At 39.6% G+C, this 144,179-nt stretch overlaps 1 protein-coding gene across 3 annotated transcripts; it reads right to left on the reverse strand.

Annotated features, from left to right (window-relative positions):
* Nucleotides 1–18,705: 18,705 nt before the first annotated feature.
* On the reverse strand, nt 18,706–82,343 carry LOC148025157 (transmembrane E3 ubiquitin-protein ligase FLY1-like). 3 transcript variants are annotated; one of them, XM_087694912.1, is made up of 16 exons: nt 81,266–82,343; nt 81,051–81,142; nt 48,786–48,858; nt 48,510–48,637; nt 48,310–48,440; nt 48,159–48,219; nt 46,493–46,562; nt 46,331–46,408; nt 45,858–46,021; nt 45,714–45,773; nt 45,499–45,592; nt 31,548–31,715; nt 30,749–31,077; nt 20,063–20,179; nt 19,301–19,484; nt 18,706–19,184 (listed from the first exon to the last, which is right to left on the reverse strand). In XM_087694912.1, the coding sequence occupies exons 1-15, from the start codon at nt 81,288–81,290 to the stop codon at nt 19,383–19,385; spliced, it is 1,692 nt and encodes a 563-aa protein (XP_087551038.1). In that variant the 5' UTR covers nt 81,291–82,343; the 3' UTR covers nt 18,706–19,184; nt 19,301–19,382. The 3 variants fall into 3 exon arrangements, with proteins under 3 accessions (XP_087551038.1, XP_087551036.1, XP_087551037.1); XM_087694910.1 differs by having other exon boundaries at nt 18,708–19,184; nt 81,051–82,342; XM_087694911.1 differs by having other exon boundaries at nt 18,711–19,184; nt 48,310–48,428; nt 81,051–82,340.
* Between the last annotated feature and the right edge of the window lie 61,836 nt (nt 82,344–144,179).

The raw sequence follows: 144,179 nt of genomic DNA on the forward strand, positions 1-144,179 counted from the left end.
GAGCGAGAGTAAGAGTAACACAAACACGATCATTGACTTCTACCGAGCTACAAGCAACCGTTGCAATTGCATGTGGGGAAGGAGTGACATCAAAAGGTGGGCACGCTTCGATGACATAGGCAAGGAAGGGCAAGAGAAAGCTCGTACTATTGGAGAGTGATACTAACGAGGAAATCAATGACTATTAAAGCATCGAGTCCTTTAGTGCACAACAAGGGCGTGGCCATATACAACCCAAGAAGAATCGAACACAAAGAATCGAAAAGAAGCACATGCCATATGCCAATGAAACGACTGGCGAGATCACTCTCACAGTCACTTGCGATAAACGTATTGTGCAAGCATGCATAGAAGATCAATTGGAAACGTTGACGGTGAATACTTGTAAGAGATGGCAGCATGATTTAGATTATGGTTTTTATTTATTTACATTGATTGGACATTAATTACTTCAACATCTCATTCAGATGTGGACATCCACCCCTTTGCCACCCATCCCATTATGTCGTTCGATTTCCATGCCTACAATTAGACAAGTCACATCGAGGTACAAGCAACTCTCGAAAACCTCTTTTAGCAACGGGTATGTTAGAGGGATGGGTATATTTATAGTGTCATTAGAGACTCCAAGACACCAATGCAAGAAGGTTGATGATGTGATTAGAACCGAGTGGGATCCCCATTGGCTAAAGAAGCATGGCAAAAATTAGCAGCACTGATTGGGCCTTTTTGTCAAATTGCATGTTTCATATTTGGGATGGTAACCATTGTCTCACAACATGGATGAATGAGATACGCACATGTGAGTGGCCCTAAACCGTATGACCTTAACATTCTACAATGTGTTTGTTTCTTACATCATCCTTAATATAATTAATTGTTTGCAACAACCTTTCCAAATAATGCGAGTCAACATGTGCGCGTTGATTGTCGCCTAGTGAAAGTGACAAGTGTAGCAGAGGGGGAGATTTTGTCAGCTATTTCTCGTACAAACAGGTATGCAATGGACCATATTCATGAGATCCTAATATGCATGAGATCCTAATATAGAATGTACACAGGCTGGCACAAAAGGGGGTTATCCATACCTCGTATCCAAACCTTGTTTGTGAAGTGAGGATGCTGGGGCAAGCTGACCACGCAACTATTTTTGACAAGCTAACTGATGAGGCAAAGGCATGGGTGCAAGCACATAGAAAGCCGGTGCCCATTCCCACATGGTACAAGGCACCATTGATTGCACTGGCCCACGTTATGTGGAAGGTAGGTAGTTCTTCAAGCTATCTTAACAATGTTTTTCTTGATGCATTTTTTCCTAATGCAATGATGTTGTCCTTAATTACCAAGTGCAGGACGAGTATGATATGGTAGTGTGACCGATCGAATAGAAACAAACACAACTTTCTGACTCTGATTTTAGGACCATGTGGTGAGGCATACTATAGTGTCAATGAAAAGCTCCTCAAGAAAATTTGACATTTGCTAAGAGTTGCAGACTCCCAGTCTCGGAGAGAAGTGGTATTAGTAAGTTGCTACCTCTTTGTACCTGCCATCTATATGTACTCATACTACATTTGTCTAAAGTAATAATGTTTTTGTCAATGCAGAACGGTCTCATGCTTGGAGTGGGACTCCAAGACAGGGAGTGTATTGAACGAGGAGAGAGTATACACATTGGCATCCTCAAAGCTAAACGAGGTAGATCGCGTAAGGATATTGAAGGCCCTGGAGAATTCTAACAGGAAAAATAGAATGTTGATGGGCATTTCTGAACATAGATTATTTTTGTTCATCTAAATTATGTGCATCATAAGTTTGAAGAATTGGTATTAAACAACATATATTTGATTTGAGCAAATGGAAATGCACCATTTTGAAGTTAGATAAGACAAGAGAACTTTTGGGCCATGTTGCAAGACGGCAGAAAGAGATTGCTTTTGAGTTGGGAGGACTACTATAACATTCGAGCGGAACACGATTTGTTCTTCCAATACACCCAAGAGATAAAGAGAAAGCATAGAGAGCAAATGTTTCGCATTGTCTTCCATGATTTCAAGCCAGACGAAGATATAGAGTCACAGAAGTCAACGAAATTGGCAGCATGGAGGCTTCTGTATAGGTAGTTCACAATATCCTTCTTTAGTAGCATGTCTACGGTGCTATCTTGCCAATCCAGTCAAGATTTGTAATGGTGACTTTGCAAGTTAGATTCATGTATGGGCAGATGGAGAGGAGGGTTATACAAACTCTGCTAGGAGAGTGTGAGGACTGGGCAAACGTACAAGAGGATCAGTGCATGTGTGAGGATTACCAAATAGAGCAACAGTGGGATGAGGAGGTATATCAAAGATGCTCTATTTTCCTTGACTATCCAGAAGGTGAATACCCCTCCAATGAGAAAAGTTTGTACCAAAAATACTCAAGGAAAAAACAAACACAAGAGACACAAGGATCCAGAGGCATGGTAAGTGAAATGAGTTACATTCTTAGAAGTATATTGCACTTTGTTGTCTCCTAATGAAGAGACTGTGATGGGTTCACAGAAAACTAATACTAGTAGTGATGTTACTATAAAAAGAAAACACAAGAACAAGCACACATCCAATATCATTGAAGAGAGGCCAAGCAAAGATCGGCCCTCATCACCAATTAATTGAAGAGAGGCCAAGCAAAGATCGGCCCTCATCACCAATTAATTTGGTTTCTCCACACCTAAAAGGTTTGATGTTTTGAAGTACTACAGCCAAGACATCTCTTATGCCCCTATGGTGAAAATATTTTCTTGAATATGAATCATAACCACCAATCCATGTAGGCCCCTTCATTGATACCACTAAAGAGCAGATCACAATGGAAGGCATCACTGAGGAGGTACGTGACATTGGCATGGATAGAAGGATACAAAAAGTTCTTTCAGATCTTGCGGTGGAGAGTGTTACCTTACACACCGCTATAGAGAGATGAACGACAATGACGAGTAGAGTACCAAGATGGTAAGCTTGCTTTTGTACAAAACTCGTGATGTGAAGGCACGTAATTCTTGTTCACCACCAAAGTAACATCAACAATATTTTTTAACACACAGAGGGTAGAAGAATTGAGTTTCTTGGATTTAAGGTTACATCGGATGTGACGTGTGCACAGAGAGGTAAAGAAATAATGCTCGTGAATTCCACACATGTCATGATTGGATGATGTCAAAGCTTTAAAATATTCTATCATTATATGATGTTAATAGTGATGTGTGTCCTTGTGTAGGGAAGGAAATAATGTAAGAACATGGACTAGCCGTGCTAGGGGGACGTGGTAGCTACTGGTAAATAAGAGTGACTCATGGTTTTTTTTTTTCCCACAATACAATGCCAATAAGAATGGTCTATATTTTTGCAGAGGGGGATACAATTTTTTATTTTCAACCTATAATGTTGGAGGATGTGCCAGCCACAAACACTAATGAACTAACATGTCTCAATAATACTATCTACAATAACATTTTGAACAAAAAATATGTTGCTAATTATGAATTTATCATTCAGAGGAACATACTGAAAGTCCCATGGAATTCCACTTGCAAGATATTGTCTCCCACGAAGTTACAATGGTGCAAGATGTTCCAACCACACATGCAGGTAAACAAACATGTAAGAAGAATATTATCTATCATTAACATTTAGTAAGAAAAATATGTTACTAATCGAGGAGTCAATGTGAAGAGGTCCATAACATTGAAAGCCCTATGGAAGATCCCTTGCAAGTCATTGTCTCCCATGCCGCTACAATGGCGAAGGTGGAGTGGCATACTATTCTCTGTGACCCATTCGAGATCGGACATGCATTGCGAAATGATTAGCCAAGTGAGGCATTCTCTTGATTAGTATAGGCATTGGAGAAGATCAACCAAAACAAGATGGTCGAGGTTGACGAAGAAACAACAAACACAACATGTGATATCATGGTGGTTCGTCTCCCTGAAGATAGTGCCGTGCATGGATTGGGTTATGGAATTCCATCATGGAACTCCCATACTGAGGCAAAGTCAGTCGATGTCATGTATTTGGCTAATCGTATTCTTAAGGACGCAGGGATGTTACTGTTCCTTGCCACAACACACTCCATGGTAAAGCTTATCGAGCAGGTTATGGAGGATGGACACCAACGCATGGAATCAAGGAAAAGGTGTTAGGCCTTATGCATGGCACAGGTTATTCATTGCGAGACACTTGTATGTATCATTAGAGGTAGAGAGGTAAGAGTTTTAAAGTCATGATATGCTCATGCTAGATATTGTTTATATATCACACTTGTTGGCTTCATTTAGTGAGTATAATTACAAAAATTAGTATTTCAATCTTTTGCAGGTACATGTGCTATATATTATAGCGTACATGCATTCACATATTGCTTACAATGGAATCATCCCTCCGGAGTTCACAAAAGATGACATTATTGCGAATGAGTGGGTGCGAGATACATCAGGATCCCCAATGAGAGGTCAATATGAGATCCAATATTGTTAAACTATTGTTGATATGTTTTATAAACATTTAGTAGATTCCTAATACGTTATATGACTACCAAATACTATAGGTGGCATGCAATGTGGTAGGGCTTTTTGGAGCTCTTCTTGCAAATGTGCACAAAAGAAGGGGACGCCATTTTAGATTGCAATGCAGGATGTGGTGACTTTGCATCGGTAGCACTAAATTTTAATAGACTAATTGCATGTCTATATTGCTTCGTTGAAGATGGAAGATATCTAAGAGCAAAGGTAACATTTTTAAGTAAACTTGTACAATATCTTATTGTAATGTAGTGTTCTTTTTCATCATACCCATACATGGGTGCTCACCCTTCCAGGTGTGCATGTACAACTACCTCCCACAACCTAAAAATTAATCGTGTTTGATATGAATGGGATGCTTCTACATAGGCGGCCAAAGCAAAAGGGATCATTACCAGTGAAGCCCCTAGAAGTGAGCAAGTATTGGGTGATTTTGCGGCCAGGGCTCACCAAGTTTTTGAAGGAAATATCTACATTGTTTGACATTGCCATTTGGAGCTCCATGAAGGAAGATGACTTAAGTGAGCTGCTCCAATTGGTTAGAAGTGAATGTGTGAAGTCGTCAAAGCAAACACCAACCTTTGTATTCCAATATGGACAAGGAAAGTGTAGAGCAACTCCCCAACAACTTCTGCTAGAAAGAGTTACACAAAGCCCCTTTTCATGAAATGTTTTGACAACATTGATTGGCCACACTTCAGCCCAACAACAACACTATTTGCGGATGATAGTATGGAGAAGATGCAGATGAACGCATCCAACACCTTTATGTGCCCACCCCCATTTGAGGGAAACCCCATGGACACAATCCTTCTGGAGTACATGCTTCCCTACTTGACCGAGCTAGCATGCTTCCGTGGTTCAGTCCTAGACTTTGTTAGGGATCACCAATTCCATCCCCCAACAATGGAACTCAATTGATATTTGTTGTGCATGATAAATATGTACTTTCAAAATTATTAGATTCTTTTTATTTACAAGTGTAATAAAATGAGGATGAGAGGGAAGAGGAGAAAGAGAGAAGAATGTGCAAGTGAAAGAGATTCTGTATAGGCATTTGCTCAATTGCAATACTACAAGATGTGTAAACGAAGCATGTGCAAAATATCTAGGGAAAGGTGGAGTGTAGAAACATGCATGCATGTGAATGTATGTGTGCGCAGTGGATTGAGTAACAATGAGGTAATATTTTTGTCTCGATATTAACTATTCAAAAAAAGTGAAAAACAATAGATATCTCACGTTACTATAGTGAGTGTAACAAACTATTTGATACCCTATCCTTTTGTAGTAAGTCCACACAACAATGCTCAATTGAAAGTAGCCAAAACATGTGCAATGTAGTTTTGTCTATGTGTGCACAATGGAAGTAATACGTTAGGATATAATATCAAATCATGCACATAAAAGTGAGAGGTGCGTAAATGTATATATGCATGTGGGATAACAATGTGATATTCTTTTCGTCTTGATATTAAGAGCTAAAAGTGTTTAAGATAATTTACCTCATGCAAACCCTTGACCCTTGTAATAATAAGAGGGTTGTGAAAAACAGATGGATGACCCTTGCAAAATTAAGAGGGGAGAGATAGAGAGAAGTTGCTAATTTAGAGTGTGTATGAGAGAGAGAGGGGGAGGGAGAGAGAGAGGTTGCCATTTGAGAGAGAGAGAGAGTGTGTGTATGTGTGTCTTCATGAGTGCACGAGAGAGAGAGAGAGAGAGAGAGAGAGAGAGAGAGTGTGTGTGTGTGTGTGTGTGTGTGTCTTTGTGAGGGCACAAGAGAGAGAGAGAGAGAGAGAGAGAGAGAGAGAGAGAGAATGTGTGTGTGTGTGTGTGTGTCTTTGTGAGGGCACGAGAGAGAGAGAGAGAGAGAGAGAGAGAGAGAGAGAGAGAGAGAGAGAGAGAGAGAGTGTGTGTGTGTGTGTGTGTGTGTGTGTGTGTGTGTGTGTGTGTGTGTGTGTGTGTGTGTGTGAGGGGGGCAAAGAGAGGAGTTGATTATTTGGTCTCTAGCGCTCTCCGATCTAATATTCATTAGTTTCTTTATTTAGTTGCTATATTTGAGAGGGAGGGGGGGGAGAAAGGAGACACAACACAGAGAGTGAGTGAGTGAGTGAGTAAGAGAGAGAGAGGGGGGGAAGGAAAGAGGGATAGAGAGAGAGTGGGTGTATGTGTATTTGTGAGCGACACAAGGAGAGAGAGAGCAAGCAAGAGAGAAGTGAGTGTAAGAGAGGGAGAAACGAGAAGTTGCACAGAGAGAGAGAGAGAGAGAGAGAGAGAGAGAGAGAGAGAGAGAGTGTGTGTGTGTGTGTGTGTGTGTGTGAGAGGGAGATGGGGAGGAGACAAAATACAGAGAGAATAATTGGTGGAAGATGGGGGATATATATAGAGAGAGAGAGAGAGTGAGTGTGTGTGTGTGTGAGAGAGAGAGAGAGAGAGACACCTTAATTAACATGAGGGGAGAAACATGGGAGGGGTCAGTAGTGGTGAAAGTGGTGGAGGTAGTAATGACAGCGGCAGCGGCAGCGGTGGTGCTGGTGGTGGTGGTGGTGGTGGAGGAGGAGGAGGAGGAGGAGGAGGAGGAGGAGGAGGAGGAGGAGGAGGAGGAGATGATGGTGGCAGTAGGGGCAGTAGTGGTGCTTGATATGTGCACAAGAGAATAGGAGGAATAAGTGGAATATGTGGAACAAGAAACGAAGGTTGCCCCAAAAAGGTCGCTTCTTGCCCTTCCCCGACATTGCATACAGATAAATGGTGTCTATAAATAAAATGTATCCCATTGCACAAAGTTTGATTTGAATTGTTACCTTGTTGTACCCATGCTCTCACAAACATAACTAGGATGTAAGCTTGATTGTGTCTTCTTGCATGAAACCTTTGTTGTATTCATTGTTTTAGGTTTCCCTCGTGCATTTGGTGTTGCTCAAATGATTGAATTAGCATTTTCCCGTACTTTTGTGATTTCCTTGCTTTTTTCTCATTAGCACTTTTCTAAATAATCATGATAAACCTCTACATCCATCAATCATGCCCTTCCTTTTTGCACATGATGCCCAATATTGTATGAGAACCTTTTGGTAGTTTGATGATGCTCTATCCACATCAATATTTAACTAAGCAACAACAAGCCACATGGGATAAATGGTGGTGTCATTTGGGCAGTAGAAAAAATTCTCCTTGTTGCAAAACTATGCATGGTTATTCTTTCTTTGGTTTCAAAGTGCATGGCCATGGGTATGATCATTCCATTTCTCAATTTCCTCTTCCATCTTTCCATTTTTTGAATTGCTACTAAAATAATTTGTTTGACACCTTATGGGCCAAAAGTTTGTGTACAATGTCAAATTTTGCTCTTTTTGAGCAACAGGTGTCTCAATTTCTTTGACCAAATTGTTGCACTAGTTGATCATATGGTTAGAGTATAATGGGATATCTTTGCCCTTTCTCTTGTCTCCCAAAATCTCATCAAAGCCATTATGATAGATATGGCAAACTCATGATTTTAATGACCAAAAGTTTGCCTATAATGTCAAACATTGCTCCTTTTCAGTAAAACAAGCTTGTTGATCTCTTTGACCACATTGTTCCAATAATGGATCATAATTGGGATATGTTCTCTTTCTTGTGCTCTCCCAATATCTCATCACAAAAATTATGCCAAATATGCCAAACTCATGATTTGATCAAATTAACCATTGATAACAAATCTAAGCATCCCATTGGGAGTAGTGGATTATAAAGGTTATCCTCAGTTCATAGCTTTCTACCCCCTCCTTGGGCATCTAATCAACTATTTTTGGGTGCACTTTGCATTGCATGGCTAGAGTGTTTCATTGCATTTAACAACAAGACTAGAGTGGTTGTGAGTATGGTTGATAAGGATATCATGTCCATCACTTAACAAAATTTAGAAGCTTGGAACTTGTGTAACTAGACAAATGATGTAGATGCTCTTAGTAGCTCCATTGAAAAGGCCAGTGCATACATCTTTAAAGTTATCAAGACATCTAAATATCAAATGAAAATTGCATCTATATCCTCATGCATATGATCTACCATCAAAATTCTAGGATGGTGTTTTGAAAACTCCCTTTGCATTGTGCATTTGTAGTAATAATTTTTCGAGGAAGCTTATGACAATGAATGGTTCTTGTTGGAGAAAGCACTCCTTGATTGTTGTCAATCTTTGTTGGAATAATTAACATTGTTATTGATGGCATAACCTCTCCATTTGACCACTATCCATCCATATATGATGTAGGATTATATGTTTGGTGGTTGGGATTGTCCTTTGCAATCATGAGCTATATGGTAATCTAGCGCAACTCTACAATTCAAAGCATTAAACAAGGAATTATTACTACCTGATAGGCCATTGGTTTGGTAGGTCTCCAAGGTCATATCCATCTTCTCTCTCGAAGTCATGCAAACATAACACAAGAGATCTGATCGTGAGATTGAATTAGAAGGAACTAAACCATTCAACACAAAATACTCGTATTGACCTTCACAATGATTATGATTGATTGCTCCAATAAGTGACACATGTAAGTGCCATGCTAAGTCCAACTCTTTTGTAACACAAGTATTTTTTTGGCCCATCTCATCATGGATATTGCATATGCACCTTTTTGGTTGAACTTTCAAGTATTTGTGCCATGTGTAGCAAAGGTTCCTACAACTTAGTTGTTGTGTCATATGAAGTTGTCTATTGATCAAAATCATCTACCTCTCTTGGATATCCTTTGTGGCTTCTAGTTGAGCTTTTAGATAATTACAAATAGTGCATTTAGAAGATTGGCCTTGCTCAAGGCCATGTGTCAATGTTCTCTATTCCAAATTCTATTAAATGTTGACTTTGACATTCTTTGTTTTCTGTAATGCAATTATTCTAGTGACAAATTCACCTCACTCAATGTGTCAACTTACCTATATATGTATGGAATAGCCAATTGAATTCCCTCACCCCATCAAGCAATGCCCTACTTCTGCTTGGTATCTATTTTGGATTGATCTATCCATATAAACTTGAATTCTTTTGAGTCTCTTGTGTCTCCATGCACATAACATCTTGCTATTCTCAAAATATCTTCTATAATGATAAAAACATTTTTTTGGGAATCCCCATATAGTGTGTACTATGCCTTACAACATATCATGGAGTGGTCTTTTTGAAAATCATACTTGATATTGCCTTTAGTCTCATACTCCAAGCAATGGAGAGCATATCGTACACACTATGAGTTCGAGATAAATTTTTGCCTAGCAAAATTGTCTACACATTTGCATCATTATGTCATGATTTGAATGTTAACAATATCTATTTGAATGTTAACAAACTAGAGTAGCCACCTATTGGATTGAACTAACTGATATATATTTAATAAAAGTTGTTATGACCATGTCTTTTTAAACCCTCTTGATGAAACTAAACTTCTTTTTCTTAGAGAATGGCTTATTAGAAGCCATACATGGAATTGCATTGGCCAAAGTACCTTGAAGTTTTTCTAGTGTAATCATCCTAAAGCCATGTTCCACTAAGTATAATCACAACATTCTATTTATTCACAATCCTCAATTGGAGACCTAAATGTTACAATATTCCCCTTATCTCCTACTATTTTCACATAAAAATGTGCCATGGAATAGCTCTCTATATTTTATTTCAAGTTTCGCATCAAAAGTAGGAAAAGGAACAATCACATCCTTCAAACATGCACCCACTATCATGAACACTTTTCCCATGCCAATCTTTCATCTACCAAAATATGCATCTCAATTAGTTGAACATACACAACCAAAGCAATTTCTTCATTATCAAACACCAAATGAACTTAGTCTTCATCTTGCCAAAGGCAATCTACACATTAATGACAAAGAAAATAATATTAAAATATGCTATTATGATATTAAGATAACTATGCAAAATTTATAAGTAATACCTTCTTGGCCACGACATCTAATCTAATATCAGAAAGGGAAGGCACACCACTAAAGAAGGCTAAGCACAACCTCAAATATGGTTGGCTAAGCTCAATCTCCAAGGCCGAGCACAAGATTCACAACTAAAAAAGGCCAAGGACAAGACTCATTACTAAAGAGAAGCACAACCTCAAGTATGGTTAGCCAATCTCAATATTATAGAGAGTTTGGTTGAGCTTAGCCACATGGCCAAGCTCAACTTGACAAAGAGTTTTATTGAGCCAAGCTCAATCTTAAAGGGCATTTGATTAGTGATTTAGCCCAGCTCAACCAACAACATTATTTTTTTGAGCTTGGTCCAAGGGCTAAGCTCAATTGGAACAAGATTTTGATTAAGCTTTGGCCCCATGGCCATTTTCAATCTCAATGAGAATTTAATTGATCTTGGCCAAATAATCCAAGTCAATATGAAATAGAAGCTTGGCAATGTGGCCAAACTCAATCTCAAGGAGAGCTTCAACAAGCTTGCCACATGGCCAAGCTCAATCTCAAAGAGAGATGAAATACGCTTGGCTACAAGGCTGAGTATTATCTCAAAGATTGGCCATGTAGCTAAGTGTATTTCAACTCACTTTGAGATTGAACTTTTCCCTATGGCAAAGCTCAATCCAACTCTCCTTAAGATTGAGCTTGGCCTTGTGGGAAAGCTTAATTAAAATCTCGTTGAGTTTTCACATTGGCCATATAGTCAAGCTCCACCAACCTCTCTTTTGAGTTTGAGCTTCGCTATGTGGCCAAGCTCAATCTTAGCCAAGCTCCATCAAACTCTCTTTGAGATTGATCTTGACCATGTTGCCAAGCTCAATCAAACTCCCTTTGATTTTAAGCTTGGACATGTAGCCAATCTTAATCCAACTCTCTTTGAGATTAAGCTTGGGCACACAATTAAGCTAAAAATCAAAGAGATTTTCATCTCAATTCTCTATGAGATTGCACTTTGTCCTATAATCAAGTTCATCTCAATTTTCAAATCTCTTTAAGGTTCAGCTTGGCCATCTGACCAAGCTAATTTCAATTCTCTTTGAGATTGGGCCCTGACCATGTGGCCAATCTCAATCATCCTGTATTTGAGCTTAATGAAGCTCTCTTTGAGTTTGAGCTTGGCTCGTTTCAACTATCCTTTGAGATCGACATTGATCCTCTATCCAAGCTCCATAAGAATTTGTTAAAGTTCACAAATGGCTATGTGGCCAAGCTAATTTCTTCTCTCTTTGAGATTGATCTTGGTGCTCTACCGAAGCTCCATAAAAAGTCGTTTTGAGTTTGTGCATGGCTATGTGGCAAAGCTTATTTTGTCCTTGAGATCAAGATTGAGCAATGAGAGTTAGATATCAAATCTCTCACATTGAGCTTGGCCAAGCTAATTTTAACTCTCTTTGAGATCGCAATATCTTAGTCATGTGGTTAACATCAATCAAATTTTCTTTGATATTGAGCTTAACTATGTAGCCAAGCTCATTTCAACTCTCTTTGAGATCTAGCTTAGCCTTGTGGTCAATCTCAATCATACTCTCTTTGAAATTGAGCTTGGACACATGGTTAAATTTATTCAAGATTGGGCTTGGCCATGTAACCAAGCTCATTTTAACTATCTTTGAAAATGTGCACGACCACATGGCCAAGGTCATTCAAAGTCTCTTTCAGACTGAGCTTCACCATGTGGCCAAGTTCAATCAACCTCTGTTTGAGATTGAGCTTGGCCTTATGATCAAATCCATCCATCTCAAGTCTCTTTGTGTTCTGAGCTTGGCCATGTATCCTATCAATAAAACTCTCTTGTTCTCTTTAACGTTTGCATGTGGCCACGAGGAATCGTGAGCGGGGGACTTTGAACGTAAATGTGGCCAATGAAACTCTTATTGTGAAAACACGCCAAAATTCTGCACGCTGCCACTTTCCCTCGCAAGCTCCATATACTATCTATCTAGTATCAAGTGTATGTACAGGCTATGAGTATTGAGAACTCCACAAATGCATTTACAACTTGAAGGCTCCATAGTCAGGTTGTGGATTCATTCTATTCCCGATTCCCCTGCCTACGTTCAGTTAACTTGTCGCTTCGAGGCCAGGATGGATATATGCACGCAAACTGCAATCGGGGACAGTCCAACTCTTCCAGAGAATCAAATGTCCAGATCCCAGAATATGCCAAGAAATACACGATCGCAACGAGGGTCACACGTATTCTTTACTTCTCATACGAGCCTTAGCACTCTTAGGGTTTCTCCCATGTGACGAACCTATGCGAAACTTTGAGCCTTGGCACTATTAGGACATGGTTTGGAAGTCTTCATGAAAACGCATTTGAAAGAGCAATTTATTGTTTGCCAGGGGGAAAAAGAAAAGGCCTCGCACACACACATTCATGTTTTATATAGCACCTCCTTTGCATCTTTTAAGTTCCCTACTAGGATAGTTGGCTTTGGTGCCTTATATAATTATGATTTCGAATTCTGTCACTATGCAAGCGAAAAGGACATTTGATTGCTAACCTTGACTCCAAGGGATCCCTATTTACAATAACTTTTGACAAGGTATCTAATTCTATTGCAATTTTGCTTCCAATTTGATACTACGTATTGTTGCTAACATCAAACCTCTTATCACTCGATTCGTTGTGATAAGCCATTCTATGTAGACACCAAGCAAATTTGTGGAAGGGACATTCTACCTTGGAGTCTCAAAGAATATTGTATGTGTATCCTCAATGTACATAAACTTCCTTATATTACAATTAAAAACACACTCTCTAGGTGATTTAACTTGGAATTCAAGGCTTAACTAGATTGTATAGTCCCTACCATATGTGGACAAGCGTAGCTTTAGACAAGGCAAAACCATAAATCTCAATTGCCTATTCATGCATAGGGTACTAGGTGGTGGTATTTAGGGGATCCTTCATTTTGTGGATATGTAGTTTGGAGTGCCAATCTTGTTGCAATGATAACTGTTTCAAGTATCTTATCAAGAATAGTAGGCATAGAAGTAGCCAAGCTATGAAGGCTCTAGAAAGTTTCAAAGATCTAGATCACCTATAACAATCTAGGAGAGATTTACAAGGCCACAATAATATATGGACAATTTTTGGCCATTATAGGAGGAGAATATGGTTCAATTCAAAACAATTTTTTTTAGAGAGGAGTTTTCTAGTAATGACATCTTACAGACAAATTCCTTAACGTAAAAGTACAAAGAGGACCTTGTAAAAGCAACTAAGTACATCACAAGTGCAATGGTTGTGTGGATATCCAATTTGATGGGCTAAAGTGCCAAACCATATGATGGGTTAGGTGAAAGATGTCAAAACCCCATGTTTACATAGAATCATCTCTCCTCACATAATGCCAAGGCAGAGTTTCTAATAGAGTATGCATCCTCTTAAATCATATCATGGAGAGATTGTGGAATTTTGTGAAATGATTGTTTTATTTGTATAAATTTAGCAACCATTGTTGAATCTCAATGCCATGTGTGTGTGTATTGACTTTCATGAATAGTTATTTTCATATGATAGATAAATTTCATATGCCTCTCATATTTCTTTTTATGTTTGTCTTTCAAAATTAGGATACTTTCCAAGATGACAAGTTTGAATACTTGTGTGAAAAATAGGCAACTTTTAAGGGACTTGTTAAAAATATTTCAAATGTCTTCTTAAGTTGAAATATAAACCAAAAAGTTCGCAACCATTCCTTTGAATGCACATGATATGGATGATACCCCTAAGATATAACTATTATTGATAGTGTAATTAAGGCTATTGTGAATCTACCTATGCATGACGGTGCAATGGATGCCAAATTTGAATGCATTATATGCAAAGGTGGATGCAGTAGGGGAGATGCCTAATGTTGCTAATGTTAATGATATTCATTATCTAATTATACTTTGAACAATATTTGCAAAGTCTTATAATGATTGTCTAAGACATATAAGTTTGGGAAATTTTGATGCTTTGGGAATTCCAAGTTGTAGCTTCTTTTAGTATTTGGGAAATATGATCAATTCTTTGACCTGTCATCGATAATCCTTTGTATATCATATAGTTGGAAAGCTATTGAAGAGTACCTCCCACATACATACTTTTCAACAATTTATAATTGAGTATCCAACTCCAATGTTGTCACATACATTAGACTCTTACGACTTTGAAGTCAAAACAATTATACAACTTTTGAGTCAAAATAACTTTACAAGGATATAAAACACCTTTCATTAATTTGGCAAGATGTGAAAGCAATGCAAAAGAGAAGCTCAAGTTAAGGATAGCTCTCTATAGAAGCAATCACAAAATGAAATCGACTAATCTTAGTTGCATATTTGGTTTGATTATTATTAGAGGATTTGGTGGATATGATCTTTGATTTTGCTCCTCTTGACATCTCAATACTTCCCCTCAAGCTTGGCATGAGCTTCTAAACTCCAAGCATAGTCCTAAAGTGTTGAAGCTTCACAAAAGGGCTATCTAGATTGGAGATTATTATGCCACTTAAAAAGCTTTTATCTCCCTCCTATGGCGAACAAATACTACTAATTAATAGAATAGAATATAAGAGTAAGCAATATCTATACTAATCAAGTAGCTATTCAATATTGTAGAGTTACTCGATATTTTCTCGTCTCAATAGCAAACATGAATGCATCAAGCTTGTCTTGAGGGAAGATTTCACAAATAGATTTTGCTACATTTTATTATGGGCTTATATATGTATAGTTTCTTTCAATTTGTCACATAGTGGTAGTGTGTGTTTATGCTTTGTCCTCCCATGCATGATTGGATTATGAGTACTACTATAGTATTATGGTTGTCACTTAATACGCATGAGCCTATCTTTGTCCATGAAGCATACTATTAATAACTAGTCTCAACCAAGTATACTCATAAGGGGATTGTGAATGATTACTTATATTCCACTTCACAAGATATGGATACTCTATCTTGCTTCTTGCTACTTGCTGCATAAGATTTAACCATTTTGCATGGAAAACACTTCACGTAAAATATTGTTTTCCATAAGGCACACACAAACAAAGCATTTCATTTGTATATTGAAACACCCTTGTAGTTCACCAATATCATTCCTTTAGACTATCCATGAAAAGTTTCAAGGAAGATGTTGCATACTATTTTAGCTCCACAAAACTTAAGGTAATAAATCATTTTCTTGTATGTGAAAAGTAGACATGCATCCTTGTTATGATGCAACTAACATGCATCATCTATGTTGGTGTTTTAAGAGGTGTACTTTACCATATGGTGAACTTTAATAACCCTTCTATATACTTTTTTTGAGACATGTAAATCTCATCTTCCATATGGATGTGTATCTTAGGAAAAGATTACGTTAGTCCTATATTTGTGATTTAAAATCCTTTGAGTCCCTCACTATAACCATCTTGTCATTATTGATCGTGACTATGATATCATCCACACATCATGCCATCTTACTAAAACATCTTCCTTGATGAGCAAATAAAGAGTACTTTTTGATGAACTGTTGAAAGTTATGTTCAAGGAACCTCTACACTATACATTCCTTGCCAAACACAAATTTCGATGGTTGTTTCACATAACCTTCTCTTGGGACTAGCCATTCAAGAATGCTAGTTGATGTATTTTCCATCCATTCATGGCAACCGTGGAAGTAACCATGCATGCATATCTACACACACTGATATAAATGTCTACTCATAATCTACACCTGGCTTGTGTCTGTAGCCTTTGCATACAAGTCTATATGCATACTTGTCTATACTAGAGTAGTTGATCTCAATGAATCAAAAACGAGTCTAAGATTCTTTCCCACTAGTCTATCCACAAACTTCCAATGTGTCATTCTTAGTATGCCTTTTTGCCTTTGTAGCATCTAGATAGTTTGAATGTCCTTAAGCTTCCTCGTTTCTAATAATCTCCATGAAATATTTGTCCAGTAAAGCATATTTCTGGACATAGTCAACATGATTGAACACCTTTTTCTCTTTAATCCACCACTATTCTCATGTTGTACATCTTATCAAACGACACTTCTAACTTGCTATCCTTTACAATCTTTGTCACTAAATTGATTGCTTATTACGCATTCTCTATTTAGTAAATTTATGTCATTAAATTAATGACTCACTTTTCGTTAAGTGTTGATGATGATCTAACATGGTCATGAGTCCATTTAAAGACAAGTATTCCTAGTGCATCACTTAATAGGGTAATCAGAGCACTGTGACGAGGATATCTGGTACATGCAGTACAAGTTATGAAGGGAAAAGAAAGTGTCTGCCGAGTCTAAGAGTATACACAATAACCATGGAATTACACATAAATGAAGATTGATTGAGTTCTAAAAAAAGGAAGTGCATTAGCATTGTATATATGTATCTATGTGTGCAACCGAGGACGCCTGGGATCGTTTACTTATGTATAATGAGCATTGCATTCATTTGGGATCATCCTCTCCCTTACAAGTCAGGTTTAAGGTCTTTTCTCTCTTAATGAATTAAGAAGAGAAGTAATTTATTTCACTAAGAAAAATGAGAGAGAGAATTCTCTCACTAAGAAAGATAAGAGAAGTCATCCTTTGGAAGTGAGGAGAGAAGTGATTCTCTTTCTAAGGTGGTTGCATGGACCATAAGTTAAGAGTAGAGCTTAAAAATCAATTTTTCTTAAAATAGACATAGTAAATCCATTTTTAAAATATCTTGCGGTAGAAAGCCGATCTCTAAAAACAACCCATGTAGGTTTCGGAAACAGCAAGATCTACAACTTTCATATTTGACTTTTTCCATCCGAACAACGCACAGAGAGATCTCGAAATTCGTGTTACAGAGTAGGTCCTGAAATAGCCACATCTTGCATGAAGATCAACCTTTCCAATCTTGGCACTCAATTCTCTCTCCAAGAAAAGAAGCTCTTGAAAACCTATAAAAGAGGAGACTCTCCTTGGGTGTGGGAGAGGCGAAGGAAGCATCACTTTGCATGCATCCAAGAGGAGGAGAGAAAGTGTAAGTGCTGCAAAAGCCCCGCTGAAGGATCAACAGGTGCCAATTTCCAAGTTGTGCTGAGTGTTAGCTGGTTGTATACCGTGCAAGGAGCCGTGATCTTATTTCCAAAATCTACAAGTTAAGAATTGGTTTGTGTGTAACGGAGGAGCTCTCTCCTTGTCAATAATATAACTCCACAAGGGGGGAAACTGGCCCATCTTCTAGTCCCTAGTGTATTGTCAATCTCTCTATCTCTCATATGTTCTCTTTCTGTGCTAGCATAATATCTACCATATATCTTTTAAGTATATAAGAAAGTCGAGTGTGTATCTTGGATCTTATAACAGTCTTAGTAGTTGATCTTCCCCGCAGAGACTTAAACATTAGCCACCTTTGAGAGAGTGGTCTAAGAACGATTTCAAGAGGATAGATGTTTATTTGACCAGTTCAAAGAGTTTGCAATACAGTGGCCCAGTTTGAAAAAACAACCAATATTCACGTTTTTTCTGACCTTTTAGAAACAAAGCAAGTCACCAATTCCACCCCACAGTTTTTACGCACAGTTTGGCGTGCTCTCTGGTAGTTCACTCACTATTTCCATCAATGAGAGCTGCCGCATCACTTACAAGATACCACATACCTAGGCTACCACTAGAATCTTCCAACAGAGTCATTGGGCACTATAACTTGTGATTTTTGAATGCCCTGACATACTTATTGCATCTCACAACCCTTCTTTGGGTACAGCTTGGATGCATCACTTCTTGCCCCTAGCACACCAAGAAATCTAGTGCCTCATTGACATGGACCTGCTGCCCTCTGATACCCAGACTTCTTGGCAGAACCCTGTAAATCTCAATCCTGGTTCTACCAATCACCACCTCTCAACCTCACTAGAGGGCTACATGCCATGCAAATTACATTGTTGATCAGTTGAGCAATAAGACAGAAAGACTGACATATGCAAATTCTGATGCTACAGGAAAGCTGGAGAAAGGAGTAATACATCTTCAGATGTTCAAACTGCAACAAGATATAAAAAAGGATTATGGTCATACTAGTGATGGACTTGAGGTATTAACTCACAATTGCAGTTCTCATATGTTAGATGCCTGTAACCCTCATGAGATGAAACGCCACAAAGAAAAGCTACTCAAATGTTGAGCAATGATATCTGGTACAAAGTGTAAGTCAATATTTTGGTGAGGCAGCAAATGACATATCCAGCACCTGTCAGTGGGGATTGGGCTAAACAACCATATTAACCAATCTTCACAAGTCATGCCTCAGATTCAGAAATCGCACTGCTTTCAGTATGAAGATTATAAGATACTTCACAAACCATTCTTTGCACAAGCTCCCTACTGAAAGCAGCCGGACTAATGACATCTTAACACAAATGATGATCCATGTGATATACTAACATACACGACATTCCATTGATCTCACTTTCTACTTTGTGTTATCAAATCAAATATATAGTACTTAAAAGACCCAATACTGGAGACGCTTGAGAAACATTAACACACATCCAGTTCGTCACAAAAATCCAGGATTAAGAATTCGACAGAAGTAAACGAAAATCTTCTATTGATGCTAGTGGGATTCTACAGTTGTAAAGAGTGCATTGACAAATGAATATAGTTGTACCCAGCATGATAAGCTTTTCCTGCAAAGTATAACACCCAACAACAAATATTCAGTATTATAATAAGCACCTAGCCTCACAAAAATGTGCATGCAATCAGATTAAAAGCTTTACTCTCACGATAGGCCAGTATGCACCTGCTTGATAGACGTTCACATAGTGTTTGTCTTTCTTGAAGGAGCTGGTGATGCCCATTATTACAGATATTATTACAAATTCCTACATAGGAGGCAACGGTCGCCGACAAGTGGGACATTCCATTTTGATGTCCATCCAGCGTTGCAAGCAACCAGCATGAAAGAAATGATCACAGGGAGTTACCTGCAAGAGACCAAGAAAACCTTAAAGAAACCTCGCAGGTACATGCTACGAACTCCCACTGTAACAACAATCCATGCAAGCAGCACTGTAATATATACATGGATTATAAGTACTATAATATAGTTGGTGGCTACGAGCATCCAGCCTAGCCCACTGAATAAAATGCAAGGAAGCATCTCTAGAAGTCTTTCTAGAACCTGCTCTTGCATGTTTTGAAGACATTAATCTTCAAATAGGAGTAAGTCCAGAATGCTTCAGACTTCACCATTGACATCCAACATAGTAAAACATTCCCCTACAAATTCCTCTCAATATTCAGAATTCTACCATTGCAAACAATGATCCATGGCAGACAAAAGAACTATTTATTCATGAAATATTTACACTACTACTTATTTTACATGATAATACCAAAGAATCACCAGAATAAGGTATTAGGACATGTGATGAATGAGTTATTTGTAATTGAGAAGAGAAGTAAGAGTAGCTGCAGCTAGTGGTAGGGGTAACACATGAAGTTGCCACAACAGACCCAAACTACTCTCAACTTCTATAGCATGTACATGTGAAGCACTTACCATGCATTCTGAAACTCGCTGACCAGTCTCAACTGCTGCCATGCAGATAACACAATCCACTGTAAGGTGGTCATCACGGCCAACCCTCCTAAAGTAGCTGTACTTTTCTGGTAACAGCTGCATGTAACAAAATAATAACAACCTTATATATATGCCCTCCTGTTAGGACCCTAACATAAGAGGTAAGGCAGGCAGTAAAGCACTTTTATCTTAAACAACCAGCTTCTGTGGCTATTCTGATGCTAAATGTCAAACAAAACCATTAAAGAGTTTTCCTCTGAGGGATTCATCAAAAAGTGCAAATCCCATGAACCCCAATGAGATCACTTTACACAAACCCTCCTACATGTTTTGCAGGCTGAAACTTATTTTAACATATTTTGATCACACAATTCCACCATAAAGAAAACTGTACTTGTAAACCAAAAAGAAACAAGGAAAGCTATCAACAATTCATACTGTGCCCAAAACTGGCCATGCACTTGTTCTCTCCAATCTTCTTACGACTTTGAGCATTAAAAATACTAGAAACCATCTAGGTGCAACATCTAAAGAGCCTTGATGGTACACTCCAAAACTTAAACCGTGCCAAAACCATATGCAGAAGTTCTTTGGTAAACTACAAGGGTATTCCTTCTGAAGTCTCGCAAGAAGATTGAGATTTGTGTTTGTAAAACAACAGAGTGCTGATGTGGAAGAGTGCTGACATTACAGGTTGATGGACTGCTGCAGATTGGATGCCAAGGCCTAAAGGTGGTGGGGATGCACTGTTCGTTGCATTTGGAGATATCAGGTGACTGTAGTCTTCAACAGAACAAACAGGAGTGTTCGTGGATTAAGATAAGCAGGACAGAGTGTTGATTCAGGTTGGACTGCCAATGCCAATTTGTGGCAGTTGTCACACTGTTCGCAGCATTCACAGACATCAGATGATCGTGGAATCCAGCAAACAGAAGCAGTCTTCAACGGAGTGAATGGGAGTCATGGACCAAGGCAAGCAAGAGTGTTCATGTACAGCTGAGGCTATCAAAAACTGTAAGGCTGGCTCAAGAAATAATCGTCGGCTGATTAGGGGCTGTCCTGAACAGGGCAACAGACATGCTGTGGATACAAAGTGCAGGCATGTGCCAGCTATATACGGCATACTGACATGGGACAGGTTTTGGGGATGGGGATAGGAATAGCTGTACCCTGTCAACATGAGAGCTCTAATATGGGGACAGAATTGACATGCTAGGGATGGGATGTGAAGCTAGAAAATAGCCGTCCCATGTCACTAAGGCATACAAGGCTGGAGCAGAGTGTGGACTCACATTGGCAGCCTTCACCCTTATCTACACCCACATCACTGCTATAATATACAAGATCAGAGGATCCTTACTCCTTTGGGTTCTCTCATCTTTCTTTGTGTTTTGCATTTAAAAAACCAAATATCAATAGGTCAATTTCTTGGACTGATGGCTGCACCAAGCACCAGTAGCCCTACCTCTCACCCACCCAAACTTCATCGTGCATGCATCAGGTCAAACTTCAAAGGGCTCCCATCTTCAATTCCATATCTTTGTACTGCAGCGGCCAGCTTTGGTCAGTTTGGAGGATTGCAAACTTTTGATTTCTTCTAGCACAAACATCTTGGTCACCATGGCAGCATCATATGAAGAGCTCATGTTGCAAGTGGAGGTGACACCCATGGACATGGACACGCTTTGCCAAGAACTTCTACAACACCAAATGAATTCTTCACAATTGACTGTCCCCTTGCTTCAGAAGGAGCTTGCTGACATGGGGAGGTATCTGGAGCAAAGATTGGATCACATCGAGCACTTCATGAGGTTTTCAATGCAGTGGACGATGTTGGAACCAACTTGAGGGCACCTTCACATGGTTCACCCTCTTTATCCCTTCTCCAACTCTTCCTTAGCATGGGGGTGGTTCAGGCCACCTCAAGCTGCACTTCTGTAATCCTTCCTACAACTCTTGAGCTTTTGCAGGGTCTGGTATCACTCAATGCCCATTAAAGGTTCAATGGGCCCCGAAATCTCCCTTATCGAGGAACAAGTGGCAATTGCAAAGAAACCTACCACCCCAAAGTTCAATGAAAGCGGGAGGGGAAGCTTTGTCTACACTTCAGTCAAGGAGGTAGTTACTGTCATTGCCTCCATGTGGCAAATGAAGGGATTTAAGATTCTATATATGCAAAAGAGTGTTGTGGATGCGACAGCTCTATTACATCCTTAAACATAAAGTGACTTAGTGTGCATGCAACGTCCTCTGTTAGAAGACAGGCATAGGAACCCACTATAAGCAAGGGAGTATAAGGGCAGATGAGTGTGAATAGCCCTAGGGGCAAGGGAAACCCTAACCCTAGCTTGGCAAAGGCTATATAAACAGCCTATGGGTCACTATCATGTGTGGGAGAGTGTACCCAAGTTGTATTCTAAGCAACTTACTAAGCAAGATTTTGTTCTTGTACTTTGAGCTCTCTTCTCCCTCTTGTGCACACATTCCAATGTTGCAACTCTGGTGTTCAACATGGTATCAGAGCCATCTCTGATCTCCTCAGCTTCCCTCAGCCTCAGCTATCACTAAGTGCACATGAGCCTTTACCTCTTTCATCTTATCCTTCTTTCCTCCATAGCTGCCTGCAACCTACCTCCATTGGAGGACTTGGGGAGGACAAAGGAGGCCATATCAACTTGTGCTTTCTTCTGGAGATCTCTTCCCCACATCAGGGCGCAACTCCTCGTCAGGTCTACCCCCAACATTGTCCACGTCTGAGCCCGGCATTGCGTGGTTCCCAGAAAGAGGCGCAGTTTTCTAACAGCGCGAAATTCGTACTGCTGTGCACGCAGCAGGCGACGCGATCCCAGCAGCTATATTGGGGCTTTGATAGCCCCCCTAGTGGGCTATCCTCATCTACAAGGGTTCCTGGAAATTCCTCCCACAGAGAGAGATCTCTGCCAAACCCTAACTGTGTATTTTGTGGCAGCCATAGCCAACAAGCTCTAAGCTTGACATTTTGTCATTTTTTCACTCTGAGCTTCATTAACAGTGATTCTAATCACTGAAGCATAGTCTCTGAAGCCTATTCCACATTCAAAAGCTCTTGGGCATGCTCAATGGACATCACTAAGTGCATTGGGAAGCCGACTTCCAACCCGGTTCCATTCAAGCACTTCACTAAGCTTGACAATAGTGTTTCTAAACACTAATCATGAATCATCTAATCATTTGCTTGCTGGGCATTCACTAAAATCTAGTGAGTTTTTTATTCCTCTTCGTATATTGTTGTAAGGTTATGTGTACAATTAACACATAGACCATCATACACTAGAAGTGTATTGCATACCGTGAGTGACTTTGTTTCAAGTACACTGGTCAATGAAATCAAAAGCATGAGTGTCATTGTACTCGGAATCATCAGCAACAAGTATTGAGATCATAGACCAACCTTGTCCAACACAAGCTTCATCCACTAAGCCATACAACAAGGAGGAGCCTGAAGTCCAGTCTAGGTTTACTTCATTAAAACCTAAAAAGACTGTTAAACCTCGGAAGAAGTTTGCACATAAGAAAGGACCACCACAGTCATACTTTGAAATATTACATTTATATGATTTTCAGCCTTTCTCTTCATTGCAACTTTGATTTCAAATTGTCTGATTTGCTTCCGCATTCAGTGGAAAGTTTGTAAGGGACTAGACACTGCCCTTGTTCTAACAAGTGGTAAGACCTTCCCAATGACCACAACATATGCTGATGTCCGTCCTCAAATTCAAAAGTTTGATGGCAAAGATTTCCACCCATGGCAAGTACTTATAAAATACAAAATGATGGAGAGAGGGTATTGGCCTCTCATTCAAGGCAGTAGAGCTATAAACTCTGCAAATCTGGTTGATATAGAGGATGACCAACGTGCTCAAGCAATCATAATGTTACACTTAGATGAATCCCTGATTCATCATGTTGATCAACTAAACACTGCTAAAGAAAAATGGGATGAGCTTGAAAAGCTCTATGGAGCCACTGGTAAAAATACTAAAATCTTCCTTAAAATTGAATTCTTTAGCTTGGAATATCGATCAGGAGAAGATTTGGGAAAATTCATCTCTCATATGAAGGGACTTATGGCACAGCTTGCCTCTGTCTATTGCTATTCTCCTAAAAGCTGTAAAACAGGTGTTTCCTACTCTTGTAACCACTCTCACCAACATTCCAAATCCTACATTGGCAAGTACCATTCAATCTTGTTTGGATGAAGAAAAGAGGAACCACAAAGAAAGCAGCAACAGTCAGACAACTTCAAATTCCCGTGATCAAGTATTGGTTCATACAGCTCTCACTAGATGTTCTTTCTGTAAGAAAAAAGGACATCTTGTAAACAACTGCTGGAAGAAGTATCCCAAGAAGATAAAATGTAACAAATGCAAAAAGACAGGGCATATCACTAGTAAATGCCCCAACACTCCTGATATACCCAAAGAATTGGTGGCCAACTATGCCTCCAATCCATCTGAAGATCGACTGTTTTGACTCTTTAAATCATCTACCTAAAACAACCTTGTAAGCCTCATTTATAAAGGCATCCCAAGAAGGGGGGGAACCTCTTACATGCTTTGTAATCCAATGCCACCCAGGCATTGAGGAGGGGTGTTAGAAGACAGGCATAGGAACCCACTATAAGCAAGGGAGTATAAGGGCAGATGAGTGTGAATAGCTCTAGGGGCAAGGGAAACCCTAACCCTAGCTTGGCAAAGACTATATAAACAACCTATGGATCACTATCATGTGTGGGAGAGTGTACCCAAGTTGTACTCTAAGCAACTTAGTAAGCAAGATTTTGCTCTTGTACTTTGAGCTCTCTTCTCCCTCTTGTGCACACATTCCAATGTTGCAACTCTGGTGTTCAACATCCTCAAAGGGCAGACTGAAGGCCCATTATGCACATTCATTATGTGATCACCACTCTTGGACTTTAATCCCAATGGCTATCCTGGTATCCAATTGTGGCTTGGTATGTTGCTGGCCCCAGTTTTGTGGTCCTATCTAGGGTATGGTTTGTATTGTGTCTTGTGCACAGTTTGGATCCTTGGGGAACCTTGCACTCGTATCAAAGCGTCAACTAGCTCTTTGGTGTAAGATACAACATGCAAAAGACCAATGTTCACTCGCAGACCGTGATGATTCATGCCCAATGGTTTCGCCTTTATCTTAAATAGGACAATATGGAACACTACTAGCAAGAGGGGCGCATATGGGAGGCACAAGTTGTAGGTGGTAGGTACAATGAGACGACATTCTTGTTTGATAGTTGTGCTCGGGATAGTGTAGGGGTTCTTGTTTGCATAAGTCTTTTGGACATCCACCTAAGATTGGGGCTCCAGAGTCCCCCACTCCATAGCCTTGGCAAAGCATCCTCAACAATCAACAAGCTTGGTGCGCACATGTAAGGATAGGTTTAAGTTCCTTTAAATTGTTAATGTTAATGGTGGTTTGAAGGTTTAAGGTTATGTTGTAGTAAGAAGAAGAAATTTTGTGTCAAAGTGAAAAAAAAAGGCAAAGATCATGGTGAAAGAGAGAACTTGTCAAGGAAAAAATATGCGAGAGAGAGAGAGAGAGAGACAATGGTTTTACGAAAAAAAAAAAAAGAAACAATGGTGTGGCAAGTTGTGGCAACCATAGGCATGCAATGCTTTGTGTGTGTGTGATAGGCGAAAGTAGCCCAGGCAAAGGCCTCCAGCAATTGTTGATTGACAATGGCTCTAATCAAGATTTTCGTTCTTCTAATTTGGTGTAGACACTTCAACTCTACACTGCACCCACACTGACTATGCTTATCATGTCTGAAAGATAGAGGGCCCACATGTGGATCATTGAGATCATTTGGGGCTGCAACTGGATCTTATAATTCAGCAGTACCATGAGCCTTGAGCTTTTGACTTATGAGTCTCAACCACATACATGTCATTCCCAGCATATTGTGGTTCTTTGGTAGATCCTCCTCTCTTTTATAGACTATAAAACTTATGCAATCTCTTTACAATTTGATGGTCCTTTATTTGCGATTGGACACTGTCCACCCTCCAAGATCACGGAGTCTATGTGAATCTGATATCAACAATGAAATTTAATAATGTATTTCAGGTAGATATTATGTGTATTTCATTGAAAAGGTTCAATCGTCTTCATTTCAAAGTAGTATATCACAGTTGATGGGAAACCCAAGTACAAGGCAAGACTGGTTGCAAAAGGGTAGCACAAAAGGAAGGGATTAACTTCCAAGACGTCTTCTCACCTGTTATGAAGATGACCACTCTACGTGTGCTTTTTGCTCTCACTGCTGTCTTGGACTTAGAGTTGTATCAAATGGATGTAAAAACAGCTTTCTTGCATGGTGACATTGAAGAGAAAATCTACATGAAACAACACGAGGGCTTTGTAGTTCCTGGAAAAGAGCAGATGGTGTGTAAACTAAAATGCAGCCTATATGGGCTGAAGCAAGCACCACGGCAGTGGTACAAAAAGTTTGACACCTTTATGCTATCTCATGAGTTTACACGCAACCATGCAGATCATTGCTTGTACATGAAAAAGGATACAGATGGCAGCCCCATCATACTTGTTTTGTATGTGGATGATATGTTGCTAGCTAGGAAAATAAAGACTAGCTTGGATACTCTCAAAAATCAGTTGAAATCAGCCTTGTCCATGAAAGATTTGGGAAATGCAAAGCATCTTTTGGGCATGAGGATTCATAGAGATAGAATGCAAATTTAACATGGCTGAAGCTAAGCCTTATGGGATACCCTTACCTCCTTACCTTAAGCTTAGCAAAGCCAACAGCCTAAAAGATGAAGTGGAAGCAAATGCTATGAAAGGAATCCCTTATGCATCAACTTGTGGCTCTCTTATGTATGCTATGGTTGCTACTCGTCCAGACATTGCTCATGCAATGGGAGTTGTTAGCAAGTTTATGTCAAATCCTGGCAAAACACATTGGGAGGCTATCAAGTGTATTCTTCGATACCTAAAGGGTACACGAAGAAAGTGTATTTGCTATGGGTAGGGTGCACTTAGTTTGCACAGTTATTGTGATGCAGACATGGCAGGTGACTTGGACACTCGTAGGTCCACCAGCGGATATGTCTTCACAGTTGCTGGTGGGGATGTATCTTGATACTCCAGGTTACAGAACATCGTTGCACTCAGTACCACTGAAGCTGAATACATATCAACTATTGAAGCTTCTAAGGAAGCTATATGGTTGAGCAAACTTGCAGAGGGTCTCGGCATGTCTAGGGGTACTGCAGTTTTGGGATGTGATAGCCAGAGTGTTGTATATAAGAAAATGTATCATTCACGCACAAAGCATATAGATGTGTGATATCACTGCATCAGACAAATTCTGGAAGATGGTCAAATCTCATTGACCAAGATCAAAACACAAGACAACCCTGCAGATGTTCTCATTAAAAGTCTAAGCAAAGCTCAACACGAGCATTGCATACGACTAGTGGGAGTTAGTTAGAGGTTCACATCGGATCTTTAAGTGGGAGGTTGTTGGGATAAAGGCCCGGTTTAACCTCCATGTATAGTACACGCACATTGTACATGTGAATGCACCCTTACGTGCCCTAAGTATAACTACATTTTATTCTTGGTGTACCAACACATTGTTGGTACACTCCTATCGAATCATACTTGACTCTGCTCTCTCTCTCTCTCTAGCCGTCACACTCTTGCACTCACTCCTCCTTGAACTTCTATCGGAATAAAGGCCCAATTTAGCCTCCGTGTATAGTACATGTACATTGTACATGTGAATGCACCCTTACGTGCCCTAAGTATAAATACATTTTATCTTGTGGTATAGGATGCTAGCTCTTGGGATGTGATTGAAACAAAAGGCTAGGTGCCTACCTATAAGTCCCTTTTATCTACTAGTTAGAACAACATTTTCTCATGTCCAAAACACAAGGACGATTCACATAGAGGATAAGCAAGGCGAAACATTTCATGTGGACCAAATGTTTTGTATATAAAATTATGCCTTTCCTAAGATTGGTGGTCTAAGCTTACCAAAGTCAACTTAGACATAACATAGTTTAACAATAAATTCTTCATTCGCAAGTTCGAGTCTACATATCACCTTATCTAAGCTTTTCCTATTTTACACAGATTGACTCCTCTTGTCATCGATTCATACGCAAATTCAAAAGTGTCCCTTTACATTGTTGGCCCTATGCTTGGGGATGAGCCCATTTGGCTCTGTAGCTATTAGCTAGGAGGTGAGTTTGATGTCGATCATCTTTGTGCTTCTATGTCATGGGGTACATCTTCTTTGTGTCTTGTGTGCAGGTTGGATCCTTGGGGGATGTTTCAAGGTCCTTGGTGGGAATCATATCTCAATAACCATGCAAAAAACACTTGAAAAACTATAACGTGATGTCAAAAGATTGCAAATTGTAGCAAAGGAAAGAGTGGAAATCATTCTAATAGAATAGGAAGAGGATATGGATATGGATGTGAGTTTTAGTCGAGATGTGTCTTTGCACCAGCATCCATAGCTGGTGGGGGACCTTAGATAACAACAGAGATTGCACTTGAAATGGATTTCTCAGATGGTTATCAAATTGCTCATAGGGAATAGTTTGCTGAAGTCATAAATGTGGAATTCACATCTCTTATAGGTATACAAGGTGTTGATGGCTCTTCATAGGTGTGCTTGGCCTTAGTGGGGAGACATTATTGAGTTGTTTGTGCCATCCATGGAAGAGTGTTAGCAAGAGGATGAGGTATGTGTTGAGGAGGTGGGATTCTCTGGTCCACTGTTGCAGATGTCTTTTCAGAGAAGACCTTCAAAGGATCCAAGTATGGTTTTCCAATTGGGTCAATTTATATTCATGGTTAAGAGGTTTCTCGTGGTTGATATAGAATATAGTGCATTAATGGCATGATTATCTTACCCATGTCACCACTTAGAACATGAAATATTAACCAAAGATGACCTTTTCTCTTGAATGGATTGCTTGGTCAGAAGGTAATCCACCAGTAGCATTTAATCTAATATGATGGTTGACCTAATTAGCAAACAAGATGAGCAAGTAACCCAACAAATCATTCGATGAACCATGATGTATCAATTTAACATTCGGAAAAAGGAAAAACTCTAGCACTAACTATGAACGTATCATCTAAGAAGTAGGAAACCCACAGCAGAAGACTAGATGGATTGTCTAAAAACCAGTTCGCTGCATAAGTTGTAAGATAATGCATGATACAGATTTAAACCTGAAAAACAAATCTCAACTGCTGTGCATTCATTCATATACATCCATATGAGACGTGCTTGCTGTTGCTGCCTTTAAGATAGTTAAGCTTTTCTTGCTTGTGCAATATTAGGATGCCTTGGTAACAACTAGGTGAAACCCTAATCCAACATAATGAGTGATACATAAATGATCAGGTTGGTCTATATGGTTATTACAACTGTTGAGCATCCACTCAAGCACTTGTTTTTTAATGCTTACATCGAACACTTTGCCAAGTCCCATATAGGATGTTTTTCAATCATTTCAAAAATGAAAAATTGTCATCGTCATAGAAGCATCTCAGTCCCAGCAAATATCAATAGAGACTTGCCACTTGCAAGTCAATCATCAAACCACTTTCAGTTTAGAATTTATGTGGTTTTGGTCACCGACTTTTTCCAAAAATCTTAAAACTAGCTCCGAATTGCACATGCATTGGACTTTTGGGAGGTGTTCACTAACTCTTCTTATTGGCCCTAAGAAGATACAAACTTTGATGACTCTTTTCAACCAGTTTCACAACCACATGGACTAGCTTCCATTTGGTTTGAAGTTCCCAAATGAACTCATTATGTACCAACCATTTGCAAAATATTGCTGTTGTCTATAGCAATGCTAGAGCTCTAACTCTATGCCCTGACTTCCTCGTCAAGTAGGGGGGGACAACATAACCAACATATCATAACAAAACGCTTCTGCCATTCACAACTGGTTCCTAAAAGTAGAGAGCAATCACAAACAAGAAACTTGTCAGGCCAAAGGTTCAAATTTGGGTTGAATTTAGTCAAATCCTTGAAAGTTGAAATCAGACCAACTTGTAGATTAATCTGGAATTTTGGCAACGTAAGGCTTTTGCAAAAGGCCACATTAAAAGTTTACTAAGGATAATAGAGGGTTTTAGGACTGCCAACATCAAATTATAAGACATGCATGGAAAAGCCCAAATTCTGACATAATTTGGACAAAATCCCCAAATTTGAAACAGCCACCAACCCTTAGAGACCTATGCATCTCATCAAGTTCTCATTTTATTCTTCACCTACCCCAATCATGATTATTAGGAATCCCTAGTAGCTTTCTATTACACTGACATTCCCTACGCTCTTTCACACAGCCAATTAATCTGAGAAATTTCAACTGTTATTTGCATCCTTTTAATAAGCATGAATTTGATTCCATTACACACCAAAGCTGCTGAGAGAAAAACTGAACACACAATGGTGCAAAATCCCAGGGACCCTCTATGCTGATGCAAGAATTAAAAATAAACCTTGATATCAACAAAGTTAAACTATTACTAATCCAAAATAGATATCTGAAACAACAATGCAAGTTATTTTAAGGTTACTAATCAATCCAAAATGGTGCAAACAACCTGGCGAGGGATAAACCAGCATGCGCCAAAGTAGTGTTGGAGGAGGAGGATGACCACTTGTACTGCCAAAAAGGTGCTCAGACAGATGCACCACTGTATATCCACTTCCACCCGCATGAAGTTTTGTGGACAGCCAAATGTGTACAAGGGTATTGCTAGGCGAGTAACTGTGATTCCCAAGATGTAATGGATATGCAATGGTTTGCGTGTATCTCGTATCACATTGGTGACTATCTGTGGAATCCAGAAGGAGTAAAAGAGGAACAAAAAGTAACGCAGCATGCTGTGAAACTCATACATGATAAGTATGCCACCAAGAAGAACCCCATCTGCATCAAGAAGCACAAGAGGGCATTAAACATCATATACAGTCCATTTAAAAGAGCAGATTCAAAAGGAAAGCTAGCTCAATGTGGTGGTTAGGCAAAAAGATGTGCAGCATGTGTGCACAACCTCATAAAGAAAGAATATGTTAGGTTTCCTGTTTTTCAGGAAATGCTAAGTTGCTATGAACCATTGGATCCATCCTGTCGGTGAAGTGAGGCAGTGAGTTGGGGTAAACCTAACTTTTTTCCAGTTCTCAATGCTTGCCTTCTTTAGTAGGGGGAAATAAGGGAAACAAGGTGGATCCATTAAACATCCCTGAGTGGAGTTTAAAAGGATGTAAAAACAGGTAAAACAAGTGCAGTGCATATAAGTGCCACATGCATTAAATCCATTTTGTGTCCGACAACATTAAAGCAGTCGTCTATGGGCTTCTAATATAAAGGAGAGATGAGCCAAGAACAGAAATCCATACAAAATCTAGAATAGAGAATTGACAGTTCACGCCGCATTGTCTCCCAGCCTTCACCAGAGTTAATTGGGCGCCTGGCTTTCCAAATAGCAAGTAGATATCTCATCTCAAATATAGAGAATATTACAAACTTGAAAAAAGCAGCTGTAGCAAATGCATTGAAGAGAGACTCTGCATCAAGGGAAAGATCTCAATCAGTGCAATATAAATTATTGTGCCGTGCAAAGTGAAGAAGCAGAGAGCATACAAAATTTATGTGTTCCATAAAGGCTGATTAAATGATTTTTTATTGAATGGACTTAATCATTTTATATCAAAATACTGATTAAACAGTAAAATCGACAGAACCAACTCAACTTCTAATTACAACACTAAAGAGTCAGACATACAAGCTTAAGATCTAAGGTCCATCCTCAGCAGCCTCCCACATTACTGAAGATTTTTGCAAAGGTTCCTTCATCAGACTAAGAAGCAAACAGTAAAACATAATCACTAACTTTTTAGCTTCATGATGAGTCACGCTGACGTGCTCTTTACATGCTAAAACATTCCACAGGTGAGGGTGGTAACTTCATTCTTGGGAAACATAGCTGTTCCGGACCTTACAAAGACACAGAAACACTGGATTAGATAGGTATTGAGCACGAGCCCTGGCCCCTCATCCTCCAGCTTATTAATGTTCAGTTCAAAAGGATGTTCCTCGTTCAGAAAGTGCTACTTGACAAACCATGGTACAACGTGAAGGTGAAGAAGGCTAAACAAGAAAATAAAGGCAACCAAGTGATCTTAGCAATAAATAACCTGCCAGCCTTGGGCTATGAGATCCATCTAGACAGCATGGTATCAGAGTATCAAGATACTTGATTTAAGACTTGACGAACTTGAGAGGGAAGATCATAACCAATCTAGTGCCATGAAATATTGAAAGAACAAGATGAGGCAAGTAATAGAGCAGCAGAAGACTCCTCTGACCGAAACTACTTCAGGCATCTGGTTGAATAATTCACACTACTTGAGAGGCTTCTGAGGGACATTTCATAGAGCCTCTTATCAGAAGGAAAGAGGAGAAGCCTTCTTGCATATCAGCAGTCGCAAGCTTTACTCCTCTTCATGGTTTGAGGAAGTGTGATCCATCGGTTTGTCGGTAGATCAATGTGGTTTTTTCTCTCCTCCCTAAGTACAATCCATTGAAGTGGCCAGCTTGGGAGCACCTGCCTTTCCAAGTTGTGTTTGTACCCACAGAAAGAAAACTTTGTAGCCCTCTGGCCCCTTTTACCTACTATAAAGATGCTTTTTAGGGGTCAGGGTCTGAAGGGGCAGAGCAGGGGCCCCACACATGCTCGACATACAAGGGCCTACAATATAGTTGCTTAAAATGGAAATACAAAATCCTCAACTTTTGGGAAAACCAGTGTGCCTTGGGATCACTTTTTTCTTTCAATTTTGTACATGCATGCGCCCCCCCCCCCCCAAACACACACATGTGCTTAAGATGTATGTGTATACAAACATGAAAAATATGCAAATAACAAATTCATGCATAAAAGGGGCTCCTTTGTGTTCATGGCGGCATGCCTATAAGCCTCTACTCGTGCAATTACCATTGCTTTTCTGATCTACAAGGCAAAACATGAACATCAGAAGCAAAGGGAAACACGTTAAGACATAGCGCACATTTTTTTAGTAACCGTTTTGCAAGAATTATTATGTGATAACAATCTTTGGAATGCTTGTGTATTTGTGCATGCGGTTTTTGCATGTGTGTTTTGTTGGTTTGGGGGTATCTCACGAGTGAAAAAGATGGGATCAATGGACAAGAGCCGTGCATGCATCTCGAGGCCAGCTAGTAACCCACGCAAAAGCATTTGACCCTTGTTACGAGACCCTAGTAGGCCCTGCATGTCGCTGTAGTTTCTTGCAGAAATTTGTAGCCCCTTTTAAAGCCAAAAAGCAATGTGAGAACCTTTCCAGCTCGTATGTCCTATTAAGGTGCCATAATATGGCGTACGCTTTTGCACACAGGTCACTGCTTTTTCCACGGGTTACTCTTTTCAAAACGAGAACGGTGAATGCATACCTTCGAAAAGTGCATGTGATTCCTAAGCCATTGATTTCCCATCACTTTGGGAATATCTCACCCATGTGAAATAGGGACAAGAGTGCCAAGTGGGGTTCAGGTTGGGGTCTGAGGCCATTTCTGAATCCTACCAAATTATGTTTCCATTTCTTACAATCGCCATATGCTTTAGTTTGTCAACTTTCATTTCTAGCCTTCAATTTCTAGTTGTCGAATATGTTTACAGCTTGTATATCTCATTAGAGCCATCCATAGAAAGAGGTAAAGCATGGAACCACATAGATCTGTATAACTATGGAGGTGGGCCATGGTAGTAACTCATCAAGAGCATGCGAACTTACTCCTATCTGTGAACATGATGGGCATTCCATTAGCAGTGCAAGACATAGGGAAGACCTTAACGTTACTAGTTGCCAAAAGTTAGAAATGCAAGTTTCAATTTAATGGAAATGAGTGGTTAGAACATTAAATGTGAAAGTTGGTCAAGACACTACATGTTAAAGTTTGGGCAGCCCGATTAAAATTCAATGATTGGGCAGAACATTTAAAAGTTAGTGCAGCTCAATTAATAATTTAATGTTAGCTGATCATTTGAATACCAAGAAAATCAACGTGTCATGCTATAAAGGAAAGCAATAATCGCTAATTTGAACTGTTTATTATTATTCTGGGTTGCATGCGAGCTGGGAGAGAGCATTCTCAAGCACAGAGGTAAATCATCCCTAGATAAAGTCGAGGATCAGTATCAAGGCTGGCCTGAACAGCAGTTGATGAGCAAGATCGTATCATGATCACCTAGGGCAGTATTCTTTTGATTGTTTGATCAGCATGTGTGTGTACCATGGGTCATTTTCTCTCTTTTACTCTGAATCATTTTGGTGCTTGGCTCAGATCAGGGTTACGTGTCATCTTCTCTCTGTCCTTCTGGCAAACTCTTTGATTGAACTGAACTCACTCAGGTTGCATGTTGCTATAAATGTATGTGGATAGACATCAAGTTTGGAAGAGAACAGGACAGATCAGTGGCAGTTGCTGTGCATTTTCTTCAGAGCTGGAATTTGGATATTCATACAGTGCTTTAAGGCCATGCAATCATTGATAGACCATAGGGCTGTAAGCTAAATGGTGAAGCAAGTTGGCTTGATAAAAAGACATTAGACTAGTGCTATGGCCTGTCACCTACAAGGCTACTTACTGCTTGTAAGAGGAACACTTGGCAAGGTCAAAGGGACAAAGCTGGAATAATTTGGAACATCATGCATTGAGGACTTGGGGACAAAACAGAGACTGATTTACTGCAGTGTGTTAGGTGTGCACGGAGGTTTTCTGGATACATCAATTGTGACTGCCTAAAATGGTAATTTGAACACGGAACAGCAAATAAATCCCTGGAACACAATACAAGCTAAGCATCAGTTTTTTGTTAGAGATCATCGCCTGACCGGGACTGCACAGTCCAGTCGGACTGTACAGTCGGACTGCCACGTGGCAGTCCGACTGCCTGCAGTCCAGTCGGCTGCATTTAATGCAGCAGCCGACCTGCCCTGTTTTTTCGCCCAGATTCTGGCTATAAATAGCCGAGTTCTTCAGCAGTCTCCCGCACTTCTCTGCTCGCGGATTACAGACTGGTGGCACGCGCAGATTCCGTCTCTGTTCGCAGATTTCAGACAGGAGACAGTGCAGACTGCAGCGGACTTCGAGGTGAACAGCAGGTTGCATCGTCGAGGTGGAGACACGCAGTCCAGCGCACTGCGCCCGTGTACATATCTGCATATCTTTGTATACAGCACACTTTATACAGCAGATCTTCATCTTCCTCTCTCTTCTCTCTCTGCGTTCTCTCTCTCTCAGTCCTACGCTTCCGCACCGCTGCACTCTGACACTTTTCCACTCTGAATCGATTAGTTAAAAGAAAATGGGGCCAACAAGTGCCATCTTTTTAAGTGTGGGAGCATTCTAGCTCCATCGTGTGTGAGGTATTTGGTTTCTGATTTACAGTTTAGTTTATTGTGCTTGCTAACTAATATTACTACTTCCCCTTAGTACATCTCAAGGCTGATTTCATGTTTCCATTGTTGGGACATTGCCATCTTCTTAAAGGATGTGAGTCTTGAGAGCCAGCTAAGAATTGCTGAATAGGAAGAGAAACAAAGATCCTCACAACAAAGGTAATAGCTGCTTGATAGTGACTCCAGCGACTATCAAAATGAATATGGATAACAAGCTGCAAATGCATTAGAAGTGGACACTTCTTAGTCAATAGAGTGTAAAGAGGCTGAAAATGAACTCTAAACAAATTGCAGCATTCAAAGCACATCCAGTTAATGCAATGGATACCCTTACTCAGAATTCACCAATATAAGAAGCCTGATAAGGCTCATGGGCAGTCGTCTCTACCTATGCCTTTCAATGGACAACTACAAGTAAGCAGATGCACAAGGAGCCCCATGCCCCATGTCAATGGTCCACCTATGGGCAAGGCAATGATTTTCCACCTACAAATTTTGGCTAGCCAAGTATTCCACAACCTTCAACACATCCAAGGTACTTTGGCAGTGGTTCAGTATTCCGGGCTATAACTGGAAATGCTTTGAGTAGTCGCTTTGCACCCTAGTACTTCATTGCCAAGTATGTCACTTACACTATATGCATCTGCCATTTACCCACAAATTAGTACTCATATGCTTTCTACTGTTGACTTGGCATCCCTCTCATGCACTCTGCACCTCAGCCTTTGACCACTTGGGCATAGGAATATGCATACCATGTTTATGGTGCGCCTATCTTCTTTCCTTGGGCTACTTAGACAAGCCCATGCTCATGTCTAGTTAGCCTCTTTACACACTTTTTGGATCCACTACACATATTTCAACAATACCTAGTGGGCAGTTCGGGGCAATTCCCCAAGTGTACCCCATTTCCTTTCTCTACCCTCCTCATCCCACCCTCAATGCTAACTCCAATTGTGATGGCCAAGAATGCCTTAAGTGCACAAGGCTTGTTTCAACCTGTCGAATTGCTAACCTTGATCTTGTCTATCAATGGAAGATTCATTATGCTACACCTAATCTTGAGTTAATGCAAGGGCTTTTACCCAAATTTCATTGTCAATTAAAGCATATTCACCTTGCATCTAATCATTGGAGTCAACTCATGACCACTGTGCAGTGAGAGATCATAATCAGGATGTCAATCTCAATCATGGATTCCAAGATTTTTCACTAATGAAAGGGATGATCTGAAAAGTTCAGTTGGCTGGATGTAGATATCTACTAGCTGAATTAGTCACCATTAGTTTACCCAAGTTGCATGCTAATCAGTAACCTTATTCTAAAAAACATTGGCCCCCATTTACTTTGACTGCTTATGTGTTAGGCGCAGTTGCATGACCAAGTCAAAAAGAAGACTTCTCTTGTATCCTTGTTATCTTTAAAGGGCCTTTGGTTTTCACTTCTTTGAAAGCGGATATGACAGATGGCAGAAACTTTAAAGACCAAAAGTCCTAACAAGGGTGACACCCCTTCCTCAAATAGAACCAAGCCTTCTAAACCAACTTGGCTGAATTTGCTTAAAAGAATAGAACAAACTACCATTGCCTATGTCATGTGGACAAGGGGTATTGTTCCAGGGCCCGAGGTAATCCTCCTAAATCTCCTCCCAATTCTTTGATCGCACCCACACGTGCTCATACCCCCTAGGCAGCCAAGAGGTGACCCACTCTGACACTTTCTTCCATTCTACCTACTCCCAATGTCTACACAAGTATTGAAGTAGGTAGCATCCCATTGGTAATGGTTTGCATACAAACCCTAAATCAATGCCATTGACAACTACCAAAAGCACAGTTGATTGAACTTATGAGCGTCATATGGACTTCATGGTCATCTAGTCACCCTATGTGAACTCACCACACGTCCAAGGTCTATGCTGCTTCGCCCACTTGGAAAGACATCCCTTGTTAAAGATTTGCCAAAGAATGCCCTACCGTTAGGATAGATCTCTCTAAATTCTCTAAGGTAAGCTAGGCTAGTCTATCCTTAAGTGGTCTGGTTCTTTCTTCTAACAGCTCTTTAAGCTAATTGAGTCGAGTCCATGGGCTAGTTGTCCTTAGGCTAAGTATCTCTTAGCCTTTCAGACTTCCTTTTTCGTTCTTCTTCTACTCCACACCATTCTAGCTTAGCATTGCATCTTTTTCTTAGATCAAAGTCTCTCACTATGAAGCATGTATATCCCAGTTTTGATCTCTCATTTGGTACTTACATATTGGTCTTATATTTCAATTGAGTGCAAATATTGCAAGTACCTACCGGTCCTCAATCCTGACTAAGCTAGAGCTGTGATCTTTTAGCTATTCCTCATAGGCTCCATGTTCTCTCTTGTTAAGCCCTACATCTTCAACTGGTATGGAGAGATTCTTCCCAAATTCATTCATGCAATTGATGCTACCATCAAAGATTCATGCTAGTTGGCACTGTCATACAACATACTTTTGTCAAAGAGCTTTTGTCATGATCTTGTCTATCAATGGAAGATTCATTATGCTACACCTAATCTTGAGTTAATGCAAGGGCTTTTACCCAAATTTCATTGTCAATTAAAGCATATTCACCTTGCATCTAATCATTGGAGTCAACTCATGACCACTGTGCAGTGAGAGATCATAATCAGGATGTCAATCTCAATCATGGATTCCAAGATTTTTCACTAATGAAAGGGATGATCTGAAAAGTTCAGTTGGCTGGATGTAGATATCTACTAGCTGAATTAGTCACCATTAGTTTACCCAAGTTGCATGCTAATCAGTAACCTTATTCTAAAAAACATTGGCCCCCATTTACTTTGACTGCTTATGTGTTAGGCGCAGTTGCATGACCAAGTCAAAAAGAAGACTTCTCTTGTATCCTTGTTATCTTTAAAGGGCCTTTGGTTTTCACTTCTTTGAAAGCGGATATGACAGATGGCAGAAACTTTAAAGACCAAAAGTCCTAACAAGGGTGACACCCCTTCCTCAAATAGAACCAAGCCTTCTAAACCAACTTGGCTGAATTTGCTTAAAAGAATAGAACAAACTACCATTGCCTATGTCATGTGGACAAGGGGTATTGTTCCAGGGCCCGAGGTAATCCTCCTAAATCTCCTCCCAATTCTTTGATCGCACCCACACGTGCTCATACCCCCTAGGCAGCCAAGAGGTGACCCACTCTGACACTTTCTTCCATTCTACCTACTCCCAATGTCTACACAAGTATTGAAGTAGGTAGCATCCCATTGGTAATGGTTTGCATACAAACCCTAAATCAATGCCATTGACAACTCCCAAAAGCACAGTTGATTGAACTTATGAGCGTCATATGGACTTCATGGTCATCTAGTCACCCTATGTGAACTCACCACACGTCCAAGGTCTATGCTGCTTCGCCCACTTGGAAAGACATCCCTTGTTAAAGATTTGCCAAAGAATGCCCTACCGTTAGGATAGATCTCTCTAAATTCTCTAAGGTAAGCTAGGCTTGTCTATCCTTAAGTGGTCTGGTTCTTTCTTCTAACAGCTCTTTAAGCTAATTGAGTCGAGTCCATGGGCTAGTTGTCCTTAGGCTAAGTATCTCATAGCCTTTCAGACTTCCTTTTTCGTTCTTCTTCTACTCCACACCATTCTAGCTTAGCATTGCATCTTTTTCTTAGATCAAAGTCTCTCACTATGAAGCATGTATATCCCAGTTTTGATCTCTCATTTGGTACTTACATATTGGTCTTATATTTCAATTGAGTGCAAATATTGCAAGTACCTACCGGTCCTCAATCCTGACTAAGCTAGAGCTGTGATCTTTTAGCTAGCTATTCCTCATAGGCTCCATGTTCTCTCTTGTTAAGCCCTACATCTTCAACTGGTATGGAGAGATTCTTCCCAGATTCATTCATGCAATTGATGCTACCATCAAAGATTCATGCTAGTTGGCACTGTCATACAACATACTTTTGTCATGCTCTTTGGTCATATCAAACTAGTTAGAGGAGATACATGTGAAAGATTCATAGTTTGATATGACCTTCGTTCACTTTGTGAGTTGAGCTAAAACTGATTATTTCCTAAGTCTATCTACGTTGTTATTTAAAACTAGTTCGCACATGTCATGCTTACACTGCCTATGTAAATTGTGTTAAAAAGACTGTTCACACTCGTAAAGGCCAAAATTGGACATTGTAAAAGCCTAAAGGGGTTGTTTGTATGTGGGTTTTGCACTCATTGATCAAAACCTTTGTAATCTTTAAAAGTATCCTCTTTATTAAGGAGTTGGACAATGCCAAGAGTCATCATAAGCTTGGTAAGACCTCTCCGTAAAAATCATGGCTTTAACTTCTAACATTTCATTTGGCATTGAAAAATTCAAAAGGGGGGAGAAGTATGACACTTGGGCTACTCAAATGTAGTTTCTACTCATGCATAAAAAACTATGGACCATAATTCGAGATGATCCGCCACCAAAATTAACTGGAGAATGGATAGAGAAGAATGACAAGCACTTGCTTTAATTGCTCTACATGATACTCCATGCCTTATTCATGACATTAATATCAAAGAACAGCAAAGCGTGAGAAGAGTTATCAAAGACTATTAGCTCTAGTTTCTCACCAAGTAGATTCAATGGCTTTATACGAATTATTTGTTTTTGACCCGTCCGATCCCACCAAATCGAAGTAAGAAAATTTGAATGAAGTGAACAACTCCTCCAAAATACAATTTTTTGTGTAAAAGCAAAGAATCAGGAGATGTGCTTTAAATTTGATTTCTATAGTCTCCATCATGAATACAAGGATTCACTTGTAAAACATGTATCTAAATTAAGAAGCTTGATCAACCAACTTGAAGGTATCAAAGCCACAATTCCTCAGAAGAAAGCCATTGAAATGCTACTTGTAAGCCTACCTCAGGAATACTTATCTTTAAAGGACTCGCTTCTTACCCATGAATCACTTATAACCTTGAACGATGCATATCTTCGCTTCTTTTGAAAGAAAAGTAACTCAAAGGTTAAGTGGAATCATCAACAAGCAAGAACATCATGTTCTTTACAAAGAAGGATCCCAAGGAATGTTACCACTGTGCGAGAAAAAGACATATCAGCACAGAGTGTAGACTGGGACACTTACTCAAATGCAATTCATAGTTGTTAGGTACAAAACGTATGATACGGTACGGTACGGTACGATAAAATACAATACTAAATGGAACCTTATGACTTTATAAGGTACGGTACGTTATTAGTAAGAAAAAAAATTAACTTGAATTTTTTAAAACTAAAAATCATTAAATAATAAAACACATATTTAAAGTAAAATAGCCATGTCATTACAAAATAAGATGAATACATGAGGGTAGCCCTTATGGTCACATGAGCTACACCCAATACGCAATACAACTAGGGTCTAGTACCTACATGGATGATGGATCATAGTACTAAATGGATATAATCATAGTAGATACAAAAAAAAAGGCATATGATGAGACATCACTATCATCATTATCATCAAAACAATCCGAGTGCTCATCGAGAGAGTTTGAAGATGACTCCTCAGCATCGGAATACGAGACTCTCTCATACTCATCCTCATTGATAGGGTTACCATCATCATCAAATGATGGCTCCCTAGGTGCTAGCTATCTAGGCAAGGAGGATATCATCATGAGGCAACGGATGCGAGCTCCTAGAGCCCCACCTCACATATGTCTACAAGCCACTTCAACCACCCCTCCTCGATGTTACCAAGTGCCGAATGACCATGCCCCTACTGTACTTTAACTCCTTACACACGAGCACACTGACTACGAGTGTCACGAGTATCTCTTGCGATAAGCTCTCTAAGAGCTCCGCAAATATCATCTCCTTCTCCTCATCCACCTCTTGATATACACTCGGAAGAGTGTCGCCCATTAACTTGAATATATCAACATTCACCTACACAATGCATATAACATTGTAAATACTAAAGTCTAAATTGTGAAGTATAAACTTTAAAGTTTAAAACAACAAATTTTAACTTTTATGGTTAAGTATTTGCATGCTTTGGACTACCCATACTCATCATAGCCCTCATCATGCATAAGTTATTGCAACAATAGACTAGCTACTCTAGCTGTCGCGTGGTAAGCCAATTGTGAATCTTCATCTAAATGAGAGAATAGGCACTCTTGTTTCTCTCACAAATATCCGAAGAGCAATTCTTAACAATGACTCTCATGACTGAGGGTTGAAGCATGAGATAAGGTTCACAAGTGACTCTCCTTCAATAAGTGGGAGAAGCAAAACCCCACATGCCCTCTCTAATCTACATAGCATCCTAGCTCCTTGAGCACCACATTATGGTCATCCATGGGGACCATACAAATCAAATATGTAACTTGGTCCGAACAGAGCTCTCTATCGTCCATGACCACCAACGACTTCTAGGCAGGATGTACCAATGCTGCAAAACCACGGATCGGCTTATGCACCCATACCCATCTCCTCTCTACTATCTCTACAAAATGTGCACGTTGTGTCTTTGAGATCACCGTGCAAGCACCTGTCTCCACCAATGCCGCTCTAAATAAGTGAACGAGAAGGCCCATGGTGAACCCCTCGCAATCACTCATACGTAACACCTTATAAAAGGGAGTCACCACAATGACGACGACACGGAGTTACTGCCAAAAAACTATTGATTGAGGCACAAGCGTTGCATGGCTTTGGCCTCCTCTATCTCATGCTCATCCCACTCGTTCCATAGAGTGGACACCACTGTCTGGCTTAGCGTGGAACGCACCTCAGAAAGACACTCGAGCAACAACAACATGTAACCAACCCAAGTTCCAGAAGGCTTCTTTAACTCGAGTGTGCTATGCTCGCAATACATCGCAAGTATGAATACCTTTACTATAAAAAAGGTGACAATAAATATAACTTTGTGTGCCATCCTCTTCACCCACTTGAGCTTCTAGATGTCCTCCATGAGCTCACAATTACATGAGAAACTCGATCTCAAGCAAACAACCCATGCACCAACAATTACATGCATTGTTAGCAACAACTTCCACCACATTTGAGGAGCCTATCTACAACCACAAATTACAATACTCTGAGAAAGAGAGAGAGAGAGAATTGAGTCTTGAAATATTCAACTTTCAAGAATCAAGAGAGAGATGCTTAGGGAGAAGAGATGATAGAGATGATAGAGAGAGAGGCTTCAAAGTTTATGAATCAGGACCATTAAATTACAATACCAAACTCAAAATTATGAAAGATATAAATTTAAAGACAATGTCCTCAATGATAGCTTGCCGAATATGGTAATAGATTACTGCCATGTCTCAACAGCTTGTAGATTCAAAGAACTGAAGAAAATCAGTCATTTATTGTTGTTGCACTGTCTCAACACTCTATACATGCTGTCACCTGCTATTGATTGGTCTTCTTCTGCCCTTGGCTGCCTCAAAAGATCCTCCAATGGCTGCAAATCAGACCAACAACATCTCCTTCCTTTCTCTTGCAGGCTGAATATGCTAAAATGCCTCCAACCTCAAAAGATATTTTCCAATCTTGCATGGGCATTTTTGATAAGTAGCAACCTTTCCAAATGGTATTTCCTACATTATCCATAATAAAATATTAATTTTCAGTCTTTAAATACTGAAAATTAATATAATAATTATTTCGGTGCTCAAAAAAATGATGTGACTAGACAATAATTAAATTGGCTAGGCAACTTCCATTTCTAAGTGTCTCTACACCATCTTTGACCATCAAATTGGTGTTAGATACCATTAAATGTCACTTCTCTAAGGTCACCAATTGACATTGATAGCCAAATGAATGACCTAAGCCAACAACTGGTACGAGATACCACTGAGTATCAATGCGGCATAACTTATAGCAACTTTTGCCTTTGAAATCCCATGATTTCCTTGAGTCTCGAGCTCGTGAATTTACTCTAACCCTAATTACACCTCACATGTGCAACATTTACTTAACCATGTGATTAAAAATTGATCCACATGTTAAGTGAGGTTTCAAAAATGTATGTCCTCATATCTGCCCTCCCTTTTAAAATCCTTGCAATCGTCCTCGATTGCACTGCCACATGTATAAAGTAGTAGCTTGAACTATCATAAACCACTAATAATGTAAAGTGGTAACTTGTCTTATAAGTATATATATCTATACCCCAAAACTAACGTAAATTTTCAGTTCCCATTTCAGCAACTCAGACCAAGGCCAAAACTCTGTTTTGAAACTCCAAAGCCCATTTATTTCCCTATTTCTAAAACTCCTAGGGGCTATGGCTTACAAAGATTGAAGAGAAGATATGTTGTACATAATTTGAGGATGTTACAAGTCAAGACAAGACATACGTTAAACACACATGCGCAAGTGCCTACACACAAAGAGAATTGTGTGTTTTGAGGGAGCATGCATATATAGAACCATTATGAATAAGTCAGAACGGATGAGTATGCAAAATTTACACTGACTTTATTATCCAAGCCCCTTTTCCCCCAAAAAAGATGGCCAACAAAGTCTAAGGATGCATCTATGTAGCATGTGTGCTTACTAGAGGATGGGAAACACTACAAGTCAGGGAATTCAGTGCTGGAGCAACGGAATAAGTGAATGAAGCATTCTGACTTGGCTTCAATATCAAATGCAGAGACAGGGAAAATGGACATGTTCCGAGTCCTACTTCAGAAATCCCATAAGTGGCTATTATCACAAGGTTTGAACTCTCAAATTGGAGAATGGTGAGGCATTCATGTAACACAAGAAACGTTCCAAATAGCAAAAACAGGTTACTAAAGATGGGAATCACACATAGGCCGGTTTACTTCAACAGGATGTTATTGAGGAATGTAGACTTCCCATACAGATAGGATGTTGGTAAAAAGAACCGTGACATTTGATTGCAAATCCAACTTTAACACCAAACACAAACTCCTGTATAACATATTTCACCTTTAACTTGAATACAAATACCTAAGTTTTCTTCTGCATGTGCCCCCCGACCTATAACCCCACAAAATGGAGATTCCAGCAGCGCATACACCCAATCGCACTTAAACACATTAGGCATCATAGCATATCAGAGCGCACTTCGTGCCAAAAAAGCTGATCATCCATCCTTAACTCCAGCAACTGGTGATGATATCCCTAGTAATCCCTTACTTCAAAGGCCTTACTTAAGGAAGTTTTCTATCTGGAAAAAGACCTTAAGATACTTGTAGTAGCAAAGCTATGGATCATGAGAACTTGCAATGGGAGATGGAGTTCCCAGCCATTCAGAATCTCATGGACCCACATGATTCTAAAGCACTCACAGTGGGCTAGATAGACCATAATATAAGATACACTGTTTAGCTGGACAGTGTGCAAAGCAGACAAGACAATACATCCAAACAGGCCTTTCCTAACCCTGATAATACCATAGGAAAGGCCAATGGCAAGAGCCTTACCAGTTTGTTGAGTTTAAGAAGGACTTTATCTTAGTCCCCAGACCCCATGTAATAACAGACCTGCAGAAGCTTCAATTCTTCCATGGGACTATTTTGGATAGGTACCAGTCTATCATTGGCAAAGCCCACAAAGTAGACTCTTTGTACCACTTTGAACTTTGCAGCAGTTGGATTGAAACAAGAAAAACCTATCACTGGCAGAGTCCACAAAATAGACTATCTGTACCACTTTGAACTTTGCAGCATTGGATTGAAACAAGGAAAACCCACCCAATACAGATTGTATATATCATCAATGCATTGATCATTCTTGATTCTTGAAAACCAAATGCCAAAGTTTGTGCCCAATATGTTATAGGTGCATTCAAAAGCAGCTGTAGACAGTTATGTCTTACCTACAAGAATGCCTGCTGTCAAATGAAGGAGACATAAATAGGCATCCATGATTGCTTGCTGCCCAACCATCCAAAGAGACACTTTGGCAGCACCCTGTCGTTAACAAAGCCCAATTAGACAAGACATCAAAGTTTGGGTGCACAAACACTGTCTCCAGTTTTTACTCAAAGCTCCAATATGCTAAAGAAGAAAACCAGGTACAAAGGGGACATACCGACTGTGTATTGCTGTGATCCATTTGTTTGATTAAGCATAGCACTTGCAAAAAGGAGATCTATGCAAGAAAACCAGTTAAGGGCACATCTGATTGCAGATATGTGACATTAAAAGTGATTCTCAATCCTTATCATCTGGATACGAAAGTAACCATCAGCGTATAATTCACAGCTTTATTATAATAAAGCTCCACATTTATGGAGGTGGCATTCAAAAGCAATGACGAAAAGCAGGCATCATCGCTCTCCATGGTTACACTTTCCACAAGTCCCCGCATTGCATAGGCCTGATGATCATGTTCCCCATCTGCAGCTCAACACCACATTGGTTAGCCAAAGAAACAAGTACCACATCTATGAATCAGTACCAGCTCTACTCTTAAAACACAGAAACTGTCATAACTGGGAAGATTTTCTTTTTCCCTTCCTCATGTCCATAACCAAAAAGGTAAGTTAATGACACATACAGTAACAGAAAGATACTAGTGTAACACTGCAATTTGACTTGACTATTTATAGAGATATGACCATTCACATATCCAACTTCACCATACTTGAATGTGCAACGGCCACACCCTATCACAGGAAAAGATCCAGTGTGAGGTAGGATTATTACTCTTATAGTCAGAGAAGACCTGAGAGATGTGTGATGCCATTTGGATCTTACAATCCTTCTCCACCCCAAGCATGTGACCTAATTAACAAAAAGAACAGCTACTGTGATCAAGATCAAAAACAAAACCAACAAACATAGAGGTTTTTGATCCAAAGCCCCTACCACTCTTTGCCTTTCTCCGTAATCGATTCCTTGGAGACTCTTGAAGAACTTGGGATGAAAAAATTCCGAGCTGGAAGAAACAGACATTAGCAATCAATTTATATCTGTGGAAAATATTACACGAAAATGAATACAGATGTGGACATTCAAACAGTAGTAGACTCATCTTACATTCAAATCCACAATGGAATAACCTAGAAACCCAGAATTTGGAGGATGTATCAAAGTCCAAAAAGGCCCATAAAACAAGTCTTCTAACACTTCCATGACCAATTTAAGTCTCCCCATGAGCTATTGTTATTAGAAGTCCTATCCCTGGTTTAAACACCTTGCCATCCAAGGTAGAGGGAATATTAAAATTCCTACAGATCAGCCGGTGGCATCTGATGTAGTCTGATCCTTGGAGACAGTAGCTTTCTAGCAAACCTTGATTTACATCAGCATCATATTCAAGGGAGCAGCTTTTAAAGGGGCAAGCTCTTCTCTAATTTCTTTTCAGATGTGTTTCTAAATGCATCTTTGTTTATACATGATGCATCCTTGCACATTCTTATCTTTGGTTGTTGCTTAGATGCATACTATGGAGGATACCACTCACTCAAGGGATTGGACTCGTTCATTGGACTGCCTACTTCTGCAATGACTGGGAAGCACAGCATCACTACTCATTGGGAATCAGTCCCCCACTAGATGGTGCACCATGACAGCCACAGGCTACAGCCAATAAGTGGACTCGGGGCAATGCCACAAAGCTCGTTCACACAAATGTGTTTGCACATCTGAGCTTACATGCATGTGTACATCTTTGCATGATGTGGGTTTTTACAAAAGCACTTTGTCTCACTTGTAACTGAGCAGCAGGAATGCAAGTCCTACACCTAGAAATGGGCCATCTTAAATATTCATGAGCCTCAAACTCTACTCGTCTTTCTATTATTGTCATAATTTGTCATATTTGTACTGTAAGCCACAAAGTTTGTTCTTTCAATTTCTTTGTTTTTGTTTCTTCACTAAATGCATGAAAATCTAATGATAAGCATACCACACCGTATAAGGTGCTTACAGAATTGCCCAAAAAAAACTATCTATACTTGTTGGCTATTTACCACAAGGGTCTGCAAGTTGCAACAATGTCCCAGTGCAAAAGATTGTGATGCAATGGAGTTGCATCAGTTGTATCTCAACTTTTATGTCCTCCCAGCAGACAACTCTACATGTGCTTGGACTTTATACACTTTTGCCGCCCCCCGGGGGGGTTTTCTTGCCAGGTTTACACCAAAACCTCTTCTGATGAACCTTTGCCTCCCTCTCATAGTATCTTCTCTACTAGCCATTGCATGTCTTCACTGCGATTGTGCACCTCATGAGATAGAGCTGATATGCCCAGTCAAAACCCCTAACATAATCCATAACAACTGTGCACCTCATGTGATAGAGCTGACATGCCCAATCAAAAACCCTACCACAATCCTGCATAATGCAGTGGCCAGATGGCCTTGATGACAACTTAAAAAGCTTGGGCTTCCAATAAGAGGAACAAAAATACTTACAAAAAGCCAAACTCAAACTTTGACTTCCCAAACAAAACATAGGCACAACGTTCCATGTTTGCACTAGCATATCTAAAGAAAAGGTAACATACTTGGATCTTAGGAGGCATGATTACCAGATGATAGGGATTCGATTGCATAAAATCTTCGCCCTGCGTTATCTCTCCATCCAGTGGGCTGCAACAGAGCATCAGAAAATGTATGCTATATACCATCTTATACACCATTGCAAAAACACCACTTCTAACGGAAAAAAACTAGCCACACCTACTGACAACCATTCGAAGCTGGCGGAATGGCCACACGTAAACTCCTTCCATCTTTATTTGGATTGTTTCAATTTCATTGGCATCCAGATACATTCCATCTTGGAGTAAAAGTTCCCCCTGTCCAAGATGCTAAAATTATGACTTTTAAGTTTAGAATGATATTCTGTGAAGTACAGAAAATGCAGCTAAAATGCTTACTTGAACATAATGTACACCAGGTATTTTTGATGGAGAACTGATGAGTTCAATCACAAGACTTCCAACAAACTTTTCGAACCTAGGTAACCTTGAGGAACTATTGCCTGCATCACGGATTCCCCAAGTGCCTACAAAGCAACAAAAGAAGAATAGTGGGCACATGTGTCATTCATGCATCCGAACGCACACATGTCACGAGTGCACGAGCATGTGCACACACAAGATGCTGAACAATGGGAGAGCAATCTTCATAAAACTTCCAGTTCTATTATTGACCTTTATAAGTGCCTGTAATATTCCACATTGGATACGGTCCCATATCCCCTTCAATCCCATCTGGAAACAAGTGCTGAAAGAGAAATGTGAAACATTAGAACTCTCATTGGAATGAAATTGAGTGTCCATATTCACATGAACCAAAATACAAGATATCATAATCATAACACAGTCTTTCAAACTAAAGAAAACAGGAGAAATCGTGTAAAAACATAGAATACACCACTCACTTAAATTCTAGTCATAAGAGCCAAACACTATTTCAAAGATGATTGATATCAAAAAGCTAGCTTCTTCTGTAATAATCTTACATCCTTAGAAACACTAAAAGTCTTGCTGAGATTTACATCACCACACATTCAACAAAAATGTTTGTCTAACAATGTAACAAAAATGCTCTATAACAATTTTAAGTTTTCAACTCATTATCAGTTGAGAACCCCACAATCAACTCAAAATCCTTGAAGTTAAATGATCTCTTGAGCTCCTAGATTGACAAACATTATCATCTATATACACACCTTTGTACACGATTGTAGACTATAAAGTAAGACTAGCCGCACAATTCACCTCCCAGCCTTGGCACATACTATTTGTATAATTACATAATCCAGGCCACAACTTTTTCTATAATTATATAATCCTAACCAAATATGGTGCAAGCCTACCACATCACCCACTTGATTGGTTCTAGCCCCTTTGCACACATATTAAATGGCTAGAACCCTCTGTTTTAAATGGCCTAAGCCCTTGGTCACATGTACACTCCTGTGTGCTATTAAGCGCACCCCTTATGTGTATATCCTACAATACAGTCACAATCACAGCTCCTTGAAATATCTCCCTATGAATACAATATTAATCAAATAGCATTTTAGTGTATGTGACACATCCTCCACCTTAAGAGCTGTTTTTGGCCCTCGAAAACAAAACTAGAAAGGTCTAACTGTAAAGTGGGAAACCCTTTTTGCATAATGCTTAATCCGTAGTTATGGGAAACTAGGAAACGAAAAGTGAAACGGAAACAGAAACAGAAATGGAAACAGCAAAAATTTGGAGTATCAGGGAGTTTCCTATAACTAAAAGGATGTGAAAGACAAAAACAAAAAGGGGAACGGAAGCGGAAACGGAAACAATGAAACGGTAAAAATGTGGTGTTTCAGGGCGTTGCCAATAACTATGGCTTAATCACTCCCATGTTGAAGTCTCTTCTAAACAATCCTTCCACTTTACCAAACACTCTTGATAAACACTATTCCTAGTTTGTTTAGTATGAACACCTAGAATTCTTTCAACCTCATGTCACATGTGGAAGGGACTGATTATCAAAGAATTCTATTGTCTCATCCCTTGAGATGAGGTTAACTTCACCCAACTTTTTCCTTTACTTACTTACATGAGAAAGTAGATGCATCTTATTGAGGTAGGAGATTGGAGCTTGCAAGCCATTTCATGTATCTTCTTGATTATTGTGAATGAACCATGTAACAAACCTTTTGTATATCAATTGTTACCAAGACATATTGGCTCAATTATTCCAAATTAATTTTATGCTCATGTACTTTGAAAGGCAATTTGTATTATTTAAGTGTTTCAAAATATCATTTCATCTTTCTATTTAAGGGTGGCCAATGGCCAAAATGCCCTATATTTATACTTGCGTCATCATTGACGAGATGCCCAAAAAAAATTAAAACTTTAGTCGAGCACTTAGATTAACCAAAAAGCTCAAATGACTACGTCTTTTACACTCATATAGTCACATTGACTAGAAGCCCATATAAGGAGTGGTTTCAAAAAGTGAAACTAAATGCTCATGATAAAAGAAACAAACCATGAACTGGTGAACCTATATAATGAAACTCTCCATAAGCTAGATTTAGCAACTCCTAAAACTTAAGTAGGTTACCTATTTTTGGAAGTTGCTCAAATGGAAATTCTATTCACGTCAAAGGCTCCAAAATTTTGCAAGAAATAATTGTCTTCCGCAACTATCTCAAATTCTTAACCATTTGAGAGATTTTTAGGGTAGAAAGTTTGGAATCTTCTTTCTCTAGAAAAGTAACATGTGAGATCTAAAAGAAAACATGTGTCATTTTGAAGAGATAAGTGTCCTTACACTTGTCATTTTCAACAAACAATTGTTATTTGTGACTTCTACTTTTCACTTTTGAGCACCCAAGCCCACATCTACATATTAAAAATCTCTCTCTTCATTTGGAATAAGCTCTCATGTTGAAATTTCAACCACATACTATGTATTCTCCTATCTATCTCTCATCGAAGAAGCACTTTCTACTTAGTTCCAAACACTAAAGAAGAAAATCAGCTTGTGGCTCGAGTTTGCAAAATTAGGGTTTCAAATCCCTAATTTTCAGAATTGCAGCAAATCAACCTTTTGTATATGGTTCACGCACTTGGTGCCCATCGTTTTCTTTCAATAAATTCCTGTAAAGGGAAAGGGCCAATTCTCCTCTCAACGTGGTGTTCTCTCAATCACACACAATTATCATGTTGATAAGTTGGTTAAGTTCAAAGTATTGTCTTTCTCATGTTCTTCCCTGCACTTACAAACCATCATACCTAGGAGAGAACTTTGGACATTGTTCCAATTTCATGACTTCAAACCACTCAAGCACCCTCAAGTATACTTATTCTCGATCCTCAAACACGAGGTCTTCTATGGGGATCACCATAGACTATTGCTCTATTTTGTACTTTCTTAATATTGCTTTGTGCAAGAAATTTTTGACTAAATGAACCTTCTGGTGGAAGAGTGCTTAGCATTATTTTATACAAACTCTATAAGAGGTAAGTACTCTTCCCAATCAGTTGATCTTTTACTTACAAATGCATGAAGCATATCTTCTAGGGATTTAGTCAATCATTTTAATTTCCATCTAATTCTAAATGAGTTATTGTACTCGTGCTACAGTTAATATCCAACCTGCTAAACACAGCTGTCAAAAAGTACATATCAAAATTTCTATTCCAATCACAAATAATATTTTCTCAAAGGCCATACAATCGGTAAAGATTCTCTATAAACAATCTAGCCAATTTTAGAGTTTTAACATTAGATGATGTTGAAATAAACCTAACTATTTTTGTTAACCTATCCACAATTACCTAGACAAAGCTGTCCCCCCCTTTGCCTTGGGTAAACCAACAATAAACTCCATAGAGATGCTCTCACATTTTCCTAAAGAGATTTCTAACTAATTGTTACATCCTTGGACACCTGGATGGGAGCTAGTAACAAAGTGTTGGGATGAGCACGCGATGGGAATGTGAAACAAAAATGAAGTAGTAGCAATGTTGAGTGTGAGAGTGAGAGAACCCCAAGATAAGTGTACCAGCTTGTCCCGGTACACAAAGAATAAAATGTATTTATATGTTAGTGTACAAATAAGGGTGTGTTCACACCCGTATAAGTTTATACACAAAGATTTTTAAGGGACTTTACATCCGAAGGGACTTTACACTACACCTACCAACCTTCCACTTAAAGGCCCGAAGCAGTATCTTTAAGCTAGTCAACTCCCACTAATCGGATGCAATGCTCATGTTGAGCCTTTGCAAGACTCTTAATGAGAATATTTGTAGGGTTATCTTGGCTTTTGACATTAGTTAGTGTGACAAGACCATTATCCAAGACCTGTCAAATGAAGTGGTACAAAACATCTATGTGTTTGATACGTGCATGAAACATGGCATTCTTAGCCAAACATACTGCACTCTGGCTATCACAACCAGGCACTGGAGTATGTGAAGAAAGACCAAAATCCTTGACCAAACGCCCAAGCCAAATAGCTTCCTTAGAAGCTTCTATGGCCGAAATATACCCAGCCTCGTAGTACTCAATGCCACAATTTTCTGCAACCTTGAACACCAAGAGATATCCCCACCAAGCAAAGTAAAGACATATCCACTAGTAGATTTCCTAGTGTCAAGATCTCCTGCCATGTCCAAATCACAGAATCCCTGCAAGTCTAGTGTACCCTTTCCATACCATATGCACTTCTCTTGTGCATCTTTTAAGTATCTAAAGATACATTTCACTGCTTCCCAATGTGGCTTGCCAGGGTTAGACATGAATCTACTAACAACTCCCACTGCATCAGCAATGTCAAGGCAAGATACAACCATGCATACATCAAGGAACCACAAGCCGATGCATAAAGTATGCCCTTCATAGCACTAGCAATTGCATCATCCTTTGGGCAATCACCTTTGCTAATGCCCAAAATGTGTTCAACTGCCCCAAAATCTTTCATTGAGAAGGGTAAACTCAGCTGTCTTTTAAGGGTATTCAAAGTACTCTTATACTTTTTTGCAATCAGCATGTCATCGACATATAAGACCGGCACAAAAAGGCTTCCATCATATGCCTTTTTAGTGTCCTTTGGGCAATCACCTTTGCTAATGCCCAAAATGTGTTCAACTGCCCCAACATCTTTCATTGAGAAGGGTGAACTCAGCTGCCTTTTAAGGGTATTCAAAGTACTCTTATATTTTCCTACAATCAGCATGTCATCCACATATAAAACCAGCACAATAAGGCTTCCATCATATGCCCTTTTAGTGTATAAGTAGTGATCTGCATGACTACGTTTAAATCCATGGTTGAGCATAAAGATGTCAAGCTTTTTATACCATTGTATAGGGACTTGTTTCAGCCCATATAAGCTGCGTTTGAGCTTACAAACCAAACGCTTTTTCCCCAGAATAGCAAAACCTTATGGACTGTTTCATGTACAGCTCTTCATCAAAGTCACCATGAAGAAAAGCAAACTTCACATCCATCTGATCCAACTCTAAATCCAAGGATGCAGTGAGAGTAAACAAAACACATAGCGTAGTCATCTTCACCACTAGTGAAAAAACCTTTCTTCTATGTATAGCCCTTAGCAACCAAACATGCCTTGTACTTGGGTTTCCCATCAATACATTTCACCTTGTAAGCCCATTTGTTAGTGATAGCTTTCCTATCCTTGGGAAAAGGTACAAGCTCCCATGTGTTATTTGCATACGGAGACTTCATCTCTTCCTACATAGCAAGCTCCCACTTTCTCTTGTTTTCACATGACTGTGTCTGTCTAAATGTTAGAGGCCCACCTTCATCAGTCAATAAAATGCAATCCAAAGATGGCTAAAACCTCTGTGGCTACCCTTTAACACGTGTAGACCTCCTTACCCAACGATCTGTATTGTTAGGCAATGGGCCTACATCCTCAAGTATGCGCACACCATCACCTAGTGGTTGATTTTCAATATTTTCTTGCTATTGTAACCTATTTTCAGCATGTTCTTGCTGCCCTATTCCATCATGTGCATCTATTTGCTGTCCATTATCTTCTAGCTGTAGCACAATAGGGTGCTGCTCATTTTCAGTATCAAAAGGAACAATAATCTTCAGCTAATGGCTGCTGAATGGCTGGCTATTCATGTTGAAATTTGACGTTTCTGTCAAGGTCACCCTATGTAGCATTTTTCAGTAACTTTGCCTCATTAAATACTACGTCTCGGCTGTATACTATATTCTTGCCCTAAGGAAGCCAAACTCTATAACCCATCTCTCCCTCATCTCCATATCCCATGAAGATGCCCTTGATGGATTTCATGTCTAGTTTAGTCTTCTGATCTACAGAAACATGCACAAAGGCATCACAACCAAAGAGATGCAAATGGTCAAATGAAGCAGGTTTGCTAGACCAAACCTCTTCAAGAATGTCATTTTTCAATGCACGATTGGGAGAGCAATTGCATACATAAGCTACAGTTTTAAGAGCCACTCCCCAAAACTAATGTATGAGATTAGCTGTGGACAGCATGCATCTGACTCTCTCACAAAGTGTGCGATTATATCTTTTAGCCACACCATTTGATGCAAGATTATAAGGGGCTACAACTCCCTCTTAATGCCATGCATCTCACAAAACTTTTTGAACTCATTAAAAGCATACTCGCCCCCATTATCTATTCTTATAGCTTTTGACTTAAGCCCTTTCTATGTAGTAACAAAAGCATGAAACCTTTTAAAGGTATCCAACACTTCCTTTTTACTCTTTAATACATACATCCATGACTTTCTACTAAAATCATCAATAAAAGTAACAAAGTATTGTGCATCCCGATATGAAATAATAGACATAGTATACTAAATCAAGAGCATTGGACTTCTTAACAACACCAAAGTATTAAAAAGACTTCACATGTTTTCCATATATGCAATCGTTACAAAAGTCAAGACCAGAGCCTTTTACATCAAATCTCCCTAAAGAGGAGAGAACCTAAAGGCCTTTCTGGCTCGTATGGCCAAGTCTTTTGTGCCAAAGTTCAATCTATGATTGAGCTTCAACCACAACCAAAAACTTGCCAAGTAATGCTTTACAATGCAAATAGTACAAAGTCTCCTTTTTGCTGCCCTTAACAATCAGCATAGAGCCCTTGTAGACCTTCCAAGATGCACCACCAAAGGTAGTAAAATATTCTCTTGCATCAAGTTGCCCCACTGACAATAGACTTTTCTTTATGCAAAGAGAGAGTAACATGAAAAGAGACACTGTTGTCCACTATCCATGATTGAGACAGCCCATCATGAGGTGAAAGTAAAGCATCAATTACCTCCTTTTTGGTGTTCTGCATATCACCTGTTGTTGCCATAATATCTACATTATGGCATGAGGCTGCAACAAGTATCTCTCCAATGTCAGAGAGCTCTTCAGCGACCACACTAGATGCAACATTTGCCTTTGCAACTTCTTTTGAGCGAGAGTTGTCGTCATCTTTCTTGTCATCCTTCTTTTTCTTTCCTTGCTATTTCTTTCTTTCTTGTTCTTTCTTGTAGTACTGACAATCGAGCTTTTTATGCCCTTTACACCCAAACTGATAGCACGTAACATCTTGCTGTTTGCCCTTGCTTTTACTCCTACTTTTTCTTTTATGTGCTGCATTACCTCTCTTTTCTGACCTGTCTCTAAGATGATAGGCTGAACCATTGCTTTCTCCACTGGACTTTCTTCTAACCACCTTATTGAGAATAGAACCCCTAACACCATCAAAGGTTAAAGCAGGGTTGTTGCTCAGTGAAACAACCAAAGATTTTCACTTATCAGGCAAAGTCGTCAACAAAAAAATAGCCTTCAGTTTATCATTGAAGGGCTGCAAACCAAAGTCCTACAAATTGACTCAAAATTTCTATGAAAGCACTCAAATGCTCAAATGTTGGCTTGGACTCATCCAACTCCATGTTCACAAGCTTGCACATGAGATGCACTTGATTCACTGGAGTTGTATTTTCATAAGTATCCATTAACTTTTTCCATATGGCATAAGCTGTATCAAGATGCTTAATGTCTGTAAGTACATCATCAAATATAGCCATTTTAATGTATGCCATGGCCTTCTTGTTGAGTCTAGCCCAATCCTCATATCTCACAGATGCAGGCTTGTTTTCCAAAAGAGCATCGTCACAGTCCTTGAGAAACAAAATGCCTTTCATCCTATCCTTCCACACATCAAAGACAATGCCATCAAACCTCTTGATTTCAAGAAGGGATTTAGTGTCATTGCTGCTAGAAGCACTAGCGGCATAGAAACAAGGGACGGGGGACGGAAACAAGGTCGGGGACGAGGATCGGCCAAAACCAAGGAACAGGGACGTTGGGGGGGGAGGGGCGGGAAACGGCATATTTAAAAAATGCATTTTCACATATAAAACAGTTTTCAGCTCATCACATTGGACTCTACTGCAATGAAATATATAAACAAGCACAGTTTGAGCTTTAAAAATATCATTTTTCATTGAATTTTATCAGCATATTGCATAACGAACACAAGATGAGCAAATGACAAATACAAACTGTATGGATAAACTTTAACAATCAATGTATTTCAAAAGAGCATGCGTCCAAACTCCACTGTAACCTGTCATTGTTCATGTGACAAGCTTAAGAGTTCAAACTTCAAACTTCAAAGATGGGAACTAAAAACAAATGTTCAAGGAAAAAAAGAGTGAACATTGGGTAGTAAAAGACGAAAGACTAAAGTAGCTTTATCATTCATGACATCATGTAGGCCCTAGGGCGTAGGCAGCAGCCAACTGGCTACTAGGCTGTAATCAGCCATAAAGCAATATACAAAATAAACTTTGGCATTGAATTAGTCCAAATCTAGAGGAAATTATCATCATCTGCAACAAAATGAGCATCTACAAGCTATGCCATGTGGCAATAGGTCATGACATCATATAGGCAACTGGCAACTGGATACCAAGATATAACCAACCATAAACCTGGAACCAACATACAAAATGAACTCTAGCAAGGAACAAGGCCAAATCTAGAGGGAATCATCATCATCTCCAGCAAAATATACATTTGCAACTCTTGAAGTGCTAGCCTCATGATCATGGGTGCCATGCATAGTCTTCATAAAACGAGTATGCTCCTTCTCCTACTCCATCTTCCACTAGGTAAATGGATAGGCCTGTGATGTAACACTTCTACAAAGCATTCTCAAGTTGCCACTAACAAAGACCAAATCATTTGCTTTTTCTACTCCAAGGCGATTTCTCTTCTTTGAAGCAATATGCCTGTAGGTGCTCCATAATTGCTCCAAGCAAGAGGAGCTCACTGCTTGACTTAAGATACAAACAGTCAACTTCTGCAACTCTGGCCCATCTGATCCAAAATCCTCCCACCACAAAGGTGTCCTAACCCTGCATCGGTCATGTAGAGCATCTACACAGCCATAAGAGTTTTTTGCTCTCCTATAGAGAGCAAGTTGATCTCTAATTTTGCGCATAGTGTCAACATCACGCACCGTGCGCTCAAGAATTTGCCTCCAATGGAGATTGAACTCAGCATTATTTTCTTGATTCTTACCTTGAAACTCAAGGTCCAAAACAAATGCAGTTGAATGCAGAGATGAGCTATAGGCATTCCACCTCTCAATACACAAATCATGTATCTCATATTGCTCAGCATCAGGCACTAAATCTTTTAACTTTTCAATCATCCTATCCATTGCCTTGTACACTTTGCCAATACATGGCTACATACCATCAACGAGTCTCAATAACTATACAACAGACACAACCACTGCACAATGGCAATTGTTTCTTTCTTGACTCATCTTGTATATCTTGGCTTAGCAAGAAACAATCCATTGTTTCCATATCGTCATGTGAAGCTGAATACAAGGCAGCTTTCACTACCACAATTGAATGAGTATGGATTAGACGCTTGCTAGCTTATCTAGATGTATCTGTTACCCAGCCTGCTTCTTTGTTCACTGACAGAGAGTACCATTGCAGTGGCACGGAACCCAGTGTTTCATACACACACGAAACACATTGAAATACATTATCACTTTGTCAGAAAGAGGCTACATGTAGGTGATATCAACCTTGTCTATTGTCCTACCACCAGTAATGTGGCACACATCTTCACCAAAGCTCTTCCTCGTGACAAAGTTGAAGCATTTCGCAATGCTTTAAATTTGATCTCCTTGGGTGGCGGATGATCCTTGTACTCTTGACCACTCTTCACTCCAAGAGGATTTGTTGGGTATTTCACTTACGCCTCACTTACACCTACACTCACATAGGAGTGTAGGTGATCAATAGGACACTAGGGCACTTTTTACTCTCGGTACGAGAGGTTTTTTCCCCCAGACTTATTGTCTTATTTCGTATGTGCTTATGTCACACACTTACGAGCACGTATCGTGTTCGGGTGTGAACACCCCCTATAACCCTAAGATTTAAGGGTTGTACCTTGTACTTTCAGACTGCACTCTTTCAGTCTATTGCATTGGGTGTCGTGCTTCACTCTCATATTGTCTACTGCACTCTGAGCTGAGCTTCGATCATCTCTCAATCTCACATTTTCAGCCACTACAGCCAGCCACGAGTGAGTTTTGAGGAGACAATTGTAGATTCGGACCCTCCACAGCTGGGCGATTGTTCCAAGTACAAGGTGACAGCTGATTTGGATATCTCAGCTGTAGACGACAGCATTTAATGCTGTTGTGGCAGGGCAGCAACTGCACTTAACTGATTTTCAGTCATTCTTCGCGACAAAACTCTGAATTTTCTCTCTCTACAGCAGTCTCTCTTATCTCCCAGCCATTTCACAGCCTTGCTCTGAAAATCTCAGCATTTGGACCCTTGGAGGCTGAGAAATTGCAAATTTCTCTGCTGTAAACCCTAATTTACAGCAAAAATTAGGGTTTAGCAGTAGCCTCGGGAAGCATGCCAAAAATTGGAAGCTCCAAGGCTTGAATTTTTCAGGGCTGAAGGTGAATTTCAGCTAAATTCAGGTGGAGGACTAGCCAGCCATTGAATTTGGGGCATTTCCATCATCTATGAAGTGGATGAAGGCCAATTAAGTGCCCGAATCAAGGGGCAAATCAGATTGAAGACTTGCTAGTCACTTTGGACAACAAGGGGAGTTTGGATTGCGAAGGGGATCTAAAGAATTTCATTGTAAATCAACTTCTTCTTCAATAAAGCTAAAGAAATACCGAAAGGGGCACCAATTTTGAAGCCAATCAGGTGTGCATTGTCCAAGATCAATAGGCAAATTTGTATTTTCACATTTGCATTTGTTGTTTGCTGCTGTTTTTAAGTTGTAATCAGGGATTTACCACCCTATCCGAGGAGGAAGGTTGGTTTCAAACACACTCCATTCTCGTTGCATACGCCACTTGGGCACTGCTCCCATTCACATTAGGTCCCTTAATATGATCCATCTAGGATCTGAGAGGACGTGTTAAGAGGATCAGCTCTTGCATGGATAGATTGGCAATGGACAAAGCCGAGGGCTGTTATGTTTCAAATGGGCGCTAGTAGCATTGGTCACAATGACCATGAAGTGACTTAGTGTGAATGCACTGAGGGCACTCAGGGTTTAGGGCAACAGAGTCCTACTTATAGGACTCTAAATAGAACTCAAGGCCCTACTAAGCACATACATTGTGTGATCATCACTCTTGGACTCTTGGCCTGTTGGCCAATGCATCCATACACCGGGATGGTGTGGACTAGTAGTATAGGACGCCAACCCTTGGCATGTGGTCATGACCCAAAGTATTGCTAGCTCCCAGACTCGTGGCCCCATTTGTCTCTACAACTGGGAGGTGAGTCTGATGTCCAATCCCTTTTATGGTGAGTTTGACGTGTGTCGTGTTTCGTATGCAAGTTGGATCCTAGAGGGACGTTTCATTGGTATCAAAGCGCAAACCTACAATTGGACGTGAGATTCGATGACATGCACAAAACCACTTTTGTTCACGGAACCGTGATGGTTCGTACCTAACAGGTACGCCTTTATCTTGTTAAGGGTGGTATGGGATACTACTAGTGGAAAAGGTGTGCACAAGGGGAACGTATTGTGAGTGGTGGATACAGAAGCAAGGTATGTTTTTTGTTTCATATCCATGCTCCGATTTTGTATTGAGTGATGCTTATGCGCAAGAGTTTTTTGATTATTCTAACTAATCTCTTAAATTTTAGTTCTTTTAAATTGATTTTAGTTGCAGCTTTGATTTTTGAGTTTAAATCTATTTTCTTTTCCTATATGCTTTAGGATTGCTCATTGCGTACATGTGAGAGGAATCGGTCTGCCTATTCCCTCGTGCACATAAAAATTCACAAGCAGCTTAGCACGCAACAATTAGAGAGACTAATTTATTGTCGCTCCAATTTATGCATGCTACATAGTATACATGAGATATCTATGGCAAGATAAGTATACAATATGAAATCAAATCATGTAATATATTTTGATATGTTTTATTTATTTAGTCTAACTAAGTTATTTGTCCTTTAAATGTATAGGTTAATGTAAATGTGCTCAAGCTCTCCGCAAGCACACTTAAAAGTGTGACTCGAGAGAGGAACTTGGAGAAAGAGCAAATACTTAGCTTTATTTGGAGCTCGAGAAGATTGACCGGCAGGTCTCTCGCGCTAGTGCACGCCGGTGTGTTGTTTACTCTCACGTCGCTAGTGATAGAGCTTCTACTTCGACATTGACACCAACTACCCATGGTGCTTGTGGGGCCCTTAGGTATTACACAAGGCGTGGAAGTGGCTTAAGAGGCACTCCTAATGCAACACATGAGGATATACCTATCACTACCTCTTGTGTAGAGCTTAAAGAGCCTAAGTATGATGAGAAGAATAATGTCCTTAGTGAAGGTGATTTTGTTGAGGAGAAAAATGACTCCTTGAGTATCGGCAAGGATGCTTCTAACTCCAATTTAGACTCTAGAGCTTATGTCATGACTCGTATGAGATTGATCATCCACTTTAAATTATATGTTGAAAAATTTTTCATCGGACGAAGCATCGAATATAGGTCCAGGATTCATTAATCCAATTAGTATCGTACTAATATCGAACGGTACTAATCGGATGCCATCGGACATGACAACCCTAAGCAGAGTGAAGGCCAATCCTCAAGCAAGCCGAGAGAAAATTTGGTTTGGAGGCTTGCTGGTTAGTTTCAACAACAAGAGGCACTTGGATTAATGGAGGAGATCAAAGGATCTCCGTTGTACTCTATCCATTTGCAATAAAAGTTAAAGAAATACCAGAAGGGACACCAATTTGGGGACCAACACACTGTCCATTGTCCAAGATAAAAGTGGTAAAGTGTGCATTTTAATTTACGTGAATTGTTTACTTTCTATAATTAGTATTAAATCAAGTTAGTACCACCCTATCCGAAAAGGAAGACTGGTTTCATGGTTCCATCGCCAGGATACCATCAACTCCCTTAAATTGGTGGACCCAAGGCACCTAATTGAAGGTCAAAAGCTTTGCTCTACTGCTAAAATTGTATTCAGCTGAGCATTATAGCAAGAATATCTTCAGACAATGAGATGGGATCAAGCAAAGATGATGCCTCTCATTCTGAAAATTCACAGAGTGTTGGGAAAAATGCAATGCTTGATCTTGGACAAGGTACACAGCATGGACAGCAAGCTGATAACGTTGGTTTAGACCAAAAAGTGGGTCCTTCTAGACCTTTAGAAGCTAATGATGTGCAAGAGGAAGAGAAATTTGATGACCAATTTAAAGATCAACTAAGAACAACAACTGAAATGTTTATGCAATTGGCAAATGATCCTCAATTCATGCGCTTTTTAAACCCCTTAAAGCATGGCAGCAAAGGCAAGAAGAAGAAATCGTTTTCAAGAGCTTTGAAACAGCAAGATGCACCGAAGGAAGAGCCAATACGGCAACGTGCTTTTTCCCCTTAAAGAAGGGTAGCAAAGACAAGAAGAGGAAATCATCTTCAAGAGCTTCAAGACAACAAGATGCACCAAAGAAAGAGCTAATAAAACAGCATGATGTTCCAAACATGGGTAGTAAGCATAAGCAAATGATGCTCGTAGAGCAATTGATGCATATGCAAGGCCAACTTGGAAGTGTCAATCCAATGTTTTTTGGAGAGAAGGGCATGCATGCAATCATGGGATCATGGGGCAGCTAGGATACTTTGGTGGTGGCGCTAGTTTCCACGCTATGGTGGGTCAAGGACCACAAACAGGGATGTATAACACAACTTCTTATCATATGCAGCAAGCCATGCATGGTGTGCAAGGTCAAATGTATCTAGTATGGCTAGTAATATGCATAACCCCATGCATAGCAATGTTCGCATGATGTTGGGGCACAAAGTGGCAAGTTTGGCAATGTATATATGCAGCCCATTGTGCTCGGGACTCATGGTATTAATGATAGTCAAGCAAATGCTCAGTATAGTGTTGGTCATGACAAAAAATGCAACTACTAAAGTATGTAATGTATGGCAAAATGTATATTGGTATGACTGGTAGTATGTAAATTCCCATGCACAGTCACATTGCAATGGTCTAAAGAATGCAAACAAGAATGTTTCCTAATGCATCCGGTGCTCCTAGCATATCAGATACACATAAGGGGCTAGTCAACTAAATGCAATGTTGTATATTAGTTAAGTTGGAATTGTAGCAATGTGAAAGTATAAAGTATCGCAATGCTTAAAGGGAAGAAAGGCCTACAACCTAATAGAGGTTTGAGACAAGTAAAGTTAGAGGTAAAGTTTCCATATGTTTCTTGGTGAAGCTTTAGTATTGTTTCACCAATAGATGCAAAGTGGATGGAAGAGGACGACTTAGTAGACCATCCTTAATTGTTGCAACTTTACCGAGATCCCCTTCAGTTAGAGCCGACTTTGGGTCGACCATTGTTCAGTAGTCAGGGATCCGGAGCATTGCCTGATGCTTAAGGGGAAGGTAGCACTTCCACTCCACCACTTGTGGACAGCTCTCATATGTAGTGGATCTCGGATGTATTCAACATGCATCCAAGGTATTGTGCTAACAGTATGTCTGCCATGAGGTCACTACCCAATGTATTAGTCACTATGAGATGTATGCAGATGAATATGAGTTTCACCCAGGCACTAAAACTGTACTTTTGCATCAATTCATAATCATTTGAGCATGAGCTTTTGCCTCAGTTTTGAGATCAATTTCTCATCAGTTTCAGTTTAGTTTTAGATCAGTTTGAGAACTGTTTATGGTCCCTTTTGGGATCAGTTTTGCGACTTTTTTTGCACCAATTTTTTATCAGATTTTACAGTAAGTCTATGATCAGTTGGGGATCACATTTTCAGCAATTTGTGAGCAGTTCTCAAATCAGTAAGTGATCAAGTTATACTCAATTTTCAGTGGTCTACAACTAGTTCGATGGACAGCAACATGTTAGTAAATGCCATTGACAATTTCAGCCATGGTTTATGCTAAAAAAAATTGGGATCACATTTTCAGTAGTTTGTAATCAGTTCTCAAATCAGCAAGTGATCAGTTCATGATCAGTTTATTCTCAATTTTCAATGGTCTACAACTAGTTTCATGGACAATAGCATGTTAGTAAATGCCATTGACAGTTTCAATCATGGTTTATGCTGAGAATATGCTTTACTATGTTTGTCAAATTAGAACAAGTGAGAAACATGAGCTATGCATCCAATGGGTTTCTAGCAGCACCTCTACACTAATTTTCAGTTTTATGTTATGTATATGCTGGCTAGAAATTTTCAACAGGCTTGGGGCATATGGTATGATTGGACAACAATGGCCAATGTTGTGACTGTGATGCCTTATGGAAATTCCAGTGCAATATGCTTTTCCTTTGGCACAATGCAATGCAATCGAGGACGATAATAAAGATTTCAAGGGGGTGGTCTCTCACGAGGACATGAAATTTTATTGGTTTGCTTAGCATTTGATTAAAAGTTAATCAAACGTGTTAATGTCACTCAAACATGTGAGGTGCAAGTTAATTATTTCACAATGTGGGACCCAAGACCTCGAGATATTAGTTGTTGTCAAAGACAAAAGTTATAATAATTATACTTGGCATGTACTACATGGTACCCAATGTTAAATTTGGGCCTACACCAATTTATTGGCCACTAATGTCAATGATGACATTAAAGACTAGGCATTAATTAATTAAGTAATGCCAGTCTAAGGGTCAATAACTTCTCAAGGATACTTGGAAGACAATTTGGCCTAGCCAATTTAATTATTGACAAGTGAAATTAATTTTCTAAGCACTAGAATAATTATTAACTTAATTTTCAAAACTAATATTCTGAAACTTAGTTTAATAAGTTGAATAATGCTAGAAAATGAGATTAGAAGGCTGCCACTTGGAAAAACTTGCCCATGCAAGTGGGAAAAACATGGTTAGGGGCTAATGAAAGTCTATTTCATCTATTGTGAGAGAGAAGGAGGCTATTAGAAGCAAGGAGAGGTTAATACAAGGGATCAAACTTACAATATATGACAGCAGTTTGGAGCAGGTGACAATAGCCCAAGGACCTGGTGCAAATGACAACATGCAAGAGGAGGCAACGGTCTTTCTGATGGTCCTAATATGTAGATGACAACTTCCATGGCTGTTTGAGCAGGGCAACAGCAATTTTCAGCATTTCTCGCGATGAAACTCTGAAATTTCTCTCTCTACAACATTCTCTCTCATCCCCTAGCCATCTCTCAAGTTGTCTCAGCATTTTTCAACAATTTGAGTCATCAGAGGAAGAGATTTTAACCAATCTCTACTGTAAATCCTAATTTACAGCAGAAATTAGGGTTTGACAGCCACCTCAGGATGGATGCTCAGAATTGAGGGCCTAGGACTTGAATTCCAACAGCTGAATCGAGGAATTTCATCGAGATTCGAGAGACCAACCAGCCAACATCAAATTTGGGGATGAATTTGTCTTTCAAGGAACGGAATGAAGGCCATTCCCTAAGCAAACCAAGGGGCAAATTAGTTTGGAGGCTTACTATTTAGTTATTAGCCTACCTATTTTAGTCATGTCAGTCTATCATCTTCTAGTTGTGAGCTCCTGTCAAAATCTGACGGAGAGATGCATTCTAGAGTGCATTTCTTTGTTTTAGGCACATTTCTTGTGCATTCCCTTAGTTTGTCAATTGGTTGACATCCCTACCCATTGTCTTTCTATCCCACAACTGCCTAGGATATCGTCTCATCATTCTTCCATTTTCTCTTTACAGTTGGATTGCATTTACTGCAATCATACCATCATCTAATATAGTCGGTCAGATTTAGGGCATACTTCTGTATGCAGTCCACCGCCAGTTTTGGTGGAGGTGGCTATATATAGCTGCACTCTGCATTCCTTCACTTGGCAGATGACTTGTCTTTTGCAAGCTTTTACACTCTCTATCTCCAACACTCTCTGACTTTGGTACTACCATCATCATCTCAGTCTGATCTGGTGCCCTCACTAATGCTTAGGGCTACATGCAGGGATTGATCAATCCTCATCATTGTATTCAACATTCTTCTTCAATCAATGCAGTATTTCTTCCTCCGTGTGTGTGTGTGTGTGTGTGTGTGTGTGTGTGTGTGTGTTCCATCTTCCATTGCGCACTCTCACAAGTTTTGACAAAAGGCACTTGGATTAGTAGAGGAGATCGAAGGATCTTAGTTGTACTCCATCCTTTTGCAATAAAAGTTAAAGAAACACCACAAGGGGCACCAATTTTGGAGCCAACACATGGTTCATTGTTGAAGATTAAAGTGGTAAAGTGTGACTTTCAGTTTATGTGAATTGTCTACTTTTTGTAATTAGTGTCAAATCACGTTAGTACCAACCTATCCACGAAGGAAGGCTGGTTTCAACTATCTCCTCCTCCCATTGTATCCCTATACAAGCACTATTTGGTATTATACACCACCTTGGCTTCTTTTACAGTATATCACTTCCAACACGTCACATTTTGATGTCCAGTGACAATCGACAGTATACATGATTTTGTCTCATAGGCTGATTTTGGCCTCAAAAAACATAAATTCTCTCTCTCTCTCTCTCTCTCTCTCTCTCTCTCTCTCTCTCTCTCTCAAGCCTATGCATTTGCTTTTGCATCATTGCATTCTAACAATATTTGCCCCAAAGATTTACATAAAGACAACTTCCAAGACTTCATTTGGCTTACATGAGTTCTTGGCAATGCCATTTGGCCTTACGAATGCTCCAGCCACATTTAATCACATGATGGACAAATCTTCTGACTGCACAAGGCCTATGTGGAAATATTCTTTGATGGTATGATAGCACATTTAAAGAATGAAAAAGAGCATCGCAAGCATTTGCTATTTGTCTTTAATAAACTTGGCAAGAGCACTGAACAGGTGTTAGAGAGTGACTCTCCCTAGATAGGCAAGTGCAGTTTTCAGCAGGCAGTTCATGCAGCAGGAGTGCAAGCAACAGGGCAGATGACACGTGGTAGGTCGGACAGGCGCGGGTGACACGTGGCAGGTAGTCAAACAGCAGTCGACTGCATTTAATGCAGCCGACTTACATGGTTTTTCATGTGTTTTCCCAGCCTATTTATAGGCCCTAATTCCAATAGTCTTGGTCAATTGGTTTTCATAGATTTCATGCTGCAGACCGTAAAGCCTCTCGAGGCTAACGAAGACTCAGATCTTCGAGGTGGAGACATACACAGATATTCTCTCTGCACCCGTGAATAATTCTGCATCCTTATACAGCATTCTTCACTGCAGATTTTTTGTGTTTCACTATCTCTTTCTCTCTCTCTCTCTTCTCTCTCAATTCACTCTTTGTCTTGGTCATTCGCTTCCGCATTGCTTCACTCTAACATGGTATCAAAGCATTGAAGGACTGACCTAGGGTGGACCCAACTGAAGAGGAGATTTCAATGTGACACAAGCCTGTGTTTTCAACATTCGAGTGCGAGCAGGTGGGCTGCACATCAAAACAAGGCTGAGGCGAACATGGGCCTACAAGAAAGGAGAAGATTTGCTGAAGCTACCGCTGGTTTTTGCTGTTAGAAAAGGAAGAAGGCTGCGTTTTGGGCCTTCAAGTGCACATTTTACCTTTTCATTGCCTTCGACGGCTGAAGGAGCGGGACAAGCGACCAAGAGCCCTATCAAACTGTATTTTCACAGTCAGAGGGAGGTTGCTCTTTGTGTTTTGTGCAGGCATTGTAGGTGAAGATGTCTTCTTAGGCCGAGACTAAGTTTCACACAATCATGGACTAGAAGGTCCCGTCTTACCGGCTCTTCCGTCAAATCAAAAGCTCGATAGTGAGAATCACCACATCTGGCAAATCATGATGCTTGCCATTCTGGAGTCCTATGATTCGGCGGAGCTTGTTATGGAGGCTATTCATCGTCCTTCTTCACAAAACAAGTTCAAACTGGCTTCAAAGTGATAAGGTGGAGTTAGCAAAGGCTCAAGTACATTGGGATAAACTCAATGCTCGCATTCGCTCATTTATATTTCTCTCATGTACTACAGCTGTTCTCTCTCATATTGAGCATTTGACGGTGGCCCGGGAGATATGGCTGGAGCTTGATCAGATGTACAATCGGATGACCATCATGAAGCGAGTTTCTTTGGAAGTGCAGATGTGGACCACTTTTGAAAACATGGCAATAACTCTTCTTTTATGGTTACCACCCCACTTAAGTGGTTTTTGTTCCGCCTTAATTGCTTCAGGGCGGTTTGAAACTCTTCGGTGGGAAGAGTTGGTTCCTATGGTCTTGGATCAAGAGGAGCAACTGAAAGGTACCAATGCTTCAAAATCTAAGGCCTTGGCTAGTCAGTCCTCTCAAAAGAAGGGGAAGGACCAAAAGAAAAAGGAGGAGGACAAATCTAAGAAGGACAAAGCAAAGGAGTCTACTTGTCACATTTGTGGCAAAACAAGTCACTAGAAGAAGGATTGCCCCGACAAGGAGAAGAAGGAGAAAGAGAAGGAGAAAAAGGAGAAATCTTCAAAGGATTTCGGAGCGGTGGCTGCTCCCTCATCACCTGCCTTTCTCCACTTGGAGGTGGTTGAAGCTTCGACCCTAACAGCTTCTGATACTGTGTTGACGCCCCCATACACTCCAGTGGATTCTTGACAGTGGTCCTCGCGGCACATGACTTCTTCTTGAGCAAGTGTTGCTCATTTGCGTCCTTCGCATGGCCAAATTCTCATTGGTGATAGTTCGTCTATTCCTATACAAGGTCAGGGCAACATGCATCTTATTCCAGACGGACGTGGTGGTGCCCATACATCCGAGGTACTTTATGTGCCGGCTTTGGGCTACCATCTTCTTTTGGTATACAAGCTTTGTACCCTCGGCCTTTTGGTCGAATCTGATGAGGATTCTTTTCGAATTCTTGATCGTGGATCAAGACAGGCTCTTTCTTTAGGTTATGAGGAGAATGGAGTCTACAAGTTGCGGTCTTCTTCTGCCTTGAATTCTCTTCTTCTTAACTCTCAAACTCAGTCCGAGCTTTGGCATGCTCGCTTTGGCCACCTCAATTATGATTACCTTCGAAAGGTGTTAAAGGGACGGCTTGTTCGAGGTTTGCCGAATATTGTGGTGCGTCAACAACGTTGTGTATCCTACATCCGTGGAAAGCAGACACGTCATGTTGTTCCCAACAAGGCTTCGAGGCAGTTTTCTGCACCCTTGGAGCTTGTTTCTCCCGATCTTTGTGGACCGATAAGAACGGAGTCCTCTAGAGGGAGCTTGTATTTCATGCTAATTGTGGATGATTACAGTAGGATGATATGGGCTTATTTCTTGAAGTTGAAGTCAGAGGCTTTCTCCAACTTTAAGGATTGGTTGCTCTTTGAGGAGAACCGATTACGCCAGAAGTTGAAGACCTTACAATCAGATAAGCACAAAGAATTTGTTTCTAATGAGTTTGCTCGTTTTGGTGCAAATCGTGGTATTCACCAAGAGTTTGCCAATACAAACACCCCTCAAGAGAATGGCATCTTGGAGCAGAAGAATCACAATGTGATCAAGATAGCTCGTAGCATGATGAAACATCATCTAACACCTCAGTGTCTATGGGCTGAGACTGTAACTACTACACTTCACATCCTTAATTCTTCCCCCTACTTACACTGATGTTGGTATGACTCCATATGAGGTGTACTTTGGGTCCAAGCCAAATGTTTCTTATTTCAGGGTTTTTGGGTATGATGCCTGTGTTGACATTCCGAAGACACAGCGTGACAAATTTGAAGCGACTTCCAAAAGACGTGTTCGTGGGCTATAGCTCCCAATCTCAAGGCTACCGATTATATGATCCTGTTAAGCGGGATGCCTACACAAGCCATGATGTTCAGTTCGTAGAAGTTTCAACCTCAGAGGGTGGTGAGGACTCTTCTTCGTATGAGGAGTTCATTTCTCGACCATCGGATTCACTGATTGCTGTTGGAGCTAAGCTGGATGCAGCAGTTTGAGGAGTGAGAGTGACAGCTAGTGAGAGTGAGTCAAAGAGAGAGAGCCAAGTGAAAGTACGATGCGATATGAGTATACCAACAATGTGTCGGTACACAAAGAATAAAATGTATTTATACTTAGGGCACGTAAGGGTGCATTCACATGTACAACTAAATAATGTGTGTGTACTATACACGGAGGTCAAACGGGCCTTTAGGCCTTTATCCCAACAACCTTCCACTTAAAGGTCCGAAGTGAACCTCTAACCAACTCCCACTAATCATATGTAATCCTCATGCTAAGCTTTGCTTAGACTTTTAGTGAAAACATTTGCAGGGTTGTCTTGTGTTTTGATCTTGGTCAATATGATTTGACCATCTTCCAGAACCTGTCTGATAAAGTGATATCGCACATCTATATGCTTTGTGCGTGAATGATACATGGCATTCTTAGCCAGATACACAGCACTCTGGCTATCACATCCCAAAACTACAATACCCATAGACATACCGAGATCCTTTGCAAGTCTGCTCAACCATATAGCTTCCTTATAAGCTTCAGTAGCTGATATGTATTTAGCTTCAGTGATACTCAATGCGACGATGTTCCGCAACCTGGAACACCAAGAAATAGCCCCAGAAGCAACTGTAAAGACATATCCGCCGATGGACCTACGAGTGTCCAAGTCACCTGTCATGTCTCCATTACAATAACCCTGCAAACTAAGTGCACCCTACCCATGGCAAATACACTTTCTTTGTGTACCCTTTAGGTATTGAAGAATACACTTGACAACCTCCCAATGTGTTTTGCCAGGATTTGACATAAACCTGCTAACAACTCCCACTGCATGACCAATGTTTGGACGAGTAGCAACCATAGCATACATAAGAGAGCCACAAGTTGGTGCATAAGGAACTCCCTTCATAGCATTTGCTTCCACATCATCTTTTGGGTTGTTGGCTTTACTAAGCTTAAGGTACGGAGATAAGGGTACCCCAAAAGGCTTAGCTTCAGCCATGTTAAATCTGTCTAGTACCTTTTCAATGTACTTTTCTTGAGATAAAAACAGCAATTTCTGCATTCTATCTATGCGAATCCTCATGCCCAAAATATGCTTTGCATTCCCCAAATCTTTCATTGAGAAGGCTGATTTCAGTTAATTTTTGAGAGCATCCAAGCTAGTCTTTCTTTTCCCAGCTAGCAACATATCATCCACATACAAAACAAGTATGATGGGGCTGCCATCTGTATCCTTTTTCATGTACAAGCAATGATCTACATGGCTGGGTGTAAACTCATGACATAGCATAAAAGTGTCAAAATTTTTGTACCATTGCCGTGGTGCTTGCTTCAGCCCATACAAGCTGTGTTTTAGTTTACACACCATCTGCTCTTTTCCAGGAACTACAAAGCCCTCAGGCTGTTTCATGTAGATTTCCTCATCAATGTCACCATGCAAGAAAGCTATTTTTACATTCATTTGATACAGCTCTAAGTCCAATACAGCAGTGAGAGCAAAAAGCACACTTAGAGTAGTCATCTTCACAGCGGGTGAGAAGACCTCTTGGAAGTCAATCCCTTCCTTTTGTGCATACCCTTTGGCAACTAGTCTTGCCCTGTACTTGGGTTTCCCATCAACTGTCTTTACTTTGTACACCCATTTGTTTGGAAGTGGCTTCCTTCCCTTGGGCAATGACACAAGATCCCAAGTATCATTTGCATATAGAGATTTAATCTCTTCCTGCATAGCTAGCTCCCACTTACTGCTGAATTCACATGACTTGGCCTCTTTGTATGTAAGAGGCTCATCCTCATCTGTAAGCATTACATAATGCAAGGAGGAATCAAACCTATGCGGTCGCCTTCTTACGCATATAGACTTGTGTACCCAATGATCAACATTTTCAAGAATTGGGTCTACATCTGGAGATATATTATTTTCAGCATTTATAGGCTGCTGTAAGCCATTTTCAGCATGCTCTTCATGCTGTACAGCACCTTCATTTTCGTTACCAGCACCTACATTTTCATAATCAACATGTCTATCTTGCTGTCCATAACCTCCTTGTGCTCCTATTCGCTGTCCATCATCATCTGGCTCAAAAAAAACCGGCTGATCATCAGTTTCAGCCTGTGGTACAGCACCGTGAGGTTCATTTTCTGAAGTAATAGGTGGCTGCAAACTCTGAAATTTGACCTTTTTCATATCTTCATTAGAGGCTTAAGTACCTTTCAGCAATTTTGCCTCATTAAACACAACATTACAACTGCGAATAATTTTCTTGACTAAGGTAACCACACTCTGTACCCAAATTCACCCTCATCACCATAGCCTATGAAGATGCCTTTGGCAGCTTTTGGGTCTAGTTTGTTCCTCAACTCATCTCTAACATGCACAAAAGCATCACAACCAAATATGCATAAATAGTCATATGAGGCCAATTTGCCAGACCAAACCTCCTCAGGGATGCCATTATTTAAGGACCTTTTTGGAGAGCGGTTACAAATGTGAACCATGGTTTTGAGGACCTCTCCCCAAAATTCATGAGGGAGATTAGCAGTGGACAGCATGTACCACACTCTTTCACATAAAGTCCTATTATATCTTTCAGCCACCCCATTTGAAGAAGGGGTGCAAGGGGCTGTAAGTTCCCTCTTAATTCCATACAAGTCACAAAAGGACTTGAATTCGGTTGATGTGAACTCATCCCCATTATCAATTCTCAAGCATTTCAACTTTCTATCTGTCTGAGTGGTCACAAGTGCATGAAAAGTCTTAAAAACAGCAAACACTTAGCTTTTCTTTTTCAATGGGTATACCCAAATCTTTTTGGAACAATCATCTATAAAAGAGACTAAATATGTAGCACCACCCAACGATTTCACGGGCAAACTACATACATGAGAATGCACTAAGTCCAAGACATTGGACTTACGAGAGACACCAGAGTAAAAGGAATTTTTTATTTGCTTTCCAAACTGACATTCATTACAAAAGTCAAGTTTAGAGCCTTTTCCATCAACCCTCTTCAGAGAGGTAAGGACATCAAGTCCTTTTTGGCTCATATGGCCTAATATCTTATGCCATAACTCCAAATGGCTGCAAATTTCAACAACTGCAAGAAACTTGCCATTCAAGGCTTTACAGTGCAAACAATACAAAGTGCCCTTCTTGGTTCCTTTGCAATCAGCATGGAACCCTTTTTCACTTTCCACAAACCACCACCAAACAGTGTAGTGTAACCATGCAAGTCAAGCTGACCAACAGATAGTAAACTCTTTTTAATGCCAAGCACATATCTGACATCTTTCAACACAAGCTCTTGCCTATTGTCTAAAGACAAGTGTACAGTCCCAATCCCATCAATGTTGCAAGCATGGTTATTTCCAAAATACGCCTTTCCATAACTACCTGCATTGAACATAGCAAACACTCCAAGCAAGAAGTTACATGGAAAGAGGCACCAAAGTCTACAATCCAAGTCTGAGTGACACCATCATCAACAAACAAAAGTGCATCAATCACAGTCTTGGTAATCTGCATATCCTGCATGTGATATACAAGGGCATCATAATCAACTGTACATAATACATCAACCTTTGTATTCGAAAGCTCCTCTATAACCACACTAGAGGCCACATTGGCCTTTTCCTTGCCTTTGACTGCCTCAGATGCATCTGTCTTATCCTTCTTTTTAACTCCTGCATTCTTCTTTCTCTCTTGTTTCTTCTTGTAATACCTGCAATCACGTTTCTTGCGGCCCTTCCGACCACAGTGATAGCAAGTAATGTTACTCTCTTCCTTTCCTTTGCTCTTGCTCCTATTTCTCTGTCCTGCATTTGTATTTTTCTTTTCAGCCCTACCTCTTACATTATAAGCTGAGTTACTGCCTTCTCCACTAGACATACGTCTAATTTCTTCATTCAAGATTGAACCCCTTACCCCATCATATGAGATTGGGGTTATTGCTGAGAGAAACCACCAGGGTCTCCCAAGAGTCAGGCAGTGTCATGATCAAAAAGATCGCCCTCAACTTATCATCAAAGTACGAATTTGCATCCTTGAGCTAATTTAAAATCCCTGTAAATGCACTCAAGTGCTCAGCTGCAGGCTTTGACTCATCCAATCACATATTCACCAACTTGAGCATTAAATGCACCTGATTAACTGGTGTGATGATTTCATAGGTAGTTTTCAACTTCTCCCATATTGCATAACCTGTATCTAAACCCTTAATGTCTGTCGAGATGTCATCAGTGACATGCATCTTAATGTAAGCCATAGCCTTTTTATTTACTCTAGCCCAATCTCCATCAGACATTAGTCCAGGTTTATCTTCCTATAAAGCATCCTCACAATCCTTTAGGAACAATATGCCTTGCATACGGTCTTTCCAAAGGTCAAAGCCATGACCATCAAACCGTTTGATTTCCATCAAACTCTTGATGTCTGAACTCAAAGAAGTTGCAACCATTTTATCCCAAACACAAGAGTAAATGCCCCTGAACTGCAAAAGCACAAGCCGAACCAGCAAACACACGGCTGGTCCTCTTCAAACAGTAATAAATCTCTGTTGTTTGTACATGAACCAACCACCACACAGGCAAAAATACAGAAATTTACCAAATTCTGCACAAACTCCCAAAATTTCAGGTCCAAAATTGCATAAATGTCAACCAATCTGACCCAGCTGAGCAGAATTTTATCAATACATGAAAAGCCCCAATTTTATGGGATCCAATGTCAATAAATTTTACTCGAAGGAGTAAAATTCTGACAAATTTGGCCAAATCCCCAATTTGATTGAGGTCACCACACACGATGTCTGCAATTTCTGACTTGAATATCACTACCAAGCATAAACGATGTAAAATTGCATAAATGTCAACCAATCTGACCCAGCTGAGCAGAATTTTATCAATACATGAAAAGCCCAATTTTTTGGGATCCAATGTCAAGAAATTTTACTCGAAGTAGTAAAATTCTGACAAATTTGGCCGACTGCTGCTCGTCACCACACAACCAGTCGCCTGCACACCACACGTTGTGCTACTTGCCGCTGAACACCCGACTGCTCCGCGTTGCTGCACCGGCACGCTCAGCGCCTGGACTGATTGCTACTGACTGTACCCGGCACGCTTAGCGCCTGTTGCCCGACGGTCACACACTCAGCAGCTGCCGACTGGTTGCTTGCTAAGCGCCCCAACTAGCGCTCAACTAACCTTCTACCTCGAGCTATTCGCGAGCTACCTTTGATCTCGGAAAGCGTGCACTCTGTGTTTTGATACCAATTGTTGTGGCAGGCGCAGGATGGTCCGCGGCATTCTCGAAGGAACCAAGCACACCACACTCAGCTTGTTTACGCTAATTACTATTTGATGACACAAGCCCACTTCCATGAAGGAGGCTTTACAGCATGATCATTGGCGAAAAGCGATGGAGCAAGAGCTAGAGTCAATTGAGAGGAATGATACTTGGTATCTCGTACCGAAGCCTCCTCATAAGAAGATCATTGGAATCAAATGGGTCTTCAAGACGAAGTACCACAGTGATGGCATATTGGACAAGCACAAGGCCCGCCTTGTTGCTAAAGGTTTTGCATAGCGCCCAGGCATTGACTTCCATGATACTTTTGCCCCTACAACTCGGATGGCCACTATTCGCATAGTTCTTGCCTTGGCTAGCCATAGGAGATGGCCGGTCTATCAACTGGATGTGAAGTCTACCTTCTTGAATGAAGAGTTGAAGGAGATCTATGTTGAGCAGCCTCCAAACTTTGGTTCTTCTAATGGTAAGGTGTACATATTGCGGAAGGCTCTCTACGGCCTTAAGCAAGCTCCCCATGCTTGGAATGAGAAGATTGACTTGTTCCTCCAGGAGAAATTAGCGTATCGGCATTCCAAAGCCGACACCTCAAGTGGAGATTTGTGTGTTGTTTTTCCTTTATGTGGACGACTTGATTGTGACAGATGACCATACTCAGATGGTTGATTAGACAAAGGCAGCACTTCATGATAAGTTTGAGATGATGAATATGGGACTTCTACACTTCTTTCTAGGTCATGAGATCTATTAAACTCCGAGGGGGATCTTTATTTCCCAATAGCAGTATGTACGGGAGCTCTTGGCTACATGTGAGATGGAGGGATGTAAGTCTCTTACAACTCCTATGGACCCGAATTGGAAGGCCACAGTTCATTCTAATTCTCCTTTGGCCGATGATACCCATTATAGGCAATTGGTTGGTTCCTTGATCTGGCTTCTTAATACCCGTGTTGACCTATATTATGTTGTAGGTGTGTTGGCTAGGTTCATGAGTGAACCCAAGATGGTACATTGGCAAGCTGCTCAGAGGATTTTGTGATTCCTATGGGGGACTCCTAATCTTGGAATTTATTATCCTGCTGTTACAGGTGCTACGGACTATCCTGCTAGTACAGGTGCTACGAACTTGGTACTTACCTGTTGGAGTGATTCAGATTGGACTGGTGATGTGGATCATTGGAGGTCCACGATAGGTTATTGTTTTACCTTGGGTACTGGTGTTGTTTCCTAGAGGAACAAGAAGCAACCTACGGTTGCCCTCTCTTCGATTGACTCAGAGTATCGGGCAACGTCTTCTACATGTGAGATAGTGTGGCTTCGCAAGCTTCTGGAGAAGCTTGGTTGCCTGTAAACAAGCCATATTGTTCTATAGTGAGACATTGAGAGTTGCATTGCCTTGGCCAGGAATCCTATGTTTCATACTCGGACGAAGCATATTGAGATCCAGTACCATTTCATTCGGGAGAAGCTTCTAAATGAGACCATTCCCTTGTCTATTGCAAGACATAGGACAATCTTGCAGACTTGTTTACCAAGGCGCTTCCCCAAGCTTTACTTCAATGGCACTCCAGATCCCTTAGCCTTCTGTCATGTCCAACATCTAAGAGGGGGTATTAGAGGGCGGCATTCCTTGGACAAGCAGGTGCAGTTTTCAATAGGCAGTCCACGTGGCAAGAGTACAGGCAATAGGGTAGATGACAGGTGGCAGGTCAGACAAGCATAGATGACACGTAGCAGGCAGCTGAACAGCAACAATTGGACAGAGGTCGGCTACATTTAATGTAACTGACCTGAATGGTTTTTCGTGTTTTTTCCCAGCCTATTTATAGGCCCTAATTCTAGCAATCTTGGTCACTTGGGTTTCACAAATTTCAAGCTACAAACCATGGAGACTGCTCTTGAGGCTGACGGAGACTGCGATCTTCAAGGTGGAGACATACACAAATATTCTCTCTGCACCTATGTATAATTCTGCATCCTTATACAGCATTCTTCACTACAGATTTTCTGTGTCTCACTGTCTCTCTCTCTTCTCTCTGTTCACTCTTTGTCTTGGTCATTCGCTTCCGCATTGCTTCACTCTAACAATAGGCTGGTCATCAATAATAAGAAGAGTGAACTCTTCTTGGAAAAAAAATTTAACTTTTGAGCATTGTGTGTTTGCTGATAGTATCTCCATGGATCTTGTAAAAGTTGAAGAGCCATACAAACTTGGCCTCCATTGAAGCATATGCATGAGATTTGGGATTTCTTGGGTTTATGGCATCATGCTTATATTATTGGTGATTTATTTGCCATTTTGCTGAAATTGCTTCACCAAGTCATGCATTACCCAAAAAGGGAGTGCGATTTGGATGGACCAAGGGAAAATTTCAGTGTTTGAAAGGCTGAAAGCAAAATTACCTTCTTATCCAATGCTTGTATACTGGATCTCCAAAACTCCTATGGCCTAGAGTGATGCACGTGGCAATAGCATAGGGGCAAACCTTATGCAACAGGGCCATGTAGTGGTGTATTAAAGTCGAGTTTTGCATTGTGCTGAGAAAACTTTGTAGGTTTATAATAAGAACATGTTTTGGGGGCTGATTTCACTATATACAGGGATCATTAGATGTTGAGATACATTCTTACTCAAACTAAGCTATCTAAAACACACATGAGACGGGCAAACTTTCTATCCACGTTTCATTTGTAAGAGTGCACAATGGAAGATATGAACATGGAGAGAGAAGGGAAGAGAAAGACTGCAATGGAAGAAGAGAATGGAAGTGACAAATCTGCACTGAACTCGAAAAGCAAGCTGAATGCGATGTGGACTGATCAGTCCTTGCACACAGTCCAAAGTGTCAATGAGGGCACCACATCAGACTGATGACAAATGGAAGCACACAAAGATGGAGGAGAGTCCCAAATGTCAAAGTGCGCTAGAGCTATATATAGCCAAAAATGAAAAACTGGTCAACTATTGATCAAGCATGCCAAAAATCTCGCTGACCTGACATAAAATAATAAAATAATGAAATCACCAATTAGAAATCCTAGTCGCCTCATCAATGTGGTGTATATACAACCTCCAGCCACTGAAAAGGAAATGCAAAGGCTGGAAAATAACCTCAGCCAGCATGAACACACTAAAATACTGTCTGAAAAAGAAACAAGTTGTAATGCATGCTCTAGAAAGAGCTGCCTCCTCCAACAAAACATATAAAAGGACAAATAGAAAAAATGTTAGAGCTCCTAATGTCCCTATCTAACTCAGACTGAGACTCACATGCAAGAGATGACTGTGCAAGACACACGACTGTTAACACCCTCTCTCAGATCCTCAATGTGGTTGAAGGCCAAAGAAGACGAAATGGATTCAAGGGTGGAAAAAGGAGTGTCAATGCAGATAAAGTCTCTGATCCTGCACTGTAACTCCTCAAACAAACTTGCAAACACATAAAAACCTGATGAGTTTTGGTATTGGGCTGCCCGAAAGAAGGAGAAATTAGCTACACCTTGCACAAAGGAGTTGTAGATGCTTCACACACTTTATAGAGGGCCCGAACAATGCAGAAAATCCGCACTCTTTGCAACAAATCTGCTCCAAACAGCAAGCTGTGTGTGGTCTTCTCTTCTTAGAGCCTCCAAGTCCTCTCTTTTGGTAATGATACCATGTGAGAGTGTGCAATAGAAGAAGACGAACACACAGAGAAAGGAAGAGAGACTACAATGAAAGGAGAACAGAAGTGATAGCTCTGCACTGAAACCGAAAAGAAAGCTGAATACAATCGTTTGAATTGTGCAAGGCAGTAAAAAGGTTCCACTTCCACCCATCTTGTAGACTTAGGATAACATCTTTGAAGCCAATAAGTATGAGGACAGCATCCCCTGTCTGAGAAGCTGCCGCCCAGCCCCACCAGAATAGGCTGCCATTGTTGCCAGCCTGCTGGCCACTCTGCCAGATCCATCACCAGCTGTTTGAGGCTTTTCCTTGATGCTGCCCTCAGCCCTGCTTCCTAGAGGTCTCTCTGTTTCAGTCTGCAGTCCCCTTCTTCAGCCTCTGCTACTGTCACCAGCCTCTACTATAGCAGTCACCTAGTGTCAGATTCTGGCTATGCCTTTGCTCCAGCTGCTCCACGGTATTAAATTCAGTATCCTTCTTCACCACCTGGCCCTCGGCTGCTGCATTTCATCACTCTCAGTTCCAATTTACTGCATTGACCTCATCTTGGTGGTTATTCCTGCACTCAGGATCCATACATGGAGGACAACTCTCCGGCACTCTCCCTCAGCCCGCTACCACCAAAGTTAGTGGTAGTTGAACAGCTCCATTCCTTCAACACCATTTGTACCACCTTCGTTTATTTCATTTCAGCATTCATTGATTCATTGGATACTTCACGTCCCTTTTGCATTTAGCATTCATGTCCAAGTTCATTGTCTTTTAGTCACATTCATACACTGTGTCCTACCCAAAAATTTATTGTTTACCATTAGTAGATCTTTGAACAACTGTCATATAACCAATTTTCCAAAAGAACATGTTACTAGTCCTATGAAATGCTACCACCACTACCTTCAATGACCATTGTCCTACTAGCTCCACAAGGAGTCTATAATGATGCTTAAGCATTGCCCCAGAAGTTAACAAATGTAAGTCACCATTGAGAAGAACCTAAAGCTCCATCAAGCTCATCAACTTTGCATATCGAGAGCTATAGCAACCTTCTAGATACAGGCTTCCAGATATAAAAGATGAATCAGCAAACACATACAAACTGGCAAATATAAAAGATAAACCAGCAAAGCAGAATCCATCGGCCTAGGGCACTTATACCGCATCCCAAAAACACATGACACACTAGAGGTAGTCGTATTTTTGAGTCGTGTACAAGCAAAACATATACAAACTGACAAATATAACAGATGAACCAGGGAAGCAGAATCCATCTTCCTAGGCCACTTACACCACATCCTGGAAATATATCAGACACTAGAGGTAGTTGTGCTTTTAGTTGTATACACCACTATCCTTATATGGTTGTCTCAAAGATGCTTCAGTTCCTTTCACAGATTTTGGTTCTTTTTATGTAGTAATTTACTTTGAGTCATGATCCCACTTTCTTTGAGCTAGATACAACCATTATACTCAATGTGGTTGTCTCAAAGATAGTTAAGCTCTTTCAATGAGATTTTGGTCCCCACATCTCTTTCAACCTCTATAGCTTTAACTAAAATCATAAGCATACGATACTCCCAAGTGGACACGCAATGGATTGAAGCCATCACCTCCACACACATTTCTCATCAGGTGTTCCTTCACCAAATTTTGATGCAACATCAAAGAATATGGTTATTGTGTGCTCTCCAAGCGATAGAAGTTGGGGGGAAAAACTTGCCTGTCACAATAAAAGCTTACATGTTCAAACTTTTGATTTAACTCCTTACTAGTACGAATCACATGCTAACTAATAAATATTTGGCGAGGTGAAATAGCCTTCAAGTCATATAAAATAGTCTAGACACACACACGACTTCTACATGGTGCACATAGCAAGGAACATTCTCACCGTATTTGAGAGAGTCCAATACCATCCCAACAGCTTTTGGCTCCATGGCAGTATTCAAACACTTCGTACTATATGGATTAGCCAGCAGTACAGAAAGTCTCACAGTTCCCTCAAGTAGGTCAACCACAGTTTCTATAGTAACTGCCATATTGCCCACAACAGATAGAGCACCTACCCTACTCAAATAAAAGTACGACACTCTGTGGACAAATTTGCCATTATTCTGCAACAGTCACAAAAAGTCTCTTTTTTCTTCTCAGATGATTTTGCCGTTACTATGCCTATGTACCATTTCCCATTAAATATGATGTAAACTATCCATTTTCTGCCCATTACCATCTCTTGATGTGAACCATTGTCATCTTAAGTTAATAAGCCACTGTAGCCTCACAACCTTCACAATATTAGCTCTAAAATGGCATAATTGCAACGTGTACAAAAGGAGCACTAAAGCCCAAGCAGAATGCTGCTGCATTAACTATAGCCTCTTTCAAAGTTGGTTTGTTCTTAAGTGAGGATGCTAACGTCCCTTCCTGGCTCACTTTTCTCTCACAAGCTAGAGAAAAATTGAGGAACAAGTAAAGACCAAATATTACCTGATTTAGCCAGATATAGTCCTCCATCGCAAGTGTCTTCTCCTTAAGGGGCCGGACAGAGACAGTTCGCCCCCATAGATTGCACAATATTGCTGTAAAAAGGAGCCATTGCAGTTGCCGCTCATATATATGTAAAAGCCTATGTTGTGAGAACCTCCTTCCTTGGCCATCCTCCCCAGAAACCTCATAACAATTTGACCACCTCCTTGGAGTACCTCTTATTGTGCAGAAGTTGTGCATGTTCTGTATTCTTCTCTTGCTTCTCCTGCTACACTCCTCATCAGCTGCTCGTTCTTTGTCCCTCTTCCTCCACCTCCACCAAGAACATAGACCGACAATCCAGTCAAAAGTTCTACCTGTCAGATATCAGTTATCTATACGCAATAATAAGCAGGTTAGGGGAGTGCGTGGTATTGTAGGGCTAAACACAATGCCTTATGGATAGATCCAAATTCATTGGCATGCAGCGTAAAAACAGCCAGTTAAGGTTAACTGTAAAGGATAATTGCACAACCAAAATAGAATTGATGAAAAGGGGATGCTCACGAGAAGCTGATGAACAATGATACCAAACCTAACTGTGGGAGAAGTGAGCTGTATGTACAGAGATAGAGAAAGAAGATGACAATAAAGATTAGGCTACGTTTGACTAAAGTCTTAGAGACTCAAATTCTCTAAGATAGGCTTTATCCTAACCCTAGGTACGAGAAACTGATGCGGAAGGAATGAAAATGGCCGTCTTTGAAAAAGCAGGAAAAGGGCAAGGAGTCCAAACATGGAAAAACAGAATTGAAGCGTTGTCAAATCGCAGGGACAGGGATGGAACCAAAACACCAGCTGAAAAACGGGATGACAACAAGTTTGTCTGGAGTTTACTAGTTGTTTTTCATTTCAATTTGAGCCATCGAGGAAGCTCCCAGACATTGGCGGATGGAGAAAATCGGTTTCCCTCTCTTCCTTCCGTTCTTCGGTCTTCCCTGCACTGATCGACTGCCGCTTATGCTGCTCCTGGTTGTGTTATTTCTGTTCCTGTTTTTTCTGAACGGCAGCAGAGGGAGAACGCTAAAAGAAACGAGGAACAGTGAGACAGCAGATGGTAAGCGGAGGTTGGATGGTCGGGAGGAGGGGGGGGAAGGAGGAGGAGGATGCTGATGATGATGACGGCAATAACGCCGAAGGCATAGACACTCTTGGCTTACGTGTAGGAACTAGTGTGTACTGCGGGGAAACGCAGCAGCGGCAAATATTGCAGCGCAAGGCAAAAGGTGGATAGAGGAAGACGACTCTTCAACAGCCTTCCTACCTCAACCAAAAGCAAAAAGTAAATGATCAAAAGACAACCTTTACACATTTCGCTCTTTTGTTTTTCCCCCTCTAATACAAGATTTATTATTACATCATGTACATGACATGAATCATGAATAAGTCTATTGTTTTTTCCCCTCTAATACAAGCTTCATTATTACATCATTTACATGAATCATAAATACGTCTATTCATTATTTTGTGTGTGTGTGTGTGTTTGGGGGGGGGGGGGGCGGGGGGGGGGGGGGGGCGCGGGGGTGTGTGTGTCTCGAGACTTTTACATGGCCACTAACCTTTTCTTGTCCTAGATTCTGCCTGTCCCTAACAGGATTGGAACCTTGCAAGCTACTTGAGTCTCTTGACTTCTTCAATTAATCAGATTTACCACCTCATGATCAAAGATCGTTCGTGGTTGACCATTGAAGCGAATGCACTTTGAGGACTACACAAATCTAAAGCATGGTGGAAGCTGTCAGTGATGGAGGGATGGCACAACAAGACGTCGTTCAAATGCAAGGTATTCATTTGGCACATGTTGGTGGGTGGTCTTTCCCTTGCTTTGGCTCTTCGTTGCATCAAGGCATTTCCAATGGGGATTGTTTCTTCTATATTACTATAATGGAGTCTTCCTATCACTAATTTATCTCTTGTCCTTTTGCTTGGAAAATCTGGCTCCTCCTTTCTGATATTTGGCATGCTGTAGTGGGCACCAAGATGCATCTTTGTTATTGGATTTTTGGTGAGCCTAAGCATCATGGCCCGCTCCATGAATATTATATTTCACTTTCTCAAATTTTGGGGCTACTGGCATATTTGGGTCACACGTAATGCATTCCTTTTTTATGCTACTCAAGCATCCAGAATTATGTTGCAAAGCTTAAAGAACTTCTTCAATGGTAACTGGATCTTATTTAGCATGCTAATACTTTGTCAACAAAGGATTTTGTACCTTGGCATTGAGCAATCTCTTCAGTGAACCTGCCCTAGTTTTGTACTCCTTGGTGTTCCTTTCTCATGTGACTTGTGAAAGAGAGTTCAATTTATGCACCATGCCCTAAAGTCATCTTGCATCTTCCAATCCTTTGATCTTATACTTTTTCCATAAATTAATGCAATTACCTATTATGAAAAAAAGAGAGAGATATATAAAAGAGTGACAACGAGGGGCCGATAGAGACACTTGCAGATGCATGGTTTTAAGGTTTTACCATATTCAAAATCCACAAAAAGGCAAAGAGGAAGAGGTGGCTCCAAATGTTGTAAAGAAAGAGGTGGTGCCAAAGACAACCACATGGTAGCAAGCAACATAAAGGCCAATAGCTAGAATGCACTTTCTATTTCCTAGAACATTATTTCCTTTATAGATTGAGGTTCAAGAGTCACTCTATGATTGTCGTTTAGGATGGGTCTCAAGTTCAATAAATCTTTTCTTAATAATATAAGACAGATTATGCATTTGATCATTGTGGCAAGAAAGGGCACCTCTACAAGGATTCCAAGAAGCTAGTGGTGTTGCAAAAATAGGAAGAGAAGGAGAAGAAGGGCGAGGACTCCTCCACTTCTTCATCATCTTCGGATTTTGAGATAGATACTAGCCATGCAATGAGGACCACAGTGGCCTTGGAATCATTCTTCTAGCCCTAGTAGTGCCATCATCCTTCGTGAGTCTCTAATGCCAATGAGTAAGTGTGGGTGGGTGTGGTGGAGGTGGGACATCAAAGCCTCATGTAAAATATTACACGGCGCAGCGAACAAAATCTGAGAAAGAGATAGAGAGTACACAACAGAAAAGAGGAGAATCAGTAAATTCTTTAACTCCAAACAACTGATACAAAAATGGCTCTGTCCACCCGTGCGCTTCCACTGTGTGAAGCTTAGATGGCGATCTAGACAGAAGATAGGTGAAGAGCTTAAGGCTAGCTGGAACAACAACTCTGACTGGGTGAAAGATGAGTGATCGATGGCTGTGAAGGGGTTTAGCTTTTATAGCCTGCAAAGGCCGTGAGGTTGGCCTGACCGACCTACCATATAAGCCTCCACTAGTCGGCCAGGGAATATGCACCCCTTTTAACTCCCTTACCCCACAACTCGATGCAATGCGCCTCGAGTTACTACCAGCTTAACCACTCCGTCTAACCCAAAGATTAGACCCACAACGGTCACCTTTTTGCCATCCGGTCACATAGACCTCATCTAATATACAAGTCAGGACTCAATCAATGTCCGGGCTCACATTTGGCTTCTCCTCATAATGGGGGCCTTACAACTTTGAGCACCATGGATCATTGGTAGCACCTAATGAGGGTGGGGCATTGATCATATCTAACACCTCATACATATGGAGGTATGATAGACCCTCCACATGGCTTTCTACATGCATTAATGAAGTATAACTTATTCAAATGCTAGAGCTAGTTTGCTTTTCACATTCATGATGGGAGATGAGATAGAGAATGATATTTACTCAGTCTATTCCTAGATGGGGGGACATTTTGGTGGTTTGACTAAAGGTGGGGGAATCTGTGCTCATGATTATGCTTTCTATGAAACCAATTCGTGATAGAGATCAAGACTCAACCATTTCTATCTCTATGATCAAGGACTGATATAGTCAACATCGACCTAGTGTCTTTTCAAGACATCTTGGTGGTGGCTTGATCAAAAATTGCTTAGGTATCCATGGTCCTATTTGATTGTCATCATCATCCATGGTGGGTCTTTCATCATTGTATACTTCATTGTACTTGTCACCCATCATTGGAAAGAGCATGTTAGCGATGTACATATCATGGTTGTATGAGTTCATTATTTGAGTGTATTGCACTTTTGAGGGTGGTACATTTTTGTAAGTGTAAGAGGAAAGGTGTTTGACATCATTCACAACTAAGCTCCTTCTTCTTCTTCTTCTTCTTCTTCTTCTCTCTCTCTCTCTCTCTCTCTCTCTCTGTGAGACATGCATGGGGGCATTTCTATACTTTGCTACTAATGAATCCATCATGTTCTTTGCTCTTGAGTAATACCTTATCATACCAATATTTATCAAATAAGGCATCTAATGTTGACCTTATGTTACAACTTGCTATAGGTCTCATCAACACAATTAGTTTGAATATTTGTCTTTACGGCATGTGAATTCCAATTTTCTTTTCATGAATGTAAAACCATGTAGTGGAAAGTATGATCGCTCACACACACACACACACACAGAGTATATGTGTGTGTGCATGCATGTGAGTGTGATTGTGATGCAACACAACCTCCAATTCACACGAGTGAAACTTCACTTGAGTCCCCCTCACCTTCTCACGTTACATTTAGCAAGGTGAGTAAGTAAACTAACCATTGATTGTCATCAAACCCATACTTTTGCAAAAGAAAAGTACACATTTCTAGAAGTGCACCACTCTCCCAACTATTAGCATATTTATTAAATGAGTCAAACAAGCTCTAAGGAAGGAGAGGCTTATCTAAAACGCAAGCATATTGCTAGTTTCATTTTTATAAAAACTTAAACCCTATCGCAACATACCAATATACATGAGTAGGTGACAAGACGTGTCAATTCTTTTGTTGATTATATGTGTGTGCACATGCACACACACGTGCGCGTGCACATGCATGTGCACATGGTGTGTGTGTGTGTGTGTGTGTGTGTGTGCGTGTGTGTGTGTGTGTGTGTGTGTGTGTGCGTGTGTGCGTGTGTGTGTGTGTGTGTGTGTGTGCATCTTATACCAAAAGTTACTTGTTTTACCTCAACTTTCTTGCAATATCTTATCTTCATGTTGGGAACCTTAAAAGAGCCCACAATTTCCTTATTACTATTTGTAAAGTAACCTTGGCTAGGCTCATAAGAGACAACAAAGGAAAGAGGGGCATGGGCATGTTGTTTGCGTGAAAGCATGTGGTTAGCTAAAGGAAAAGTGAATTGCCCATTGTGAAATTGGGTGGCCTCCCTCCCTTGGAAGGGAAACATTTTTGCTCAGAAAGGGTGAATGTGGTAGATGCAAGGCTTTGAGCCCACCACATAGCCAATAAGGTCTTTCTAGATTTGCATTAACCATGTGAGACTTCCACTTTTCCTCGCATTGTCTCCAACTTGTATAAACAAGAGTGAAGCAGCTCTTAAGAAACATATTTGATTTCATTACTACCGTATGAACCCGCCCTTCCTCTCAATGTATGAGCATCTTTAACATCTAGAAATTCAAAGCATTGAGACTAATCTATCTATTGAAGTTATAGTCATCTAAGTCTTTCTCCAAAGACGGAGATGAGCAACAATATTATGTGCCTTTTGTCTCAAGCAATAAATATTTTGTAAAACTAAATGCAAGTATTTAAAGTATAATTGTTTGCCTCTTGCAATTAAAGGCACGTGCCATTTGTTGCACATGAAGCAAGTATCCATCCTTTTTTATTAACAAAGAAAAATAGTTGTACAATATTGTGTTTTATGATTTTTAGATTTTTGCACATTATGCAAATAGCGCACTATTTATTATGCATGAAGCATGTTGTATATCTCATTTTTGTGAGCAAAATGAAATAGTGACTACCTTCCTATGCTTACAAAAATTTAAAGCAAGCAAGACGTAGCCATGCGAGCTTCGTAATGATGCCAAATTGTATAAAGCACGATTACTTGATCTATCCAACAACGGGCCACCTAGTCTAGTAACGTGCAAAACTAAAGAGTTTTCAAAGCTTTTGTTCAACCTAAAGCTCTCTTTTTGTTGGGGGTAAAGGCACCTATGCCTAATCAAGAGAGAGAGAATGGGAGAGCTGCTTGCTAGTTGCTTGATTGCTTGAATCCTTGCTCCTTCTCCTTCATTATCACAAATCACTCGGTGGAAAATTTTGCTTAAGCTACTACACCATATACACATAATGCATACAAAAGAAAGCTCAATCAAGAATATAAGAAGAGAGACAAAGGCCGAAACATTTTCTTGCTAGTTTTTATTTCTTCTTCCTCTCACTGTACAATGTATACAACATATAGATAATATATATCCTAGAGTAAAGTGGTATACTAAGTCAAACAATGCATAACTGACTATCCTAATTGTTGAGAGTTGACAAGTCTAAGCTTGATAGTGATGGATCAAGCACTTGATGGATTGAGAAGTTGTCAATTGATGGTACCAATTGTCAATTGACAAGTTGAGAAGTTATCTGTGAATCAACAATTAACAATTGACAGATTGACAATTGATGAGTTGATGACTAACAAGTTGATGATTGATGAGTTAACAAACTATGGTGATGTTAGATTACAGTTTTGGTGTTGGTGCTCCTTTGTGCTTCATGATGTATGTCATGTATTGGCTTTGACCAAAAGTCCTATTTCAACAGGACAATTGGATGGATAGCTACCATGGAAGGCCACTCATGGCAAGTATTCATTAGGTGAGTATTCTTTATTCTTTCAGTGACATTTGAATAAGGGAAGGACGATCAAACATTGTCATTGTTGGAGTTCCCACATCCTACGCCTCTTGCTCTTGCTCTCTCGCTTCTTCGACCATAGCTCTTACTTTTGCTCACATGCTTCCACTCAAGGCTTCTCCCTTCAATAACAACTAGTATCAGAGCTGAGTTCAGGGAGCTTCTCTTTAGCCTATTTTAGCCGATATCAATACCTGCAATAGTTTATTTTTCAGGGCAGCCACCATGGCTACCTCCCTCAAGGTATACATTTGATTTTTGCTTCCTTCTGGGTGATCAAGTCTTGCTCTAGGCATATTGAAGATCTTTCAAGGAACTTCTTGAGCATTAGAAAGTGCTCCATAAACCACATAACAGATGGACAATAGTCATCAGCACTATTGGGTAGCATAATAGTTCTTTATAGAGGCTCATACCCATTCCATTGGTCCTCGAACACTCTTGGAGGCTCGGCATTCATTATTGACAACCTTATAATCAATATCGAGCATGTGGCATTGGGTTTGACCTTCATACTTCAATCCTTTGACTCTCATACATGCTAGTTTACTATAATACCTATAGGACAGCCTCTTTCTTGGAGTTTTTAAAACTCTTACCAACATCTCTTGGTCCTCATTTGATGTTGAACCTTTGGTATATGTTTGGGACATGTCCTGAGGTGATTGTAGCTTAACTTTGAATTGGAATTAGCTCTAATTTAACAGATTTTTTATTGATATATACTATGGGCAGCATGTCGTAATAGTAGTAGGACATACATTTTATCTATCGTTTGAGCTCTTGATGGTCATTTGCATTGCCCATATGACATATATTTGATGCTCAACACTTGGTGGATGTTATGATATTGATCCAGACATGCTTTGGGGTTGATCTTGAGCTTGCATTTGCTCTTTTTTTAAAAATAGTTTTACTACTATAAATAGTTTATATATCAACCATTTACCCTTTATGCATATTGCGGATTCATACTTCTTAGGCACTTCAATAGTTATCTTGATGTATGACATTGATTCTAGATGTCTCAATATGCTGATCAAATGCTATTGAGCTATGATTTAAGCTTGGTTACATTTATTGGAGCATTGGACTTATACTTTGGTTGCTTCCATGCTCTTACATTTAGAGTTGATGATTATTGAGGTCTCATGCTCTCGGATGTATGTCCCATGTATCTTGGATGCCTAGATGCTACACCTTTGATGTTTTGAGTTTCTTCTACTCATCTAGCATTCGCTCTTCATTCCAGTGGAAGTTTTTCTAACATTTTGGATGTTACATAGAGCTTTGGATATTTGCAATTGAGCTTGAGCTTTCTTTCATCAAGACTGTGGGATACTTACTTCATGTACATGCTCTCTTGATATGTACTGGATGTAGTTACCCTATAATGGGTTGATTTGATCACTTACTTTCGACTTGGCACTTATATTTGTCAGCGTGTTGTCAGTGATATTTATATACTTTTGGGTTATGTATTGAGCTTTGCTTAGTGGGTTATGCATTTGGCAGTTTTCCTGGTCTTTCTTTCTTGGTTGCTCATAGTTGGTTGTTGGCATATTGCTATAGTTTATTATAGCATCATGTCATTTTATTTTAATACATTCTATTTGAGGATAGTCACTTGGATTTGACAATTATTTGATTATAGTTTATGGACAGCTTACCATTTTGGCAGTTCCTCTTGCTTAGCCCTTGATTTGGTTGTGATTTTGGGGCTATTTCGATGTCATTTATAACAACTAGTTTGTCTTGGATTGTGCTTTCATTTACTCCATTATGGCTAGTGGGTCGAATGACAGTGCTATCTTCAACATTGACAAGTTGGATGGCACTAACTACAACTATTGGAAGGCATAACTTTAATAGGTTCTAGTGTAAAAATTGCATATGAAGCCCATTGAGACATGAGGGTGTCAAGATTGAACATATTAATATAGAGGATTGAGCTGAATTGGATGAATTATATAAATCTACAATCATTTTGTCACTCTTAAGTAGGTCTACTATAATGTTGTCTCCACAGGCAAACTGCCTGGTAGATATGGGATACGTTTCGTAATGTCTATGATAAGCAAAGCCTTGCCTCTAAGATGTTTTCGTTGAAGTAACTCATGGACCTTCATATGAAAAAGGGGACTTCCACTTCTGCCCACTTAAATGAGTTTCATTCTATTTTCAGCCACTTATATTGGCAAGAGATTGAATTTAAGGACAATCTTCCTCCCTTGTTCTTGATGGTTACATTGCCTAAGTCATGGGACACATTCTATACTATTATGTGTGGAAATATGCATGTTGATGGGCTGAAATTATAGGGTATAGAGGTGCTCTCTTAAATGAAGAGGTTAGCAGAAAGAATATAGATGTTTCCTGCACCTCTCATGCTTTGATAATCAAAGGTAATAATGATAGGAGTGGTATCACATATATTATTATGGCGTTGTCTCCTTGGACACATGCCATTAAAAGGAATGAAAATGCTTACTTATTTGCAATATCTTTTGCCCCCTTGACTATAAGTATTATGATTCTTGTGATCATTGACTTTACAATAGGCAGACTTGTAGTTTGCATAAGAAGTCAGGCATTACTTGCATGGGTGAGCCTCTGGCTCTTGCTCATTTTGATGTTTGTGGACCTATGCCTTGCAAGTCATTAGGTGACACAAAGTATTTTGTTACTTTTATTGATTAATCATATAAGGTTTAGGCATAGCCCATAAAGTAGAAATCAAAAATTTTGGCTACATTTCAGTGTTGGATTTTGTTGAGAACCAATTTGGGTATAGGCTAAAATGCTTACATTCTGACAGTGGGGAAGAGTATGACTCGAAAACCTTTGACCAATTTTGTGACAAGAGGGGTATTACGCACTAGTTGATTGCCCTATATACACCACCCTGAAATGGTATGGTCCTGAGCACGTGAATAGGATGATTTAGGAGCGAGTTTTTAGTATGCTTAGCTAAGCAATCTTGCCATAGCATTTTTGGACTGAGGTGATTACTACTATCATACACGTGATTAATCTCTATCCCTATGCTACTCTTGACTATCAAGTTGTAGAGGAGGTATGGTCTAGAAGACCTCCATCATATGCTCATTTGCATATCTTTGGTTGTGAGGCTTCAAGGACAAGCGTAATAAGCTAAGTCCTAAGTCTATGAAATGCACTTTCTTGGTTATGGGAATGTTAGTAAGATGGGCTATCACCAATGGGGTTTGTAGGCTGGAATCTCATTTACAATCGTGATGTTGTTTTCCACAAGGAGAAAATATATAAGTAGCTTGAGCAGGTTGTTGATGTATGCATAGTGATATTTTAGGAGAAGCCTCATGTTACTATACAACAAGTTAGACACCATGTAGCTGATGCCATTATGGCCCAAGGCCGTGATGTTAGATAAGAGGTACAAGCTCCACAACCTATTTTAAGTAGAAGCATGGTGTTGACTTCAATGAAGTCTTCTCTCTTGTAGTCAAGATGACTACCATATGATTGGTATTGGCTTTGGTTGTGTAGCTAGATTTGGACATCTATTAGATGGATGTTAAGACAGCTTTCTTACATGGAGACTTGCATGATGAGATTTATATGCAACAACCTAAGGGCTTTGAGGAAAAAGGTAGGGAACACTTGGTGTGCAAGTTGAGAAAGAGCCTTTATGGCCTTAAACAAGCACCTAGGGAATGGTATTACAAGTTCGACGCTTTCATGCATTCACAGGGATATACCATCAGTGATATGGATCCGTGTTTATACACGAAGAAGGCATGTGATAGCAGCCTTATGATTTTGGTACTCTATGTCAATGATAGTTTGATTGCTAGGAGCGCTCATGGATGAGTTGGATGCCTTGGAAAGTCAGCTCAAGAAGAGCTTTGAGATGAAGGATATGGCATAGACCTCACATATTCTTGGGATGGGTATCATGCATGATCTCTCTAAGGGGCTCCTTTACTTATTATAGAAAGAGTACATCCAAAAGGTCCTTGAGTGGTTTTATATGCATGATCTTAAACATATTGGTTGTCCTTTACCTTCTCATGTGAATGTTAGTCAAGCCTATTGTTTGTAGTCTGATGAATAAAAGGTTGAGATGGCCAAGATTCCTTATGCATATATAGTGGCCTATTTGATGTCTACCATGATAGCCACTCATCCTGACATAACATTTGCAATGGGAGTTGTGGCACATTATATGGCTATACTTGGCAGGCAGCATTGGGATGCCCTTGAAGGGTATTGAGAGGGAAGTGGAACCCAGGAGGAAGAAGCTTGGTGGTGAGAGCAATGGTGGATGGAGAGCAAGAGCCAAGAGAGAGAGAGAGACTTAAAAGTGGAAACTTCAACAACCACAATGCATGGTTAGGCCTTCCTTTATTCAAACTGTCACTAAAAGAATAAAGAATAAGTGACTATGACAGACGCTTGCCACTTGCAGTGTGTAGTGGCTGGTACTGCCAGTGTAATAATACACGGGCGGCTAGGCGGAGGCACCTTTACCCCCAACAACCTCCTACTTAAAGGCGAATCTGCTCTAGCGAGAGAGAGAAAAGAAGAAGAAAAATAGTACAACATGTATAGATGTACAACAGGATGAGGAAAAAGACGTCATCTCATCTAATGCCCATCAATCTTCTGAGGAAGGCAAAGCGCTCGGTAGTGAGGCTCTTCGTGAGCAAGTTTACAGGATTTTGCTTAGTCGAAATCTTGACAAGGTCAACAAACTTGTCCTCAACGATCTCACGAATGACGTGATACCTCACCTCAATATGTTTCGTCTTTGCATAGAAGATCGGATTCTTGGCTAGGATTCTTGGCCAACTGAATGGCACTCATAGAATCCAAATGTAGTGTAGGCATAGCATCTGTCATACCAAGGTCTGCAATCAAACGGCCTAACCAGATAGTCTCCTTGCAAGGCTCTGTGGCTGCAATATACTCGGCCTCTGTAGTAGAAAGAGCCGCACACTTCTGCACCTTGGACATCCAAGAGATAACCCCTCCAACATAAGTGAACACATAGCCAGAAGTGGACTTCCTACTATCTACATATCTTGCATAATTAGAGTTAGTGTACCCCACGACTCCTCTATCCTGGCTGGCATAGCAAAGACACATATCTGCTATGCCCTTCAGGTACCTCATGATACCCTTCACGGCATCCCAATGTTTCTTGCCAGGTGTAGCCATATAATGTGCCACAACCCCAACTACAAAAGCAATATCTAGATGGGTGGTTATCATGGCATACATAAGACTGCCCATGGTTGATGCATAGGGAATCTTGGCCATCTTGGCCCTCTGCTCATCTGTCTGCGGACAATGGGCATGTGAAACCTTCATATGAGAAGGTAATGGATAGCCAATAGGCTTAACATCCTGCATATGGAAGCCCTCAAGGACTTTATGAATGTATTCCCTTTGTGACAGATAGAGAAGTCCCTGAGATCTATCGCGCGTAATGCGCATACCAAGTATATGAGAGGCATGTCCCAGATCTTTCAACTCAAAGCTCTTCTTGAGTTGAGCCTTAAGAGCATCTAGCTCCTCATGAGCAATCCCTGCTAAAAGTATGTCATCCACATCCACATAGAGTACTAAAATCAGTAAAGAACCATCACAGGCTTTCTTCGTCTACAAGCACGGATCCATAGCACTGCGGCTGTAGCCCTGTGACTGCATGAATGCATCAAACTTATGGTACCATTCCCTAGGTGCCTGCGTCAATCCATATAGACTCTTCTTTAGCTTGCACACTAGGTGTTCCCTGCCAGGGTCTAGAAAGCCCTTAAGCTGCTCCATGTAAATCTCATCATGCAAGTCCCCATGTAAAAAAGCCGTCTTGACATCAATCTTGTACAAGTCTAGGTCAAGCTGTGCAACCAAGGCCAAGACTAAGCATAGGTGGTCATGTTGACCATAGGAGAAATGACTTCATCAAAGTCAAAACCATGCTCCTGCTTAAAACCCTTAGCAACTAATCAAGCCTTATATGCTGGCTTGGGGTGTCCAGGGGGTACTTTTCAGCTTGTACACCCACTTGCATGGTAAAGCCTTCTTACCTTGAGGCAAGGAAACCAAATCCCAAGTTTGATTCTTATGCAATGAGTCAAGCTCAGATTGCATAGCCCTTTCCCAAGAGTGACAATCACCCATGTGCATAGCCTCATCATAAGTGAGAGTCTCTCCTGCATTTGTAACTAGTACATATAATCCATAGAGGGCACAAAGCTGTCAGGAGGTCGTCTATCTTGGTAGAACGCCTCAACCCAAGCTCTGCTGCTTGACCGACATCTTGTTTAACATCAGCACATCTAGCATTTGGGCCATGAGCATCAAGTGATGCTGCACGCTATCTAGCTAGCTGTGAGTGGGCTAAACGGGAGTAGGTGGCTCCTCCTGAAAGATAACTTTGTGTACCTCAACCACTTTCTCAGGCTGCATATGCATTTTATCCTCATAAAAGATGATATCATGACTACGGATCACTTTCCGCGCCTACGGATCCCATAGACAGTAACCCATCTCTCCTGCATCTCCATAGCCAATGAAAATGCATTTGACACTTTTAGGATCCAGCTTATTGCATTTGTCCTTGGGCACATGGCAGAATGCCTCACATCCAAAGACACACAAATGATCATAAGAGGGAAGCTTGCCTGCCCATACCTCCTCGGTAACTTGAAAGTCAATGCCACTGCTAGGTGACCTGTTAATGAGATGCACTACAACAGTAACTACATGAGCCCAAAAGTGTTGTGGTAAGCCAACCTGGCTAAGCATGCTAAGGACCCTTTCCTAAATGGTCCTATTCATGCATTCAGCCATACCATTCCGGGGAGGGGTGTAAGGGGTGATCAACTGATGCTTAATACCCCGCTCATCACAAAACTTGCTCAAAATCATGTGATACATACTCACCCCCATTATCTGACCTTAGGCATTTTAGCCTTTTCCCAAACTAGTTCTCTGCCAATGCAAGTCAACGCTGAAATGTATCTAAGACATCAGATTTTCTCTTTATGGGATAAGCCCAAAACTTACGTGAGTAATCATTTATGAAAGTAACAAAGTACTTTGCCCCACCAAGTGACTGACAGGGCATGGGCCCACATACATCTGAGTGCACAAGAGCCAAGGGCTCACCCATGCGTTTCTTACTAGACTTTTTATGCGTATTTCTAGTCTGCCTACCATACAAACAATGATCACAAGAATCAAAATGCAAAGAGTCAAAAGGTGGAAGATACTACAAAGCATAGAGCATTTTCATTCCTTTAAGAGACATATGTCCCAAACAAGCATGCCAAAGGGATACATGGAGAATAGAACCCACAAACAAAACATGATCCAATGTAGCTCCAGATACAAGTAAGGGATAGAGGCTGCCAGACTTGGCACCTCTTGCAAGCACAAGCCTGCCACGAGTAATTTTCCATGCAGAGTCTCTAAAAGACACAAAATACCCTGCATCATCAAGCTGTCCAATTGACATAAGGCTGCAAGTCAACGCATGTACATGGCGTACATCATGCAAAACAAAAGAACTGCCAGAAGGAAACTGCAGCCTACCTGTCATCACCAAGACGCATAGAACTAGACATGGTACTATAGGTATGAAACCAATCTCTATAGGGTGTCACATGAAAGGACGCACCCGAATCCAAGAGCCATCACTATGCGTACAAAGAATGTATCTCAGAAGCCTGTAAGGCATCGCATGAAGAAGCTGTAAGTATGTAATCATCATCTGAATCAGTGGCCTGCATGACATTAACCTCTTCTATCTTCACACTAGACCTTGCAAGTACAATATTGCGCTTAGAAGACTTTTTCTACACTTTTTCTTTTCCCTTTTCCTTGCACTTATCATCGCACATTTTATGGCACTGCGGCCTAATATGTCCTACTTTCCCACAATAATGATAGGTAAGATCAGATTTCGTCCACGGGACTTACTGTGACCACGTGACTTGGACTTGGACTTCTGAGAGTCCCTGCCCTTATGATCACACGACTTGGACTTACTATGACCACGACTTGGACTTGGACTTTTGAGAGTCCCTGCCCTTATGATCATTATCATGCCTGCCATGTCTGCCACCTCTAATGATCAATGCATGTGAAGAGCGGGAAGCATCATTATTTCTCCTGTTGATTTTCTCAGTTAATAAAGCACTCTCAACATCTTTGATTTTTAGCCCATCAAGCTTGTCCATGCATATGGTAGTACAGAAGACATCCCATGATTCGGGCAAGGTGCCAAGCAGAAACAACGGGTGCAAGTTGTCTTTGAACTCAATACCCTATGACAATAGACTCTTCATGATAGCATGAAATTGACTAAAATGAGATGATAGGGAGGTCTCCTCCTTCATGAGAAGGTCCATTAACCACTTTAGCCACCAATACATCTGTGACGCAGGACTCTGCTATGCATAGAGCTCATGAATCTTCTCCCATAAATCCCATGCACTCTGATTCTCATCTTCAATAACATTATGATAGACCTCTTCTAAGAGTGACAAAATAATGGTAGACTTGCATAGCTCATCAACTTCCATCCAAACATCATCATCCATATCCTTAGGTTCAACACCCTTGAAATGCAAGGGTTTAATCTGCAACTTATGCACCAAAACCTGCCATATTTGGGACTTCCAATACCCATAGTTGGTACCATCCAACTTGGTAATGTTAAAGAGAGATGCGTGTTTCAGATGACCAGCCATACTGTCCCAAATCAAAGCAAAAAGGAAAAATTGCACGTTGCTGTAATTAGCAGAAAATGTACTAAAACCACTGCTAAAATTGGCTGAAAGAGTGGATATCACCAAGAGAAGCACATGTCCACCAAATATGACCAAGATAACATGAAATAGTAAGCATTACCCTCATAGAAGTGCTCAAAATCTGTAGATTTTAGCTTGATGTAATAAATGACAGTAGTATGTAAAATTGTCCCAAAATGAAGCAATCACTGATACATATGTCAATGCAAATGCCAAGTAGCAAGATACATCCAACAATGAGTGTCCAGGGGCAAGAAGTACCAAGAACTGTCAAACCAATCACCTTTCAAGCAAGAGAAATCTCATAGGTCTAGAAGTTATGCATGTAATGGGTCTCGGGTTAAGAGAAGAGACCTCGGGGTAAGAGAAGAGACCAAATACAAGCACAACTGATAGAGTAAGAAGCTCAATGCATAACCATCCAAGATGCATACACAACTGACAAACCTGTGATAGAGATAGATGCTTGCCCCAATAGGCGTATCAAATCAGCCCATTACAGACTAACTACAGGCATAAAGCTCTCAAGAGAGCAAATGCATGTAACTGTCCCACAAGCTCAAGCTCAAGTGTAAATTAGACTCTGTATACATCTGAATATACCAAGAGGCTCCCATTGGAAGTAAATTCTAATGCAAAGAGAGCAAGCAATGCTCGAATATATCGAATACATAGCATTAGACATGCCAAATCCCAATAGGATACATTCGAAGCATAAATCCCAAGCTATCTCAAACCCGTAAAGCATAAGCCTGAGAGCTTTCAAAGAGCATGTAACTGACAATCAAATGTAATGCCCAGTAGATCCAAAATGCTCAAATACATCTGAAGACAAAGCTCCAAGTAACTGTCAAGCATGGGCAAACCAAGTAGCATCCATAGTTGACCAAAGCATAAATGTAAGAAGCCTAAATGTCAAGCAATGACAATAGGCATAGACTTGTCTAAATCATGCCAATTGAAGCCAAATGCCAGTGAAGAACGACCAATTCAGAGCCTAATCCAAGCTCAAAAGCATTTTGGAACCAAGAAGAAGCATTTTACAACCTCCAAATACATCGGTATGATCATTCAAACCTCCAGTAAGCACCCCATATCCATGAACCAATGCATACACTAAGTAAATGAGCTTCAGCCCACTGTATTACAACAAGCAATTTACTGTTAAATGAAGCTCAAATGGTGCTCAAATCTGCTCCAAATCAGTCCTAGGTGGCATAGACGTAGCATCCCATAACATCCGAGCATCATCGGCCATCGTCGGGCATCAATAAGCATCAAATGGGCAATGCCAAGAAGCATCAAGCAATAAATATTAAGTGCTGCCCTGCTATGATAGTCCTGGGACTGTGGATAAGGGCTGAAGGGGGAAGTACTCGAATCGATCACTAGGAGCCAAGCACTAATGCTGGGGAGTCAAACAATGATTGGGAAGGTTGCCAAGAGTGTTGAGAAGCCAAGGAAGAGTAGGGAAATGCTAGAAGCAGGTCAACCCAGCCCCCTAAAAATGCGTCGAAATTTGCACTGGTTGTTTTTTCGGGGGCTGGGAGTCTTCAAGAGTCCTCGGGGGCACTTGGCAATGTCAAGGGGGCTCCAATGCAGCCCAGGAAGAAGCCAATGAAGGTAGGCGAGAGATCAAAACATACATGCAAATGAAGGTGCCATGGCTGCCATTGAAGCTCGGGTTGAAGCTCTTCAAATCCGGGCTGAAGAGAATGCCAGGCAAGCTCCAATGCCTTTGCTTTGATACTAGTTGAAAGGGAAGTGGAACCCAGGAGGAAGAAGCTTGGTGGGGAGAGCTATGGCGGATGGAGAGAGAGAGAGAGAGAGAGAGAGAGAGAGAGAGAGAGAGAGAGAGAGAGAGAGAGAGAGAGAGAGAGAGAGAGAGAGAGAGACTCAAAAGTGGGAACTCCAACAACCACAATGTGTGGCTAGGCCTTCCTTTATTCAAATTGTCACTAAAAGAATAAAGAATAAGTGACTGTGACGGGCGCCGCCACCTGCAGTGTGCAGTGGCAGGTACTGTCAGTGTAGTAATACACGGGCGGCTAGGCGGAGGCACCTTTACCCCCAATAGGTATCATGAGGTACCTTAAGGGCGGCACGACATATATGTGCATATATTATGGTGGCCAGGATACAGGAGTCATGGGGTACACTATTTTTGATTATGCAAGACATGTAAACAACATGAAATCCACCTTTGGCTATGTCTTCACCTTTGCTGGAGGTGTTGTTTCTTAGATATCCAAGGTGCAAAAATGCATGGCCCTATCCACTAGAGAGGTAGAGTGTGTTGCAACCATTGAGGCTTACAAGGAGGCTCTTTGATTAGGCAGTTTGGTTGTTGTAGACCTTGGTATTATTGATATGGTCCCTACATTGCGTTTGAATTCTATGAGTGCTATTTAGTTAGCCAAGAATTTGGTCTTTCATGTGAAGACAAAGCATATTGAGGTGTGTTACCACACTATCCGAGAGGTCATTAATGGACAAGTCCATTGAGCTTGTTAATATCTCAATTGACTAAAATCATGTAGATCTACTCAATAAAAGTCTCTTAGTAAAGCATTTTGCCTTCCTTAGGAAGCTAATGGGAATTGGCTAAGATGACGTCTTTTCTCATCCTATTGTACTTTATGTACATTTGTATTTTGTCACTTTTTTCATGTTCTCTTCTCATTAGGGGCACATTCGCCTTTAAGTGGGAGGTTTGTTGGGGGTAAAGGCGCTTGTGCCTAACAACTTGTGTATTCATTAGATTGATAGTACATGTAGACCTATACACTACACATGGCAAGCGCCCATCACTGTCACTTTATTCTTTATTCTTTCAGTGATATTTGAATAAGGAAAGCCCGATCAAACATTGTGATTGTTGGAGTTCCCACATCTTGTATCTCTTGCTCTTGCTCTCTTGTTTCTTCCACCATAGCTCTTGCTTTTGCTTGTGTGCTTCCACTCAGGGCTTCTCCCTTCAGTTTTAAGGGTTCGGTCATAGGTGATACCAATGCACAATATTGGTTAGCAAGACCCCATTTTTCATGCTATGATACATAATCTTTGCTTTTATTTTTAAAGAAAAATAAGTAAAGTTTCACTTTTGAAGATTGAAAGCAAACTTTAAAGTTTTGTATGATGGAATATCATCTTGATGAGATAGAAGATCCCTATCATACCCTAGCATGACCATATAGGTGTCCAAACGCATTCTCGTAACCACCATGCCCTAATAATTCCTTGTTGGATTTGGATATTTAGGGAATGCTATTTGCAAAGCTATTAACATTGCAAATTTGGGACATTGAGAGCTTTCCCTGAGAATTCCTTCCTTAATTTCAACATTTGTATGGTGCATCAAAACTCATTCGATAAGAGCTCACCAAAGCCAAAATAAAATGCATTGTCCCCTTGAAAAATACAATTGCATTTACTATTTCTACAAGATTCTTATAGCACTTCTACAAAAGAAAGTTATACTTGTCCTAGAGAAGGAAAGCATGTATCGAACCTAGACCTTGCAAACTCTCTTCTTGCTACTCATCCATTGGGAGATATGGATTCTTTTTTTTCCCAGTCATTTGAGAAAATGTTATCGATACATAATATTTCTAGCCAATGAAGAAAATATTAGCATGCAAGTGGGAGTAACAAAGTAGACATCTTAGAGAGTAGATAGGCTTTATTTAACTTTATCACATTCCCAAGTGAGCTGATAGGATTTATTTGTCTTTATCACATTCCCAAGTGGGAAGTTGTAATAAGTATCTCTAGCATAGGGGCCATTTTGCTCCTATTCTTGCTTCAAAGTAGCATCCCTTAGCCAAGCACCTTCTTGAGTGCAATAGGAGGGGCTTGATGATAATGGAAAGTGAGCTATAGATTGGATAATGGGATGGAGATGAACTTCTTGCATGCTACTTGTGGTGATGGTGTTAACATAGATTGAAGCAAATAATAACTCAAGAATGTCTTATCCTTGCACAATGAAGTAGACAAGCAAAGAACAAGGGTAAGAGAGCCATTAAAGCTCTTATTTCCTTCTCCTCATTAAGGCTTAAGTAGAGATATGTAGACATTTCTCTAGGTAATCTTCATTTGTCCTTCATGTGAGGAAGTCCCCATAGAAGAAGAATTCCAAAGAAAATTTCATATGTTCCCTTTGACATCTAATGCAAACAATGATCTTATGGGTGAGATGATGATCTATATCCTATGGAACAGACATAACAAATTCTTGGATGGCCTTGACCTCTTTGATAGTCAAGTTTTCTTGGTTCCCGACTCGTGTTGTGTAAAAGGAGCATGATTATTATTCAAGGGATTGTTCCAATAAACATGTTGAAGAAGATAATGAGGTATGTGAGGGTAAATAGAGGCTAAAGGTTTCTGAAATAGTTTTGTTAAAGAAGGAAATTATGCTAACCCAAGTCCTAAACAATCTACTATTAGTGCTCATAAATGATTAGGGAAATTTGATCTAATGAGCCACTTTAGGAATTGGCGAAAAGCCCAGCAAAGGTGGATTAGAAGGCAAGGGGATCACTTACCAAGAGAGCAAGGACCCTCTTCTAGATGTGGCTAATCAATATAAATGTAAGAATAAGGTTTCCACCATGAAGAGTTTACAAGAACCCCTATTTGCTACACATTGAAGAAATGATGTTAATCTAATGTCATCACACTTTAAGAAATCAAGTTTAGGGTAGAGGAGGCCCATGATTTTATTACTTTTAGTTACATTAAGGGTGTCACAAGGGGGGAAGTGGCATCTTGATGTTTTGGCCATGATATCGGGTTAGCATTAGCCATCAATTAACAAGGATTAGATTGATATTTGTTTTGTATATGCCCCAAATATAGACATGCAAAATTTGGTTAAAAAGAATGAGAAAATTCATAAAAGGATCCCTTTGGTGGAGGATTGGAACACAGTCTCTATTGAGTTACAAAATTGCTTATTTTAATGATTATCATTTATCCTATTTTTGGGTACTACTAGTGGAGTTTTCCATGCATGCTTCATCACCTTCTATCAAGGCAATTGCACCATCAATAATGGGTGTGAGTGGGGCTCCTTATTGTTTCAATAATTCAACCTCCTCTCTCTTCTTCTCTCCAAACCACTAAGTTTACAAGCAAAAAGGCAAGCAAAGTGAAAGATTTGAGGTTGTAGTGGACACATCCCCCTTCATTTAGTCACCTTGATCCAAATCTTGTGATGGTCTCATGATCATTGTGTTGCCTTGTTTGCTCCAAGAGCTTGATCCATGCTTGGCTCACTTCAAGCTCCAACCTTCGTAGTCAAGAAGAATAATAAAAAGAATGAGAAGAAAAAGAAGATGGAGAAGCAAAAAATGCTTTACCCTTCTCCCTCACACTCTTTACAGTGTGCAAGTTGGTAGAGCTCTTTTCCCACTTTTGGTAACATACATGGCATACTATTCTTTTCAATTTTTGAAAATAATGATGTTACCAATTGTTTTACTATTAGCTTGAAATATGAATAATTATTAAGATAGATTTGTTGGATCTTCTACACTATTTGCATACGACTCTTGAAAAATCTTGATTGTTGATGTAACAATTTTGATTGTTGATGTAATATACAACAAAATATTTGGTTTCCACTTGACAACATTGTTTGAGGAAATTAAAAAGGCCTACTTGAAAAGTCGGCCTATCCAACAATAGCCCTAGACTATTGTGGTGCCAAATAGATACATAGTCTTATCAAAATAGAAAACCTTTCATAAACTATAGCAAAGAGAACAAAGTACAAACGAATGCACACAAAAACATGAGGACCATTCAATGTATTGAAAGGTTGATTTTATTAGAGACTAACTTTCTTTTGAACAAAGATCACAAATAAGAATGAGAATGCCCTTCTTAGATCCATTGCCATTGGCTCCACTATCCTCACCACCATCATTAGACTCACTTGATCTTGCTTAATCCTCTACTTCTTCATTGCCTTGTACCTATACAAATGAAACCTCTTATGCGGTAGCATGTTGAAAAATATTGCAATGCTTAGCATTAGGAAAATGCAAGCATAATGAATTAATGATTAAATACAAATAAACTTGGCTTCATATGATGATCATGCTCCCCATATAACGTGGGACGAGTCCTTATAACTCATAATTAGCATGTTACATTTCCTTGGGAGAAAATTCTACCCTTAGTATAAATATAGTGTCCCTCGTTATGCCTAATATTCCTTTCAAAAAGAAGGGCTAGATAAGCACATAATCCATGTATAGTCATGCTTTGAATGTAGCAATGAGTTGAATTCATGGATTCCCATGATATATAGAACTGCAAAAAGACACAAAAGTAACCTCTAAGGGACTTGGAACACGAAGATCCTATACAATAAAGATGCCATCTCTAGCATAATGGTATGATGAATGAAAGAATCAAGTATCAAGAATCCCAATGATTAAAAACTTCTCTATATTTGGGAAGAGATGCTTTTTGCTATCCACCATACAACTGCAGTCGTACACCTATAGCAAAGATCATAGACAAGTATGCAATGGATAATTAATTTTGACATCTCAATTAGAAGATCAAGAGGCAAGGGATATTGAGTAGCCTCTCTTTGTAATAGATAGCTTAGCCATCTCGTGTGCAAGAAAGATGTGAATCACTAAGGCTATCCTAATCACCATTTAGAAAATGGGATACATGTGCCTATATGCAACCCATATGCTCAAGTACAATCATAAAATCTTGTACTCATATATTGTTCAAGTATGAATCTCCACGCTACTCTATTTTGAGTTTGTTTTTTGCACATCTAATCATGTAAGATAATTAGAAGCAGGTTTGTCTCTTAGTAGTGGAGTGGGTGCCTATATTTAGTATTTCTAGGATCAACTTGCTTTTCATTTAAGGTTAGTTTGGACATGCTCAACACGGTGCAAGTTGATCACTAGAAGCATGTTTACCTAGGCAATGGGTGTAAGATTACCAGAAGCGAGTTTATCTCTTAGTAGGGAAGTGGGTGCCTATATTCAGTATTTCTAGGATCAACTTGCTTTCATTTAAGGATGTTCAAACTAAAAAAACATTTTGTAGTTGTTGGTTTAGTTTGGACATCCTCAACATGATGCAACTTGATTCTAGAAATAGTAAATATAGACACATCCCCCCATTGCCTAGACATAAACTTGCTTGTAATGATCTCATAAGTTTAGGCAAGCAAGAATCACACTCAAAATCAAGTAGCATGTAGCTTAATATACTTGAGCTTGATAGAAGTACAATACTATACTCTTGTACTTGAGTATATGGGTTACAAAGATGGTGATAATCACATCCCAATGATCCACCTCTTTTCCTTGGAAAAGACTAAGTTGTCCCATTGGATGCTCACAATGCTCAATGTATTGTACAAAGTAATTGCTAAGGGTTTTTGCATTTTAGAGATCTAAAGAAGAAAAAGTGTGCAGCATTCTTCCCAAAATCTCGCACTTGTCCTTTATTTGTTTGAACTCTACTTTTCTCTACACTTTCACTAAAACCTTTAGTATTTTGTAGTAACTTGCTATAAGAATCTCATTATTGGAATTGTTGGGCTAAATGCACAAGAATTGTTTCAAAAGCTACAACTCCCCTTAGCCAACTACCTCTCACATAGTCATCTAGACACTTTGCATAACCATGCATGCTTCTCTCCAATCCTAGAAAGCAAGAACATGAAACTAGCTTCAATGTGTATTGAACTCACCAACTTACCTTCCCGCATTATAATTCGAAAGCTTGAAACCTTGAAGACGGTTCCATGATCCAAGTGCTACAATGCAATACCTTTGCTCCTCCACATCCTACATCCACATTGAGAGAAGAAGTAGAGCAAAAGAAGGAGAAGAAGAGGATGGAGAAGAGCTTCATCTTGTTGGATTCCTTACTCTCTCACAATCACACTTGACTCACACACAACCTCAAACTCTAACCTCTTACCACGAATAGAAAGAAGAAGAAGGAAAGAAAGAGATGGCAAGGAGCTTCAATATTCCTAGCTCCTCACTCAACACAAACTCACTCTGTGTCTTCTTCACTCTTGACAATGGTGACACGAGATGATAGAATAGAGAAGAAGAGATTGATTACTAAAAACTTGTGTTGATATAGCTTTATTAGCATGGATGCAACAACATGGATGAATATGCTAAGACCTCCCACCCTTATACAGGCTAAATCTAGGGTTAGGGTTAGGCTTTTATGAATTAGGGTTTGTACCTCCCTTTGTGTTTTAGGGTTTCCATATGTTTTTGGATGTCCTAGGCACTTTCCAGGCTCGCTTTATTAGCATGGATGCAACAACATGGATGAGTATATTGAGACCTCCCACCCTTATATAGGGTACATTAAGGGTTAGGAATAGGCTCCTTGTGAATTAGGATTTGTCCCTCCCTTTTCATTTTAGGGTTTACACAGGTTTTTGGACGTCCTAGTCACTTTTTGGGTCCTTGGCTAGTCCTTTCTTGTTGCATGCTTCTATGTTGGCCTAAATAGATCTATCCTAGACTATTCTAATCACATTTTCATATGTGTAACCCATGAAACAATTGTGTGTGCATCAAATAGATTTGTGAGAAATAATATAATGTGCATGGATGTGAGGCCGACTCTCACAAGTTAACACACAATATTATTTATTGTGTCCATGAAGTAATATAACTACCCAAAAATAGTACATTGAAGATATAAAAATAATAATTATCTAAAATATAAATAAAAAACTTTAACTTTTGACTTTTCTTTGAACTTCTTTTGACTTTGCCTGCCACATTTATTATTAATACTATCCCCCCTTTAAGACAAGTGCCAGTTTCACAACACTCGTGTCAAAGGTAGATATGAAATGTTGAGATGGTGTAATAGTTGTCCTAATGGAGGAGTAGTGCATACTAGTGATGGTGTTATTAATAGAGAAGATGTTCCTCCTAAGGGTATAAATGACTAGTCCTTTGGTCAATGACAAAGATCTATTGCTGGTACTTTGGTAAATGACAAAACTTATGTTGCTACTAGAAGCACACTTGATTATGGAGTCCTTATTGGGAATATGACTTGAATTGTCATAAAAGATGAACGGGAGGTTGTAGAACATGAAGATCCATGTTGAAGTGGAAGTGGTGGTGGCTCATGATTCTAGGGGAGCTTTTGTACTTATAAGGTAAAACCTCACATTTATTCATGTCTTAGAAAAGAGTGCTATTCTTCTTTCATGTGCATAAGACATACATTGTTGTTAGTTTGAGATATAGGTCAAGCATGAAGTGTTGTTGCACACTTGAGGACTCAAGACTATGTATAGTTTACAATGCAAGTACTATGTGCATAGGCATTCCTACATAGGCCAATACTTACTTAGAAGACTACTCCATGGATATTTCTAATGGTGTTGGTTGGAAGCAAAAAATATTAAATGATGGAGATGGGAAGAACTGTCAATGATTTAGAATTCTTAAAGATCACACGAAAACTTGAAAGGTAGGTGGATAAAAGTTGAAATACAATCCAAGAAACTCTTGAGGTCCATGGTTATCTACATAATCAGTGCATGTGGTAGTTGATTATGGTGGTCCCTCTTGTTGAAGCACATTTTCTACCTTGCTATGAAGTGGAGTTGCTGGTACTAGGGTGAATGAAGTGAAGAGGAAAAATTTGCAAGTGACTCAAGGAGATAGGCCTAACTAGGCATGTCTTGACCTTGATGTGCCCTAAGTAAAAGTAGAGGTAGAATCAGACAACTAGGTTCACTGAATATACCTAACTTGAGGACCCTATGTGTGATGTAATGTGTGTGAGTGCACACTGCTTTTTTTCCCTTATCTCTTCCTTAGATTTTTAAAAATTTATAGTCTTTTTTTTGGGAATAAATATAGTGCCATACAACTTGATTTATAGCCTTTCAAAGTTTGAAATGAATGCATGTGAGATTTGAATGCAGACTAAAGATAATAAACATGGCTTGCAAAATGGTTGGTGCACTCGAATGCATATGATGAGGATTGAATATTGAGCATGGACACTTGAAGCAAAATGCATTGTTGTGGATAAAGTTGCTACTGAAGAACCATAATTGTCATCGATGAAGACTAGCATTCTTGTTGGAGCTAATTGTTATTCCTCCAAAGGAAGTAGATGACCACGGTACGTTGAAGTCAAGGTATAGCTAGGTGGAAGAATTAGGGCCTAGATGTTGATAGTTTCCTAATAGCTTCATCTCTTAAGTGTGGTTCTAAGGTGACCTTGTTGTCATGATGTTTCCATATCTTAAGATCTTCAAGGAAAGCTTCTATTGCTAATATCGTCTTCAATTCTGAGAGTTTTCATTGCTTGAATTTGTCACCTTTGTCAATTGTTGTTAACATGCATTCAATTTATAAAACTTTAAGAGTATCACACAATGGATCCTAGTCCAAAAGTTTAGATGAAGTGATGATAGCTTTGCTACTTTTAAGTGTTTACCGTTGCACTAAGCTCATACCTTATATTTTGTGCTCACACAAGATGTAACATTGTTTGGAATGTTGGAGGGTTTTCAACTCTGCTACTGTAAGACTTTGAGAGAGAGGATAAACAATGTACACAATGTGAGTTGGTTATGTGTGTACAATAGTAATTTTTTTACCATTTTAGGAATCCATTAGTTGTAGATTTTTGGATTATACTCCAATTCAACAAAAGCATCCAAGTCAAATTGGTTTAGTAGTCAATTTAGAAAGGTAAGTAGTGAGATCATTGAGCAAATACAAGCTACAAAGGTAAGTAGTCAATCTAGAAAGGCAAGTAGTGAGATCATTGAGCAAATACAAGCCTACAAAGGTAAGTAGTCAATCTAGAAAGGTAAGTAGTGACATCATTGAGCAAATACAAGCCTGCAAAGGTAAGTAGTCAATCTAGAAATGTAAGCAGTGAAGTCATTAAGCAAATACAAGCTTGCAAAGAGACTAGTGACATGCAATACCATTTCCATCTGTTGAACAAGGGGTGGTGTTGCAAGTTGGAGGGAACTTCTCGATTTAGCCCAAAAGGGTGGAATGTACAGAGGTATGGATATGATAGGTATGATTGGCTTTAAGAGTTCTAGCAACTCACCATTGCTTACCCATGGTCATGAGGCAACTGCCAAGATAAGCAAGGTCAAGTCAATGACCATATCATTGGTATAAGAAAGGACGAAGTATCTTGTTTGGCCTTAAGCTCTGGAATTTCAAATTCATCATCACATTTAGTCACAAAAGGATAGGAAGAAATGAGATGGGATGACTGGAGTTTCTTTTACAAAAAAGTATTGGAAAATGTAGCCTAAATCATGATGCTTTTCCAAAAGTGATGTTCATTCTCTTCCTAACTGGGATGGCATTTTGAAGCAAGTTGAACCATCTCAGTATTGGAAGACCCATATCAATCATAGTAAACAGTTTGGTAAAAGTCCTACTACAAGTGGAATCAAATTCGAGCAACTACTCTATTTCAAGAGAATTGTTATTCATGGCCAAATCAACATCCATACTACTAAGAGGTTTAAGACTAACAAGAGGATTAGGAGTAACGGGAGCGAATTGTAGGTGAGTTTGAGCAACCTTCTCTATAGCATTCTAGGTTTCAATCAGCTTAACTTGGTCTAACTAGTGGGTTATATTAGTAGGGACTTCAATAGCTTCTGGCTTAGGATCTAAGGTCTAGCATATTGGTTTTTGCTACTATATCCTTATTAGTAGGAGTTTTAGATGCATTGTTATTGTACTACGCATCATTGGATGAACATATGAGCTATGTAAAAATGGAAGTAAAGTAAAGACTTGGTTTAATTTCACTTGACCTTGGCATAAACCAATAAAAGAAGTTGGGATTGTATTGAAGGGGAGCATAAGCATCAAGAAAATATGTTCTATGATTAGACAGAAGACGTACGTAAATGTCATTCAATATAATGCTTCCTTCTCTCAATCTACTAGCATGTAACTCTTCCTTTGAAATGATTTTGTCACACAATTGATGTTTTTGGGCAAGTTTAGCAAGTTTGACACCATGGTCAATCATGAGCACTCTTAGGAAAGCAAGGGCTACATATATCAGATCATTCATTGAAGTCCGGAGTATCCTTCTTTGCTTAACAATGGTCATTAATCAACTACCAATTCTGGCTACTAAACCCTGACTAGAATACCACTTCCATTAAAACACATTTCAACCTTCTCCTTTTTGGACCAATGCTTATGTTTTCTCCTTAGCTTGCAATACTGAGAATGGAACAAGGGAATCAAGTAAAGCTCCTTAGGCTTAGCTTTGGGCATATGCTTCATGACTACTCCTACAACAATTGGATAGTGTGAGCAAATATGTTAGTACTCTTCCCTTTTCACCAAACATATGTAGGAGCAAGTGATATCATTGTATCATCCAATTTTACGAGACACTCTATTACTAGCACCTGATCATTTTGTGTCATCTTTGTGAGAGATCTCTAAATTAGCAACCTTCAAATCCATTAGAGCTTCTCATCGAGAAGAACATGTCTTATGAATAGTTAGGTTCATTGTGCTCTCTGTGTGCTAGATTTTGTATTATATTGTGATGTTGAAGCATTAGAGGCATGTTCCTTAGCTCAAGAAATGATTTTGGTTGCAATTAAAGGCTATGATGATTTAGGTTCCATGTTAGATTTAGAAGTAGTACACGTGCTAATTCAATAGATTGGCTGATCTTGGTGAAAGGTGAGAAGGATCGAAGCTTGCACGCGAGCTATGGCAGGAGAGCAAGAGCAAGAAAGAGAGAGACAAGAAAATGGGAACTCCAACAGTCACAATGTGTGACCGGGCCTTCTTTTATTTACTAGTCACTAAAATGAATGTAAAGAATAAAGTGACGTGACGGGCGCCCGCCACCTGCAGTGTGCAGTGGTGGGTACTGTCAGTGTAGTAATACACGGGGCGGCACGGCGGAGGCGCTTCAGGTGGACGTCTGTCTCTAGCAGATCGTCTCACTGCAGGCTCTACTGCCTGCCTAGCTGCCTGTCCAACACCCTGACTATGCGCATCTGCTGCAGCTGTAGGCTGTCCAACTGGCTGTGCAGGAGCTCTAGGCTCCTCCTGAAAGATCACTTTACGGATCTCAACTACCTTCTCAGGCTGCCTGTGCATCTTGTCTTCATGGAAGACTACATCATGGCTGCGTACTATTTTCCGTGCCTGCGGATCCCATAGGCGATAGCCCATCTCTCCTGAGTCACCATAACCAAGAAAGATGCATTTAATGCTCTTTGGATCCAACTTACTCCTCTTGTCCTTGGGCACATGGCAGAATGCCTCACATCCAAAGATACGGAGATGCACATAAGAGGGTGGCTTACCAGCCCAAACTTCCTCTGCAACCTGGAAATCCAATCCACTAGAAGGCGATCGGTTTATGACATGCATTGCCGTACTAACTGCCTCAGCCCAAAAGCTCTGTGGTAGGCCTGCATGGCTAAGCATAGAGCGGACACCCTCTTGAATAGTTCTTTTCATGCGCTCAGCCAAACCATTCTGGGCGGGGGTGTAAGGGGCGGTCAACTGATGCTTAATACCCCTGTCATCACAAAACTGCTCAAAAGCACGCGAGACATATTCTCCCCCATTGTCAGTCCTAAGGCATTTCAGCCTATACCCAGTCTGGTTCTCAACAAGAGTAAGCCAACGCTGAAAGACTGCCAAGACATCGGACATTTGCTTTATGGGATAAGCCCACACTTTCCTAGAAAAATCATCAATGAAGGTAACAAAGTACTTCGCGCCACCCATAGACATACACAGCATGGGCCCACAAACATCTGAATGCACCAAAGCCAAGGGCTCACTCATGCATGGCCTACCCGATTTCTTATGCGTAGACCTATTCTACTTACCATAAAGACAATGATCACATGAGTCAAAACGTGCATAGTCCAAAGGCGGAAGATACTGCAAACCAGATAACATTTTCATTCCCTTCAAAGACATATACCCAAACGGGCATACCAAAGTGATACATGTGGGATAGAGCCCACTGCCGAAACATGGTCTACAGAAGACCCAGATACAACAAGAGGATAGAGGCTGCCAGTCTTGGCGCCTCTAGCAAGCACAAGTCTGCCTCTGGTAATCTTCCAGGCAGAATCCCCAAAACAGACATGAAACCCTACATCATCCAATTGTCCTACAGACATAAGACTGCGCGTAAGCGCAGGTACATGACGTACATCCCTGAGCAAAAAGGAACTGCCAGTGGAAAACTGCAACTGAATATCTCCACAGCCCACAATATCAAGAGACCTGTCATCTCCAAGTCTGACTGATCCAGATACAGTACGGTAAGAGTGAAACCATTCATGGTAAGGCGTCACATGGAAGGATGCACCTGAATCCAATAACCAGCACCGTGCATACATACTAGGCGTCTCAATCAAGTGTGAGGCATCAGAAGAACTAGCTGCAAGTATGAACTCATCACCATCTTCGGAATCCTCGGTCTGCGTGATATTAATTTCCTCAATCTTGACGCTGGACTTCGTAGGTACTATGCTGTGATCAGAGGACTTCTCTTGCACTTTCTCTTTCCCCTTATCCTTGCGCTTCTCATTGCGCAACTCATGACACTGTGGTCTGATATAGCCCTTTTTCCCACAATGATGACAAGTGACATTAGCGTTGTGCCCACGCGACTTACTACGCGACTTTCCACGAGATTTAGACCGACCCTTCTGCCAGTCACGACCACGGCCATGACCACGATCATTCCTGTCATTCCTGCCTCTAACTGTCAAAGCATGTGAAACACGAGAGGCATCCAAGTTTTTGCGATTAACCTCTTCCTGCAGAAGAGCACTCTCAACATCATTCAATTTCAGAGTAGCACTAGAGGCACATAGGGCAGTGCGGAATACATCCCATGACTCATTTAGAGTCCCAAGCAAGAAAAGAGGAGTTACTTCCTGTCCAAAGGTGATATCCTGCGAAGTCAGGTTCTTCAATATAGCATGGAACTGGCTCAAGTGAGCAGACATAGTTGCATTATCCTTCATGCGCAGATCCATAGGCTGCTTCAACCAGTACATCTGACTCGCCGAACTTTTCTTATCATAAAGATTCTTGATCTTATTCCATAGATCCCATGCACTCTGTGCTTCCTCAAATACATTATAATGTACCTGTTTAGTGAGAGACAATACAATCGTGGACTTGCATAGCTCATCAAGTTCAAGCCAGTCGTCATTGTCCATAGTTTCATGCTGCTCCCCGCTCAACCGAAGTGGCTTAATCTAAGATTTCTGCACCAAGACCTGCCAAATTTGACTCTTCCAATAAGAGTAGTTGGTACCATCCAACTTGGTGATGTTAAATATGGCATTATCAGTCGAAGAGGATGCCATAATGCAGGATGGAAATGCACAGACAATGTAAAACTGCTGGCTGTTTTACTGCAAAAAATGCTCCAAATCCGCTGAAATGAGCTCCAAATGGCAAGAAAAGTGTGCCAAAAGATGCTGCCTACTTAGTACTAGGTGCGGTACACCAAATCAGGATATTTCAGCATAAAAAATACTGCTCAGTCCACCAATAAATGCTTGCTGTAATAAATTTCAGAATTGCAATAATGAGAGCAAACTGTCCCAAAACTGGATCTAATGTCAACTAAACAATGCTAGGTCCAAAGCCGGCATAAAGAGGACAAAGCAAAGCCAAATGACAATGAAAATACATGAGCATAACACCGAGAGATGTCAAATAGCATCTGCCAGTAAAAGGCACACCCCCAGACAATCCAGGGAAAATGTACCTGCAACTGCCAAAACCTGACACAAATAGGTGTCTGCTCAAAAGAAAGCGGATCCAAAACTGAGACTCAGCTCATAAGCATCCTGTGAACCAAGACATATACTCAATGCAACATCGTCGGAGTATAATCCCAAAGTCTCAATACATCTGTAACTGCTCAATGACATAGACTGCTCCGATACATGTAATTGCTCCAATAGCATGTAATCCCTGCTCAAGTTCAAGTAAGCATGCAAGATGCTCCCACTAGCACAAAAGGCGTACAAACGAGCTCAAGGGCTCAAGCAACCCAAGACAAAGTACCAGTGACAAGTGACCAAGTCAATGCGTCATACGCATCCCAAGAGCATGACATACATGAAGCAACTGATGGAAGCAACCAAGTAAATGATCAAATTGAGTCGGAAATGCTCAAATACATCCAAGGCAAAGCTCCCAATGTCGGTAAAGCATAGATGAACCAAGCGGCATATATCACGAATCAAAGCATGTAATGTATGAAGCCTAACTATCAAGCATAGACATGAGGCATAAGCGGTCCAAGAGCATGCCAAGTCGGCCCAAATGCTAGTGAATACCAACCAAGACGGAGCTTATACATAGCTCAAATACATTCCATAGATTCAAACATGAGCTCAAAGTCGTCCCCAAATGTCAGATACATGATGGCAAATCCCAAAGCATACATCCGGTACCAATAGGTAAGTGACAAAGCATCCAAAGTAGCTTCAGCCCACTGTTATTACAGCCAAGTTTGACTGTGAAAACTGAGAAATTTCAGCCAATATTTCAGGCCAAAATCATGGCATAATCATGTGGATACATTCCCAAGACATTCGGGCATCAAGTAGACCGCATACGGGCATCAAATAGCACAACCGGAATGGAGTGTAAGCAACAAATGCTAATGCCAATGTTGCTGTCCTGTTTTTAGCTTGTTATGACAGTTTATGACAGTCCCAAATCTGAAGAAATCAGCCCCGAATGATCAAGACCAATGCCCAAAGCTTGAATGACATCAAACATGAAGTCTAATAGCCCTCTTGATCAAGGTAGAGAGCAAGAAGCAATGGCCAAGTGTGGATTTGAAGTAGACGAGTGCTAACAGCCTGAAAAAAAATGGCGCAATCTGCCCTGTTGGTGCTGAACTTGCTGCTGCTCCACATGGGCTGAAAGGGGGTAATGGGGGGCTCAAGAAGGGCCTATCAAAGGCCTATGACAAGCCTCTTTGAGCCGTGATAAGTGTAAGGCACAATATGAGGGGAATAAGCTTCAAGGGTTTGAAGCCATGGCTGCCCTTGCTGTTTACAACCTGTAGACTAAAATAAAACCCTGAAAGAATGATCAAATACCTCAGTATCAATGCCTTGAAGGTGCCTCAATAGGCCGGGAAGGTGCTCGGGAAGCCGGGGAGTGACAGGAGCTCAGGGAGATCGGATATGGCTGCCGGGATGGAGATCCAATGCAAGAAGGGAGTCAATGTGAAGCTAAGCAAGCACCGAGTCGAGCTCGAGCAAGAGGAACCCAAGCTCTGATACCAGTTGAAAGGTGAGAAGGATCGAAACTTGCACGCGAGCTATGGCAGGAGAGCAAGAGCAAGAAAGAGAGAGACAAGAAAATTGGAACTCCAACAGTCACAATGTGTGACCGGGCCTTCCTTTATTTACTAGTCACTAAAATGAATGTAAAGAATAAAGTGATGTGACGGGCACCCGCCACCTGCAGTGTGCAATGGCGGGTACTGTCAGTGTAGTAATACACGGGGTGACACGGTGGAGGCGCCTTTACCCCAACACTTGGTAGTCGAACGTAGGTGTGTATTCAAATACTTTTGGATTGATTCAAAGTTGTGTTGGTTTTAAAATTTTTAGGTATACCTTTACCAATACTCTTAAGGGGAGGTCATTAATCTTTTTATGTTTTCTTCGTTATCCCTTGTGCACCACTATCTTGGATTTGGTAGCTACACCATATTGTTGTTGTTGTTCCCTTTTCTATTTGTTCCTTGTTGGTATTGGGAGATATTTGCCATTTGGATGGACCAATAATTGCCTTGGGTTTCTCCTTGTCAACAATGGATGGCTCTATTGTCTTCTTCTTTAGAGTTTCCATTTTTCCTTGAGCAGTATCACAAGGTGTGGTTGCTTTCTTTTCTCCTTTTGATGCAATGACTTTTTAAACACCATTGGTTCCTCAACTACTTTAGGAAGATGTGGTGTCTTTTCTCAATAGGCAAGTATTGGCCTTGCAATCTCAAGTATTGCTTTCTTGGCCTCTAATTTTGGCTAGTGTTATCTCCTCATTTGTCTTGGTCCTTAACCTAGATTTATGGTTGGGTCTCTTTCTCTTGTTCCTTGATTTTGATGGGACTTGGTCCATGGCCAATGAAGGTGGTTCTGTAGTTGGCTTTAGTAACCAAATCCACGGATTTCCCACATAGTACCCTTGAGCATATAGTAGCACATTGGGAACCCATCGTGGCTTTGTACTAACTCTCCATCGATGCTTAAAGTGTATGCCTTGGTCATCTCTTCTAGATGTAGTTCTTTTCTCAAGATCTTTAGAAGTTGCTATGTTGTTCCTACTAGCTTGGGTTTTATTTCCTATTCTAAGAGGACTCCAATTGAGTGGTTCTCCTTGTGCCTTACACAGTTATTTAAGAACTTCCTTATTATTCTCACTAGAGCTGTTTGACCTTGGAGTTAGCTGCTTGCCTTTCCCTTTAGAAGATGCAAGATTTTCTTTATTGAAAGCTATGCTTATCTTGATGCTTGGTAAGCTTGTGTATCCAACACACTCGATAGTCAACTTCACATCAGTTACATGCTTGAAAGTTTGTCTAAGGAATACTTACCTCCCTACATCTTCTTGATTTGGAAGTATAATTGCTTGGTAGTGAGTTTGACCCTAAGACATGTTGGTGGTATTAGTTCTTTATCTTCAGGGTTAGTATTTTTCACTTTGATCTTTGGATGTTAGCCCTATAGACTTGGGTGGAGTACTAATGGATGGCTTGCAATTCTTTGAAACTTCTCTCTTTGAATCTATTCCCTCTCACTTTGATGATTTTCTTATTGTGTTGTCAATGTAGATCCCTCTCACTTTGAATTTTCCATTTTGATCATGTACAATGTCCAAATGTCCTTGGATTTTCCTTGATGTTCCTTCATCCTTGGATAATCAATCATCTTTAGGGCTTATAATTGTGAATTCATTTGATTTGCTAATTTAGTTGTTCTTAGAAGTTACATTTGTCGAGATGAGTCTAGGTTGTTTGATTTCAGACCAATAAGTCAAGATGTTGTAATCTAAATCTTCATCTATGTGAGCATCAATGATGTGCTCTTGCTTGGAAATGTATTTGATCCTAAGATATGTTGGTGGTATTAGCTCTTTGTCTTTAGGATCAACATTTGTTGCTTTGATCTTTTGGATGTTAGGCCCTATAAACTTGGGTGGAGTACTACCGGATGCCTTGCATTCAGGATAATCTTGATAGATGAGTGATCCTCCATTCAATGCATCTCACATTAGTCTTTGTGATTTTATCTATCTCCATTTGGTCTACTAGCTGGCCTTGGCTCTCATGTTGCTAGATCCATCATCTCATCATCCTCAAGTTTTTATTGACTATAAGATCTATGGACTCATAGATCTAGAAGTCTTTTTTACACATGTTAATCGAGTATTCGGCTCTCAAGTGCCAAATGGAAAACTCTTTGACTCTTCTTGCAATGTTAAGTTCTTATGAGTGTGCTCTAGTCCTAGGAGCTTTAGAGCTTGTTCATGATTCTTTCCTTTGTTCCTTCTTTGAAGCTTCTCTCTTTCAACCGATCCATTTTCGGAAGTTCACTTTAAATCTTCCTTTTTGATCTTGCCCAATGTGCAAATGTCCTTGGCTTTTCCTTGATGTGCCTTTATCCTAGGATAATCAATCATCTTTAGGGGTTATAATTGTGGATTAGTTGGATTCACTCTCTAGGTGGTCTTAGACACTTGGATGTGTATGTTCTTAGTCCTTATGGCACTCAAAATTTTAAGCTCTAAGAGATTGTCCTTCTAATCAAATTGTGTCAATGAACAACCAAGTATGTTGCTTGGTAAACAATTGGGCACCCAATGCTTTCTCAAGCTACCTTAAGGCAAGTTACTCAATAAGTCTATTGGTCAAAAAAGTGAGTAAAACTCACTTGAGTTCATCTCAAAGACAATATAGGATTGGGTCTTAGCAAGCAAGTTCTGATGGAGTTTGATTAGTCAAAACTTGCAAGCAATTCTAGTCCAAAGTTGGCTTTGTTGATGTTGACTATAGTGGGTTGTGAACAATGATGCTTGCGATCCTAGGTGGTTTTGGACTAGGATGTTGTGCCTAATTGAAATGTGAGTTGGATCTTAATGATCTAAACTTAAGAGTATTGTGCCTAGCTATGAGGGAAGTATGCAAGGGTTAGTCGATGACCCTGATGGGACATCTATAGGGACTTACCCTAGGTGTAACCAAGTTCACCCAAGGGAGTCAGAGAATGTAGACGACTGGGACCTAAATCTAACGGGCTAGGATGCATTAGGGGTGTGAGTAAAGATGCACCTAAGGTTTTAAGGATGAAAAATATGAGAGTATTTTAGGAATTTCTAAGGCTACATGTAAAAGGGATGAGAGTGTGACATATCTAGTGCTAGCCTGGTTAGGGGAGAGGACATTTGGTAGTCACTTAGATGCTTATCTTAAGTAACACTATTTGGACCCCTTAGCATTGATAGACTTAGTTAGTTTGTGACTTTTGAGTCTACCTTGCAACAAAACATATGATCTCAACCCACTAGGATCAACTTGAGGGGCCTATCACCTAACAGTCTCTTATAACATTCTAGTGTTTAACCAAGAAGGATCACTTTGTAATCAATTAAGGTTGAGAGTGGACTAATCATTGCACTTGGTTCAAAGAGAGTGAGAGACGAGGGGGAGCTAGGCTCCACCCTTCTATCCATAAGGCATAATCTTAGTTTTGGCCCTCTAAAATAGTGCTTAGTCAAGATTTGTGACATTTACTCTAAAAAGTCATCATTATCTCTATTTCAGTCATTTTTTTGAAAAGCACTTGACTAATTGGGTCCACCCTTCCATTGGATAGCATCATCATGATGACCATCCACCCACTTCTCATGCACACACATGAGCTTATCTAATTAGGTCCTGCCATATTGTGAGATATATAAAGATATATTTATTTATTAGTTGGTTACACAGTGTCCATTTCATGCCTTTAGGCACAATGGAAACAATCTTTTCTAAAATAGCATTAAAGCATTTTTCAATAAACCAATCTCCGACACACACTACTTAGATTCTTCCACTTCATTCCAAAATTCTCATTCCTCTTAATATCCATCATTTGATACTCTGATCCTAGACTAGGTCAAACACCTTTTGACCTCTCTTTTCTAATTCAAGTGCCTTTGATACCCATCACCACACATTGTGCCTTTGTTGACAAGGATTTCTTCCTTACTAGAGGACCATTCCTCATGTTATAATAAGGTCAAACGTTCCTCATGCATTTGACCGTAATAATATCACCATAGCACAAAACATATTAATATCCTTCCATCTATCTACTAGGCATAATGCAACAAGTGTCACACACAACATTTACGTGTAATAAGTCACAGTTATGCGATAAATAGATAATGAAAATTCAAAAATAAATAAATCTAGAATTATCTTATTATTATAGTATTTTTATAATATCTATTGCATGATCCCATGGTATAAGTCGATCCCTATCACATTCATAACCTACAAAAAACTCACAAAATGATAAGTAAAGTCTATTCTTTATAACATTACTTAGGCTTCAATATTAATAATCTACCCACTAGTCCCATGACTCATCATTGCAATTACTTATTATTTTAATAGAACGTCTAAGTTACACAACTTAAGTCTATTTTCCTTATTTTTAGGACTTCTCCAGATAATTTTTAGAAAATCATCTATGTAGTTTTAAGATACCCTAGCTCTAGATTTATCGAATTGTATTTTATCTAATTTTCCTTAATGAAATAAATATTGCTCATGCTTTAATTTTTTGAACATCACCATTTATCGAATGCATATTTTTTAATTAATTTTGCTTAACATCTCACCTAATTAAACAAGCATACAATTTTTCTACTTTTATTTATCCAATAATATCTATCACTTTTCCATAAAAATTTCCAACATCTCTAATAGTGTTTCAAAGAGGTTTAGTATTAGGTTATTTTCATATTTTTTCATCCAATATTTTATCTAACATAACAAGAGTATAATTTTTTTGTTAATTTTTACTTTGTAATAAAATTCCCATAAATATTTTCAATTGTTTTAACTAATTAAGTAGTCATCTCATAAATTTTCAAAGCATTTTCATAAATATTAGTTCACTTTTCTTTTTCTTGCACTTTTGTCATACTTATTTTATTACTGTAACTATTTTTAAAAACATTTTTGAATTCTCTAATTTATTCTATTTCTCCATTATTTTTGCATATAATTTCTACGAATTCTAAGGGATTTCAAAATAATAGCTTTAGCTCAACTAAACGAGAAAACATGGAGTTTGCATGCCCTGAGTTCTTAAATTGCTTTCGTTGATGACCTCACTTTGTCCTTGCATCTTCATAGCATCAAGGAAGAAAAGAGAAGAGGTGGGTGGTGGTAGCGTTTTTGTGCATGCTTGAAATTCTAGTTTCATATTTGTTGTCTCGTCTCTCCTTTCATTAAGGTGGTGCTAGAAGAGGGGGGGAGTACACTTTTTAATAGGGGAAACATTATTATTATTGTTAATTTTCTTTTCCTTAATACTATTTGGTGCCTATTTTCTATGTGGAAAGAGAGAATTGACAAAGGAAGAGTAGGGGAAGATGGAGACCATGTGAAGCAAGAGGAGACTAATGATTTGATTAGAGGAGCTAGTGGTTTACCATATATTGCAGTAGAGACAGTAATGCATGTTGACAACCAAGAGGGGAAGGGAGCTTGTGTCAAGTGGTTAGAGGAGGAGGGGGAGAGGTGGTAAATGCCTTATGGCAAAAGTGACGATCAAATTTGGTTGGGGGGCTTGCATACAATGATGGAGAGAGGGGTTGAGAGGGGATGCCCATTCACCCACCCCCTCATTAAACTTAACCCCCACTTAATACCTGAGTCACTAACTCTTCTTTCTTCATTATTGGCTAACTAAGGTGACTAAGGCAACTAATCCATTTATGAACTAACCTACTAATTGATGTTAACCGAACTTATTGCGATTTTTTCTCTTCAAAGCTCACGCTCATGCATGACCAAGTAATATGATTATATTACATTCTCTTTCTCGTAGAAAAATAAAGATGTTCCCATCTTGAATAAAACTATAGTATCATCTTTAGAGCATGTTTTGTCTATTATTTTGCTATGATACCATGTGTGACATACCCATACCTAGCCTAATTAGGGGAGGGGATGTTTCGACAGTCGCTTGGATGTCTATCTTGAGCAATGCTATTTGGACACCTTAGGATTAACAAACTTTGCTAGTCAAGCAACTTCCAAGTCTACCTTGTAGTAGAACGTATGTCCTTGACCCACTAGGATCAACCTATGGGACATATGTTCTAATAGTCTCTAATAGAGTTTTAGCACTCAGATATAAGGATTATGTTGTAATCAATTAGGACTAAGAGTGGACTAATAAGTTCAAAGAGAGTGGGAAATGAGGGGGGAGCTAGGCTCCACCCCTCTATCGATAAGGCATAATCTTAGCTTCCGCCCTCTAAAATGATGCTTAGTCAAGATCTATGATACTGACCCCGGGAAGTTTTTGTTCAACTCTATTTCTATATCCTTCTTTTGAAAAGCATTGAAGCAATTGGGTCTACCCATCCATTGCACATCACTGTCATGAGGATTGCCTGCCTGCTTGTCACACACACACACACACACATGGCAATGCTTGATATGTAATTAGGTCCTACCACAATGTGAGATATAGAAAAGTAGCTTCATTTATTAGCCCATTAAATAGTGTTTCTTTTACGCCTTTAGGCATGACACAAAAATAATGAAAACAATCTTTCTAAAATAGTGTTAAAAGCATTTTTCATAAACCAATCTCCAATCAAGACTATCAAGATACTTCCACTTCATCCAAAAATTCTCATTCCTCTCAGTATCCATCATTTGATACCCCACCCTAGACCAAGTTGTTGTCAAGTTGTTGTCGAACACACCCTTTGACATGCTCTCTTCTAATCGGAGTCCCTCTGATGTCCATCGCCAGGCTATACCCCTCGAGGTTATTTTCCCTTTTAGAGGACTGGTCATGAGTATTGCCTAAATGAACAAAGCTCCACTAGTTCTCATGCCACCATAAGGGCAAACCTTCCTTGTATGTTTGACCTCTTGTCTATGTGGTGGTTTGTACTCTAGATGATAATAATCCATGACAATAAGACTCCAGGGAGATTACATGGTGGCAATAATTCCATCACGTTACAACATCCATGGCACATCTCTCAATCAAATTCACAACCATAGTCACATCCAACCACAAACATTTCTTCTATTAATCACTAATCCACATCTGACCATAACTAGGCATAAGCATTCTCTCTCAATCAATAAATTAAATTTTAACAACTAGGCATAAGCATTCTCTATCAATCAATAAATTAACTTTTAACAACTAGCTTTTATACATAGTATTTAAACAATATTTTCTATGACGAGGTATCCATACGCTTGTGAGGTTGACATCCACAATTTGATACAATTAAATTTAATACATTTACAATGTCCTTATCTTCTAGGATAGGCTATCCATGCACTTGCAAGATTAACATCCACATTCCGATACCATTGCATGATCCGTATCTTCAATAATATCACATTTATCCAATGCAAGTACGGATGTAAAAAATCATTCATCTTACAACTAGTTCAACACCCCAAGATGCTATTGCATGGTCTCTATGTGCATATATCAAATATCATCAAATATATACAAGCATCCATACCACACATATCATTGCTTGATTCTTAATTTACAAAATAGCACATCCACACAAGCATGAGAGTAGAGCTCTTCGAGTAGTTGGCCCATCTCCCTATCATAACTTTTCAAGTGCTATAATTGTGTATTCCTATCTTCTATAACAATGCTATTTAAGTATCTCAATCATTACATCCTTTTGACTACTCTTGGTGACTCTATTGTGTTATCTCTAGATATACATAAAATATGGAATACCACTCCTAGGCCGAATTCTCCTCTTTAATAAGGTAGCCCTTCATTCTAGGTCACACACGAGTACTTCTATATCCCTTTACTAGCATTGCTTTTATCCATCCATAGGGACAATTGTGCCTTTCTATCACCTGACTAGGATGAATTGCTTGCCTTGTTGTTGCATGAGAAAGTTAAGCTTGGCTTGAATATAGGTTCTAGTACCTCTTAAAGTAGAGATATTGTATTTTACTCCAATGAGACTCGTGAAGCTTCTCGAGGTCATGGTGACTCTTAGAGTTCCTATGGACAATAGTAACAGAATGCATGGTCCTTTAGAGGCAAGGGGAGATCACCTAGAGGCAAAGGTGGATTGTGGTAGTCTAACAAGGAGAAAGGCTATCATTATTGTGGTAGATATGGACACATAACAAAGGACTCTTATAAAAAGCAAGCAAACATGAAAGGAAAAAGTAGACAACTTGGCAACTATGCATCTTCTAATGGCACTCATGATGATTAGGCAAATAGGCTATTTGCTATGTAGCATGTTTCCTGGGATATACCTAAGGAAGGCAAGGATGAAAAGTGGTATATAGGCTCTTACTGTATTAAAATTACATAATGAAACTAATTAGTCTAACTTTGTCAAAATGTCTCTTTTATGGAATCTGGAATAGCTTCTTTGGTGTCTATTTTCTAATGACACATCATTTGATGGATTTGGACATGTCTACACCAAGCTATTGCAAATTTCCCACCAACTATCCTATTTGGATAGTTACACTAGTTGTGCCTATTTCTAAGGAGGTTTATTAATGGGCTGGGTATTAGGGATCAAGTCAATTAGGTGGTCAACCTCTCTCTTAGGTGGCAATGAAGATGTGGATTGTCTTTGTATTACTCTATCAATTTACTAAAAGCTGAATTCTTCTTCTAAGTATGTGTGGACTCAGCTTCATTCTCCTTAGAAAGAGGAATGACGAATATATAAGACTTGGAATGGATCTTTCCCTTTAATTTCTTCATGGGAATGACCTCCATATACTTATGATCCACTCCATCTAGGTCAGCAAGTTGAATTGCTTCATGTATGTTCTTGGACTATATTTCACCCACCTCTAAAGAAAGATGTAAATCAAGCACATAAATGTACTTATTTAGCTTGGCTATATCAGTGATATCTTCTATATATATGGATAAATTTAAGAACATATTTGACAAATCCCACATAGACATCCTCCTTTACTTCAAGTCATACAATTTTCTTTGCAGCTATTCCTTCTCCATTGGAGATAGAAATACATCAAACATTACATGTTTGAATATATTCGACATACCAAAATCTTCTCTAATCTTGTGCATATACATCCACCAAGTGTAGGCATAACCTTCAAAGTGAAGGGATGCGTAATAAATCTTGGGTTCATCGCTCCTTAGGTCAAGAATAAAGTATATTTCAAGATTATTAATCCATTCTTCCCATTCTTATGTGAATAATTATCTCCCTTGAAGTTGGTAATTCTAATCTTCTCTTATATCCATAACCATTGTAAGGGGATTTATTAGAATTGAGCTATCCAACAGATTGTTATCTCTAGGAATCTTTATTCCATGAATGTTGCTTATGAAAGGGCTATCCATTTTGATTGCTACCAAACCCTTGATGAGGTGACTCAACATTGTCACGATTAGAGGGTCTTTTAAATCCATTTTGATTGCTACCAAACCCTTGATGAGGTGACTCAACATTGTCATGATTAGAGGGTCTTTTAAATGATTATTGCTCTCCTAGAAGTTGATCATGCATAGATCTTCATGCACCCTCATGTTAATCATCAAGATTGACCTTGACTCTTCTTGGTAGGGTAGCAAGGTGAGGATAGAATGACTTATCTCCTCCTCATCATCCGGTCATGTATCCTCTTCATACCTAGTGATATTATATTGGTTGAATTGAGGCCTTGATTTATTTTTGGGCAAATATGAGTTAGAGTGAAATGTATCTATGAGTTTAGAAGGCTCTCCCTTCTCAAAAATTGGGGGGTCAAGAAGTGGAGTAGAATATGGTATTTTAGGGGTGGAACACTACCAATTCTAGATTGTGTTTCTTGCATTTTGCTTTCCAACTTCTTGATAATAGCAATCATCTCATTAAATTTATTGTTTGTTGACTTATTAAGCATGTTTATACCATAAGGATTCCCTCATTCATTCTGTTCAACTCCTTCGACAGTTGTTGGTATCCATTAGAGCCTTGAGACATATGAATCGTTGTCTTCTTAGTGTTGATTTAGCTAATATTAGATCCATTAGGCTCAATTTGGTAGGTCTTGAGATCCTCATTAATTATTTTCAAGGTGTGGTTTTTTCTCTGTTCTTGGCCATCTTGAGTACAAATCTGTCTATAGTGATTAGCAGTCACAAAAACTATAATAAATTTTGATTGGATTGTCCAAACAAGGTGGTTTTTGTCCCAAGCCCTTGAAAAGGTGATTTGAGTGTCCAAACAAGGTGATTTTTGTCTTAAGTCCTTGACAATAAAGCCTTCTATCCAATTGTACCATCAATTTTTGTTAGAATCACTCATACTGATCTTAGAACCAAATTTGGTTATGTATCCAGAACTATTCAAGCATATGTCTAGACCCTATTTACACTTATTAGTCCACTTATACTTGATCTTTCTTGTACCAAAAGACAGTAAAAATTCCAAAGATCCCTTCACGGATCCAAGGCTAGCCAGTAATGAGTTGTTGGTGCTTCTCCTCACATTCAGGGACTTGAATAGAATAAAAGTCCCATGAATAGAACCATAACATACCAAGATTTTAGAAAAATTTATGGTATCCTATTGTAATGAGGTTCTAGGAAGAGCAATCCTAAAACCAGTCTTGATGTTGTGGTAAAATCTTTTCTAATATTGAAGGTACAATGAAGAGAGTGATCACCAAAGTGATTGAGCTCCAAAGCCCCTTGAAATAGCCAAGATTTGACCAAAATTTTGGCCAAGACTGATGCTGCCCTATTTTACCATAGATATATCAAAGAGGAGATTCAAATGATTAGAAGATAATGCTTCAATCTTGAACCTTGATGAATGCTAAATATGAGGTTATCCAGGAAGAGATTGAGCCAAAATCTCTTTCAAATGACAAAAATTAAAGTAAAGAATGCTTGCTATCCTTAAAATCCATGTCTAGGGTTTTTGAAGCTTCATGAAAGCTCAATAAGGGAAGAAATCTTGTCCCATGCTTTAGAAAGGAGAGATGTAAGCTAAGTACAAAGCTTATTCAAGCTTTAGGCAATATTTAATGGAGATATGAGCTATTGGCCTATGTAATTACAGCAATATAATGGGGTAATCTTTACAAAGAGGCTAGAGAATATCTTCAATAATGCTTAGTTAAGCTCAGGCTTGTTCCATCAAGTAATTTAAAGGCTTCATATAGCATGAATCGTCCAGCAATGGAGTTGTGGTGATGCCGAAATTTTTAGGCAGCAATGGTGCAAATTTGTCTCTATTTTCAATGTAGTGGTGGAGGTCCCCCATTCTATAACTACTTTGTCAATTGCAATCATTGTGTGTCCTTCACTTTTGAGAACCACCCTAGTAATTTGTCATCTTCTCCTCTTCTTATTTATCCATTCAGTATATTGATAGTTTAGAAATGCTAACTCAACCTTTTTGGATTAAGCTCTAGTATGATGTTCAAAGTATGGACCTATAGTCCATATCCAAAGACTCAATGCCAAAGAAATTTAGAGGCACAAAGGGCACAATCACCTTACTTAGTGAAGCCTATCTTTTTGGGCAATTGGGGGATAGATCTACAATGTTTAATTCAAGGCAACTTGGCTCCAGTATGTTATCAAAGACTCAATGCCAAAGAAACTTGGAGGCACAAAGGGCACAATCACCTTACTTAGCGAAGCCTATCTTTTTGGGCAATTGGGGGATAGATCTACAATGTTTAATTCAAGGCAAATTGGCTCTAGTATGTTATCCATGTTTTACTCCAACTTCCCAAGAAGGCATCTAGATGATAAAGAGTGAAAGCGAGGGGGTTTCAAAAAGCAGGGAGCTTGAAGGCAAATCTATAGCTTTTTGCTTTGAGGAGAATCTTACTTTTGGCTTTTGTCTTTCGATATATATATTCCTTGGGTATCTTTTGAGGTCTTTATATTACTTATTGAGTGTGATTACCCATATCAAGGTCCAAACAAGACTATGTGTTGCTCTTATAGCTACTAATAAGGACAACTCTTTTAAGGTTTGGGGTTCTCCCTACACTCAATTTTTTTCTTGGTTCAACCCTTCCACAACTTTTGTTACATTTTTCCTACCAATGCAAATAAGTCCTTTTAGCTTTTCCATATGGTTTGTTGACTATAGGACCTATGTGTATATGTAGTGGCACTCAATGTTCTACCCTTGAAGTATGGATACTTCTGAGGCTTAGGAAAGAGTGTTAGATACTCATGGTTGGAACCCCAATCCCAACTACCAGGCTTGAAGAATATCGAGATGTAAGAGATGCTTGAATGTAGCTTACACAATGGTGTAATGGTGTAGGGTTCCTTAGGAAGGTAGTGTCCTAGTGTGGATTGACAACACTTCGACCCTACTCTACTTATGTCTATGTGTAAGAAGTCTAATGCTCTTAAGACAAGAGAATTTGTGTCCCTAAGGTAAAGGGTTGATGCACCTTTAGGCAAAAATGGTTTTTAGGTGACCTACATTAGCCTAAGTCGTAACACAAAAAATGCGAGGTTAGAGTGTGGATGTCCCTTAGTAAACTATGTTTAGGCTAATGTAGGTCACCTTTAGGCAAAAATGGTTTTTAGGTGACCTACATTAGCCTAAGTCCTAACACAAAAAATGCCAGGTTAGAGTGTGGATGTCCCTTAGTAAACTATGTTTTGTGTGACCTAAGAGCCTACACAAGAATGCAAGGTCAAGGGTGTGAATTGTCCTAGTGTTAGAGGTATGTTCTAAGATGATTATGTGCAAAGTGCCTAGCTACTACTCAATACAATGAACTCAAGTGTCATACTTGTGGTAATATCACGTGCTCAAGCTAGGTTGTGTGCGCCTAAGTACTAAAGGGTTTGTGTCACTACATTGTTCATGCTTTAGTAGTAGTGGGGCCTTAAACTAAGGTTTGTGCAAGTGTATGTGTCTATGGATCCTTGTGAGCTAACCCTAATGTGTGTGTGTGTTGGTTATCCCATATGCCTAATGTGTTGCATGTGATTGGGTTGCTACATGACTAGGTGTCCTTATATAGACTATGCACGAGGGATCAATCTTGTTATGCCTAAGTGCAACTGAGGAAGCCCATAATACATGCCTAATGTAGATGCATGAAGTGCCCTAATTTGGTGTTCTCATAATGCAAAAGGTGCTCCTAAGACCACATAAGCAAGGGAAATAATAGAAAGTTTACCCACTTTTGTATGCAACTCCTTAATTGTTTTGTTCTATTACTCAAAAGCATCTTGAGAGTGCTGCAATTCACCATCACAACCATCTATCAACACCTAGATAGTAAATTTCTATGAATCCATTAGAGCTGTAGCCTTTGTCATTTGTTTATGGATATCACTCTAGGTAGCTTGCTCTAAGGTTTGAACTTTGTGCCCTTGAGAATTTTGATAGGGGTAGTGAAAATCTCTTTTGATAGACACTTTGGTGGAGGTTTGCCAGACATGAAGCAATCCTAGAGGAAAAGGTAGAGTTGCTTTCATAAGGGAGTGGAAATAGTGGCCAGTGGAGGTTTCCTTTTGAAGTACTTCCATAATTTTCTAAATAACCAATAGATGCATGCCATTAGACATATGTGAAGCAAAGAGGGGCAAACACAATGTCTCACTGAGATCGGTAGAGGAAATATGGAAGTCATAGCCATAGACCAATCCACCATGGTGTTTGTAAGAGGTCAGAAAGAAATAACAAAGCTTTGCATCTACAAACAAAAACTTGAAAGCTACAAAGTCACACAAACCCACTCGATGGATATAATCATCCTCCAAAAGGAGAGAATAATCATGAATCAGGAGTGGGACATATTGAACCACTATCACCAATTGGGGTGCCATTCAAACTACATAAAAGAAACCCACACAAAGAAATAACAAAGCTTTGCATCTATAGGCAAAAACTTGAAATCTACAAAGTCACACAAATCCACTCGATGGATATAATCATCCTCCAAAAGGAAAGAATAATCATGAATCAGGAGTGGGACATACTAAATCACTATCACCAATGGGGGCGCCATTCAAACTACATAGAAGAAACCCACAACACACACATAGAGAAATTGGAAAGAACAAAGGAATTCCTACAAAAAGCATACACCAAAACTCAGAAAGAATCATCGAAGGAATCGGTAATGGACTGGACTGGATTGGATAACCCCAAGTAATCCACATCCTACAAAAAGCACATATGTGATTGGAAGCTTGGTGAATTGCAATAGATAGCCACTTGAGACCCTGTAATCAAGCATACAAAAGAAAAGAAAAGCTCAAACAAACCACATCCTTAATACTAACCAAAGCATGCAAATCAAAATTACCTATATCATGACCACATACTAAAAAAAAGGTTGGGTAGGGACTAATAAGACCAAACTCAACTAATAAACTCCATCCTCGTATGTACATTTTGCTAGCCTAAAGTGTAATGTAGTGATTGGGTGAAGGCTAAACATATTCATTTTATCACATGATAAATTATTCACATCAAGTCATTGTTGTTAATTGAACCTGTTAATGCACAGAATCATATTTAACGTACCCCTGGACTCGACTAGAGGTCTCTACAATGCAATTCATTTTAATAATTAGATTATGTGTGCCCCAAAGTATATGAATGTGTGACAACAAGGGTTTTTTAATTATAAATTATGGTATCTATAGCATGGATGCACATGCACATGTGAATATCAAGGTTTATTTTAAATTAAAAATTATGTGGCTTATGGTGCAACGTGCTCATGTAATGGTTAGTGTTCCTTTTACAAGATTAACAATCAATTTATTTTTAAATAAGAATTATAAAGTGCATTCTATTAATTTTGTGATGCAATAATCAATTAATTTTGTTACATTTATTAGTGTGTTGCGGTGCATGTAGGGTATGGGACATCGGCAAGGTTTGATGGCATTAAAAGGAAATAATATGCAACTTCACAATACCATAGCTCTAAAAAATCTACAAGAATGAAGGATAAATGGACAATTAGCAACTAGTCTACCCACTATAGAAACAACCAAAAACACATCTAATAAAAATGCTAACAAGGAAAAAAAAAGAGTGATTGGTTTGTTTTGTGTTTATTGTTGCTTTTTATTGGGTAAATAATTGTTCTTTTGGGTATGGGTTTTTAAAAAATCAATTAGCTTTATTTTAAATTATGATGATGCTTTTTAAAGGGAATAAGGAGATGGGGATAGAAGGGAAATGATTAGGATTCTTGTGGGTTTATTTGTTTATGTTTTGAAATAAAATGTTCTTAAATTTATGGTGATTTTTATTTTTATTTTTTAAGGGCCACTTTGGTAAGAATTTGGGTTTTTTCTTTTTTAATATATGAAAATATAGAATTTTTTCATAATGCAATGTATGTGATATATATTTTTTTACTTTTATTTTTTATGTTTTATAAATGGTGGGTTTTCATTTGTACTTTATCTTTCTTTTGGATGTGTTCTTTTGTTGTTTGTTGGTATTTTTTACTTTTTTGGGGATTTATATTTAATTAATAAATATTAAATTCCATTTAAGTAGACAATAAGAAATGTGTGAATTATGGGTAATAATGGCATCTACCCAAACGAACAACAGTGTCATGGCACGATTCAAGCCACACACGTGTCCCACATGTGAACATCGATCAAGAAACCACACAAATGATCAACAATAAAAATCAACATGTGAACAATGGTTAATAAGTCCATGAAGGTCACATACGAACTCTCTAAACACATGAACATGCGACAAATGAGGGACACATTGGAAATGGCACTTGCATTTAGGCAACAACGAGGCACACGGGGAGATGTGTGTATGTGTTGCAACAGGGAAAGGGGGGCTTATATGTATTCTAGAGGTTTTCTTTTTTTAGGGGTATGGGGGAGAAGGGGGCCTTATGTGTGGTGGTGGTGGTTGGGGGAGGGGGGTTTACAGCAATGGGGGAAAAGTGGCTTATGTGGGGAGGTTTGGGGGTAGGTTAGGTTAGGTTAGAAAGGGTTGGAGGGAGGTTAGGTAGAACATGTGTTGGGAGGGTGGGTGGAGGGAGGGACTTGAGGGGTGGCAGGGAGGGAAAGGAAAGGAGAAGTAGGAAGGAGGAGTCGAAAGGGGTGGCATGGGGGAAAGAAAGATGGGGAGGAGGAGTTGTGGAGGCAAAGGGAGGAGATGGCAAAAAATGGTTTGGGGAGAGCCCTAGCAATAAAGAGCGTGGAGGGGAGGCAGCATTGTTGTGGGCTCATAGAGCCAACGAGGCAGCTACCACCGCCACATGGAAGGTGCAGGGGTAGCATCTTTGGTTGAGCAGTGATGGTAGTAGCAACCAGGGAGATGACAATAACTAGCATGTCAATGATGCTATTGCATGATGGGAGAAGATAGTGGCAACCATTGGTGCTAAGGGCAGCCATTGGCAGTTGTTGGAGATAGGGGTAGGTGGCATGAGGGGAGAAGGAGGAGGACAAGGAGGAAGAAGGAAGATGAGGAGGATGAGGAGTCAATAATCCAACATGAGAGAGGAGAAAGAAAAGAGGTGAGAGACAAGGAAGAGAAAGAAGGAGGAGGAGGAGGAGGCACCCCCATTTTTTGTGAATTTTGGTTTTTTGTTTTCTTTTCTTTTAAAGAAGGGGTGCGTTCGCCCCTCTTACATGTAGCTCAAAAATGGACCGACACAGGGCGAGGGTTAAACAATTTGTTGTGAGAGGAAGGCAAAAAGCCACTTTGAGAGCACATCTTAGATGGGCTTGGGATGGCGGATGAGGTGGAGACAATGTCACGATGTGAAAAAAAGGGAAATGATAGCATTCACGTAGGAATATGTCATGATAAAATCTAGAAAATGATGCAAAAATTAATTGTGAAAAATCTATAGGTCAAATGACAATGCAAAAAAAAGGAAAATCAAGTATGTCAGTAGGGCAAAGAGGACAAGATGGCACCTCCAATTCCACTTTCAATGCCGAAAAGGTGCATTCATCTAGAAAATGGACAAAAAACACACCAAAAGTGGTGAGAAATTTATAATAGAAAATCTATCAACCAAAATAGAGGGTGATAAAAAGAAAAAATGTTCAGTTGAAGAAATGAACAAGGTTGGTCAATCAAAATGTAGTTGTTGTGCCAAATGGGCATGTTCACATTGAAAAAGCATAAAAAACATACAAAAAATACACAAGAACATTTAAGAATTAATAACAAAAAATTTGGAACTTGAAACAATGGGTGGTAAAATTTTAAAAATTTTGATTCAACAAAGTAGATAGGGTTGTAAGGTCAAATGTCAATGCTAATGTTGAAATGGCATGTTCACATAGAAATAAGACAAAATGACATAAAAGTTTTCAAAAATTAATGGTGGATGATCCATAACTTAGAACAAGGGATGGCAAAAAGGAAAAAAGCCCTAGTCAAAGGACAAACATGGCTATAACATTTGAATCCAATTGCGATGAAGCAAGGATACATTCACATGGAATGAACAAAACTGAGAAAAATTGCAAAATATGCAAGGGAGAACCCCAAGTACATGGTGTAACATGATTGTGGGGTGGGAAAGGGACCCCAATAGGTGTACAAAAAGGAAATATCATCAATTGAGCAATCATATGTGGGTGTTCACATATTGTATGCAAGTTGAATGCATAGGGATGCATCCCTATACTTAAGACCTTACATGATGACCATGTTAAGATAACCAATGGGATCCTACACACTGACAAACAATCTATCCTTACATTCCCACACTTATGGCATGACACACGCATACATAGAATGGTAAGAGTAGGGTTAGAATCACTTGGCCCATTTAGTGACTGAAAGTTTTCAGGATTCTCATTTGAGAAATGATGTTTAATGCATGTTAGTTGAGTTGGACTGAAATGGAATTTTCCTACAAAGCAGTTAAGAGTGCACAAGTATTGGTTAGAAAGAGCTAGTAAGATTCTACAATGGTTCTCATTATGCATTTTAGATGCCATGGCCATACAAATCACTAGTTGTCAAACGCCAAAAGATGCATGGGACATTCTTATAAAGAACTATGGTAATGTAGCATCCAATCACATGACTCCACATGGTGAGTGGTTTGATGAGTTGACAACATGCTCTAATGGCTATATGTGCACTGGTGATGACACACAACATGATATTCAACATATAGGTATGGTTCAGTTGGTTATGCAAGAATGATGGCAAGTAGAAGAGACTATATGATGTGTTACATGTACCATCGATCACTAAGAATCTACTGTCCACTGTAGTCAAATGGCCAGAGCAAAATCTATACGTTAGATTCAATAGGGATGATTGTTTTATTTAAGAGTATGGAAGTGGCTACAAATTGATTGCTAAAGGAAAAAGAGATGGCACAATGTTCACTTTGGATATATCTATCCTTGACTTGAAAACAACCATATTTTCCCATGATAATGGAGAAATTAGAGATGTGGAAATCTAGCACAAATGCATTGGTCATCTAAATATTCAAAGACTAACAAATATACAACAAAAGCAGGTTGTACTTGGCTTGCCAAAGTGCCAGTATACAAATCTAGGACATGTCTGTTCTGCTTTTGTCAATTTGGGAAGCAAGCAAAGTTTTCATTTATGAGACACGTTAAAAATAGTTCTAGACCTTTGCAGTTCATACATTCAGATGTATGGGGTCCCGTCATTAATGCGTCTTTTGGTGATGTTAGATATTATGTGTCATTTATTAATGATTTCAACCAATATACTTGGCTATACATTCTGAAGCATAAAGATGAGGTGCTTGATGTATTCAAGGATTTTAAGACACATGCTAAAAATTAGTTTGAATGTTATATCTCATTTTGATATCTGATGGAGATGGAGAATATGTGTTGTGGGAATTTGATAGGTACTTGAAACCATCATGCTCGGGATATTTCCCATGACTCCTTGTGTGTGTTAGATCCAACATGCCAAATTACATTTGCACCATGGCTATCACAAAGAATGAAATATTGGATTTGTAAACTATTACTTAAGAGCTTCACTCTCATATAAGTGATCATGCAACACATTCAAATTGATTCAAAAAAGTATTGTTGTAGGTACATTTTGAGACATTAGAGAGACTTTCTTGATACTTGATGCTATACTAATTGTTGTTAAAAAGCTAGAAGTGTTATCTCTAAAACTACTTTAAATAATGCAAAAAGTACCCATAATTTGGCTTTAATTAATCCTAGTAATACCCTTTTTTATCAACCATATGGTGATGAAGATATCCTTTTGATATTGGGAATTCAAACAACATAGTAACTTTAAATACTCAATAAGTATGGGCACAATAACTTGCTAGCATTGAATGTGATATTATAGCTTGGTCAATAAGTATGGATATAATAGCTTTCTAACTATGGATGCAACACTAAGTACTAACAAATATAAGGTATCATATTTCTTATTCTTTCTTGGCTTAAACTTTGTAATTATGTTATCTATAAGTTTATTTATTTTGTAGCTTCTCTATGCATTTCCATTTGTGTACAATTCTTTTGTTTGTTCACTTTTGCAATGAAGTGCACGTAGCATGGACCACTACATCCTCTTCTTGCACCACATTACTTACATCATGGCTAGCTACACTAAGATATCGAGTCTTGGACTATAGCAAGTCATGGGAACCACATGCTTTTATTGTGGATGACACTCACTAGTTAACCATAAAATAGTTCTTCTATTTGTATTCTCAAGGAGTTCTTTAGCATTCCTATATATCTATATAGATGGCACATAAGAAGGAGTTGGCTAAAAAACCTTATCTATATGGTCAATGGTTTTCAAGCTTATGTTGATGTGTTTAGAGCACTTGGCAACATTACGAACATGCAAGGTAAGCCTCATTCATATGAGAAGGCCAAGAAAGGTGAGGCTCATACTCTACTCTCGAAAATTTTTGAGGAATACAAAGAGGAAGCATGATTCATCTACTTCAAGAATACATGGTCCTTGTATAGGTAATCCTATATATAATAGTATGCTTACATTATTATAAGTTTAGTAAACTAAAAAAGTTATATATAATAGTCTAGTTATCTTATATACTTTATGTGATCACTTGTAATATATAGGGATGTGGATACATACTATAGGAATCCTTCGTCTCATGCAACCCAAGACACAAATGGTAGCATTGACCAATGTGTTTTGAAGAGTCTCTCTGAGCAATGAAACTTTCATAGTCAATGTGTCAACTAGTTCATTGAGAAGTGGGTATGTTCTTGTTATGCATATTGTTGCTATCGATGTGCTAAAGATGCATAGTGTTGCTATTCTAAGGGTTTTGGAAAACTCTATTCAAAATCCAAAAGAGATACGTGATTCTCATGTGAAGTTTGTTCTTGGTGATAGGAATTGGTCTTCAATACACAGTTGCACAAGAGTTAGGAGTTGGGCATGTTGTACTTGCGATTAGTCACAAAAAAGGGAGATATATGTAAATATCAAACCAAGCTTATTATGCTAAATGCAATAGAAGTGGAGACCATTATAGGAAAGTCCATGGGGCTTGATGGTGCACAATTTCATTAGCACCAAAGTACATATTCAATATGTTACTGCCATGACTTATTTAGAAATTGTCTAGTCAATTTTCTTTTAAGGTTTTTATTATTGTGGATATAGGACAATTTCCACCCTTGAAGGAAGTTGGGTCACATGTTGACTCGCTTCATATGTACATTGCAAAGAAAATTGGTGTGATTGATATTGACCAAGCAACTACCATAGGCCACAAGATTTTGATACATTATGTATGCAAATGTGTGCTAAAATAGGTATGCAAAACTCATACTTATAATTTCTCTTCTTTAGTCATTTAAATCCTAACACAATCTTGGAATGAAGGAGATGATAGAAGAGTTCAAACATATGCCATAGACTTTTAATGTGACTACAAAAGGACATTCAAAAATACAAAGCATCCCTTCCAATATATGTGTATATCCTTGCACCCCAAATTCATGTCCATCAAGGATGGTTTTGGTAATACTTTGAGAACACAAGACCTTCATTAAGAGAAATCATGCTTCAAGGGGAAGGTGTAGGCCAATTAATCATGATCCCAAACCTTTCCCCTATATTGCATGAAAGAAAAGAGTGAACATGCAAGGCAAGTTAGATGCACAGCAATAGTTGCAAGTGGAGAGGGGTCATTTGGTTGTGATGAGGGCATTTTAGTATATTGTTGTTAGGGTGTTTCATCCCTTATTGAAATGTGAAGGTACTAAGAGCTATAGATTAGGTACAAGGTTCTCTCAAGAGAGCTTCTGCCAGTAGTACAACCATGAAGCCCATGAAGTGCAATGCAACATTATTAGCAAACAACTACACAAAAAGAAGCGTGAGTAGCATAGTCAGAACAACAATGCCAAACAATAGCGAGAGATAATGTCACTAGCCCATACCTTATACTCATATCTGTCAAGCTATAGAATCCAAGAGTGAGGAGTCCTCCCTAGTAATTAAGGGTCCTTATATTATTCATTAACCTCCTTTTCTTTGGGCACCACCTACATTTTATAGGCATATTTCATGAGCTATAGAATCCGAGCGAGTCACTGTAACATGCCCGCCTATCAGCTGTCCATGCATGTTTTAGCAGTCCATCAAGAAACGATTCTAAGTGTCGCTGCCTGACACTCCCATGGAATGTTTCAGGGTTTATCACCTAGGGTTTCCCTAAGTCCGCCGCCTCACAAACGGAATGTCCACGACCGAACCCACTAGGAGCGACCTGAAATTTGGGTTCCTAGTAGACAAGGTCTACTGACAGCATCCTAGCGTCGGGTTTTGGACATCCTAATTTACACAGATATACCCAATCCGAAGTTAATCCATACTGCACTTTGTTCAAAGAGAATGGGAAACGAGAGGAATGCGCTGCTCAACCTCTCTGCCCGTAGAGCATAGTCCCATTCCGGTCCCCTAACAAAGCATGAATCAAGTTCTAACTTAACAATACCTAAAGTTGAATGGCGATAAATCCTTGTGAGAAGCCTCCCAGTTCTCTAGGACCACTTGGCCATAGGACCCGTCGAGGATTCCATCCACCGACTTCCCTTGATAGCTTTAGTTTTCTAATTAGGTCCTACCACATTTATGTGTGACATTTAAAATCATCTTCATTAATTAAGCCTTTTAGGACACAGGGTTCGCTCATGTAATTTACAGCATAGACACGAAAACAAAACAAGCAGTCATTTTGACAAACGAGTTCCTTAACTTATCTTCAAGTTAATCTTTTTCTCCTACCCATACAGGAGAATTATGTATCCCTTCTGTCCAACAGAAGTACACGGTCCAAATCCATGGCACCATAATTTCCATCCTTTATCTAGAATACGATCTTCCAACATCTCAGACGTTGGGCTCACGGCAGTCCACATTTCCGTTCCGGTCTAGGCAAGGGGTGTCCAGAGCTCCACTGACCCCAAGCGACCTAGAAGTTAGACACAAGTTCCGTGGTTGGCCTTTTCACCACTCGACCTTCGGCCCGTGAATCAAGCAATGCCCTCTCGGGGTAATGTGCGGTGCGATCTTGGAGATGATCCACCCGTGCAAAATATCCTTCCTTAATTAATTCAATTAAAAATCAAGCATAATCAAGGCAATCAACCCTAATAACATCTTCTAGGAAAACATTCCTTTATTCCCATGGCAACTTGCCATTACAAACCCTTGCCATGCATTTGCCATCAACACAAGCCTTGGAATATTTATCCAAATCACAATGTAACAATCTGTTGATTGAAAGAAAAACATTTAGGGTGTTTTTCAATCAACCAACAAAACTAATTGTATTTTTCCCAAACAATACAAGAATAGATGCGATAATAATTCCATTGCATATTCGCTCTCCCCCTTGGGATCAAAGAGCGATTCTGTGCAAAATTTTCTTAATACTTGTATGCACAATTCTTAATGTCATTCTTTTTACAATTATGCTATTCATAACCCTTGACCGATTGCTCTATCAATGAATAAGCTATACGCAACTGTGCAATTAACTTCCCTTGATACATACACTTTGTAAACTCCATCTTTTGAATTTGTGAGAAGAGGCCTATCTCTTCCCATGACCTATTCTCGTAATATGAAACCTAACGTATCTCATGCGAGAATCAAAGCAAGCATCTATCAATTTAGAAATACATTACTTACAACCGGAACCGCAGTTAGATTGACAGTGATGCCTTGGCCCGAAACTTCGTTGCTAGTTGTAGGATTGCCATCCGCACGCGACATTCTTTGCTTGGAGGCCATCATCCGCAAGTAGACTCAAGAGATTAAGAAGGCGGAATAGATTCGAGATGGGAGAGTGTAAGAAAATATGGCTAAGTTAAGGATCGAGATAGAGATAATTGAGCTAACTCTCTCCCTTGCGGCCTCTCGGGGTAACTATTCTCTCTCTCTCTCTCTCTCTCTCTCTCTCTCTCTCTCTCTCTCTCTCTCTCTCTCTCTCTCTCTCTCTCTCTCTCTCTCTCTCTCTCTCTCTCTCTCTCGGAGGGGTGTCCTTCTCTCTACCTGTCTCTGGTGTGCAGATCGGTCGCAGATAGCTCACGTAGTGAATCCCTGAAGGTCCCCAAGAACAATGAACTCTACCTTTTTGCACAAAAAACAATGTAAAAACATGCACGACAAGAGGCAAGAAACAAATTGGGTTCAATCTCCCCCATGCCTTGTGTGAGCGCTTCACAAAGCATGTATTTTATGTATATTTCAATCTTCATGCTCAATAATAGCCCAATTTACAAAAATATGACAAGCTTTTAGCTTTTGAGTTTTCTTTCTACAAAAATAGGAAAATAAAGCTAATGGACGGTGCCCATAGAGTCTGGCACGCCCAATCTCAATGTCCAAATAGAAATAACATATCCGTGCCCATAGGCGCATACAAAATAATAATCAATAATCAATGTCTCAATAGACATAACAAAATATAGGCGTGGCGCCTATCAAAATATAGTCCAAAGGTCAAATACTCGCTAAACTCCAATGCTTTCCTCCGCCACTGCTGCTATCTCTACACATCAACTGAAGCATTCACAATCGTTAGTAAAATAATACAATTAAACCGACAAAAGTGAATACCTAGCAGTCTTCAGCTACATAAATAAATCAACTGGTTAGAAATAAATCCTAACCTTAATTTATTACGAGTGCGCACTCTAAACTCATAAACGTTTATTAATTTAATATGCATTTTGTGGAATCACCCATGTACACACTAAATTAATAAAACACCCGAAAAGGACAGGCGTCCCCATCAACTTCTCGCACAAAGAATCCTCTTTGTCTATGAGCCCCGATCATCTAAGTTTACGGAATCCACCGTAAAACCTCACGGAATCCACCGTGGAATATGCCTCCTAGCATCATACCCCCGGGGTGGGATAGCAATTGACCTCAATTGCTATTAGCTCAATGTGGAGCTAACAGAGTGGGGAAAGCATTTAAGTCTCTAGCGTGCATCCATTGTGCTTCCTCTACAGGATGGTTCTTGAATTTTACTAGATATCTAGAATACCTTTGGCCAGTTCTAGTGGTCATGTAGTCAGTGTCTATGATGGCTTCTGGTTCAAGTATTTCAGTTTCTTCCTCTAGTAAAGGTGGGTTTTCATAAACAGGGTGGATAGGTAATTGGCCTCTAAATGGTCTCAATAAACTAATATGAAATGTATTATGAATTTTCCAATGAGATGGCAATTCTAACTTGAATGCATTATCATTAATCTTGTGAATGATTCTAAATGGTCCATAGAATCTAGGAGCTAATTTGACAACTGGATGTCTATCTACACTTTGCAGTCTACGCTTTTCTATTCTAAGCCAAACATAATCATCAACTTTGAAATTCATAGCTTGTCTTTTCTTGTTGGCTTGTTTGGTATATGATTGTTGGGCTTTAGCAATCATATCCTTAACTTCATCAAAAATATTGTTATGCATAGTAGCAATATCATCAGCACTCTGAATTCTATTAGACAAAGATGCAACAGGTGTAGATAATCTATATCCATAAATAACTTCAAAAGGTTCTTTCTTTGTAGATGTGTGCGGTGTATTGTTGTATGCAAACTGTAATAAATGTAAATGAGTATCCCATGTCTGAGGTTTAGAGATAGTGTATGCACGTAAAAGATCTAGAATGGTACTATTGGTGGCTTCTGTTTGTCCATTTGTTTCTGGATGAAATGCAGATGAGAAATCAATCTTTGTGCCTAGATTTGCAAACAGTGTAATCCAAAAATTATTACAAAATCTAGAATCACGATCTGAAATAATCACTTTTGGCAATCCATGGTTAGTAAAAACAGTTTTCAAAAATAACTGTGCTGCTTGTGATGCTGTTAAATTTCTTACATGCAATGAAATATGCTTGCTTACTAAATCTATCTACAATTGTCCAAATCATGTCATGGTTAGATTTAGTATTTGGTAAACCAGTAATGAAATCCATAGAAATATGTTCCCAAGGTTTAGATGGAATAGATAAAGGCATTAATAATCCATACTGTTTACCATGATGTCTCTTTATTCTTTGACAAATCAAACATTCAGAAACGAAATTAGATACATCTACATCCATATGCGACCAATAAAAATCTTCAGTTAACATGCGTAATGTAGAAATGATACCTCTATGACCTTGATATGGAGGACAATGAATTTCATTCAAAACAAAAGATCGGAATGGAATAGTAACACACAGTCTCTTTTCAAAAAACATAAATCCATCATTATATGACAATGAATCAATAGGAATGAAATTATTTTGAACTAATTTTTGCCAATCAGAATGAAAAGTAATATCCTGGTGATATGTATCTTTCATAGTAATCAAAGAATCAAAAGATATGATAGAAATATTATGAATTACAGGTCTTCTACTCAATGCATCAGCAACTACATTTTCTTTTCCAGGTTGGTATTGAATGATAGGATGAAAACTTTGAATGAAGGAAGCCCATTTGATATGATGGTCAGAAATTTGGGGTTGGCTAAGTAGATGTCTAATGCTTTGCTGGTCAGTCTTTATCATGAATTCTGAACCCATTAAATAGTGCTTCCACTGTTTTAATGCTTGTACAACTGCTAATAGTCCCTTGTCATAAGTGAAATATTTGAGCTCAGAGGGTTTCAGCTTAGAACTAGAATATGCTATTGGATGATTGTCTTGCATTAGTACGGCTCCTATTCCTGATCTGCTAGCATCGGTCACAACTAGAAAGAATGGTCTGTTAAAGTCAGGCAATTGTAGAACAGGGGCATTAGTTAATGCACGTTTCAGTAAATCAAAGGATTTCTGCTGAGTTTCAGTCCATTGATAAACAATTCCTTTCTTAAGAAGTTTGGTTAATGGTAAAGCAAGTAATGAGAAATTACGTACAAACTTCCTATAGAAACTAGCAAGACCAAGGAATGAGTGTAATTCATGTACATTTTTAGGAACAGGCCAATGCAATATTGCATCAATTTTCTTAGGATCAACTTTAATTCCTTCTTTTGATACAATATGACCTAAATATTCTATTTCTGTCTTAAAGAATTCACTCTTTTCAGGATTTGCAAACAATTGATTTTCTTTCAGTAATTAAAAAACTAATGATAAATGCTCATAATGCTCTTTTTCACTTTGACTGAACACCAAAATATCATCAAAGAAAACAATCACACAATATTGATATTTCAGAAAGATACGGTTCATCATTCTACTGAAGGTGGCAGGTGCATTAGTTAATCCAAATGGCATGACTAAGAATTCGTAATGGCCAAACTGTGTTCTGAATGCGGTCTTAAATATGTCAGATTTATCTAGCCTCACCTGATGATATCCAGACTTAAGGTCAATTTTACTAAATATAGAAGATCCTTGCAGTTTGTCCATAAGGTCATCAACTCTAGGTATAGGATACCTATTCTTTACAGTGATCTTATTTAATGCTCGGTAGTCAATACACATACGATAGGTATTATTCTTTTTCTTGACTAAGAGTACAGGTGCACCAAATGGAGAACTGCTAGGTCGAATTAAGCCTCTATTTAGTAATTCTTCAACTTGACTCTGGATTTCTTTTTGCTCTATTTGATTGTGCCTATATGGTGCTTTGCAAGGTGGTTGTGTGCCAGGAATTAAATCAATCTTATGGTCTTCTGGACGTGAAGGTGGTAAACCTGGTGGTAGGTCTGCTACAAAACAGTCCTTAAAATATGTAAGAAATTCCTTATGCCTAGGGTGCATATGATTTTCCTTTGCGTGCAATTCATTCACCCAAATGAGATATGATTTAGTATTCTTGCGTAGTGCACGTTTTGCTTGAGTATGCGAAAGCAGTGGAAAAATATGAGATGCATGCATACCATATAATGTAATAGATTTTCCTTGAAAATTAATATTCATTGTGTGCGTGGAATAATCTATATTTGGATTATGCTGGTGTCTCCATGGCATTCCTAGAATAATATCGCTTGACTGTAATGGAACAACTAAGAAATTTATTCTTTCAATATATGAACCAATTTGAATTTCTAAATCTTGTACTTCTTGTGTGCCATTATACCTAGTGCCTAAAAATGCAGCTTTTATGCGATAATGCGTAGGTACTGTATGTAATTTCAATTCCTTTACCAATTTTGCTGAAATAAAGTCATGGGTACTACCATCATCATGCAATATAGTTCTTTCCTTTCCATGCACCATACATTTCATAGTCAACAATGAATGTGGAGTAGGCATACCTGGTATAGTGTCGGAAGTAGTAGTAGGATCATCCTCATCTTCAGTGAAATCTGGCATATCCTCATGCTCGTCTTCGTCCATGGCTCCAAGATAGTTGATATGTGCTGGTGGCTTCTTTGAATGACAATTTGCTGCGAGATGCCCTGGGCTGGTGACACTTGTAGCATACTATTGGTTTGGCTTTGGTTACATTATTTGCAATGGCTGGAAGTCTGGGTACACTTGGATTTGCTTGTGGAATAGGCTTAAGATTTGGATTGACAGTGGATGGTAATGCAGGTGGTTTAGGCCAATTCTTGTGGAAAGATGGTGATGAGAAACGACCTGGATTAAACCTTCTAAAATTGGAATTAAATTGTTTAGATCCATAATTACCGTTGGCTTGGAATTGCTGTGGTCGTCTATCTCTTCCGCGTAACTTATCTTCAGTGTCATGAGCTAGTGAGATGGCGTCTTCAAGGGTAGCAGACTTGAACATGTTCACTTCAGCGTAGTAATGTCCAAGAAGTCCAGACATATACTTCCGCTTATGCGTCGTCTCTGGTACGTCTTCAAGCATGCATAGCTGTAGAAGTGCATTCCAAAAACGCTCTGTATACTGTGGAATAGGCTCACGATCTCGCTGTTGAAGTAAATCCCATTGCTTGATAGCCTTCTCATGAAATTGCAGTGGAAGGAAATTTTGCATGAACTTCTTCTTGAAATCTTCCCAAGTAGCAGGACATTCTATGCTCTTGCAGACTACAGTCCACCAAAGTGATGCTCTGTCTATCAGATGATTAGTAACACACTTGATTTTATCTTTTTCGGGATAAGTTTCCTCATGGAAATAGACATCAAACTGGCTAATAAATGATAAAACAGTCTTTCCTTCTCGTATGCCATTGAAAGTGCGAAACTTGAAACTTCGTTTACTTATCTTGGATTCCTTGCGAATGGTTTGTGCTTCAAGAGTGGCGTCGATGGTACGTTGAATCAAATCTTCAGCTTGAGGTTCTTCTTTATCGGTGGACGCTCTTTGTAGTTTTGTCAATTGCGCTTGTAATGCTTGCCTAGCCCTTCGCTCTTCTTCCAATTGTAGCATGATTAGATCCAGCTTTTGTTCCATGGTAGGCTCAGGTAGGTCGTCTTCAGCCATAGGATCATCCATATGTGGGGTAGTCATCCTGTAAAACTCAATAAACCTTTCTCACTCAAAATCAGGTTAGCGGGATGAGCGTAGCTCAAGTTTGGGGTTACAAGGCTATGTATTTTTTTGGGTATTTCTTCTTCAATTTTCAGAAATTCTGCAATATTTCTGTATCCATTTGCTGAAAGTACTTCAACGAACTTGTAGATAAGTAGAACAGCTTGCTGCGAACAACTTTCCAGTTCAGAGTTTTTGCATACGAACAAGTCTTCTAGGAGTTTTAAGCACTAGTCAGTTCTGATTTAGTCTGACTTGCAGAGTTGCAGACTTAGCAGACTTGCAGAGTTGTTGACTTGCTGAACTTAGGCCGACTTGCAGAACTTGCAGAACTTGATTCCACGTGACTTACTGAACTTGGCTTTTGCAGTGCAGGACCTGGAGTATATCAACTTATCTGCCCTGTGTGACTTGATGAGAGTTGAGTGACTTAAGCTTAATAGCTTAAGCTATGGAAGGAGGAATTAATGGGCAGCAACGGCGTCAATTTTCGTGGGGGGGGGGAGGGGGGGGCGTTTTTGCCAGCGCGGAATTTTCGGAGACCTTTTCTTCACCACGATGAGGATTTTGAAGCAAATAAGCTTCTTTAATACCCTTAAGCTTTTGATTAAGAGGATTAAGAGTTTTTCTCACAGTTTCTTCACGACTTGTATGTGAGGATGTAGGAGTGGTCCTCCGCCTGCAGAGCCTGGTCCTTCGTGATCTGACAGTGGAAACAGGGGTTCTTGATCGCCAGAAGTCTGCCTGTATCGACGGTTCACGACGAGATTGACTGTAGAGCCCGTTTGTTCCTGGAGCTCCGCCTTCGCCCGAGATTGGTAGCGATTGGAAGCTCTTGATCTCTGCTCCGCTCTGATACCACTGGTGCGCAGATCGGTCGCAGATAGCTCACGTAGTGAATCCCTGAAGGTCCCCAAGAACAATGAACTCTACCTTTTTGCACAAAAAACAATGTAAAAACATGCACGACAAGAGGCAAGAAACAAATTGGGTTCAATCTCCCCCATGCCTTGTGTGAGCGCTTCACAAAGCATGTATTTTATGTATATTTCAATCTTCATGCTCAATAATAGCCCAATTTACAAAAATATGACAAGCTTTTAGCTTTTGAGTTTTCTTTCTACAAAAATAGGAAAATAAAGCTAATGGACGGTGCCCATAGAGTCTGGCACGCCCAATCTCAATGTCCAAATAGAAATAACATATCCGTGCCCATAGGCGCATACAAAATAATAATCAATAATCAATGTCTCAATAGACATAACAAAATATAGGCGTGGCGCCTATCAAAAT

The sequence above is a fragment of the Lygodium microphyllum genome, chromosome 15 (assembly GCF_053477565.2).
Source record: "Lygodium microphyllum isolate KBCC chromosome 15, Lygodium_microphyllum_v1.1.10, whole genome shotgun sequence".
Lineage (NCBI taxonomy): Eukaryota > Viridiplantae > Streptophyta > Polypodiopsida > Schizaeales > Lygodiaceae > Lygodium > Lygodium microphyllum.

Coding starts and splice junctions, on each gene's coding strand:
- LOC148025157 (XM_087694910.1), bottom strand. CDS start 81,290: ATGCACAACTTCTGCACAATAAGAGGTACTCCAAGGAGGTGGTCAAAT. Junction 48,220..48,309: donor CTTCGAATGGTTGTCAGTAG/GTGTGGCTAGTT, acceptor GCTCTGTTGCAG/CCCACTGGATGGAGAGATAA. Junction 20,180..30,748: donor GCTGGTTTATCCCTCGCCAG/GTTGTTTGCACC, acceptor TGTTACATGCAG/CTGTTACCAGAAAAGTACAG.